Source organism: Tamandua tetradactyla, chromosome 16 (genome assembly GCF_023851605.1).
Source record: "Tamandua tetradactyla isolate mTamTet1 chromosome 16, mTamTet1.pri, whole genome shotgun sequence".
Lineage (NCBI taxonomy): Eukaryota > Metazoa > Chordata > Mammalia > Pilosa > Myrmecophagidae > Tamandua > Tamandua tetradactyla.
This window is the reverse complement of record NC_135342.1, coordinates 28,099,196-28,243,374: the sequence shown is the minus strand read 5'-3', so window position 1 is coordinate 28,243,374 and position 144,179 is coordinate 28,099,196. Positions and strand designations below refer to the sequence as shown.

Genomic DNA, 144,179 nt, shown 5'->3' with positions numbered 1-144,179 from the left:
AGTCACAAAATTTTTACAATTACAGGGGCAGAAGATAAAGGCTATACAATCATTATCAGAGATCAAGAAAGCTGGATTACAATTTAGGAGATTTCAGGTATCACTCTCTGTCGACTTCAATATATCAGAAAGCAAAAAGGAATATCTATAAAATGATTCAGTAATCAAATTATTCCTTAAATCTTGATTTCTCAGTTACATTATTCCTAGCCACCAATTCCTCCACAACCTCTCCTTAGAGCTCATACATAGTGTGGAATCCACTGCATGAACTCTAGGCCTCTAGACCCAAATATAATCCCTAGTAGCAATGGTGCACCAAAACAGATGAGCCTTGGATGCACTCACTGCAGCCAACAGGGAACTTGCCTCTTCTAACAGAAAGAGTGCTGCTTTTATGCCAACCACTCAGATGAAATTCAAGAAAACATATGGGACTTTTGGAAACAGTCCCAATGAATTAAAAACAATGCTGGAAGTGACTGGAATCCTTTCCCACATTTACTTAATCTAACTACTTAGATCCTCCCTTTTCTAGGTCCTTTAGTTCCTTTTCTTCTCATTCTTATGTTTGGCCCATGTATATTTAACCTACTTGTCAAATTTGTTTCCAACAGACTATAAGCATATATGCTAAGATCATGCTCACCTGTGAATATGAAGCCTTTCCAAACCAGGGCCAGCCTATCTCACCCTTACCAGAATAGAGAAAGATGTTTACACTCTTTCTGGTAGGGTCTATCACCTTTAAAACAACAGGAAGCAATTTCAGGAGCTGTACCTTTGCCTCTCAGCACCCTTTAAGATTAAGGGTGTTTTACTTTTTCAGAGGGGGAAATTGAGGTAGGATAGAATAAGCTATGAAGTCTGTGGTCCTTAATCTTTTATTAAACTTCAAAAGACTTCATACAGAGCTGCAAATTTTAGCTGAAAACTTCCTGGGATATAAATTTGCCTAAAGTCCTTCCCAAACCATTGAAACCTCCCCAAACCATTACAGCTTATAAATGTCTGGGCCCAAAACAAATTCTTAGTTAATAATAGGAAGCATAAGTTCATAAAGATTGTTAACCATTGGCTCAAAGACAAATTTTAGGTATGTGACACCAAACCTTGAACTTTGCTAGTGATCTCCTCCTAGAGCAAAGAAGACACCTGGACCCCAAAGGCCACCATGGAAACCTGCACAAAGAAGACACCTGGAGCCCAAAGGCCACCATGGGAACCTGCACAAAGAAGACACCTGGTGCTCAAAACTTACTATGGAAATCTGCTACCAACAAGACTTCCTTTAAAGTGAGCTAAACCCAATTGACTTAGTGCCTGTCCCTCCCTTGAGCACATCTGTGTTAAACTCTTTAATGTGTATCTTCTCTCTCTTTCTTTAACAAACTTTACCATGTATTCCTACTCCCTCTCATTTGTCTAAATTCTTTTAACAGTAAGACTCCTGAACCTGGAATAGGAGTACCTGGTACCATTGCTGGAAGGGCACTGGTTATACTTGTGATTGAAAAAACCTTGTGACTAACTTTCACCTGTACCCATTTATTTAGTGTTTCCAACTTTAGAGTCCTGTGATCATTAAAGACAACCCCTAAAGTCTATTAATGAAGTTTTTGGTCAGTCCAGAATTGACCCACCCCAAGTACAAAGTTATCTTGATAACCAAAGCTGGATCTAACCAAAATGGGCTTGCCTGACATGTGCAGTAGCTTAGATTTTAACCTATAAGTGACCTATACCTCATTATAATACTAAAAATAATGCCCATCATCATTTAAGCCTGCCATTTTCTTACGTATGTTCTGTGACTACGTTCTGCGCATGCTCAATAATTAAATCATCTTCTAATGACATCATCTGGTGTCATTGTGCTCATTATCCTGCAACCTGCCCATTTTCCACATAACACCTGTTAAAGAAATTGAAAAGGAGATCAGGATTCAATTAAACATTAAAATGAGGCCAATCAGGTCAGGACTAAGGTAAATCAGAATACAGAGGTAAGGAAGACAAATTTTAGAACTTCACCTACTCTATGATACCAAAGGAAAAAAGATTTATTTTATCCAGAATCTAAATTTTCAGTAGCACATAAACTAATTCAACCTGTCTGGAAAGATCATTTAAACAACCCAAACACAGAGAGCACAGAATGGGAATAAGGGCTTATAATTCTGTATAGCTCAATGAAATGCCCAGACACATCCCAGAGTATGTTGAACAGATAATCAAAAAGTATTGGCAAAGTCCCTTGAGAGACTGGAATAAAAAATATGGAACTATTAAACTTTACCATTGGGGAAACACTTGATGCTATCTCAAACTTTAGGGACCCCCAACTCAATAGGCCAAGACTTTGATCTTGATGCTTGTTCTTTTGAAGCTTTTTTATGTACTGGAGAAACTTAGCCTACCTATAATATACTTAAGAGTTACTTTCAGAGGACCTCTTTTGTTGCTCAGATGTGGTCTCTCTCTCTAAGCCCAACTCTGCAAGTGAAATCACTACCCTCCCCCCTACATTGGACATGACATTCAATGGTGAAATTCTTCCTGGTGATGTGGGAGATGGCCCCGAGGGATGAGCCTGGCCCTGGCACCATGGGATTGGCAATGCCTTTCTGACTAAGGTGTTGGTGGCTGTTTTAGTTTGAAAGCTGTTGAAACACAATATATCAGAAATGAAACAGCTTTTAAAAGGGAGAATTTACTAAGCTGCAAGTTTACAGTTCTAAGGCCATGAAAATGTCCAAATTAAGGCACCAACAAGAAGTTACTTTCACTCAAGAAAGGCTGATGAAGTTTGGGGGTTTTCTCTCAACTGGGATGGCACATTGCAGTGTCTTCTAGCTTTCTCTTCCAGCTTCTTGTTTCATGAAGCTCCCCAGAGCTGTTTTCTTTCTTCATCTCCAAAGGTCTCTAGCTGCTTGGGTTTGGTAGCTTTTTCCAAAATAGTTCCCTCTTAAAAGGCTCCAGTAAGCAACCCCACCTTGAATGGATGGAGACAGTTCTCCATGGAAACCATCTGATCAAAAGTTACCACCCACAATTGGGTGGGTCACTTCTCCATGGAAACAATAAAAAAGGTCCCACCAAAAGTATTTGTAAAGCCCCCTTCGGGGAATGGTGAGAACGGGGAGAAATTCTACTTCCCCAAGTTGAATTCTTTATATTCTCACAAGCAATGTGGACAACCAAAGCTATAGGCTGAGCCCCCAGTCTTGGGGTTTGTTCATATGAAACCTAAACCCACAAAGGTCAAGTCTACTTAAAATTTAGGCCTAAGAGTCACCCCCAAGAGAGTCTCTTTTGTTGCTCAGATGTGGCCTCTCTCTCCAGCCAACACAACAAGAAATCTCACCACCCTCCCCCTGTCTACATGGGACATGACTCCCAGGGGTGTGGACCTTCCTGGCAACATGGGAGAGAAATCCTAGAATGAGCTGAGACTCAGCATCAAGGGATTGAGAAAAACCCTAGAATGAGCTGAGATTTAGCATCAAGGGATTGAGAAAACCTTCTCGACCAAAAGGGGGAAGAGTGAAATGAGACAATGTGTCAATGGCTGAGAAATTCCACACAGAGTCAAGAGGTTATCCTGGATGTTATTCTTATGCATTAAGTAGATATCACCTTGTTAGTCAAGATGTAATGGAGAGGCTGGAGGGAACTGCCTGAAAATGTAGAGTTGTGTTCCAGTAGCCATGTTTCTTGATGATGATTGAATAATGACATAGCTGTCACAATGTTACTGTGTGATTGTGAAAACCTTGTGTCTGATGCTCCTTTTATCTACCTTGTCAACAGATGAGTAGAACATATGGAATAAAAATAAATAACAGGGGGAACAAATGCTAAAATAAATTTAGTTTGAAATGCTAGTGATCAATGAAGGCGAGGGGTAAGGGGTACAATCTTTTTTTTTCCTTTCCTGTGTTCATTTTATTTCTTTTTCTATTGTCTTTTTATTTCTCTTTCTGAATTGATGCAAATGTTCCAAGAAATGATGAATATACAACTAAGTGATGATATTGTGAATTACTGATTATATATGTTGATGTTTTATTTGGTTTCTTAATTTTTTTAATTAATAAATAAATTTAAAAAAAAAGTCCCACCAGCAACATTGAATGAGGATTAAAGGACATGGTTTTTCTAGGGTACATATTAGCTTCAAACTGGCACAGTGGTTGAGAGAGTTCAAACAGAGTTGAGAAGCTACTCTGCAGGCTACCCTTAATGCAAGCTTCAGCTAGACATTGCTGCTTATCAAGGTTTGCTAAACCCTAACCAAAACCATTCCTGCCAACCTTAAAGAATGCCTAGAGCTTTATCTGAGATTCTACAAAATGTCCATGCAGTAGGATTACTTTCCAGAAACTTACAACCTCCAGATGGGTTACTAGGTCAGATAAATTCTGAAACCCAGAGGTGCCAGCCTCTCCAAGAACATCATCCGGTTCCATCTCTCTATCCTATGTTATCAACAGCCTTTTCCAACATGAGAAAGTTAGAATGTGCATAGCCCAAATATCACTAAAGATTGGGAGAAGGATCAAATAGGAAAATGGAGTTATAACAGAGAAGATAGGTTTTAACAAATGAGTATGACTGCTGAATCATATATTGATATTTCTTTGGTCTTCAGTGTTTTGGAGCAGCTAGAAGTAAAAACCTAAAATTGTGTAATTGTAACCTATACCAAACTCTGATATCTGCTGTACAACTAATTGTCATGGTGTGCTTTAAAATTTATTGCTTTTTTGTATATATGCTATTTTTCACAGTAAGAAAAAAATTAAAACACTGAAAATGGAAAGAAAACATAACAAAAAACCCTACCCATTTTCTAATACTATAAAACTATCAGAATTACTACCGTTCAGGGAGACAGATTTTGGGCCGATAAGCCATCAGCTCTCCTGCATTGTGCCTGGCAATAAACTTTTTCTCTCTTTGAATCCTTGGTGTCCCAGTAATTGGTCATTGAGTGCATCAGGCAAGGATCCACCACCTTTATTCAGTAACACTTTCAGACATCTGATATTGAACTAAGAGACATTATTTTCCACTTGCTCTGAGCTTCTCTGAAAGTGTTAATATAATACTGGATTTCCCTCATTGCATAACACATTTACTCATTGCTTAACCTCAGATATTATTTTTCCTCTCCATTTTTTCATCTATTCTTACCACTCTGCTGGTCCAGATTGCAAGCAGCAATACTAGTCTAGCAAGTGCCTTGCCCTCAGTCCATTCCCATTCATATAGGGTAGAGTTCCTCTGGCTAGCTCAAGCACTAGGCAATACAGAAACATTCATTGTCAACCCCAACTTTGCCAGATGGAGTGAAAACACATTCTCCACTGTCAGACCCATAAGAATTCTAACACGAAGATTGAAAAGTCTGGTTATACTCCCTTACTTAAGAATCTTGCCTGCTGACAAGAGCAGCACTTCTGGATTGGAAGAAAGATGGTGGTGGCTTTGGACATTTGCAGGTGAAGCAATTGAACCTTGCACAGATTTAATTGAATAAGAACCCCCAACCAGCAAACCTAGATGTTACATCCAAGCAAAAAGAACTAAAAGGAATAAAATGGAAGGTGAATCTAACAGATTTGAAATTGACACTCCAGTTTTTTACAAAAAAAAGTATCTGTACATGAGGAAAGACATCAGAAGTGTTCCAGTGAAAACTTCAGAGACTCCTCTCTGGCAGATGAACAGTTTCAAATAAATAAGAGGAAGAAAGAAAAAGAAACAACTTCCAGGAACTCATTTCTTCTCCTTTGAAAAAATCAGAAATCTGTTATGAGACTGAAAAGGCCACTTCTACATTCAAAAAGAATAAAAAGAAAAGAAGTAGTACTTTAGGAGTAGATGAGGAAGCAGGTGTCATGTGTGTTGCTGTGGATAAAGAAAATGTTGAGAACATGCCAAAGAAAAATTTTAAAAAGGATATCAATGTCATTTATGTTTATATGAGCAAAGAACAAAAGTCAGCAAAAAACACTTGAAGCAGATGAATTGCATTCAGTTACTAAGTCATGTAAAATTGAATCAGAAGAACCACATAATAAAGTTAGGGGAAAAAAGAAAAACAAAGACAGAGGAAAGAAGCATGCTGTGATGTGCAGGAAAATCCATATGAAAGCATTGCCTTGACCCCCTCGGAATTACATGGGCAAAAATTCCTGTTCTTTATGAGTCTAGAAGATGAAATTACAGACCTAACAGTATCTGCTGATAAAAACCATCTAAGAAAAAAAAGAAGAAAAATTGAAATAAACAGAAATATGAGGCATTAGCCATGCCTGAAGTCTTGACAATGTGTACTCTACCTCTGAAGGAACACAAGTCATGAGTGAGATTAGTATTGTAGAAGATAGAGATACACTTAAAGAGATCAAGGGATCTGACAGTAGAAAGAAAAAATCTGAAAAAAGGAAGCAAAGGTCTTCTTTTGAAAGTGTCATAGCCTCTGTTGATGATTTTTCAGTGTTTGATAAGAGCCCAGAGAACACACTCTTTGATTCACTGGGAGGAGATGGTAGCTTGATTGAAGACAGTGTGAAACCCAGGCCAAAAAAGAAGAAAACCCAATCCAATCCAGAAGAAAACCATGAGAAAATGGCAAGAGGTTAGAATTTACAAATGAAGAAGAAAGCAATTTGGAATCGGCTAAAGATTCGGAAACAAAGTACGTATCTGAAGATTCAAGAGATTCAGATGATTCTGATGTAGACTGGTATTCTGCTGTAAAGTAGTTTCAAGAATTTATTCCTGATATAAAGGAAAGAGCTGCCACTACAATTAAGCGAATATATTGGAATGACTTAGGACAGTTTAAAGAATTTAAAGCACAAGGTGTCACTATTAAGTTTGGCAAGTTTTCAGCAAAAGAAAATAAACAGTTGGGAAAAAACGTGGAAGAATTTCTATCCCTAACAGGAATTGAGAATGCAGATAAGCTGCTGTACACTGACAGATATCCAGAGGAGAAATCGATAATCACTGATTTAAAAAGAAAATACTCATTTAGATTGCACATTGGTAAGGGCGTTGCTCGACCCTGGAAACTAGTATACTATAGAGCAAAGAAGATGTTTGATATTAATAATTACAAAGGCAGATATAGTAAAGGAGATATGGAGAAGTTAAAGATATACCATACCCTCAATGGAAATGACTGGAAAAAGATTGGTGAGATGGTGGCCCGAAGTAGCCTCTCTGTTGCCCTGAAATTCTCCCAGATCAGCAGTCAAAGAAACCATGGTACTTGGAGCAAAACAGAAACTCAGAAATTAATCAAAGCTGTTGAAGAAGTGATTCTAATGAAAATCTCTCCCCAAGAGTTAAAGGATATGGATTTTAAGCTCCAAGAAAATCCTGAAAACCGCTTATCAGTTGTTCTGGAAAACAAGGGCATATCTTGGATAGAAGTGGAAGTTAAAGTGGAAACAAGAAATTGGATGCAGTGTAGAAATAAGTGGACTGGAATTCTAACTAAGAAAATGACGACTGGTCAGAACATATACCGCAGAGTCAATGCCCTACAGGCCAAAATCAACCTTATTGAGAGATTGTATGAAATAAATGTGGAAGATGCTAATGAAATAGATTGGGAAGATCTTGCTAGTGTCATAGTTTCCTCCACTTTACGTTCAAAATAAATTTTATAAGCTGAAAGCTACCTATGCCCCCTTTTGGCAGAAAAAGACTTTTCTGGAGATTGTAGATTACCTTTATGAGACCAGTCTGCCTTTGCTTAAAGAAAAGTTAGAAAAGAAGATGGACAGAGAAGGCACTGAAATCCAGACTCTTCCTGCACCAAAGCAAGTTTCCCTGTTTAGTGACATCTTTTATTGTGAAGACAGCAGTGAGGAAGAAGACATAGATGAAAAAAGTTAAGCAGAGGTTACCGTTTCCTTGTTCTTTTTTCTTAGCTTGATTGTATTTATACTCATATACATGTGTCAGCAAAGCTATTTTCAGTATTGGTGTTTATTAAAGAACGTGCAATTGCCAGAGGAAAGGTTTGAAAATGATCATTTATATTGTACAGCATTGAAATTTTATCAATGCAATCATATTAAAATTTGTTTAAATGTGAAAAGAAAGAGGAGCATATGAGATGATTTAATATTTCTGTACCATTATATTGGAAATAATTAACAGTTTTATAAAACAAAAATATCCCAAGTCCCTCTAATTGCATCAGAAAATAGTCATATCACATGAACATTTCATTATGTGGATCCAATTGTGTGCACACAGTTTACTTTCTGGTTTTCAGATTGTTTATATTGTGTTCTTGATGTTTACAAGCATTAGATGGAAGTTGTAGAACTCCCGTTCCCTCAGACTGATCTTGGCTCCCATGTACATAGCATAGTAAGTACATCATATTTTCCTGAGTGTGGTTCTTGTGTTTAAAGATACATATTTTTCATGCAAGACGCCCTCTCAAAGCAAGTCACTGAATTCTTCTGGTGTTCGACCACAGAAAAAGCAGCAGCCTATTTCATTGCTTTGAACAGCTGGCTCTGTTAGACTTATTGAAAGATGATGTGTTGGTCTCATATGTAGCTCATTCCTAATTTTAATGTTGGGCTACTGAGTCAGTCAGGGTTCAGTCAGGAAAACAAAAACCACTCTAGATATTTCAAACAGAGAAGGATTATTATAGGGATTGTTTCAAAATTGTCAAATGGGATATAGGACCATAAAGAGGAGGGTTGAATTGTCCAGAGATGAGGGACTTCAGGGAAGTTGCTGCAGCCACTGCAAAGCCTGCACTGTTGTGTCCCTGTGCTGCCTCCTCTCTGGGTTATCTGTTGCTGCTGCTCTTGCAGAATCCTGTGCTGCCACACAGCCGCCGCACGGACTTGCTGTCTCCATGGAACACAATGGCTTCTGCCTCTCAGTATCTCTCGAGTACCTCCCATGGGCTGCCCCTTAAGTAGAAGCCCTCTAGCAAGGGAATCTGAGAAATTTTCAGGATTCTAGCTGCATCTGTATAGAGGAGAGCATAGAAAGGAAAATGTAGGTTAACAATATCCAGTACAGTGATTTTTACCATACATGCCTAGATATGATTCCACTGTCTCTTTAGTGCTCTCTTTGATGTTGAATATAATGCTGGTTAATTAAACTACCAAGTAAACATTTCCCTAAACTTGTCATAGTTGGAGAGGAAGAATACAGTATAACAAGTTCAAGAGTCCATGTTCACCACTATATCTCCAGCACCTATTACTGTGCTATGCAAATAATAGATACCCCATAAATATTCAGTTAATAAATGAATGTTTTCTTCCCAGCAAGCATTTCCCTTTTAGTCACTCTTTTCAGTCCCTCAAAAATACTAGTTTTCATACTGATAGGAATATAAATGGTATATTCCTTTTGAAAGACAATCTGGTAAGATATGTCAAAACCTTGAGGAGGAAATACATGTTCTGTGACCCAGCAGTTCCACTTCTAGAAATTTATCCTAAGAAAAGAATAGAACTAATATGTAAAAATGGCACATTTATGAAAGAAAAAACAGAAAAATGTGCTCCTTAATAAGAAAGTTGTTAAATTATGATGTATTTCTAGAGTGAAATATCATGCAGTAATTTAAAAGGGTGGTAGTTTTGAGTGACATAAAAAGTTAACAGTATTAGTGACTGAAATATTTCAGAAGTATGTGTATATTTTCTTAATTTTGTACAAGTCAAAAAATAAAGGAAATTGAATATGTATTTAGAAGTATTAAAATGTTTAGAAGGAAATTAAAAAAAAAAAAAGGATTCATGCCTGTTTCCAGCACCTACAGTTTTAGTCTTAGTCCTAGGACCACTGCATCAAGTGGAAAAACAGAAAGTTGAGGTTAGATTGGGGTAGAAATGTATGGTGTTACCAGCACCTTCCCCTATCCCCTCTTTCCAAAATCCCCCCCCAAAATCAGAATTTATCCAGTGAGGACACTTTCTTGGCCCCCTTCATGTTTAGTGTGAGCAGACACTTGTAAGCCTGCACTTCAGGGCTTTATCTCCTCCTATTTTAGATGATCCCTTATAGTTTTCCATCGAAAACTGCCTGAGAATAGAAGTACATTTCTTGGTCTGTTGAGATGTGATTCAGAGGCCTAAATTTGTGTCATATCTTGTGTTCTAGTTGTTTTACAGTATTTTGATCATCTACATCTACCACTGGGTCAGCAAAGTCCCGTCCAGAGTAAATGTCTATTCCTGTCAGGAAACTTTCATAGCAGGGCCTTCCCCTCAGGAAATCAACCCCTTAGCCACCTGCAGTCTCTGTATTTCTGATTGGCAGATGTAACAGTTTTTATTGCCATTGAGTGCTTGAGGGGGTGCAGAAAGAAATGTCTAGACTCCCCCCATTTGCATTGTAGAGGCTCCTCAGTGTCTACTCTTGTCATGGACCTCAAGTGAACACACCAGAATATCCACTTACAGGTTCCAATCACCTGCTAGTCCAGGAAGGAGTTTCTTTTGGTGGGTGTTGATGTATCCTACTTCATTGCACCCTTCCAATTCCCATAGTGATTTCCATGGCACATTCCTTTAACAGGCCAGTTTTCCATTGCCGTTCTGCCTGACCACATGGCCCTTGAGTTGGTAAAAACACAAACATATGAAATTCAGCCCACTGAGCTGAATTTGATTTTATCTTCTTCAGAGTGGTAGCCTTCCAAATAGTATGGTTTCCATTTAACTTGGAAATATCATCCATAAACCAAGCAACTCTTTGGTAGTCAAGGATCATTTACTGGATTCTGCCCAAATGGTAAGGAATTGGCAGTCTTTCAGGTGGTTCCAGAGCTATTTCTAGAAGAAAAGAAGCTCCCTGCTCACAACTACCTCCTTGTACTCTCCCAGGAGCATGTTTCTGAATAAATGATTTCTGTCTTACTGTGGGATTCTCTGGGACCTGCCTTTCTTATTAGAACATTTCTCTGATGTCACCCAAGATATGATGGGTATTTCAGGTCTTAAGATTATTTTATGTCCTTCTGTCAAATGGGCAGCCTCAATAAAAGACCAAGATCCAAGTTTTCTAGTCCTAAAACCCAGCTGTCATCATTGGGTGGCGCTCACAGACTGCCACCATAAGCCCCAGTTTATGTTTCACAGAGACTGTAGTGCAGAGAATTTGTTCATACCAGAACTCCAGCTTTTATTTTATTGTTCAAAATTAATGACTTCAGGTGGACCACGGTGGCTCAGCAGGCAAGAATGCTTGCCTGCCACGCCAGAGGACCCGGGTTCAATTCCCGGTGCCTGCCCATGTAAAAAAAAAAAAGAAAAAGAAAAAGAAAATTAATGACTGTTCTGGATTTGGGTAATTCTATTGGTTCCAACTTAGCATATCCAATTAATATTGGCAGAAGGGCAGATTTACATGTTTTCTGTGAAATAAAGAAATGTTTCTGCGTCAGACATAATGCCCCTTAATACACTCAAGTAAGGGAGACACTACCAAGTCACATAAAGTTTGTTCAAACATTCCAGTTTTCACCTTATTCTCACCAAGAGTTGCATTCTTATACTTTCCCAATCTAACTGAAGCCCCCATTAGGACTTTACCAAAGGTTTTGGTTTTACAATTTTAGGTAGGGAAAGGGTTACCCAGTCAGACAGACAATCCAATTCCATAAAACATTTAGATAAAAGAATCACAACCACTTCATAGACAGCCTGTTCAAACATTCCAATTTAGATAATCCAATTGATAATTTCATCTCTATTTCTTTTCAATCTAACTGTAGTTCCTTTTAGGGCCTCGCCAGCAAGTTTTGGAATCACGGTGCTTGGAGTTTCCTTTGCAAGGTATCCCAGAAACTTCTCTCCAGTCCCTGGTCATTTTACCCTCCCAGGCATAAGGCCTTGGGTCTCCAAGTGCAAGCTGGGTGACCAGACCCTGGTGGCCCTTCTGTCAATCTTTATCTTAATTAACATGCTGGACCACAGCCCCAGGTAATTCTAGGTCAGGTTTGTCATTGTCATCTTTTGCTTTCAGGCTTTTTTAATTCCTCCAAAGTGGGATGGATTAGTTTAAGGGTCTTTAATGTGGGGGTACCAGTAGGGGTTCCCATTTATCCTCCAAATAAGACAGTGCTGAATTAAGACATTCATTTAAACCCCATCAATATATGCTTTACTCACTTCATTTATTAATAGTCAACTAACGGTTTCTACCCCACTGGCCCAAGTCCTTTAACTTTCCCTCTGTCCTTCTCATTTTCTTGTGAGTTACTCTAGTTTTCTTAGCATCTGTAAGAACTGTAGGGGAAGCTGAGACAACAAATCCCATAAAAGATTCTCAAACTGTTGCTCAACTTTGCAGCAATAATGTTGTATGGGGTATCATGCCAAAGGGGCCTCCTCAATCACAGCATTTACTAGGACCTGGGTAAGGGGCATATTTCAGTGGTTGAATATCCAAATCATTGATCATCATAAAATCATTGCAACATGGTTTGCATAAGAAGCAGCAGATAAGCTTCTTCATCTGGGGTGTTCCACTTGGCATTAAAGGAGGAACAGACAATCTCCCTTTTCAGGGTAAACCAACTTTACAGTGGCTTTTTTTTTCTTTTATTTATTTATTTTTTAATTTTTAAAAATATTTATTAATAAAACCAATCAACATACAATATGAACATTCTTTTTCTTTCACCACATAGTTGTATATTCATCATCATGATCATTTCTTAGAATATTTGCATCAATTCAGAAAAAGAAATAAAAAACCAGGAGAAAAAAATTCATACATACCATGCCCCTCCCTTTCATTGATCACTAGCATTTCAGTTTACTAAATTTATTTCAACATTTGTTCCCCCTATTTATTTATTTTTAATCCATATGTTTTACTCATCTGTCCATAAGGTAGATAAAAGAAGCATTAGACACAAGGTTTTCACAATCACACAGTCACATTGCAAAAGCTATATCATAATACCATCATCTTTAAGAAACGTGGCTACTGGAACACAGCTCTACATTTTCAGGCAGTTCCCTCCAGCTTCTCCATTACACCTTAACTAAAAGGTGATATCTATATTATGCATAAGAATAACCTCCAGGATAACCTCTCAACTCTGTTTGGAATCTTTCAGCCATTGACACTTTATTTTGTCTCATTTCTCTCTTCCCCCTTTCAGTCAAGAAGTTTTTCTCAAACCCCTGGTGCTGAGTCCCAGCCAATTCTAGGATTTCTGCCCCATGTTGCCAGGAAGGTCCACACCCCTGGGAGTCATGTACCACGCGGAGAAGGGGAGGGCAGCGAGTTTGCTTGTCATGTTGGCTGAGAGAGAAAGGCCACACCTGAGAAACAAAGGAGGTTCTTTTAGGGGTGACTCTTAGGCCTAATTTTAAGTAGGCTTAACCTATCCTTTGTGGGGATAAATTTCATATGAACAAAGCCCAAGATTGGGGGCTCAGCCTATTGCTTTAGTTGTCCCCACTGCTTGTGAGAATATCAAGAATTCTCCAGTTGGGGAAGTTGAATTTTCCCCCTTTCTCACCATTCCTCCAAGGGGACTTTGCAAATACTTTTTTATTCACTGTTCAAATCCTTCTTGGATTTATCCGGGCATCACTCTGGACAAACCTACAAAATCTCATGCCCTACTCAAGGTTCCATGTACTTAAGGTGCTCAATTAAGCTTTACAGTGGCTTTTATCCAGTCCACCAAGAGCTGTTCCCTAGGGAATAACCTGTCGTGTGTCGATCCTTTTCATTCACCTGTGATTGTTCAATGATGAGCATGGATTCTGCATTAACCCAAATATGCCCATCCACTCTGCAGCATTCAAAACCAAAGATAGTCATTCTCTCAGTCCATTTTAGTAAAGGTTCTTCTGGAAGCTGATCCATACACAATCTACCAATCTACAAACTGAGACAACATCTTCACACTATCCATTCTAGCTTTAGTAGTTACTTGATTTAGCCCTTCTCTCACCTGGACTACACTGTGACCAGAGGTCACAGAGGTGCCAACCATTGTTCCAGCAAAGTTTTTTCCTTTGGGATTGGACCTGAGGGTAATGGTTTTAGCTCAGACCTGGCTGAAATCTGAGTTTGACCCACCATCAAAACCTGCTCCATCACTCTTTTTTTATCTTTTTCTTGAGTCTCATTGGCTTTGTTGAGATATAATTTACATACCAAAAATTTTACTGATTTAAAGTGTATAATCCAATGTTTTTTCCTATATTTACAGATTTATGTAACCATCACCATAATGTCATTTTAGAACATTTACATGAGATGGAAACTGTGGAGATACTAAATCCCAAGTAATTAAAGAATTTGCCCTGAGTCACGCAAGTCAGATAGCAACAGGACAGGAAAGAGAAGCAAGCCTTCAGGACACAACCTGGGGCTTTTCACTTTAGCCACAATGTCTTCCTAAATGCCATGAGCCAACTCCATTTCTGAAATCCATTGGCAGCTTCTACCCAATCCTCTTGTCTGTGTCCATCCAAATCTGTTTCCTGGAATTACAATAAAACTATCAGTTTTACTAGAAAAAAAGATGGGTAGGGTTTCGGATAATTTGCACAGTGGCCCCAGATTGATTATATGCTTAATCAAAGTGTAAAGAGGTATAGGTGACTTGTAGGTTAAAGTGTAAGTTACTGCCCAGGTCAGGTGGGCTCACTTTGGTCAGATTCAGTCTTGGTTTCCATGATAACTTTGGACTTGGTTATCAAGACAGTTCTGGGCTGACCCAAGACTGTTCATTAATACATAACATGAGGGGCTGTCTTTAGTGATTACAAGTCTCTAAAGTTGAAAAACTGATTAGCTGGGTACAAATGAAGGTTAGTCACAATGTTTTTATAATCACAGCAGCAGAAAATAAAGGCTATACAGTAATTATCAGAGATCAGGGCCACTGGATTACAATTTAGAGATTTCAGGTACTGTGCCCAAAGATGATCCTTCCCCAAATTGTAAATTAGGATTTAAGGATGATTTTGATTACTGAATCACATTTGTTTTTGCTTTCTGGGATATAAGAGTAGACAGAGAAATATCTGAAATCCCTAAAATTCAGCTGCCCTGATAGCTGAAAAGAGTATAAAAGCCCTTATCTTGTCCCTTTGTGACTGTAAGAGTTGTTAGTCCTTTATCTGGTCATTTTCTCACAGGGCAAAAGCCCTAATGCTAATGAAGTCAGCCATTAACTAGTCTCAACCCCCAACACTTGTAAATCATATCAGCTAGATTCTGCTATTGAAAGATAATTTATCTCCCTTCCTTGTGTCTTACACCTTTATTGCTGAAGTGATAGCTCTGCCTCTTCTTTCAGTTTATGTTCTCCTATTGAAATGATAAGAACACTGTCTCCTTTTCTGCTTTGAACTTGCTATTCAAAATGAACTCATCTTCCCTAGATAAAATTCTTAAAATCCTTGAACTCCCTAAACTCGGGGAGACAGATTTTGAGCCACTAAAGCCATCTGCTCTCTTATTGCGCACCTAGTAATCAACTCTTTCTCTCTTTGAAACCCCAGTGTCTCAGGAATTGGTTACTGAATGCGGTGGTCAGAAGAATCCATGGCCTTTGTCAGGCAACAGTATTTCCCTCTGTCCACTCCAATATACCAGAAAGCAAAAAGGAATATCTATATAATGATTCAGTAATCAAAATCATCCCTTAAATCTCACTTTGTCAGTTACAAGTCTCTGTCTCACTCTGCCTCCCCAAACTGTTCCTTCTTTTTACCTCCCCTCTACCCACCTTCAGAATGGAGCCACTAGTCAGATTTTAACACACCAGCTCATCCAGCCCAGAAATGCCATTGGAATAATGATGCCTCTCTTCTTGTATAACTTTTTCTGTTTGTTTGTCCTTCAAATAGAGCCCAGAAGGAAGCAGGGTGGGGTAAGCTTTACCACCCCCTGAGAAGGGATCTGAAGCCCAGAGGGAAGAAGTGACCTGCTCAAACTGACCTGGTGTAGTCGAAGCCTAGAGATCTCCATCTGTCGGTTTATAAATTGTAGCAAAAGCAGTCATAATCCTTAAAAAAATCAATTTTATTGAGATATAATTTACATACAGTAAAATATACATTTTAAGTGTAGAGTTTAATTTGTTTTGACAAATGTACACACACCATCACAATCAAGATATATGATATTACAGGTTTCTTCCTGCCAATTTTCAGGCAATCCCCTCCTCCTTCCCCCAGGCAGGCACTAATCTGCTTTCTGATATCATAGATTAGTTTAGCTTGTTCTACAATGTGAGATAAATACACTTATACAGGATGAATCTATGGGTTTGACTTCTTTGGCTTAGTACCATGTTTTTTGACGTTCACCCATTTGTATGTAGTAATACATTTTAAAGCAGCTGACATTTAGGGAAATTTCCACTTGCCATATGCTCACTTGGGCAGTTTTTTATGCTTTTCATTTGTATGCTTTTAAAAATTAGCATCTTAAAAAAAATCATGCCATTTCATTAAAAGTTCTCCATGGAAATCGCTTAAAAATCTACATCATATGCCATACTCATTATTTAACAAGACTCCCATTATTAGATTTATGATTTATTAAGAATAAATTACTAAGAAATTTTTTTTTTCTTTTTTGCATGGGCAGTCACCAGGAAGCGAACCCCAGGTCGCTGGCATGGCAGGCGAGAATTCTGGCTGCTGAGCCACCGTGGCCCACTAAGAACAATTTTTAAAGAATAAGTCAATAATTTATTAATTTATTTATAAATAGCCAAAGTGACTTCACTTATATCCACATTTCTATGATTGCCCAACGATGATTCTTCCCCCCAAAATCTTTTTACTCTAACCAGAGATGATAATTTTCTCCTTTTACATGTTAATTTGGGTGAATTGCAGGAGTAGATTTCCTAATAGTGAATTGCTTTTGCTTTTCCAGTAACCCCACTGGATTTGCAAGTATTATTCTTCTACCATGCTAATATTTTCTTCATTTTCTATAGTGATAGTTCAGAGTAAAGTTAGGTTTTAATTTTTTCTTTTATGTCTCTTGTAGACTTTAGTTTCAACACTGGGCTGGCTTTATTATGGAAATGGTTGGGGAAGTCTGTGAATGCCCAGGGAGGCTGGGTCACTCCAAAAAACCCTGGATATGTGTACAAAGGAAGATTAGTCACAAGGTTTTTACAATCACAGGGGCAGAAGATAAAGGCTATGCAATCATTATCAGAGATCAGGGCAGCTGGATTGCAATTTGGAGATTTCAAGTACTTCCCTTCATCTGCTCCAATATACCAGAAAGCAAAAAGGAATATCTATATAATGATTCAGTAATCGGAATCATCCCTTAAATTCTGGGTTTTTCGGTTACAGGTGCACACCCTGGGAAGCCATCTACTTGAATCACATTTTTGGCAGATCTCCAGAGAAGCTCCTAGGATTCCTGCTTCTGAGATTGCTGAAGCTGCTGGTATGTTCCAAAAGCCTGATTTTTAAAACTTTTCCTTCTATTACTCCCCCCAAAGATTCAACTAACCAGAGATGGATTCCTAGTGAGTTCTGGGAGTTTTCTGCCCTTTTTCCTTTAAAGAAGTATCTAAATATTTAGTTCAGTTTCCTACAGTTTAAATTGCTATGGCTTGATAATCTTTTAAATGTCTGGTGAGCTTACCATCTCCTTACTCTTCTTTTTTTTCCAGAACATTACAGTTTATTCATGTTTAGTTTTAATTCTAGATAAAGTTAGAACGAGTTAGGCCAGTAAAAAAGTTCTAAACCAAGCAATTTAAGTAAACATTTGCTAGTGAAAAGTATTTATCTTTTCATTACTTACTCTCCCTACCTCAAAACATGGCATAGCTTTCGTTTATAGTTAGTTTGTATTTTATTTTAACCCTTTTATATATTTTATGTAGCTCCCATACATTTGTGTGATGTTTCGGGTATTTTAATAGGCTTCAGAAAATGGTTTTCATTGTGGACAAATTCATTCCCCTGCCCGCCATTATACATTTACTAATACTTTCTCTTTTAAGTTACTTAAACCCCTAGAATATCTTTTATTTCCTTTTTGCATGAGTCAGAGTTCCAGAAAATGTTAGTAAAATGGTGGTCCTGTACATTGCCTGTTCAAGATTTTTATGTAAAAAGCCTTTAGCACTTCATTGTTGACAATATAATTATTGATTGGAGAGATATTCATTATTGCTGCCTTTGTTATTCTTTCAAAGTCTTTGTTTAGAAATTCTTGTTTAGTTATACCAAAAGGATTTTTTTTCCTAATTTGTTCAGTGGACATTTTATGCTTTTGCTAGATGACCATCTTACAGTGTGAAAACCTGGCTTTCCTCGATCATTATCAACCTGCTTGATATTATTCTCCATGACCATTCGGCTTCTCATTTCTCATACTAATCAGCTGTTTTTTTCTTTTCTTTCTTTTTTATGGTTTTGATAGTCTCTAGAGGAGATTTATCCTTTTATTCTTATTTCATTTTATTTTAGATTTTGTTTTTCAGAGACCAATTCTTTGATTAACTTAGTGATCTACTGTTCTGATTTTTTTATTAATTTTTAAATTAAAAAAAAATTACAAGAAACACAAACATTCTTAACATATGATTATTCCGTTCTACATATATAATCAGTAATTCACAATATATCACATAGTTGCATATTCATCATCATGATCATTTCTTAGAACATTTGTATCAATTCAGAAAAAGAAATTTAAAATGTTCTAATTTTTAAATACTCTGTCTTCTGCATTTATAACGGCTTTCTTTATTGTTGATTTTATTTTCAATTAAATAGAGTATTTTCTTCTATAAGAATTTGAACTTGCCTTTCAGCACAGCTTTTCCTTAATGTTACTTATCCTGAAGTCTGCTATTCATATTTTTGGGCGTTTTTTTGGGGGGGGTGAGCAGTTCCATTTTTGCTTATTTTTCTTTGTTATGGCAAAATTGTTACACGACAATAAGCAACCAAAGAGTTGTAATAATTCCACCTTATCTCCATTTCTGAAAACCTTCCCCAAGAGAATTAAAAAAAAAAGTCAGTATAGAAGGCTTAGTCATGAAAAAAGTGAGTAGGCAGCATTTCTAATAATAATTATTTAAAAACAAGCTAAGCAATACCAATAAGGAAATCACTAAGTCACATCGGGATTGTCTCCTGCAGCTATAGTTGCAGCTATAATAAAGGCTAAATAGATTGATAAATCCACCTACAAAATGTCAGTTGTGCATAGTTATAACTTTGCAAGTGAATTAAAAATGAAGGGGTGGTAACTACATGGATATTTGCCGTATAAATTAGTTATTAATATGCTTGAGTAAAAAAAACCCAACAACAAAACAAAAGTGCTTGAATGTTTTAAACACTTTATGTAGGTAATATTTCACAATTTAATAAAAAAATTCATCAGTAAATACCATGTGCCTGAAGGTGAAATTATGGGTGACCTCTTCTTATCTCTAACTTCCAAATGTTTTTAAAAGGCATCTTTTATGATAAATCGTTTGGTGGGGGTGGGGAGGGAGTACTCATTGTAGCTTTTGCTATTGGCACCTTGGCCAATTTCAAGATGCCAACTGGCTGCAAAATTCTTGAATATTTAGCAATCAGCTCAGGCACAAGCCGGGTTCAGTGCACCATTGCCTTTATCCCTTTAAGTAGGTGTTTTATTAAATACTTTTAGGAGTAAAAGTGGTGCCCCAGTTCCTGGCTGCCATGATGAGGGGGGCCCTTCCCCCACCTCTACCTGGTTCCTCTCCTGGCAGCACAAGAACACCATCTGGGTCACGTTGGTCAGCCTGAGAACAACCGGAGCGCCAGTTCCAGGAGCTGACCCATACAGGGACCAGGGTTACTAAAGGCCACTGGTGTCCTCTTCAGAGTCGAGGACCAGAAGAGAGCTCCAGCTGTTGCCTCGGAGGGCCAGAACAACCCTGGAACAGGTCCTCACTGTTTACATCTTATCCTGCAAAAAGGTCAGGGAGATGGGCAGCCCGGCCCCACCCACACTCGTGGACCTGGCCATCCAGAGCCTGCTGAGAGATGAGGCCACTGCGGTTCGGGCCCTGGCTGAGCTCCCCGACAACGTCTTCCCCCACCTTCTCACTGTAGCCTTCAGAGGGGAGTACAGAAGGGTCCTCAGAGGTATCGTGCAGGCCTGGCCCTTCCGCCAACTCCGCTTGGCTCCTCTCCTGGCAGGCCCGGGACCTTGGCTGGGAAGTCTCTGGGCCGTGCTGCACGGCCTGGATGCGCGGCCTGCACGTAGTGTCCGGACGAGGTAAGAAACGACTGGGACCCAGGACCCTTGTGGTGGACGTGGAAGGGTCACAGAGAGGATGAGAAAGCATGTGGTCAGATAAGGGGTATGTGCACGGGGACGAAATGATGATTCAGCGGTTGCTGACAGAGCAAATGGAATGCAGCGAATGAGGTTTCCTAGAAGCTGAAACCGCTAGTGCGGTTCATTAGATTCAAGGATTTTGGAGTTAACCAAAAATAAGAATTGACCGTTAGATGGCAGTAGGACTCCATTGTTAGGAGCGCTCTTAGGCTGTGGGAGAGGTAGCCCCTGGCAGCAGAAAAGTTTTCTGAGGCCACAGCTGAGGGAAAGCAGGGCGAAGGGGAAATTCCCAAACTACTGGGGAGAGGGGAAATGGGAGGGGAGGGCTTCCCTTTCTAAGCGGTATGCAGATCTCACACTATGGGGAGTCTCTGGGCCTGAGAGCTCCGAGATACCAAAGCCGCTGACTTGGGGAGCAGATTTTGGGCCTGCTTCGTGGGGTATGCAAAAGCAGGTTAACTCTAAATGACTAAAAATTGCTCATTTGGGCTGTTTCTTTTGCATGTGTGTGTGTTGTATTGTGGGAGTCACATTTCACTCATTTTGCATGTGAGTGTCCCGTTATTGCAGTACCATTTGTTGAATTTTTTTAGGAAGTGCACAGGCCTGGAATCCAAGCAGGGTCTCCTGCATGGCAGGCAAGAATTCTACTGCCTTTGCACTCCCATTTGGCTATTTTGTATGCATTTTTAAATTGTGAAATAAAACATATAAACACAAAAAGCAATAAATTTCAAAGTACATTGTAGCAAATAAATAGTCCTAGAACAGATTTCAGAGTTAAGTGTGGGTTACTACGATTCCACAGTTTTAGGTTTTTCCTTCTAGCTGCTCCAAGACACTGGAGACTAAAAGAAATATTAATATAATAATTCCGCAGTCATAATCATTTGTTAACTCCTATCTTCTCTGTTATAACTCCTTCTTCTCCTTTGATCCTTCTCCCAATCTTTAGGGGTATTTGGACTATGCCCATTCTAACTTTTTCATGCTGGAAAGGGGTATTGATAATATGGGATAGCGGGGTACAACTAGTTGATGTTCTTGGAAGAATGGCCCCTCTGGGTTTCAGTATTTATGTGGCCAAGGAACCAGGTTTCTGGAAACTAAGCCTAATGCATGAAACCTTTGTAGAATCTCAGAGTCCTAGGTGTTCTTTAGTGTTGACAGAAATGGTTCTGGTTGAGGTTTGGCAAACTGGCAATTAGCAATATCATGCTGAAGCTTGCCTAAGAGTAGCCTCCAGAAAGCCTCTAGACTCCACTTGAATTCTCAGCCAATGATACCTTATTTTGTTGCATTCACTTGGATTATTTTTTAAAAAATTGGATGTGTTAGAATTTTATTTTGGCACTGGCAGGTGTTTCTAGTGGACCTCAGCTGCTGTGACCACACAGGGCCACCACCTAGGCCATCTTGGACTCACACATAACAGATGGGGGTGCACTTTCTAAGGAAGAGAAATGAGGGGTGTAGGATAGGAGATACAAGAAACATGAAGTCTCACCTGGAGATCAATTCCAGCTTGATCCCACAGGGAGCTCTGGAGTACAAAATGTGCCAGAGTTGGTTCCCATACAAGGAAAGGTGTTGGCGTTTTGTACCCTACCCATCATATCAGTTAGTCACTGAGCAAGCTATGCTTCCAATCCTTGGGATGAAGGGAGCATAACCTCTCCGGGCAGGTAGCTCCCCTTTGGCTGAGAATAATTCTCTGGAGAAAGTGGCAACTGTGAGCCATGAATACACATACTATTGGGTGTGTTGGCTGTTGGAGGGAAGCTGGGTCGGGCACCAATGGCATAAACTGCAGGGAAACTTTGTGAAGTCACCTAAGAGAGATGTCAGGGACAATAACATAACTATAGTGTTTGAAAAGAGTGTTTCAACCACTCATGGGATATAGCATGTGGGGAAATTCCAGAGGGAGGAAAGGATGAGGCAAGCAAATTAAGGAGGGAGAGCAGTTGGGAAAAGGCAGGGCTTATAATGGAGATGGAGGGTCTAGTGCAGACCTTGGATGATTGAATTTCCTTCTCTTACTACAGGAAGTCAAAGTTGAAGGTAGTAGATTTCAGACAAGACTCTGAGCTGATACAGTTCCATGAGTGCTCTGAGGATGCAACTGAGTTTGTCTTACCATTTGCCACCTGGGTGGAACCAGAGGTCACTGTGCATGGAACCAAACCCAGGCAAAGGAGGTGCTTGAAGAAAGGGACTTGGCAAGCCTGGGAATCTGTGGACATATATATAAACCTCTCCCTGGGCAGTGTCCGCATGCAGGAATTATCTTACTGTGTCCTGAGGAAGGTGCAGAAGAGCTGCCGGCCCCTGCATCTATTTTGTAGGAAGCTGTACATTGAGAACATGTCAGTTAACCGGACTGTGGAGATCCTGAACCTGCTGCCACTGGAATTTATTCAAGAGCTGGAGGTGTGTGATCGCTGGGGGTTGCTCTCAGGCAGGAACGTATTTGCCAGACAAGTGGAGCAAATGAAAAACCTGTGCCATCTCAAGCTTTCTTCTGTTTTGGGACCCTGGCCTAGTGGAAATGGGTCATCCTCCCATGCTCTCATCTCTTTCCTCTCCCACCTGACCAAGCTGGAACACCTTCAGATGCTCCATCTATCCTCTGACCACATTTCAGGCCACCTGCACCAGCTTCTCAGGTGAGCTTGAAGGGAGATCACTCCCTATCCCTTGATAGAGGCCACCTCCAAGTCAGGACAAGGCAAGGGACTTAGATGGATGCTGTGGACATACATCCTAGCCAGTTGTGAGAGTACTAGGTTACCTGATGGGTGGTAACTTCCAGGGAGGGAAAATTATATCTGGGGGAGAAAGGGCTCATACAAGGAACACTAAACTCCACTAGGCCTTGTGTTCACAGCAATCCTATTTCATTATACCTATTTTACAGATGGGGAACCCAAGACCCAGAGAAGTTAAAGAACACACCCAAAATAAAAGGCAGAGCCACGATTTGAACCCAGGCAGTCTACTTTAATCACTGTACTATATTGTCTCTCTGGGAAAATAATCTTCATTCATAAATTCATAGAGTAGAAAGTTCTTGGGTACCCACTGTGTGCCCAGTACTGAGCAAGGCAAAAGGTGGACTGAAGGAGACAAGCTCCAGGTACCCATGGGGAAGATGAAGCAGTAATGGTAAAATGTGTATATGGTGGTCATGTTTGATCCCCGATGGACACTCCATACCCCTTTCCTTTTGCCTTTATAATATCTTCCAGAAAGTCTTGGTTTGATTAGCCTGGAATAGAGTCTAGTTACCTGGTGAATGGGTGAAGGGAACCTAGAGATAGCGACAGCCCCCAAACCACCACTCAGTCACAGATACCTTTTTACTATTTATTGTGTCTTTGTCATGTGCTGAGCCCTCTAAAACAAGTACCTCTTTATATCTCCAGCAGACTTAGTTGAGTTGTAACATCATGTCCATCCTGTAGATTGGAACACTGAGACCTCAAGTTGAGTCACTGACCATTGTCACATGCCAGGGGTAGAGCTGGTCTAAGATAGTCACCCTAATTCAGAGCAGGTTTTACATGCCATGGACAGTGTAGGACAGAAGGTCTGATGACTCAGCTCTACTCCCAGAGGATAAATGTATACCACCATCTTTCCTTAGTTACCTGCCTAGTTCCCTGGAGACCCTGGAGCTGCCCTTCTGTGCTCTTCTCGACACAGACATTCATTGTCTGTCCAAGAGCCCTCAAGCTGCGTACCTGAAAAAATTAGATTTGAGTCAAAACAACCTTTCCTACGTACTTCCAGGAGTGCTGGAGGCTCTTCTCAGGGAGGTCTCGGGCACCCTGGAACAGCTTGTCCTGAGCCACTGCAAGGTAACAGATGTCTACCTCATGGCCTTCCTGCCAACTTTGAGCTGCTGCTTCCACCTCCAAAGCCTCAGCCTCTCCAATAACCTCATCTCAAGTTCTGGCCTCATAAACTTGATGCAGTTCATGGCAGGGCTGCCAGAGCTCAAGCATGTGGTCTGTCCAGTTCCTCTGGAGTGCTACAGTTACCTGCCAGGCAGTCAGTTGTGTTATATCAAACCTCAGTTCATTAAGGTAGAAGCCATGTTTCGGAAGAAGCTGCAGGCCTTACGGCAGGAGCATGTGAAGTGGACCTTTACCCTTCGGTGATCCTATGATGCTATAATTTTATAATGCCGAGGCTGCCTGAGTAGGGTAGTGAATGAGGAGACAAATGTAGTGAATATGGAGACAGTTCCTACTGCTGGAAGAAAACCACCCAAAATAAAGGATAATCTACTTATGCAACCTAGTAGTGTCTATTTCATATCACCCTGCTTCTCCAATTCAAATCTTCACAACCTCTTACTTCTTCAGTCATCAGGTATAATCTCCAGGGTGACATGCCAAGCACTATTCTAGCAACTGCAGTCAAAATGACCAGATCTCTTTGTTCAGGGAACTCTCCATCTAGTTGGTCCCTCTCCCATCTCTGCCTCCAGAAACCTACTACTTTTCCTGACAGCATGAAATCAGACAAGCTCTGTAGCCTCTTGAATCATGAATTTATCCTTATGTAAAGTGGGGTATCTGGTTGGGTGTGAAAACCAAGAAAGACAATGTGTGCAGTATGGAACATCAAGCACCCATACCTTATTGACCCCCTGATGTGTGCAAGGGTCTCTTCCCACTGCTGGAGGTTTGGTGATAAGACACACATGGTCTCTTTCCATGGGCCTTTGAGTAATTCAATAAGCCAAGAAACAAGGTGCCTCTGAAAACCCTAAAATGTGAGAGTGGGGTGGGTAGGCTTCAGGGTCTTTAGAGAAGATGTTCGGAGAGGCCTCCTGGATGAGTTCCTGTGAGCCAAAATCTGAATGATAAGAAGGAGCCACCTGGGATACAACCAGAGAGAAGGAATAGAAGGTCTAGAGACAGGAAGCAGCTGTGTGTTCAGGGAAAAGAAAAAAGGCCCCTGTGTCTGTAGAGTGGTGAATGAGGGAGCCTGGTATGAAATGGTGTCCAGTAGGACCATTGGGCCACCTCTTAAAACAATAAATCCACCAATGTCCACTCCATGGGCACTAAATGCTCAGGGCATTTGCCCAGGAGATTTCTCACAGTTTAGTAGATTGACAACCTAAGCCCATGAAGCACTTGGCTGCCTAGAAAACAGCCACTTGAAGAGGGCATAGATGATAAGGCAGGATTGATATTTCCATTTTAGTCCTGGAGCTCCAATTTTGGAGGGATCTACTGTCCCCATTTAAAGCTCAGTATTATCCATACTTTCCTTCCAACAAGAAATGTTGGACTTTCATTTTTCCCCAAGGATGGGGATAGTAGGTAATAATATTGGCTAAGCAAAGAAGTAGTACCTCTAGGTTGACCAACTCTTTTGAGAGCCAACCCAGGACACAGACATACTAGAAGAAAAAAAGCCATAGCATAATATAAATTTACACATATTTGTTATAACAAAGTATGAAAAATAAGTGTTTATTCGAAATTACAATTCTGTACATTCCCTTTTACATAGATGTTATATTTAAATGAAACAATAGGACTAGTTAACAGTGATAATTAGTAAAAATAAATAGGAGTAATTAAATATTGTGTATGAGAAATATAATATTTAAAATACATATACTTTTTATATAAATATATTTTATAATGTTCTTCTTGTACTTTGAGATATCACTTCATTTTAACTATTGAATATTTAAAATTCTGTGGACTATATTAATGTGTATTAAGAAATGAATTTAAGATTTTGAAAAGGGGAATGCAGGTACAATCAGACTTATTAGATAGATATTGCCTATATTTAATAAAAAATAATAACAGTATGTGTCATGGACAGGTTCATGTGTCACCTTGGCCAGGTGGTGGTGCCTGGTCGTCTGGTTGGACAAATGCTGGCCTGTCTGTTGCTATGAGGACATTTCATATACTTAAATCATGATTACATGGACTGTATCCACAGCTGATTATGTTTGTAATCAGCTAAGGGGGAGTCATGCTTAATCTAATCACTGGAAGGCTTTTAAGGAGGATTCAGCTGATAAGCCTGTGGAGTTCTTCCAGACCCTTCCTCAGCTTCACAGCTTGCCCTAGGGGTTTTGGACTCTCATTCCTGTGGTTGTTCAGCCAGCCTCTCCTGAGAGTTCGTTGACCTTCATCAGAGTTACCAGCTCGTGGTCTGCCCTACAGACCTTGAACTTTACATTCCTATGGTTATGTGAGATGCTTTTATAAATTTTATATCTACGGATATCTCCTGCTGATTCCTTTGCTCTAGAGAACCCTAGCTAATACAGCATATTTCTGTTCAATGATGCAGTAGGCTATTTTTACTCTATTTCCTTTGCCAGTAATACTTCTGTGAACTACCTGCAGCATTGAAAACATCTTTTTCTTGGACGTAGTAGTAAAACTGAATACAAATGTAAAATTTCCTTTGACTTGCAGGTCTGTGTTTAGCAAGCCCACATTACACAAGTGCCTCATGTCAGCCCAGTGTGTCACATCAGGCTACATAGCCTCTCAGCAAAAGTGTTAGGGCATGGAACTTAAGGTTTTGCTTACTACCAACAGCAGGCTTTATGACTTGTAAAGATTTATTTCCAGCACTGTATCTACAAGCTTGTTTTGGTAGCATAGCTGTTAATCAAATCCTTTGCATCTATCAATTCTTCATATAGGCCATCCAAATCTAAAATGTTCATAATTCTTAAACACTTCAATGTTTGGATATCATTATAAGTCAAACTTCTCTTTCTTGAGGAAAATGGTCTTAAAGCACAAAAGTAATTTGAACTTGTTTGTGGAATTGATCTTGGCTACTTTTCTCTGATGACATTTCTTCTTTGAGTTCTGAATGAGTCTTATTTCTGAAAAATGTCATTTTTTTGGCCCTGTGTGTTTTTGTCACAACCTGTTCATATCATGTAACAACTCATATACAGTCAGTTCTATCCTTTTTAGATTCCACATGGCTTCTACAAAGATCATCAAGCAGTTCTTCATTTTCATCCTTGATGTATTTGCAAATTAGAGAAGGACATACTTACCCCAATCTTTGAAAATATGGCAGGACAACATTTTAACATCTATGTTAAATAGATCTATCTATGACCATCAGCAATTATAGCCATCTTGTAGGCACATGTATGAGAAGGCAAAATCTTATTAGGCACTTCTGCACATTTTCAGGAAAATGAAAAGTGACCAAAACTTTCAGAAAGAAAACCTCAGCATTACAGGTAAGAAAATCATGTCCCTCTTAAGCAGTGCTGTGCTAGGAATACAGAATATTTAGCAGATAAAATCTTAGTTTTCTTTGTAAGAAGTTTATAGACTGAATGGAATTTACCATTACATTTGCATGCCTGCCAACTCTGCAGATAGATGAACAAAATCTAGTTTGTATATGGGCAAGATACCAATTATCTGCTTTTTTTTTTTTACATTTTTTTATTAATTAAAAAAATTAACTAACACAACATTTAGAAATCATTCCATTCGACATATGCAATCAGTAATTCTTAATATCATCACATAGATGTATGATCATCATTTCTTAGTACATATGCATCGATTTAGAAAAAGAAATAGCAAGACAACAGAAAAAGAAATAAAATGATAATATAGAGAAGAAATAAAAATAAATACAAAAATATATAAGAAAAAAATAAAAAAATAAAAAATAAAAAAAACTCCAATTATCTGCTTTTATGTGTTTTGTGGTTTCATTAAAATCATCATAGAAATGAAGCAGATTATTTGAAACTCCATTTTTTAAATTAAAACACCTAAGAGCTAGGGAGAACATTTTTCTATTGCCATAATTCACTGCATCACTTGATAACATATAAAAAACATGAGCATAATCATTGACAAGATTTGACAGTATGAGCTGTAAGAGTGATAACACATGTTATCAAAATTTCCCTTTCGTTTGCCAATGGGACATTTTAGTTGCGACCTCTGAATCAGGAAATTTAACTTTATTTAGTTTCACAGAGCAATCAAAGGGATGATATGAAAACTTTTTTTTGTATGGTATGCCCAAACGAACTAATTGGCCACTATTTTCATTGGTGTTCTTTTGGAAAATGAAAATCTTTTGACTAATTTGGAAGTACTTTCTTGTCTCATCCCAGATATGTGATTTTCAGTCTGCATATGTACCTTCTTATCCCCTTCTCTTCCATACCTAATCCCCATTTTTTCCCCGCATATTTGCAGTATGTTCTGTTTTGGTTATTTACCTTCCTAATCCAGTTGTCTGTGTCCTTTCTGTCATTAAAATAAGTTGCCTGGCCATCTTTTTTTGTATTACATTCAGTTTATTTGTAATGTTTTTTAAATTGGGAAATTTAATATATATGCAAAACAGTAAATTTCCAAGTACATTTTAACAAGGAGTTATAGAACAGATTTTAAAGTTTGGTATGGGTTACAGTTCCAAGATTTTTCATTTTTCTTCTAGCTGCTCCAAGACACTGGAGACCATCAGAATTATTAATATAATGATTCAGCAGTCATACTCATTGTTAAATCCTGTCTTCTCTGTTAAAACACCTTCTTTTCTTTGAATAACATATATACACAAAAGCAGTAAATTTCAAAGTACATTGCAACAATTAGTTGTAGAACAGATTTCAGAGTTTGGTATGGGTTATAATTCCACAATTTTAGGTTTTTATTTCTAGCTGCTTTAAAGTACTGGAGGCTAAAAGAAATATCAGTATAAAGATTCAGCACTCATACTCATTTGTTAAACCCAACCTTCTCTGTATAACTCTCCCATCACCTTTGATCTTACTCTGTCACTCTTTTTATTTTTTTTAACTTTTTAAAATTGTATAGTATAACGTATATACAAAGCAAAGAAATGAAAAAGCAATAGCTTTCAAAGCACTCTTCAACAAGTGGTTACAGGACAGATCCCAGAGTTTGTCATGGGCTACCACATGATCCTCTCATATTTTTATTTCTAGCTGCCCCAGAATATAGGAGTATCTAGCCTTCTTTATCAGTGATGCCTGGGACAAGCTGCTATCATTCTCATTTTCATTATCTGAACTCTTAGAAAACATAGTCACAATATTCATGTCAAAAATTAAACTAGCACATCATGATTCAAAGCATCAGAGTCAACCCACAAAGTCATAGGCTATAAGGCTTTGAAGTTGCACACTTGGGATAATGTAACAATGAATGATCCATCACACTGAAGTGCAAATCATGACGGTCAACATCAGCAGTCAAGAACAGGAACTGTGCAAAACAAAATCTATGTGCATCCATTTGTTGCTAAAAACAATATTGCTTTCAGCCCCTATTTTGGGGGGCATTTATGTAGGTTTTGTACTTTTCTACACCCATCACCAAAAACTGAATTTTTGTATCTTGAGGAGTGCTTTCTCGGAAACAGAACCATCAGTACAAAATGAGGTCAGTTCTGGGCAAATCAGGTCTGTTGGTCATCCTATAAGTAGTCTGACTATGTATTCTGTTCCTTCCCCTTCCTCAGCTTGGGTCGCCCTGACCTCAAGCTCAACATGTCACATTCTCTCTCGGGGCAATCTGACATGTCAGAAAGAGGCATGCCTAACCTGGGGGCTGCTTTCCAAACAGAAGGTCTAAATACTCTCTGAAGCAGCCCGGGTTGATTACCAGATCATTCTTGGTGATCAAAGGTTTTCTTCAACTCAGTCCCTACCCTCATGTTCTGGATAACTGCCTTTTCTGCTAAAGGTAACCAGAGTCAGTTTCTCTGAATTCAAACAAGAGAGCCTTCACTATTGCCATGGCCTTTAGCTGATGTTTCTTCTATATTCTATTGATTTGGGTTATGGGCTGTGTTTCTCGGAAACAAATGGAAATTCAAGTGCAGGAGGCTTACTGAACAGTGCTCTTGTGAACAATCCTGTGGGGCACTAGCGGAAACAGACTTGAGCAGACCGAGAAGTTGGCTTGAGTTGTAGTTTTGACAGAAGCCTCAAGAAATCCCATGGAGCGCTCTGAAGCAAAGATGTCCCTCTGTGATGTTCTGAATAAAGCCAGGGCAGTTGGGCATTTGTAACTTGCAGTTTCTGGAGAGGGACCCAGATGACAGCTGTCTGTAGCCAAGATTCCCATGAGCTAGAAGAAGGACTGCTTAGGCCCTGAAGAGGCAATCTGAGTGGCACATTTCAATATCCGCTAAAATTTATCTCTCCAATATCACATTGAAATTTTTTATACCACTATAATATTTTTGTTGGTAAGATAAGTAACTTAAAAAAGTATAATGCTTAGGATTTTATTGTGAGTTTATTTCAGATATAAAATGAAAAATCAGGAGCAATATTAATTTTACAATTACTCTTTATTTTTCATTTTTTAATTTTAATTTTAACATTTGTTCCCCCTATTATTTATTTTTAATCCCTATGTTTTACCCATCTGTCCATACCATAGATAAAAGGAGCATCAGACAATCACATGGTCATATTGCAAAAGCTATATCATTATACAATCATCTTCAAGAAACATGGCTACTGGAAAACAGTTCTACATTTTCAGGCACTTCCCTCCAGCTTCTCCTATATACCTTAAAAAGGTCATATCTATATAATGCTTATGAATAATCTCCAGGATAACTTTTCAACTCTGTTTGAAATCTCTCAGCCATTGACACTTTATTTTGTCTCATTTCTCTCTTCCCCCTTTTGGTTGAGAAGGTTTTCTCAATCCCTTGATGCTGGGTTCCAGCTCATTCTAGGATTTCTGTTCCACATTGCCAGGAAGATTTATACTTCTGGAAGTTATGTTCCACGTAGAGAGGGGGTGGGCAGTGAGTTTGCTTGTCGTGTTGGCTGAGAGAGAGAAGCCACATCTGAGCAACAAAAGAGTTTCTCTGGGGGTGACTCTTAGGCCTAATTTTAAGTAGGCTTAGCTTATCCTTAGTGGGGATAAGTTTCATATGAACAAACCCCAAGATTGTGGACTCACCCTATTGCCTTGGTTGTGCCCACTGCTTGTGAGAATATTGGAAATTCTCCACATAGAGAAGTTGAATTTTCCCCCTTTCTCCAAAGGGTACTTTGCAAATACTTTTTTATTCACTGTTCAAATCACTCTGGGATTTATCGGGGCATCACTCTGGACAAACCTACAAAAATCTCATGCCCTACTCAAGGTTCCATGTACTTACGGTGTTCAATTAAACTGCTCACATAAGTTATATAAGGAAATGCACTAGTCAAAATATAAATTTTGTACCAAATAAACATTTTTTTGCTTAAGTCTCACACATGTTACAGTTTTAAAATATGAATTACCATCTATTTTCAGCACCCTGCAATATTGACATTCCTTTGTTCTTCCTCATGCAAAAACATCTTTTAATTTGTACATTTAGTCACTGTCATTGTACACTCTAGGCATTCCTAGATTATACCATCTCAGACTTTATTGTCTATCTTTCCTTCTGATTTCATTTGTGCCCCCAGCCCTCCTCCCTCTATCATTCTCACATTCAGCTTCATTCAGTGTACTAACATTATTGTATTAGGTAGTATTGTGCTATCCATTTCTGAATTTTTACAAACATTCCTGTTGCACAGTCTGTATCCCTTCAGCTCAATTCTTTACCCAATATCTATCCTATGTCTATCTCTGATGGTCTCTGTTCCCAATTGAAATTCTCCAAGTTCATTCACTAATGTCAGTTCATATCAGTGAGACCATACAGTATTTGTCCTTTTGTTTCTGGCTAATCTCACTCAGCATAATGTCCTTAAGGTCCATTCACGTTGTTACATCCTTCATGACTTTATTCTGTATCACAGCTGCACAATATTCCATCATATGTATATACCACAGCTTGTTTAGCCACTCATCTGTTAATGGATATTTTGGCTGTTTCCATCTCTTGGCAATTGTAAATAATGCTGCTATAAACATTGGGGTGCAAATGTCTGATTGTGTCCTTGTCCTCATATCCTCTGAGAAGATATCTAGCAATGGTATTGCCAGGTCACATGGCAATTCTATACTTAGTTTCTTGAGGAACTGCCAAACTGCCTTCCACAGCAATTGTACCATTTTACATTCCCATCAACAGTGGATAAGTGTGGCTCTTTCTCCACATCCTCTCCAGCACTTGTTGTTTTCAGTTTTATCGATAATGGCAATTCTCATAAGTTTGAGATGATATCTCATTGTGGTTTTGATTTGCATTTCCCTAATAGCCAGGGAAGTTGAGCATCTTTTCATGTGCTTTCGCCCGTTTGTATTTCCTCTTCTGAGAAGTGTCTGTTCATATCTTTTGCCCATTTTGTAATTGGGTTGTTTGTCTTTTTGTTGTTGAGTTTAACAATCTCTTTATATATTCTGGATACTAGACCTTTATCTGATATATCATTTCCAAATATTGTCTCTCATTGTGTAGGCTGTCCTTACTTTCTTGACAAAGTTCTTTGATGCCCAAAAGGGTTTAATTTTGAAGAGTTCCCATTTCTTTCTTTCGTTCTTCAATACTCATGCTTTGGGTGTAAGATATAAATAACCACCTCCTGTTATAAGAGTTAGATATTTCCCTACATTTTCTTCTAAAAGTTTTATGGTCTTATATCTAATGTTTAGATTTTTGATCCATTTTGAGTTAATTTTTATATATGGTGTGCGATATGGATCCTTTTTCATTCTTTTGCATATGGATATCCTGTTCTCCAAGCACCATACATTGAAGAGACTGTTCTTTCCCAGGTGAGTTGGCTTGACTGCCTTATCAAAGCTCAATTGTCCATAGATGAGAGGATCTATATCTGAACACTGTTTTGATTCTTCTGGTCAGTATATCTATCTTTATGCCAGTACCATGCTGTTTGACCACTATAGCTTTGTAATATGCCTTAAAGTCAGGTAGTGTGAGACCTCCAACTTCATTTTTCATTCTCAGGATATTTTTAGCTATTTGGGGCATGCTCTCCTTCCAGATAAATTTGGTTATTGGTTTTTCTATTTCAGAAAAGTAAGTTTTTGGGATTTTAATTGGTATTGCATTGAATTTATAAATCAATTTAGGTAGAATTGATATCTTAACTATATTTAGTTTTCCAATCCATGAACACGGTATGCCTTTCCATTTATTTAGGTCTACTGTGATTTCTTTTAGCAATTTCTTGTAGTTTTCTTTGTAAAGGTCTTTTTTATCTTTAGTTAAGTTTATTCCTAAATATTTTATTCTTTTGGTTGCAATTGGAAATGGAATTTTTTCTTGATTCCCCCTCAGATTGTTCATTACTAGTATATGGAAACACTGCAGATTTCTGAGTGTTGATCTTGTAACCTGCCACTTTGCTGTACTCATTTATTAGCTCTAGTAGTTTTGTTGTGTATTTTTTTGGGGTTTTCAACATACAATATGATATCATCTACAAACAATGAGGGTTTTACTTCTTCCTTTCCAAGTTTGATGCCTTGTATTTCTTTTTCTTGTTTAATTGCTCTGGCTAGAACTTCCAACACAATGTTGAATAACAATGGCGATAGTGGACATCCTTGTCTTGTTCTTGCTCTTAGGGGGAAAGTTTTCTGTTTTTTCCCATTGAGGATGATGTTTGCTGTGGTTTTTTTAAATATATTCTCTTTATCATGTTGAGGACATTCCCTTCTATTCCTATCCTTTGAAGTGTTTTCAACAGGAAAGGATGTTAAATTTTGTCAAATGCCTTTTCTGCATCAATTGAGATGATCATGTGGTTTTTCTGCTTTGATTTGTTGATATGGTGTATACATTAATTGATTTTCTTGTGTTGAACCATCCTTGCATACCTGGGATGAATCCTACTTGGTCATGGTGTATAATTATTTTAATGTGCTGCTGGATTTAATTTGTAAGAATTTTGTTGAGGATTTTTGCATCTATATTCATTAGAGAGATTGGCCTGTAATTTTCTTTTCTTGTAATATCTTTGGCTGGCTTTGGTATGAGGGTGATGTTGGCTTCATAGAATAAGATAGGTAGCCTTACCTCCTCTTCAATTTTTTTAAAGAGTTTGAGGAGGATCGGTACTAATTCTTTCTTGAATGTTTGGTAGAATTCACAAGTGAAACCATCTGGTCCTAGACTTTTCTTTTTTGGGAGCTTCTTAATAACTAATTCAATTGCTTTACTTGTGATTGGTTTGTTGAGGTCATCTATTTCTTCTTGAGTCAATGTTGGTTGTTCATGCCTTCTAGGAAGCTATCCATTTCATCTACATTGTCTAGTTTAGTAGTATAAATTTGTTCATAGTATCCTTTCATTACCTCCTTTATTTCTACAGGGTCAGTGTTTATGTCTCCCCTTCCATTTCTGATTTTATTTATTTACATCCTCTCTCTTCTTCTTTTTGTCAACCTTGCTAAGGGTCCATCAATCTTATTGATTTTCTCATTGAATCAACTTCTGGTTTTGTTGATTTTCTTGATTGTTTTCATGTTTTATTTCTGCTCTACTTTTCATTATTCCTTTCCTTCTACTCGCTTGGGGTTAGTTTGCTGTTCTTTAGTTCTTCCAAGTGGACAGTTATTTCCTCGATTTTTGCTCTTTCTTCTTTTTTTGATATAGGCATATAGGGCAATAAATATCCCTCTTAACACTGCGTTTGTTGCATGCCATAAATTTTGATATATTGTGTTTTCATTTTCATTTGTCTTGAGATATTTGCTGATTTCTTTTGTAATTTCTTCCTTGACCCACTGGTTCTTTAAGAGTGTGTTGTTGAGCCTCCATATATTTGTGAACTTTCTGGCCCTTCTGTCTATTATTGATTTCCGACTTCATTCCTTTGTGATCTAAGAAAGTGTTTTGTGTGATTTCAATATTTATAAATGTATTGAGACTTGCTTTGTGACCCAGCATATGGTCTATCCTTGAGATTGATCTATGAACACTTGAGAAAAAGGTGTGTCCTGCTGTTGTGGGTGTAATGTAGTATAAATGTCTGTTAGGTCTAGCTCATTTATTGTATTAATCAAAATCTCTTTTTCTTTATTGATCCTGTCTAGATGTTCTGTCCATTGATGACAGTGAGGAATTGAAGTCTTCAACTATTATGGTAGATGTATCTACTTCTCTTTTCAGTGTTTGCCTCATGTATTTTGGGGCACTCTGGCTTGGTGCATAGATATGTATGATTGTTATATCCTATTGTTGAATTGTTCCTTTTATTAATACACAGTGTTCATCTTGGTATCTTTTAATTGTTTTACATTTGAAGTCTAATTTGTTGGATATTAGTATAGGTACTCTTGCTCTTTTCTCATTGTTGTTTGCATGAAATATCTTCTTCCTACCTTTCACTTTCAATCTATGCTTATCCTTTGGTCTAAGATGCATCTCCTGTAGACAGCATATAGATGGGTCATTTTCATTTCATCCTGCCAGTCTATGTCTTTTGATTGGGGAGTTTAAGGCATTAACATTTAGTGTTATCACTGTAAGGGCAGTACTTTATTCTACCATTTTGCCTGTTGGATTTTATATGTCATATCTAATTTTCTTCTTTTTATCTTTACTGATAGTTTTCATTTCTACACTCTTCTCCATACCCCTCTCTCTGGCTCTTTCTTGCAGAGCTGGTCTCTTGGTCACAAATTCTCTCAGTGACTTTTTTGACTGAAAATGTTTTAATTTCTCCCTTATTTTTGAAGGACAATTTTTATGGACATAGAATTCTTGGTTGGTAGTCTTTCTGTTTCAGTAATTTAAATATATCATCCCACTATCTTCTTGCCTCCATGGTTTCTGCTGAGAAATCTATGCATAGTCTTATTGGGCTTCCCTTGTATGTGATGGATTGCTTTTCTCTTGCTGCTTTCAAGATTCTCTCTTTCTCTTTGACATCTGACATTCTGATTAGTAAGTGCCTTGGAGTATGTCTATTTGGATCTATTCTGTTTGGGGTATGCTGCACTTCTTGGATATGTAATTTTAAGTTTTTCATAAGAGTTGGGAAATTTTCAGTAATAATTTCCTCCATAAGATTTTCTCCTACTTGCCCTTCTCTTCTCCTTCTGGGACACCCACAACATGTATATTTGCTTGCTTTATGTTGTCATTCAATTCCTTGAGTCCCTGCTCATATTTTTCCATTCTTTTCCCTATATTTTCTTTTGCTTTATGGATTTCAGATGTCCCATCCTCCAGTTCACTAATCATATCTGCTGGTTCTTGAAATCTAACATTGTAGGTTTCCATTGTTTTGTTTTTTTTTCATCTCTCCTACTGTATCTGTCCCTCCCAAAAGTTCTATGATTTTTTTTCAGACTTCCAATTTCTACTTTGGTTCATTCCTTGATTTCTTTATATCCTCCATCAATTCATTGTTTTGATTTTTGATGAGGTTTTCCATGTTTGTTCAAACATTCTGAATTAATTGTTTCAACTCCTGTATCTTATTTGAATTGTTCATTTATTCCTTTGACTGAGCCATATCTTCCATTTTCTAGTATGATTCATTATTTTTTGCTGGCATTTAATTTCCTAATTTAGTTTATTCTGGAGATTGTTTTCACTTTTTTTTTTTTACCTAGGATTTTCTTGCTGGATGACTTTGTTTTCTATCTGTTCTTTGACATTCAGTTCAGCTTATTCTAGACCTTTAGCTTAGGTTTCGTTTGACAGATCAGAGTTTTTCAGTTCTTGTTTTCTTGTATCTTGACTTGCCTTTATGGTGCCTTCTTTTTTTCCCTTAGGAGGGTCTATTTATATATTATGGACCCCAATCAGATTTTCCCATACCAAACTGGCCTCCTCTCAGGAGGAAAGAGTCATCTGCATCGGTTTTCCCTGAGCGTGAGACCCAGCAGGTTGAAAGAATTTCCTATCAAGCCTCTGGACTCTGTTTTTCCTATCCTGCCCAGTATGTGGCACTTTTCTGCCTGCAGGTCCCACCAGCATGAGGTGATGTGGTACCTTTAACTTCAGCAAACTCTCCCTGCTGGTGGCATGATTGAGACAGAGGAGAGGTTGTAGGCCGGCTTTAATCGCTTAAGTTTTTCAGATTCTGGGGACTGATTCCTTGAGAGAGTGATTCCACCTGAGCTGGGCCCCACCCCTCTCCTGCAGAAGGCACAGCTTCCAAGCAAACTCTCAAAAAAGCCCATGCCTGGGGCAGTTAGAGTCTGAGAAGACTTGCAGCTGTATCCAAAGAGCAGTAAAATGATAGAAACACAGCCACAAAAAAGAGAATAAGGAACAAAAAATCCTTTTCAGAGCAGGACCCCCATTCCTTGGGTTTGCCAATCAAGGGCTTAAGTTGGTGTGTGTATCTCTAGGCCCTATGTGCCCCTCGTTTCCTGCAGGGTTCAGACCCTTTCAAGTATTTTGCGTTGTCTGATCTGAAATACCTCTTTCTTTTTCTTTCTTTTTTCATTTTCCATCATCCCTGCCCCCTCTGTGCTGGGACAAAAACCAGCAACCTCTACTTTTACTTGGGGTTCAGCTGAGCTCGGGTCCTATTTTTAGTAGTCAGAATTTGTTAATTAATTCCACAATTGGAGTTTGGTTGTGCTCAGCCCCTTACTGCTAGTCAAGTCTCTTTCCTATCCCCTCTGGGAAGCAGCCTGTGGAACTCACGGTTTTGGGTGGGCTTGCAGCTGGTCCATCTGGTCCAGATGGGGTACGCTGTGTGTCTGGTCACTGACGTGGCCCCAGAAGTTGTTGAGTACTGTTCATGGCTATTTACTAGCTGCTCTGGAGGACGAACTAAATCCCACACCTCATTAATCCACCATCTTTGCTTCTCCCAGATCTAGTTTCCCCTTTGTTGTGTTTTTTTTTTTTTGAGTTGTGACAATTTTAATATAAATCATATATATACATACACATATATATTTATAAGTTGCTTGTTTTGTCTAAGCATGAATAGCCATATAGGTGTTGATCAGGTGCTTTGTTTTTTATGTATTAGTTTCTAGGGCTATCATACCTAATTATCACAAACCGGTGGCTTAAAACAACAGAAATTTTTTCCCTCACATTTCTGGAAGCTAAAAGTCCAAAATTAAGGTATTGATAAGGTTAATTCCTTCTGGGAGCTCTAGAGAAGATCTGTTTCATGCCTCTCTCCCAGCTTTAGGTTGTTGCTGGCAATCTTTGGTGTTCCTCGGCTTGTAGACATATCACTCCAATCTCTGCCTCTGTTATCACATGACCTCTCTGTGTGTCTCTGTCTTCATGCAGCCTTCTTATAAAGACACCAGTCATCATTGCATTTAGAGCCCACCCTCATTCACTAGGACTTCATCTTAACTGATTACATCTGCAAAGACCCTTTTTTCCAAAATAAGATCATATTCTCAGGTTACAAGCGGACATGAAGTTTGCAGGGAGACTAACCCAGTCCAGTTTGTTTTTTCCTGTAGAGTTTTTCAAGTACACAATCTGCAAGAATAATTATTAATTTTTCTCATTCTTAACTGATAAGTAGGCAATTCTATTCAGTTTTTCAACCAGCAAGTGTTGAAGGCTTATTATAGGCCAAATCCATGATCTTTTATTTAAAAAAAAATTGTTTTAAGTTCTCCCAGTATGCAATTTTATTTTAAATAATCAGTATTAATTTTCCTCTTTTTAAATGATATATAGACCCCTTTGTTTTCCTACTCTAATTTATTTATGTCTTATGCTCTATGCTGGTTTGAAAGGATGTATGGACCCTAGGAAAGCCATGTTTTAATCAAAATCCCATTTTGTAAAATGGCAGAATAATCCCTATTCAATATTGTATGTTTGAATCTGTAATTAGATCATCTCCCTGGAGATGTCTCCCTATCAAGAGTGGTTGTTAAAGTGGATTAGACAGAGATGTGTCTCCACCCATTTGGGAGGGTCTTGATTGGTTTACTGGAGCCCTATAAAAGAGGAAACATTTTGGAGAATGAGAGATTCGGAGAGAGCAGAGAAGAATGACATAGCCATGAGAAGCAGGGAGCCTACAAGCCAGCGACCTTTGGAGATAAAGAATGAAATCACCTCCTGGGGAGATTCATGAAACAGGAAGCCAGAAGAGAAAGCTAGCAGATGATGCTGTGTTCACCATGTGCCTTCTCACTTGAGAGAGAGACCCTGAACTTCATTGGCCTTCTTGAACCAAGGTATCTCTCCCTGGATGCCTTAGATTGGACATTTCTATAGATTTGTTTTAACTGGGACATTTTCTTGGCCTTAGAATTGTAAACTAGCAACTTATTAAATTCCCCCTTTTTAAAAGCCATTCCATTTCTGGTATGTTGCATTCTGGCAGCTAGCAAACTAGAACATGCTACTTTTCTGCTTTCCTTATGTTTGGCTTGATTCTTTTATTTGTTTGCTAAACATATCTTTTTCCTTCTTTGACAATGCAATTTTTTTTCCTCAAGATGAAATAACTTTATTGTTTTTAAGAAAATAATTTATACTTATTAGAAAAATATTGGGACAATGTAGGAAAACATAAAGAATATTGTAAAAATCATCCCCAAATCCCCCCTAACCAGAGATAGCTGTTATAAACATTTTGGGGAACATCCATCCAGATTTTATACATGTACATATATTTACACTTTATATGTTATTCTTTTGGCTGCATAGTTTTGCTAAGATTAACACCCAAACATTCTCAATGAAGCAATTTTTTGCAGTTTTGAAAGGAAGACTTCACTCACTTAAAAATAACTTGATTTAACACCATTCTGTTACTCCAGAAGTAAGAAGACATTAACTTAATAAAACTTATTGATGTAAGGTAGAGAGAGATGTGTGGGCCTAAGCCATTAGTAGATGCTCAGTAAATAAATGTTTGTTAACTGGACCATAGGATGAGGGTAGGGTTTTTAAAGTTAAAAATATTCTTTTTTTCTTATTACAAATTTAGTTGACATTCAAGTAGATAAACACAAAAGAAAAGCACCTATCCTCCTACCACCCAAAGACCACCACACTATTCTTATGTGTATGCTAACTGAAGGTAGATCTTAAATGAATACATGGAATAACTTGCAAGTGTTTGTTTCAAATGAAATAACCATAATCTATTGTTTATACCTCTGGAGTCTTGTACTAGGAATCATTTCTAAGGGTGGGAAATGTGGTATATCAAGCACCTGGCCCATTATCTTGCATTTAGTGAGGGCTCAGCAATATTTACAAATGGAAAAATGAATGAAATGATTGAGGAAACAAATCAAACTGGCATAAACCCTGGCTGTTATCTGTGGCTGCTTGCACTTGCTATGCTTCTCCAAAACCTTTGTACTCCTCCAGTCACACTGGAGCTTTTCTGGAAACTTGCCTTTTTTTCCTTTTTTAACTTTCTTTATTGTATAGCATAACATATATACAAAGCAAAGAAATTCAAAAGTGATAGTTTTTAAAACACTCTTCAACAAGTAGTTATAGGACAGATCCCAGAGTTTGTCATGGGCTATGATACGACCCTCTCCGATCTTTTAGCTTCCAGCTGCTCCAGAATATAGGAGGTTAGAAGGCTTAAATATTTTTGTATCATCTCAGTCGACTTTTTTTCCTTCTTTTTTTGTGAAAAATTACATATATACAAAAAAGCTATAAATTTCAAAGCACAGCACCATATTTCATTGTAGAACATATTTCAGTTTGACGTAGGTTACAATTCCACAATTTTAAGTTTTTACTTGTAGCTGCTCTAAGATACTGGAGACTAAAAGAGAAATCAATTTAAGGATTCAGCATTCATATTCATTTGTTAAATCCTATCTTCACTGTATAACTCCACCATTATCTTTGATCTTACCATTCCTCTCTTCAGGGGTGTTTAGGCTATGGCCATCCTAAATTTTTCATATTGGAAGGATCTGTCAGTAATATGGGGTAGGGAGATGGAACTATCTGATGTTCTGGAGAGGCTGGGCCACCTAGGTTTAAGGACTTATCTGGACCAGGGACCCATCTGGAGGTTGTAGGTTTCTGGAAAGTTACTCTAGTGCATGGAACCCTTGTGGAACCTTATATATTGCCCTAGGTGTTCTTTAGGATTGTCTGGAATGGTCCTGGTTGGGGGCTGGCAGGTTCTGATAGGTAGCAAGGTCTAATTGAAGCTTGTGTAAGAACAACCTCCAGAGTTGCCTCTCGACTCTTTTTGAGCTCTCTCTGCCACAGATACTTTATTAGTTACACTACTTTCCCCCTTTTTGGTCAGGATGGAATTGTTGATCCCACGGTGCCAGGGCCAGATTCATCCCTGGAGTCATCTTCTACATTGCCAAGGAGATGTTTACCCCTGAATGTCATGTCCCATGTAGGGGGAAGGGCAATGATTTTGCAGAGTTGGGCTTAGAGAGAGAGAGAGGCCATATCTGAGCAACAATAGAGGTCTTCCAGAAGTAACTCTTAGGCATGCCTATAGGTAGTCTAAGCTTCTCTACTACCTACATAATAAGCTTCACAAGAGTAAGCCTCAGGATGGAGGGCATAGCCTATTGATTTGGGTGTCCCTAAAGTTTGACACAATATCAGGGGATTTCCTGATGGTAAGGTTTAATAGTTCCATATTCTTTCTCCCAATCCCTCAGGGGACTTTGACAATACTTGCTAATTATCTACTTAATATACTATAGGATATATCCAGGCATTACAATAATCTATACAAGATTAAAGGACCTCTTTCTTATTCTGTGCTACCTGTGTTTCAACTGTTCAAATGAGCTGTACAGATAGGGTGAATTAGATTATGGCCTACAGATAATTTCAGTTCCAGATGAAATAACCCTTTATTCCTTTGGTCTCAAAGAGTATATGTGGTTCTAAAATATAGACACTGTCTTACTTACCCCTGCATTCTGAATTACTTTAACCCAACCTGATCAGCTTAGTTCTTATCTCTAAATATCAGATCATGAATATATATGCGTCTCTCGACATATAATAGTCTCTTGAAATACAGAAATAATAATCTCCACTCTGTACTTAATGTGTCTGCTCTAAGCCTCTGTTTTCTTATAAACATTTTCTAAAGGTGACCAAATCATTGTTGTTCTTTTGTTCCTGGCTTATTTTGCCTCACCAATGTCCCACATGTTCATTCACTTCATTGCATGCCTCATGACTTTGTTCCTTTTTGAGCAGCACAACATTCATTTATAAGTATACACCATCATTTGACAATCTTCTTCTCAGTCAGTGCATCCTTCAGCCACCTGCTTTCATCAGGCATCATGTCTAGTGCCCAAAGTCCACAGTCCATCAACATTCTCGATTTTAGATAATTTCATTGTTCCCAGGAGAAAAACCCAATAAACACTTCCTCATCAAATAGGAGGTGTTCCTCTTAATTCTTGTCCCTCCCCCCATAATTTACCTCTGCTGTTGCTGTGGTAGTGCTGATATTTTCCTTTTGAACATAACCCATAGTATACAGTAGCAGTTTTCTCCCTGTACCCTGATATTCTTTGTACACAAATCATATCTTTGAAGTAATTCTTTCAAGAACTAATTCATATTTCTAGTGTTAATCTGCGGGACACGTATATCTATACAACTCTTTTCAATCCTGTTCATCTTCAATATGATAATATTACTTATAGACCCACTGATAAGCCACCTTTACTTCTATCTATTCCCTTACATTGGAGTTCTACCTCATTAGCTAACCATTCACCCATCTCATACATCTGATACATCTGAGTTGTATGATCTTATACATCTGAGTTGTATGATTTTTGTATATAGAAGCAATCAAACCTTTGTCTGATATGTAATTTCCAAATATTTCCTCCCATTAAGTTGGCTGTCTCTTCAGCCTTTTGACAAAGTCTTTTGAGGTGCAGAAGCATTTGATTTTGAGGAGTTTCCATTTATCTATTTTTGTTGTTGTTGCTTGTGTTGTGGGTGTAAAGTTTAGGAAGCTACCACTTATTCCTGGATGTGTCCTTACATTTTCTTCTAGAAGCTTTATAGTGCTAGTTCTTATATTTCTGTGTTTGATCCACTTTGAGTTATTTTTTTGTGTAGGGTGTAAGGTAGGGGTTCTCTTTTATTCTTCTGGCTATTGATATCCAGTTCTTCAATGCCCAATTATTGAAAAGACATTTTGTCCCAGTTCAGAGGATTTGGGACCTTTTCAAAACTCAGTTGACCATAGATTTGGTGGTCTGTTTCTGCACTCTTGATTCTATTCCATTGGTCAATGCTTTTATCTTTGTGACAGTACCATGCTGTTTTGACCACTGTGGCTTTTTATAATAAGTTTTAAAGTTAAGGAGTGTTAATCTTCCCACTTCATTCTTTTTTAGGATGCTTTTACCTATTTGGGATCTCTTTCCCTTCCAGATGAATTTGGTACTTAACTTTCCCAAGTCTTAAAAGTAGGTTGTTGGGGGCGGGCCGCGGTGGCTCAGCGGGCAAAGTGCTTGCCTGCTATGCCGGAGGACCTCGGTTCGATTCCCGGCCCCAGCCCATGTAACGAAAACGGAGAAACAAAATACAATAAAACAAGAAAATGTTTAAAAGATGTTTCCCTTTCTTCCTCTCTTCCTTCCTTCTATCCTTCCTTCCTTCTCTCTGTCTTTCCTTTAAAAAAAAAAAAAAAAAAAAAAAAGTAGGTTGTTGGAATTTTGATTGGTATTGTGTTGAATTTGTAGATCAATTTGAGGAGAATTCACATCTTAACTATATTTAGCCTTTCTATACATGAGCAGGGAATATAGATATCCTTTGATTTCTTTTAGCAATGTTATGTAGTTTTCTGTGTACAAGTCCTTTATGTCCTTAGTTAAGTTCATTACTAAGTACTTGATTCTTTTAGTTGCTATTTTGAATGGAATTTTTTCAACTGACACCTCAGCTGGGTCATCGCTTGTATATAGAAATGTTACTGATTGTTGCACATTAATTTTATATCCTGCCACCTTGCTAAAGTAACTTTGCTGAAGATTTCTCAGGATCTTCCAAGTATGGTATCATGTCATCTGCAAGTACTGAATTTTACATTTTCCTTTCCAATTTGGATGCTTATTTTCTCTGTCCTGTCTGATTGCTCTAGCTAGAACTTCTAGCACTATATTGAATGATAGTTGTGACAGTGGGCATCCTTGTCTCATTCTTGATCTTAGAAGGAATGCTTTCAGTTTCTCTCCATTGAGTATGATGCTAGCTATCAGTTTTTCATCTATGCCCTTATCCTATTGATTCCTATCTTTTGGAGTGTTTTTATCAGAAAAGGATGTTAAATTTTGTTGAATGCTTTTTTTTGGGGGGGGTTAAAGAGATGTTTATTCCGATTGCTTTTTTGTTTTTGTTTTTGTTTTTGTTTGATTTTCATGTTTGTTTCATTTTATTAATTAAAGAAAAAAGAAATTAACACAACAATTAGAAATCATTCCATTCTACATATGCAATCAGTAATTCTTAACATCATCACATAGATGCATGATCATCATTTCTTAGTACATTTGCATTGATTTTGGAAAAGAAGTAGCAAAACAATAGAAAAAAATATAGAATGTTAATATAGAGAAAAAATAAAAATAAAAATAATAGTAAAAAAAAGAAAAGGAAACAGAAAAAAAGACAAACAAACAAAGAGACAGACAAAAAAAAACCTATAGCTCAGATGCAGCTTCATTCAGTGTTTTAACATGATTACTTTACAATTAGGTATTATTGTGCTGTCCATTTTTGAGGTTTTGTATCTAGTCCTGTTGCACAGTCTGTATCCCTTCAGCTCCAATTACCCATTATCTTACCCTGTTTCTATCTCCTGCTGGACTCTGTTACCAATGACATATTCCAAGTTTATTCTCAAATGTCGGTTCACATCAGTGGGGCCATACAGTATTTGTCCTTAAGTTTTTGGCTAGTCTCACTCAGCATAATGTTCTCTAGGTCCATCCATGTTATTACATGCTTCATAAGTTTATCCTGTCTTAAAGCTGCATAATATTCCATCGTATGTATATACCACAGTTTGTTTAGCCACTCTTCTGTTGATGGAGATTTTGGCTATTTCCATCTCTTTGCAATTGTAAATAACGCTGCTATAAACATTGGTGTGCAAATGTCCGTTTGTGTCTTTGCCCTTAAGTCCTTTGAGTAGATTCCCAGCAATGGTATTGCTGGGTCGTATGGCAATTCTATATTCAGCTTTTTGAGGAACCGCCAAACTGCCTTCCATAGTGGTTGCACCATTTGACATTCCCACCAACAGTGGATAAGTGTGCCTCTTTCTCCGCATCCTCTCCAGCACTTGTCATTTTCTGTTTTGTTGATAATGGCCATTCTGGTGGGTGTGAGATGATATCTCATTGTGGTTTTGATTTGTATTTCTCTAATGGCCAGGGACATTGAGCATCTCTTCACGTGCCTTTTGGCCATTTGTATGTTCTCTTCTGATAGGTGTCTGTTCAATTCTTTTTCCCATTTTGTAATTGGGTTGGCTGGCTTTTTGTTGTTGAGTTGGACAATCTCTTTATAAATTCTGGATACTAGACCTTTATCTGATATGTCATTTCCAAATATTGTCTCCCATTGTGTAGGCTGTTTTTCTACTTTCTTGATGAAGTTCTTTGATGCACAAAAGTGTTTAATTTTGAGGAGCTCCCATTTATTTATTTCCTTCTTCAGTGCTCTTGCTTTAGGTTTAAGGTCCATGAAACCGCCTCCAATTGTAAGTTTCATAAGATATCTCCCTACATTTTCCTCTAACTGTTTTATGGTCTTAGACCTAATGTTTAGATCTTTGATCCATTTTGAGTTAACTTTTGTACAGGGTGTGAGATATGGGTCTTCTTTCATTCTTTTGCATATGGATATCCAGTTCTCTAAGCACCATTTATTGAAGAGACTGTTCTGTCCCAGGTGAGTTGGCTTGACGGCCTTATCAAAGATCAAATGTCCATAGATGAGAGGGTCTATATCTGAGCACCCTATTTGATTCCATTGGTCAATATATCTATCTTTATGCCAATACCATGCTGTTTTGAACACTGTGGCTTCATAATATGCCTTAAAGTCAGGCAGTGTGAGACCTTCAGCTTCGTTTTTTTTCCCTCAAGATGTTTTTAGCAATTCCGGGCACCCTGCACTTCCAGATAAATTTGCTTATTGTTTTTTCTATTTCTGAAAAATAAGTTGTTGGGATTTTGATTGGTATTGCATTGAATCTGTAAATCAATTTAGATAGGATTGACATCTTAACTATATTTAGTCTTCCAATCCATGAACACGGTATGCACTTCCATCTATTTAGGTCTTCTGTGATTTCTTTTAACATTTTTTTGTAGTTTTCTTTATATAAGTTTTTTGTCTCTTTAGTTAAATTTATTCCTAGGTATTTTATTCTTTTAGTTGCAATTGTAAATGGGATTCGTTTCTTGATTTCCCCCTCCGCTTGTTCATTGCTAGTGTATAGAAATGCTACAGATTTTTGAATGTTGATCTTGTAACCTGCTACTTTGCTGTACTCATTTATTAACTCTAGTAGTTTTGTTGTAGACTTTTCCGGGTTTTTGACGTATAGTATCATATCATCTGCAAACAGTGATAGTTTTACTTCTTCCTTTCCAATTTTGATGCCTTGTATTTCTTTTTCTTGTCTAATTTCTCTGGCTACAACCTCCAACACGATGTTGAATAATAGTGGTGATAGTGGACATCCTTGTGTTGTTCCTGATCTTAGCAGGAAAGTTTTCAATTTTTCCCCATTGAGGATATTAGCTGTGGGTTTTTCATATATTCCCTCTATCATTTTAAGGAAGTTCCTTTGTATTCCTATCTTTTGAAGTGTTTTCAACAGGAAAGGATGTTGAATCTTGTCAAATGCCTTCTCTGCATCAATTGAGATGATCATGTGGTTTTTCTGCTTTGATTTGTTGATATGGTGTATTACATTAATTGATTTTCTTATGTTGAATCATCCTTGCATACCTGGGATGAATCCTACTTGGTCATGATGTATAATTCTTTTAATGTGTTGTTGGATACGATTTGCTAGAATTTTGTTGAGGATTTTTGCATCTATATTCATTAGAGAGATTGGTCTGTAGTTTTCTTTTTTTGTAATATCTTTGCCTGGTTTTGGTATGAGGTTGATGTTGGCTTCATAGAATGAATTAGGTAGTTTTCCCTCCACTTCCAATTTTTTGAAGAGTTTGAGGAGAGTTGGTACTAATTCTTTCTGGAATGTTTGATAGAATTCACATGTGAAGCCATCTGGTCCTGGACTTTTCTTTTTAGAGAGCTTTTGAATGACTGATTCAATTTATTTACTTGTGATTGATTTGTTGAGGTCATCTATTTCTTCTTGCGTCAAAGTTGGTTATTCATGTCTTTCCAGGAACCCGTCCATTTTATCTAAATTGTTGTATTTATTAGTGTAAAGTTGTTCATAGTATCCTGTTATTACCTCCTTTATTTCTGTGAGGCCAGTAGTTATGTCTCCTCTTCCATTTCTGATCTTATTTATTTGCATCATCTCTCTTCTTCTTTTTGTCAATCTTGCTAAGGGCCGATCAATCTTATTGATTTTCTCATAGAACCAATTTCTGGTCTTATTGATTTTCTCTATTGTTTTCAATCTCATTTATTTCTGCTCTAATCTTTGTTATTTCTTTCCTTTTGCTTGCTTTGGGGTTAGCTTGCTGTTCTTTCTCCAGTTCTTCCAAGTGGACAGTTAATTCCTGCATTTTTGCATTTTCTTCTTTTATGATATAGGCATTTAGGGCAATAAATTTCCCTCTTAGCACTGCCTTTGCTGCGTCCCATAGGTTTTGATATATTGTGTTTTCATTTTCATTCACCTCGAGATATTTACTAATTTCTCTTGCAATTTCTTCCTTGACCCACTGGTTGTTTAAGAGTGTGTTGTTGAGCCTCCACGTATTTTTGAATTTTCTGGTACTCCACCTATTATTGATTTGCCACTTCATTCCTTTATGAACGAGAAAGTGTTGTGTATGATATCAATCTTTTAAAATTTGTTAAGACTTGCTTTGTGACCCAGCATATGGTCTATCTTTGAGAATGATCCTTGAGCATTTGAGAAAAAGGTGTATCCTGCTGTTGTGGGATGTAATGTCCTATAAATGTCTGTTAAGTCTAGCTCATTTATAGTAATATTCAGATTTTCTATTTCTTTATTGATCCTCTCTCTAGATGTTCTGTCCATTGATGAGAGTGGTGAATTTAAGTCTCCAACTATTATGGTATATGTGTCTATTTCCTTTTCCAGTGTTTGCAGTGTATTCCTCACGTATTTAGGGGCATTCCGGTTTGGTGCATAAATATTTATGATTGTTATGTCTTCTTGTTTAGTTGTTCCTTTTATTAGTAGATAGTGTCCTTCTTTGTCTCTTTTAACTGTTTTACATTTGAAGTCTAATTTGTTGGATATTAGTATAGCTACTCCTGCTCTTTTCTGGTTGTTATTTGCATGAAATATCTTTTCCCAACCTTTCACTTTCAACCTATGTTTATCTTTGAGTCTAAGATGTGTTTCCTGTAGACAGCATATGGTAGGATCCTGTTTTTTAATCCATTCTGCCAGTCTATGTCTTTTGATTGGGGAATTCAGTCCATTAACATTTAGTGTTATTACTGTTTGGATAATATTTTCCTCTACCATTTTGCCTTTTGTATTATGTACATCATATCTGATATTACTTCTTTCTACACTCTTCTCCATACCTCTCTCTTCTGTCTTTTCGTATCTGACTCTAGTGCTCCCTTTAGTATTTCTTGCAGAGCTGGTCTCTTGGTCACAAATCCTCTCAGTCACTTTTTGTCTGAGAATGTTTTACTTTCTCCCTAATTTTTGAAGGACAATTTTGCTGGATATATGTTGGGGACCAGAGGCTAACCTAAGATAGCGATTGAGCCAACATGGCCACCCCGGCTAATGCAATGGCATCTATATAGTACAACAAGGTTCTTCACGGAAATAGGCTCCTGCTGGGACCTTCCCGCCGGTGCAAACTCCCCACCAATTATCTAACCAGCCCTTCCCGCCGGTGCGAACTCCCTCCTATCATAATGCCCCACATACCCTACTCCTTCCCCAAGCCGGTATATATACACCTGGCTTGCCTAATAAAATTTGCAGCTTGATCAGAATCCTGTCTTGCTGTCCTTCTTGCATCTCTCTGTCCCATAGCCATTCTTCCCTCAGCAGGTGGCGGACCCCGTTGACTGTCCTGCGGGTCAGGACAGATATAGAAGTCTTGGTTGGCAGTTTTTTTCTTTTAGTAATTTAAATATATCATCCCACTGTCTTCTAGCTTCCATGGTTTCTGCTGAGAAATCTACACATAGTCTTAATGGGTTTCCCTTGTATGTGATGGATTGTTTTTCTCTTGCTGTTTTCAAGATCCTCTCTTTCTCTTTGACCTCTGACATTCTAACTAGTAAGTGTCTTGGAGAACACCTATTTGGGTCTATTCTCTTTGGGGTGCGCTGCACATCTTGGATCTGTAATTTTAGGTCTTTCATAAGAGTTGGGAAATTTTCAGTGATAATTTCTTCCATTAGTTTTTCTCCTCCTTTTCCCTTCTCTTCTCCTTCTGGGACACCCACAACACGTATATTTGTGCACTTCATATTGTCCTTCAGTTCCCTGATCCCCTGTTCAAATTTTTTCCATTCTTTTCTCTATAGTTTCTGTTTCTTTTTGGAATTCAGATGTTCCATCCTCCAAATCACTAATTCTATCTTCTGTCTCTTTAAATCTATCATTGTAGGTATCCATTGTTATTTCCATCTTTTCTACTTTGTCCTTCAGTTCCATAAGTTCTGTGATTTGTTTTTTCAGTTTTTCTATTTCTTCTTTTTGTTCAACCCATGTCTTCTTCATGTCCTCCCTCAATTTATCGATTTCAGTTTTGAAGAGGTTTTCCATTTCTGTTCATATATTCAGCATTAGTTGTCTCAGCTCCTTTATCTCCTTTGAACTATTCGTTTGTTCCTTTGACTGGGCCATATTTTCAATTTTCTGAACGTGATCCGTTATCTTCTTTTGGCGTCTGGGCATTTAATCAGATTTCCCTGGGTGTTGGACCCAACAGGTTGAAAGATTTTTCTGTGAAATCTCTGGGCTCTGTTTTTCTTATCCTGCTCAGTAGGTGGCGCTCATGGCACTCGTTTGTCTGCGGGTCCCACCAGTAAAAGGTGCTGTGGGTCCTTTAACTTTGGAAAACTCTCACCGTGGGGGAGGTTCACCAGCCGAAGTGGCTTGGAAGAGTGCCAATCCGAATTTCCCAGCCGGCCCAGGGGTCCGAATGTGGGGAGGGTCGCTGGCCGCCGCAGACCGGGAGAGCGCCCATCTGAATCTCCTAGCCGGCCTGGGGCGCCAAGCGTGGCGGGAAGGCACCAGCCGCCATGGCCTTGGGAAGTGCACCGTTCCCAGCTGGACTGGGAAGCCACGTGTTTGGAAGGGACCCCGGTCACCGTTCTCCACGGCCTGGGGATCTCCAATCCAATTCTCCCAGCTGGTCCGTGGGGCCGTGCGTGGGGGGGCACCAGCTGCCACGGCTTGAGGGGACCACCTGTCCAATTCTCCCAGCCAGCCCGGGAAGGAGGGAGGGAGGGACTCTGGCTGCCTGCTGCCCCGGCCCGGGGAAGCCCGCGCCCCTTGGTGATCTCACCGGAGCAGGTTCTCCCAGCCAGTCAACCATTCCAGAATGGGGTACGCTGTCTTCTTGATCTCTGTCGTGGCTCTGGGAGCTGTTCTGTATCATTTCTACTCCCCTAGTATCTATTCTGGAGGAGGAATTAAGACCCGCGCGCCTCACTAGGCAGCCATCTTCTCCGGAAGTCCCTAAATGCTTTTTAAGCATGAATCAAGATGATCATGTGATTTTTTCCCTTTCAATTTGTTAATGTGCTGTATTACATTCATTGGTTATTTTGTGTGGACCATCCTTGCACTCCTTGTATAAACCCCACTTGGTCATGGTGTATAATTCTTTTTTTATTATTATTAATTTAAGAAGATTAACTAACAAAACATTTAGAAATTATTCCATTCTACATATACAATCAGTAATTCCCAACATCATCACATAGTTGCATATTCATCATTTCTTAGTACATTTGCATCAATTTATAAAAAGAAATAAAAAGACAACAGAAAAAGGAAACGATAATAGAGAGAAAAAAACACTATACCTCACATGCAGCTTCATTCAATGTTTTAACATAATTACATTACAATTAGGTAGTATTGTGCTGTCCATTTCTGAGGTTTGTGTCCAGTCCTGTTGCACAGTCTGTATTCCTTCAGCTCCAATTACCCATTATCTTACCCTATTTCTATCTCCTGATGGTCTCTGTTACCAATGACATATTCCAAGCTTATTCACTAATGTCGGTTCATATCAGTGGGACCATATAGTATTTGTCCTTTAGTTTTTGGCTAGTCTCACTCAGCATAATGTTCTCTAGGTCCATCCATGTTATTACATGCTTCATAAGTTTATTCTGTCTTAGAGCTGCATAATATTCCATCGTATGTATATACCACAGTTTGATTAGCCACTCGTCTGTTGATGGACATTTTGGCTGTTTCCATCTCTTTGCAATTGTAAATAATGCTGCTATAAACATTGGTGTGCAAATGTCTGTTTGTGTCTTTGCCCTTAAGTCCTCTGAGGAGATACCTAGCAATGGTATTGTTGGGTTGTAAGGCAATTCTATATTCAGCTTTTTGAGGAACAGCCAAACTGCCTTCCATAGTGGTTGCACCATTTGACATTCCCACCAACAGTGGATAAGTGTGCCTCTTTCTCCACATCCTCTCCAGCACTTGTCATTTTCTGTTTTGTTGATAATGGCCATTCTGGTGGGTGTGAGATGATATCTCAGTGTGGTTTTGATTGCATTTCTCAAATGGCCAGGGACGTTTAGCATCTCTTCATGTGCCTTTTGGCCATTTATATTTCCTCTTCTGAGAAGTGTCTGTTCAATTCTTTTTCCCATTTTGTATATGGTTTGGCTGTCTTTTTGTTGTTGAGTTGAACAATCTCTTTATAAATTCTGGATATTAGACCTTTATCTGATATGTCATTTCCAAATATTGTCTCCCATTGTGTAGACTGTCTTTTTACTTTCCTGATGAAGTTGTTTGATGCACAAAAGTGTTTAATTTTGAGGAGCTCCCATTTATTTATTTATTTCTTCAGTGCTCTTGCTTTAGGTGTAAGATCCATAAAACCACCTCCAGTTATAAGCTTCATAAGATATCTTCCTACATTTTCCTCTAATTGTTTTATGGTCTTAGACCTAATGTTTAGATCTTTGATCCATTTTGAGTTAACTTTTGTATAGGGTGTGAGATACGGGCCCTCTTTCATTCTTTTGCATATGGATATCCAGTTCTCTAGGCACCATTTATTGAAGAGACTGTTCTGTCCCAGGTGAGTTGGCTTGACTGCCTTATCAAAGATCAAATGTTCATAGATGAGAGGGTCTATATCTGAGCACTCTATTCAATTCCATTGGTCAATGTATCTATCTTTATGCCAGTGCCATGCTGTTTTGACCACTGTGGCCTCATAATATGCCTTAAAGTCAGGTAGCGCGAGCCCTCCAACTTCGTTTTTTTTCCTCAAGATGTTTTTAGCAATTCGGGGCACCCTGCCCTTCCAGATAAATTTGCTTACTGGTTTTTCTATTTCTGAAAAATAAGTTGTTGGGATTTTGATTGGTATTGCGTTGAATCTGTAAATCCATTTAGGTAGAGTTGATATCTTAACTATGTTCAGTCTTCCAATCCATGAACATGGTACGCCCTTCCATCTATTTAGATCTTCTGTGATTTCTTTTAACAGTTTCTTGTAGTTTTCTTTGTATAGGTCTTTTGTCTCTTTAGTTAAATTTTTTCCTAAGTATTTTATTCTTTTAGTTGCAATTGTAAATGGAATTCGTACCTTGATTTCCCTCTCAGCTTGTTCATTGCTAGCGTATAGAAACACTACAGATTTTTGAATGTTGATCTTGTAACCTGCTACTTTGTGGTTTTTGTTTATTAGCTCTAGTAGTTTTGCTGTGGATTTTTCAGGGTTTTTGACGTATAGTATCATATCATCTGCAAACAGTGATAGTTTTACTTCTTCCTTTCCAATTTTGATGCCTTGTATTTCTTTTTCTTATCTAATTTCTATGGCTTGAGCATCCAACATGATGTTGAATAACAGTGGTGATAGTGGACATCCTTGTCTTGTTCCTGATCTTAGGGGGAAAGTTTTAAATTTTTCCCCATTAGGGTGATATTAGCTGTGGGTTTTTCATATATTCCCTTTATCATTTTAAGGAAGTTCCCTTGTATTCCTATCTTTTGAAGTGTTTTCAACAGGAAAGGATGATGAATCTTGTCAAATGCCTTCTCTGAATCAATTGAGATGATCATGTGATTTTTCTGCTTTGATTTGTTGATGTGGTGTATTACATTAATTGATTTTCTTATGTTGAACCATCCTTGCATACCTGGTATGAATCCTACTTGGTCATGATGTATAATTCTTTTAATGTGTTGTTGGATTCTATTTGCTAGAATTTTGTTGAGGATTTTTGCATCTATATTCATTAGAGAGATTGGTCTATAGTTTTCTTCTTTTGTAGTATCTTTGCCTGGTTTTGGTATGAGGGTGATGTTGGCTTCATAGAATGAATTAGGTACCTTTCCCTCCACTTCAATTTTTTTAAGAATTTGAGCAGGGTTGGTACTAATTCTTTCTGGAATGTTTGATAGAATTCACATGTGAAGTCGTCGGGTCCTGGACTTTTCTTTTTGGGAAGCTTTTTTTTTTTTTTTTTTTTTTTTTAGGAAAGACAGAGAGAAGGAAGGAAGGATAGAAGGAAGGAAGGAAGGAAGAAAGGGAAACATCTTTAAACATTTTCTTGTTTTATTGTATTTTGTTTTTCCGTTTTTTGTTACATGGGCTGGGGCCGGGAATCGAACCGAGGTCCTCCGGCATAGCAGGCAAGCACTTTGCCCGCTGAGCCACCGCGGCCCGCCCTGGGAAGCTTTTTAATGACTGATTTAATTTCTTTACGTGTGATTGGTTTGTTGAGGTCATCTATTTCTTTTTGAGTCAAAGTTGGTTGTTCATGCCTTTCTAGGAACTTGTCCATTTCATCTACATTGTTGTATTTATTAGCATAAAGTTGTTCATAGTATCCTGTTATTACCTCCTTTATTTCTTTGGGGTCAGTGGTTATGTCTCTTCTTCCATTTCTGATCTTATTTATTTGCATTCTCTCTCTCCTTTTTGTCAATCTTGCTAAGGGGCCTTCAATCTTTTTGATTTTCTCATAGAACCAACTTCTGGTCTTATTGATTTTCTCTATTGTTTTCCTGTTCTCCATTTCATTTATTTCTGCTCTAATCTTTGTTATTTCTTTCTTTTTGCTTGCTTTGGGGTTAGTTTGCTGTTCTTTCTCCAGTTCTTCCAAGTGGACAGTTAATTCCTAAATTTTTGCCCTTTCTTCTTTTCTGATATAGGCATTTAGGGCAATAAATTTCCCTCTTCTCCCTGCCTTTACTGTGTCCCATAGGTTTTGATATGTTGTGTTTTCATTTTCATTTGCCTCGAGATATTTACTAATTTCTCTTGTAATTTCTTCCTTGACCCACTGGTTGTTTAAGAGTGTGTTTTTGAGCCTCCACGTATTTGTGAATATTCTGGCACTCTACCTATTATTGATTTCCAACTTCATTCCTTTATGATCTGAGAAAGTGTTGTGTATTATTTCAATCTTTTAAAATTTGTTGAGACTTGCTTTGTGACCCAGCATATGGTCTATCTTTGAGAATGATCCATGAGCACTTGAGAAAAAGGTGTATCCTGTTGTTGTGTGGTGTAATGTCCTATAAATGTTTGTGAAGTCTAGCTCATTTATTGTAATATTCAAATTCTCTGTTTCTTTATTGATCCTCTGTCTAGATGTTCTGTCCATTGATGAGAGTGGGGAATTGAAGTCTCCAACTATTATGGTATATGTGTCTATTTCCCTTTTCAGTATTTGCAGTGTATTCCTCACGTATTTTGGGACATTCTGGTTCAGTGCATAAATATTTATGATTGTTATGTCTTCATATTGAATTGTTCCTTTTATTAGTAGATAGTACCCTTCTTTGTCTCTTTTAACTGTTTTACATTTGAAGTCTAATTTGTTGGATATAGTATAGCTACTCCTGCTCTTTTCCGGTTGTTATTTGCATGAAATACCTTTTACCAACCTTTCACTTTCAATCTATGTTTATCTTTGGGTCTAAGATGTGTTTCCTGTAGACAGCATATGGTAGGATCCTGTTTTTTAATCCATTCTGCCAGTCTATGTCTTTTGATTGGGGAATTCAGTCCATTAACATTTAGTGTTATTACTGTCTGGGTAATAATTTCCTCTACCAGTTTCCGTTTTGTATTATATATTTCATATCTAATTTTCCTTCTTTCTACACTCTTCTCCACATCTCTCTCTTCTGTCTTTTCATATCTGACTGTAGTGCTCCCTTTAGTATTTCTTGCAGAGCTGGTCTCTTGGTCACAAATCCTCTCAGTGACTTTTTGTCTGAGAATGTTTTAATTTCTCCCTCATTTTTGAAGGACAATTTTGCTGGATATAGAAGTCTTGGTTGACAGTTTTTCTGTTTTAGTAATTTAAATATATCATCCCACTGTCTTCTTGCCTCCATGGTTTCTGCTGAGAAATCTACACATAGTCTTATTGGGTTTCCCTTGTATGTGATGGATTGTTTTTCTCTTGCTGTTTTCAAGATCCTCTCTTTCTCTTTGACCTCTTACATTCTAACTAGTAAGTGTCTTGGAGAATGCCTATTTGAACCTATTCTCTTTGTGGTGCGCTGCACTTCTTGGATCTGTAATTTTAGGTCTTTCATAAGAGTTGGGAAATTTTCAGTGATAATTTCTTCCATTAGTTTTTCTCCTCCTTTTCCATTCTCTTCTCCTTCTGGGACACCCACAACACGTATATTTGTGCGCTTCATATTATCATTCAATTGCCTGAGCCCGTGTTCAAGTTTTTCCATTCTTTTCCCTATAGTTTCTGTTTCTTTTTGGATTTCAGATGTTCCATCCTCCAGTTCACTAATTCTAACCTCTGTCTCTGAAATCTACCATTGTAGGTTTCCATTGTTTTTTCTCATCTCTTCTACTGTATCTTTCATTCCCATAAGTTCTGTGATTTGTTTTTTCAGACTTTCCATTTCTTCTTTTTGTTCATTCCTTGTGTTCTTTATGTCCTCCCTCAATTTATTGATTTGGTTTTTGAAGAGGTTTTCCATTTCTGTTCGTATATTCAGAATCAGTTGTCTCAGCTCCTGTATCTCATTTGAACTATTGGTTTGTTCCTTTGATTGGGCCATATCTTCAATTTTCCTGGTGTGATTTGTTATTTTTTGCTGGCATCTGGACATTTAATTACCTTAATTAGTTTATTCTGGAGATTGCTTTCACTTATCTTACCTAGGGTCTTCTTGCTAGAAGAGTTTGTTGTCTATCTGTTCATTGACCTTCAGTTCAGGTTTTTCTGGGCCTCTAGCTTAAGTTTTGTTTAACAGAGGGTAAATTTTCAGTTCTTATTTTCTTGTTTCTTGTCCTGCTTGTAAGGTACCTTTTCCCTCCCTACCCTTAGGAGGGTATACATAGGTATTACAGACTCCAGCTGGGTTTTCCCGGATTAAGCTGGCCTCCTTTTGGGGGGAAGGAATCACCTGCATCAGTTTTCCCTGAGTGTGAGACCCAGCAGGTTGAAAGACTTTCCTGTGAAGTCTCTGGGTTCTGTTTTTCTTATCCTGCCCAGTATGTGGTGCTTGTCTGCCTGAGGGTCCCACCAGCAAAAGCTGTTGTGGCTCCTTTAACTTTGGAAGGCTCTCCCTGCTGGGGGCGTGGTGGAGACAGAGGAAAGTTTGTTGGCTGGTTTTAATGGCTTCAAATTGCGAAGCCCTGGGATCTGAATTCCTTGAGAGGGGGATTCCACCTGAGTTGTGCCTCACCCCACCCGTGGGGAAGGCCCAGGTGGCATACCGCCCCAAATGCAGCCTGCTTCTGCGTTTGGGGCAGTTGTAGCCTGTGCAATCCTGGTGCTGAGTTCAGAGGCAACCAAGCTTCCGCAGAAATAGCTGCAGAAGGCTCCATTTCATCCCCTTTCCTCTCTTTCAGTCAGCCCAACAGGAGACCTCTGTCCCAATCAGTTTCACCTGAGCTGGGGGCCCACCCCTAGTAGTCAGAATTTGTCCATCAATGCCACCACCGGTGTTTGGTTGGACTCAGTCCCTGCTACTGTTGGAGACTCTTTCCTTTCCCTCCGGGAAGCCGCCTGTGGGGGAGGGGCGCCAGCCGCCGGCTGCCGCGGCTTGGGGAACTCGCTGCTCTAAGATTTGCAGCCGGTCCAGAGGCCCACAGCCGGTCTGGGAAGCTGCCCACTGGGGAGCGGTGCCAGCCACTGGCCGCCACGGCTCGGGGAACTCGCCGCTCCAAGACTTGCAGCCTGTCTGGAGATTCACAGCCGGTTGGGAAGCCCCCTGTGGGGGAGAGGCGCCGGCCACCGCAGCTTGGTGAACTCACTTTTCCGAGCACAGCATGTCCAGGAAGCCACCTGTGAGGGAGGGGCACCAGCCGCCGGCCGCTGCAGCTTGGGGAAGCATGCGCTGCTTGGGAAACTCACCGCTGCGGAGACTCGCAGCCGGTCCAGCTGGTCCAGACTGGGATATGCTGTGTGTTTGGTCTCTGCTGTGGCTCCAGGAGCTGTTCTGTACTGTTTCTGGTTGGTGTATAATTCTTTTAATGAGTTACTGCATTTGATTTGCTAATATTTTGTTGAGAATTTTGTATCTATGTTCATTAGGGGAATTGGCCTGTAATTTTACTTTCTTATGGCATCTTTACCTGGCTTTGGTATTAAAATGATATTAGCTTCATAAAATAAGTTGAGTTCCTTTTCCCTCAATTTTTTGGAAAAATTTGAGCAGGATTGGTGTTAGTTCTTTTTGGAATGGTTTTTGAAATTCCCCTTTGAAGCCATTTGGCCCTGGGCTTTTCTTTGTAGGAAGATTTTTGATGATGATTGAATCTGTTTACTTGTGATTAGTTTTTTGAGATCTTCTATTTCTTCCTGAGTCAGTGTAGCTTGTTTGTGTGTTTCCAAGAATTTGTTCATTTCATCTAAGTTATCTAGTTTGTTGTAAAATAACTGTTCATAGTATCCTGTTATGATTTCTTTATTTCTTCAGGGTCTGTGGTTATGCATCCCTTCTCATTTCTAATTTTGTTTATTTGTATCTTGTTTCTTTTTTTCTTTGTCAGTCTTGCTAGCGGTCCATCAAGTTTATTGATTTTCTTAAAGAATGAACTTTTTGCTTTATTGATTCTCTTTATTGTTCTTTTGTTCTCCCATTCATTTATTTCTGTTTTAATCACTGTTATTTCTCTTCATCTGTTTGCTTTGGGGTTAGTTTGCTATTCTTTCTCAAGTTCCTCCAGATGTGCTGTTAAGTGCTCCATTTTTGTTTTTTCTTGTTTTCTAATATAGACATTTAGGGCAATAATTTTCCTTCTCAGCACAGCCTTTGCCACATCCCATAAGTTATGATAAGTTGCATTCTCATTTCCATTCATCTCCAGATAGATACTGATTTCTCTAGTAATTTCCCATTGGTTGTTTAAGAATGTGTTATTTAGTCTCCATATATCTGTGAATGTTCTTATTCTTTGGTGGTTATTGAGCTCCAGCTTCAGTCCATTGTGATCAGAGAAACTCCTTTGAATAATTTCAATGTTTTTTAATTTACAAAGACCTGTTTTGTGCCCCAGCATATGATCTATCCTGAAGAATATTCCATGAGCACTACAGAAGAATGTGTATCTTTGTGTTTTGGGGTGCAATGACCTATATATGTCTGTTAGGTCTAATCCATTTATCAAGTTATTTAACTTCTCTATTTCCTTGTTGATCTTCTGTCTAGTTATTCTATCAATTGAGGAGAGTGGTGTACTGAAGTCTCCTACTATTATTGTTGAAACATCTACAGCTCCCTTCAGTTTTGCCAATGTCTGACTCATGTACTTTGGAGCTCCTTGACTGGGAGTATAAACATTTATGACTGTTATGTCTTGTTGGGGGATTGCCCCTTTAATTAGTATATAGTTTCCTTCTTTGTCTCTTATGATGTCTTTACATTTAAAGTCTATTTTGTCCAATATTAATATAGCTACTCCTGCTTTCTTTTGGTTATAACTTGTGTGGAAAATGTTTCTCCATCCTTTCGCTTTCAATCTATTTGTATCCTTGTGTCTAAGATGAGTCTCATAAGCAGCATATAGCTGGATTATATTTCTTAACCCATTCTGCCATTTTGTATCTTTTTTTTAATCTGTATGTTTTACTTGGTAAATTTAGTCTGTTAATATTGAAAGTTTTACTGAAAAAGCATTTCTTGAATCCACCATCTTATCTCTCTTATTTGTCAGATCTATATATTCTTTTCCCTCTTCCTCTTTTCATCCTCCAAATTACCCTTACCGGTACTCTTCAATTATGTACCCTCCTCCAAACCTCTCTCTCTTGTCTTTGTTTTTTTTTCACCCAGCAGAACTCCTTTTAGTATTTCTTGTAGGGCCTCTCTCTTCTTGACAAATTCTTTCAGGTCTTGTTTGTCTGTGAAAACTTCAATCTCTCCCTCAGTTTTGAAGGACAATTTGGCTGGGTACAGAATTCTTGGCTAGAAGTCTTTCTCTATCAGGATCTTAAATATATCATGCCACTGCCTTCTCATCTCCATGGTGCTAGTTGAGCCATCTGAACTCAGTCTTATGTGGTTTCCTTTGTATGTAGTAGGTTGTTTTTCTCTTGCTGCTTTCAGAATTTTCTGCTCCCCCTCAACATTTGACAGACTGATTTGTATGTATCTTGGGAAGGCCTATTTGGATTTATTCTGTTTGGAGTTTGTTGGGCCTCTTTGACTTGTATATTTTTGTTCTTTATAAGGGTTGAGAAGTTTTCCCCCATTATATCCTCAACTACTCTTCCTAGCCCTTTACTCCTCTCTTCTCCTTCTGGGACCACAATAATTCCTATATTTGTGTGCTTTGTTTTCTCTATCATTTCCCTGAAATCCAATTCAAATTTTTCCATCTTTTTTGCCATTTGCTGTTTTGTTTATTCAAAGTCAATTATTCTGTCCTCTATATCGCTTATTCTTTCTTCTATCTCTTCAAATCTGCTGTTGTGTGCCTCTAGTATGTTTTTTATTTGGTCAACAGAGTCTTTAATTTCTGTGATATCCACTGCCTTTCTATTTATTCTTTCAAATTCCTCTTTATGCTCTTCTAGTGTCTTCTTGATGTCCTTTATGTCATTTGCCATCCCACTTATTTTATTAAATACAGTTATATGAACATCTTTGATTAGTTGTTCCAATGTCTATATCTCCTCTGGTGTTTTAATTTGGTTGTTAGGCAGGGTTATATCTGACTGCATTGTGATATGCTTAATGATCTTCTGTTGTTTTCATTGCATGTAAATATCTTGATTGATTTACTTTGGGAGTTGATTTCTTTCAGTGGTCTAAGGCCTTGTGTTTGTGGGATGGATGTGCCACAGGGACCAGGGTATGGGTCAGGGCACAAGCATGTAGTGATTCATTTCAGGGTAGGTATAGGCACAGGCTGAGGATGTTACGTTGGTGCTCGTGAATGTGGGTGCCGAGCAGCCAAGAAGGATGTATCTGTACGGGTGAACTGGTCTGGGGGGCATAGCACTGCTGTATGCTGGTGTATGGTGCAGAGCCTTTTGTGCACATGCACAGAGCTGTGGTAGGAGAGCTGTGGTAGGTATGCGTTCACTTGTTGGGGGCAAATGTGACCTAGCTGCACAGGTGAACACTTTTTCAGAGCTGGGAAGTGTGCGTGAGGGCCATGCACATGCACAGTTCTAGAACTGCCATAAACTGAAATTCCCAGAACTGAGGACATGAATGGGGGCCGTGCACATGCTCGGGCTTTGGAGTGCCATAAACTGAATTTCCCAGAACTTAAAAATGTGATTCGGGGCCTGCACACATGTGCCGGCCTAGGAGTGCCATAAACTGATGTGCAGAGCTCAGGGTTGGAGGGTTAAGGCTGTGTGAACCTATGGGCAGGGGATGGAGGTAGCCTCAGAATGGAGGTTAGTGCCTGTAGCCTTTATGTGCTGGAAACAGCTTGCAGGTAACAAGGATGGGGAGGTAGTGCTCTGGAGGGGTGCAGGAGAGGTAGGTTGGGGAGCACTTGGGGTGCAGATATGGGGTGGGTATGTAAGTTGGTGGCTTGTGGGGATGGAGCACTTGGAGCATGAGAATGGGAATGAGTGACAGGGTTCAGGTGCGTGGGATGTGGAGTAAGCGACGGGTCATTGGGCTGTGCTAGTGAGGGCACTGTGTTCAAGGAATGTGGTCTAGCTTACTTCCCCAGCTCCCATCTGTGCACACCTGTGGGCCTCATGCCTCCACACCAGGTTCCAGCTTTCTGTTTCTCAGTTCCTCGGTCTCTGCAACCAGGCCTGTCCTATGTGGTGAAGAAAACTCTCCCAGGTCAGTTGCATCTTGAATTTCCATTCTCAGTCACTTTCCCGTCCCCTCTCTAATGTTTCCATGGAGCAGGGCTGAACTCAACCTCCTCTATTTGGCCATCTTCCCAGAAGGTGAGAATGCAATTTTGCTTCTGAATATAGTTTTGCTTTAATCACAAGCATTTTCACATGCATGTGGGCATGTTGGTGTGTGTGTGTCAGTATTTCCCAAATATATATATATATTCCTCCCTCCATCTGAGTTTTTCTCTGAATTTTTCTTTTAATCTGAGTTAAATAAATTCAAGTGGTTGGAACATTATAGGACTAACATAATAGGACTAATGCACTCATTGTTCAAAGAAAAGGCAGTCTATATAATTTATGTTTTGGGGAATTGACTGGTGTTTCTTTTGGACTTAGAGAAAGAGAAAAACAGCCCTGACATCCAGGAACTGGCCTAGTACTATCTGCTAGGTCTTGGTGTTACTATGAACTTGACTGCCACTCACAGGGAGGCTTTGATGATCTCCTGATGAGTGCAAACAATTTCAAAGAAAATCAGCAGCAGACAAGGTCACCTTGTGGCCATGATGGGTCAAAACAAAACCAAGGACTATGCTATAATCATGTCTGAACTTGGAATGTAGGAGTATCTGCTGCTTCTTTAGTAATTACAGCTTTAGCCTCCATCTAGACTTCCTTCCTAGATAAGATTTATTAAGAGACTCATTCATATAAAAATGTATATGCAAAGTCCCTTTGGGGGAATGGTGAAAAAGGCAGAAAATTCAACTTCCTGAAGTGGAAAATTCTTGATATTCTCACCAGCGGTGGGGACAACCAAAGCAATAGGCTGAGCCCCCAATCTTGGGGTTTGTTCATATGAAACTTAACCCCACAAAGAATAGGCTAAGCCTACTTAAAACTAGGCCTAAGAGCTACCTCTAAGAGAACCTCCTTTGTTTCTCAGGTATGGCCTTTCTCTCTCAGCCAACACGACAAGCAAACTCACTGCCCTCCCCTTCTCCATGTGGGACATGACTCCCAGGGGTGTGGACCTTCCTGGCAACGTCAGACAGAAACCTAGAATGAGCTGGGACTTAGCATCAAGAGTCCTCTCAGCATAAAGAAAACCTTCTCAACCAAAAGGGGGAAGAGAAAAATGAGACAAAATAAAGTGTCAATGGCTGAGAGATTCCAAACAGAGTTGAGAGGTTATCCTGGAGGTTATCCTTATGCATAATATAGATATCACCTTTTAGTTAAGGTGTAATGGAAAGGCTGGAGGGAACTGCCTGAAAATGTAGACCTGTGTTCTAGTAGCCATGTTTCTTGAAGATGATTGTATAATGATATAGCTTTTGCAGTGTGACTGTGTGATTGTGAAAACCTTGTGTCTGATGCTCCTTTTATCTACCTTATCCACAGGAGTAAAACATCTGGATTAAAAATAAATAAATAATGTACCCTAGAAAAGTCATGTCTTAATCCAAATCAACCTTGTGAGAGCAACGGTTTCTTCTAATCCTTATTCAGCACTATAGGTCGGAAACTTGATTAGGTCATCTCCACGGAGATATGAGTCAGTCAATTGTAAGTGTTAAACTTGATTAGATGGAGATGTGTCTCCACCCATTCTACGTGGGTCTTGATTAGTTTACTGGAATCCTATAAAAGAGGAGAGATTTTGGAGAGAGTTCCTTTTGATAATGAGGAGAGAACTGCAGAACCACAATAGAAGAAAGAGAGAATCACAGAGTCCACCAGCCAGTGACCTTTGGAGATGAAGAAGGAAAATGCCTCCCAGGAAGCTTAATGAAGCAAGAGGCCTAGAGAGGAGCTAGCAGATACCGTGTTCACCATGTGCCTTTCCACTTGAGAGAGAAACCTTGCACTTCATCGGCCTTCTTGAATCAAGGTATCTTTCTCTGGATGCCTTAGATTTAACATTTCTATAGACTTGTTTAATTGGGACATTTTCATGGCCTTAGAACTGTAAACTTGTAACTTATTAAATTCCCCTTTTAAAAGCCAACAACAACAAAATAAATAAATAATATGGGGAACAAACGTTGGTACGTTAAGAAAAAAAAGACCCATTTATAAAAGTTACTCCACCTCCTGATATTTACTCTATATCCAATCCAGGACATTCTGCTTCTTTAAACTCTCCCCACAATCACCTAACACAGTCCAAACACTGGAATTTGTTCTAATACCCTCTTACTGAGACAACCCTCTATTTCCCAGGGTGTGTGTTTCCCCTCACTGAAATAAATAATAAGCCAAATTTTATCAAACAATGGGTGTGTTCATGGTGGTCTTTGACTGTTTAGCATTAAAAAGACCTAATAATTTACAAAAAAGTAAATATCCCAGCGAGTAGGCCAAATCAAAAAAAAAATTTTTTTTCCTGTTAGGTTCAGATCTAAAAATTTTCCTAATTCTAAATTCCTCCATTACCAGAACTTGCGCAAGCACAATATAAAGCAATGGTTTTCAAACTTGAGTGAGCATTAGAATCATGGAAGTTTTGTTTGTTAAAACACAGGTTACTGGGCCCCATTCTCAAGTTCCTGAATCAGTAGGTCTAGTCCAGGACTCATGAATTGGTATTTCTGTCAAGTTCCTATGTGATGCTGGTACACCTGCTCTCAACACTGCACTTTTTTTTAGAAATATTGATATAAAGTATGCGCAAAAAAATTAATTAAAAAATAAATTGATGCAAGAAGATATATCTCTAAGTGTTCTAGCTTGCTAGCTGCCAGAAGGCAATATTCCAGAAACAGAATGGCTTCTAAAAAGGGGGGGGGGAATAATAAATTGCTAGTTTACAGTTCTAAGGCTGAGAAAATTTCCCAATTAAAATAAGTCTATAGAAATGTCCAATCTAAGGTATCCAGCGAAAGATACCTTGATTCAAGAAGGTTGATGAAGTTCAGGGTTTCTCTTGCAAGAGGAAAGGCATATAGCTAACACAGTCAGGGTTTCTTTCTTGACTGGAAGGGCACATGGTGAACATGGCATCATCTGTTAGCTTCCTCTCCAGCTCCTTGGGAGATATTTTCCTTTTTCATCTCCAAAAGTGGCTGGTTGGTGGACTTTGCTTCATGGTTCTATGGTGTACTCTGTTGTAGCTTTCTCGTGGCTCTGTCATTCTTCACTGCTCTCTACGAATCTCCCAGCTCTCTTGTTCTCTCTGAATCTCTCTTTTATAGGGTTCCCATAAAATAATCAAGACCCACCTAGAATGGGTGGAGACACGTCTCCACCTAATCCAGTTTAACAACCACTCTTGATTGAGTCACATCTACAGGGAGATGATCTAATTAAAGTTTCAAACATACAGTGCTGAGTAGGGATTAGAAGAAATGGCTGCCTTTACAAAACGGGATTAGGATTAAAACATGGCTTTTCTAGGGTACATACATCCTTTCAAATCAGTACACTAAGTGACAATATATCTTAGTGGTTCTAAGGAACCAGATCTACCAGGGTCAAATTCTGAATCTCTCCTTAGTCAATGTGCAACTTTGGGCTAGTTATTTAGCCCCCTGTGCCTTAGATTTCTCATCTGTAAAATAGGGATAATAAATAAGATTCTTTCATGACGTTAATGCCAGCATTAAATGGGCTTATACATACAAGCCAGTATCCTCAGTATATGTGACCACTACTTGCTAACAAACTGAATTTCACTTCTTGAGGACATATTTACATTAAACCTATTGTGTCTATCATGCAAGATATGGGGTTATAAAACAGCTATTATTAAAGTGAGGGACTAAAACTCAGAAAAATGATCGAATTCTAATTGAATAGGCATGTACACAATCTTATGAGCTGTATTGTGACAGCCATGTAAATGAAAACACAATGACAAAAAACAAACAGGTGAGTTTATGTAAAAACTTGATGAGACTAAATATGGACCATTTTTATGACTCACTTCCCTCATGGCTAGAAATATGAGGGTACTGAAGCTGGGAGTCCACCAGGTACACTGACACAAAGGTGAGGATGCAATGGAGGTCATAAATGTGAGAATACCTCTATATGGAAGAGAGAAAGCTCACCTCTGCCTCAGAGCTTCCTGGCCTTGTGGTGGACATGCAAATGGGCATTCATGGTGCAAATTATTAAATCACCCAATGGCCACCCCTGTTATTCCTAAAGGGAGAGGAGAGTGTAAACCTTCTGAAGCCTTTTGAGGATTAAAGATAAATCTCTGATGTACATTATCATCATGCCACTTCCCGGGTGCCTGGGGAATTTCTGAGCTGTGACTTTCTCAATAGTGTCTGCAGGATAGAGCCAAGGTAGGAGACCTGGAAGCCAGCTCTGAGTGGTCATTCTGAAGGGTAAGGAGAGGTCTGGAGTACCTTAGCAGGAGCCCAGAAGAATGCAAGTTTGTGAAGATGAAGAACTGTCATATACTGGGTTCTGTAGAAGCAAAGTTTAATACTACAGTTTTTGTCCCAGTCAATTGTTGAGGCATGATCTCAGCAGAAGGGGAAAGAAGCAGGTGACAGAAGGGGAAGATAAGTAAGGATGTGCTTTCTGCTAGAGACCAGCTTCAGGCTGATCCCTTAGGGAGCTTTACAGCAAGAATTCTACCACAGAATTGATTACACCTAGCAGCAAAGTGCAGGCCTTCTGTATCCCTATCTCAGTTAGTTCCTGGTTGAGGGTTTGGGAAGTGAGTGGAAGGGGTGGTGAGGCTCCCAGGTGGCTCATGTTGAAGGCAATAATTTGGTGAAGGTGCCAGCTATGAGTCATCAGCAGCCCACACTCCTGTGAAGCCACAGCCTGCCGAGGGATGAAGTCTTACCTATGTATCCTAGGAAAGCTCCCATCAGTTCCTTTCCCATCTCAATTTGTTGCTGCCCATGAGGGCAAAACACAAGAGGACACCAAAATACTAGGGCAAGCTCAATCCTTTCCAGCAGTGCTCCAAGGCCATGGACTGAAAATGGCCAAAGGCAGACAGATGTGAGCTATGTGTGATGAGTTGGGGATCCTCCCAGCCAATGGAGCTGCCCCAGGTAAAACTAGAGATGGGACCCAGGCAAGAACATTGGGAGTTAAGGGAGGACAAACTAGTGATTGTGGAGAGTGAAGGGTCAAATCATGTAATTGATTTTTTTTTCAGTTACCACCTCTTAATGGCAGCTGCCCTGTCCTTACTGTTCTAACGAGAAAATGTAGCAAAAGCCCATAAACTTAGGTTGTGTTTATAAAAGGGAATAACCATGATGATTGTGGAAAAATAAGCACTAAGACAGATTAGCTTATGAAATACACATTTCTGATCCTGAAATAACTTCCTTAATGAAACTGATATACGGTTCAAGTCATTAAGGAGTCCAATTTTATAACAGTTGATATTTAGGTTGGTTTTTCTACTTCTTAACTTATTTGGGACAAGGAATATGCCTGGTAATTCTTTTTCTTAGAACAATATTTAATTTTTTCTGACTCTAAAAGTAAAAACATATACATTTTGGAAAGCAGAAAATAAAAATTGAATGCATTTCTATTTTAAAAAATGTATGTTCAAACCTTACTTGTCAATATACAGAATCAGAACCACTGATTCAGAATCAATATTTTAACAAGATCCCCAGGAGATATGCTCATTCAATTGAGAGAAGTGCTAAGCTACAAAAATTGTAAGGATGTTTAAGATGTAACATTTTAATAACGATGTTTAGTGAACATCTTATTGTAAGATAGGCACTAGACACCATGCTTGGTGCTTCAGATGCATTTTCTCATTTAATTCTTGCCCCAGCTCTGTTCCAGGTTAAGCAATTCATTAAAGCCATCCCAGAGTCAAGGGGAAGGGAATTAGTCTTCACAAGCAGGGAGGGAAAGAATTGATGACAGTCTTCTTTGGAAAATGCCAACTGCTACAACTGTCCACAAACAAATGGGCCAGCTCAAGGCCAGGCACCAGCATCCAGCTCTCCAAGGACTCTGACTTCCAGGAGGTGAATTCCTAGGATGTCTGGAGATCTCTTGGGAGTTGGGGCAGCCAATGGGACTTGAGCTATGGTCATGTGTTCTGACCAATTCTCTGGGACCTTGGCCAAAGGGAAGGACCAAGGAGAAAAATGGGGACAGAGAATCTTCTTGATCTATATCTCTTCCCACAGCTGTGCTCTGCCTCACAGTGATGGTCATCCTGGTCTTCTACCTATACATTACAGGTGGTGAATACAGATCCAGGCCAGAGCCTAGAACAAAAATGTCTTTGAAGAACCAGTCCTCTTGAATCTAGCCTTACAGTGACTAGTCTGGGTTCTGCTCATATTGGCATAGCTGCTTTAAACTACTTTACAATACCTGTGAGTGAAACCATATTGTCCAGATGTGGCACCAAGCATAATGGCAACATTCACATCACTTTGTGAAACATCCTTTGATATAGGGTCTGTTTATATTTTTAAGATATTCTTTATGTTCACACATATCCTTTATCTCTTTATGTATATATTTCACCATCTCCTTGAAATGATTTAGGAGATTTGTTTAAACTCTATAATTAGTTGTTCCAAACTCTCTCTCTTCCCTAAGGTTATCATTTGTTCCCTTGACTGAGCCATATGTTCCTGTTTCTCGGTATGCCATGTACTTTTTTCTTCTTCTGAAGTCTAGGCATCTGATTAATGTGTTAATTCTGAACATCAGTTTCTCTTTGTCTACAGTTTTATTGTTGATTGAATTTATGTTAAGACTCTTCTTTGATGCTTGGTCTAACTTATTCTAGACCTTTAGAGTAGCCTGTGTTAAAACTGATCAGATTTTTTCAGCTCTTCTTCATCTGATTCTTGCCTCAGATATGTGGTACAATTTTTAAAATTCCACTTTTTATGTCATTGTTTTACCTCCAGGAGGAGAAAGCTTCCTTTCCTCTGTTCCTTCTCTAGGAATCTTAATCTGTTCTGCTTGTGTGTGTGTGTGTGTGTGTGCGTGCAGAATTTTCTTCCCAGTTCCTATGATTTGTTTAAATTCTCTCCCTCAGTGCTCCATTTTCCTTATTTCTTTTCAACTTTGGGACTTTCCTGTCCTAACAGCCATTCAGTTTCAAATCCGCCCCCCACTCCCATTTTTTAAATCTCTCTCTCTCTGTGAGGCTTTTCCAACTCAGGCTTCTTCCCTGTAACTGTATCCTGCTCTGCGGAGCTAGATGGTGTCAATCCAGAAAGGCAAGTCACTTAGAAAAGTCCATTTTGCATTTAGGTGGTCTAGTCAACAGAAACTGGAATGAGAATACAACAGTTCTTAACAGTTTTTCTGTTGTGGTCTCCTTCCCACCACCTTCACCAAGGGTTCTTTAGTATGCAACACTCCTCAGTGACTTGTGTTCCACCCTGGGTCTCTATAGACCTGGTTCCTTGTGACTGGAGTGGCACTCATGCTGCTGTGAGTGCTTCTATAGTCCATGTCCCCGGTGCGAGGTGGCGGGACTCAGGCTGCTACCTCTGAGCAACTCCCAAGCTGTATGGACTGAGGGTGAAGGAAGAGAACTGGCAGTCTGGGAAGAAGTTTTTTTTTCTTTTTCTTTGACTCAGCATTTGTGGAGTCCTTCTCGGTTCTCTACTGCCCTCCAGAGTTCTAAGCAAGTGGGATTTGTCCTTTTATTTGCTGAATTTCTTGGGGAAGTTTTTTCAGCGGGTGTCTTAAATTGCCATGTTGATGACACCCCCCAAGTGAATTTTTAATGTGAGCTAAAAAAAAAACACCAAAAACAAAGACATTGGGGTTTTAGTGTGACAATCTTTAGAATTTGCACAGTGTTCTAGGACTTCGTGGATCAAAGTGATAAAAGCAACAGTGAGCACACATCCTGATTTGCTTGGGATAGTCAGATTTAACTGCTAGCATCCTGAAATAATTATTGAAAGCACCACTCTCATTCTCAAAAGCATCTTAATTTGGAAAATATAAGTTATATGATCCCCCTCATTTGTAGGTAAAATTTAGTTAGGCCTTTTTAATCTGTTAAGCATTGTTCTAAGTGATTTATGTTAATCCACATAAATAGAAGTAGTGTGGAAATACATAACAAGTACCATGTTTAAATTTCTTTTAAAATTTAAAAGAAAATTTAATTCTTTTTTTTTTACCCTTTAAAAAAACTTTTACATTAGTCTAATTTATTTGTTTTGGTGCTGACAGATGACATCTTGGGCAGACCCAGCAAGTCTTCCTATACTTTCCACTTCATAACGTTTCAGACAGACTGGCTCTCTTTCTCTGTCTCCATTATGCCACACTTAAATTCATCTCTTGATCACTGCACAGTTCAGCATTTACAGATTAAGAGTCTGGGTGAAAAACTGTTTTTGAAATAAGGGTTTTATTTTTCCAGATATTGTGCTGATTTGAAAGTTACGTACCTCAGCAAAGTCATGCTTAAATCCTGATCCAATCTTGTGCGAGCAGCCTTTTCTTTTAATCCTAATTCAATACTATAAGTTGGAAACTTTTGATTATATTATCTCCAGGGAGATGTGACACACCCAATTGTGTGTGTGACCTTTTATTAGATGGAGATGTGAGTCTGCCCATTCCAAGTGGGTCTTGATTAGCTTACTAGAGTCTTTAAAAGGGGAAACATTTTGGAGAAACCTAAGAAATGACATGGCTGACAGACAGCTGACAAAGATGCTGACACTCAGAGAACAGACACGCATGTTTGGAGATGCTTGGAGTCCACCAGATGTTGCCATGAGATGGTAAGCAAGCCAGAACCTGGAGAGAGCCAAGGGAAGCCACGGGATGAAAGCCAGCCTTGGAGAAGCAAAGTAAGGAATCCCCACAGGAACAAAGGCTGAAAGCAACAGAGTCCAGGAACAACGGATCAGCAGATGCCAGCCACGTGACTGACTACCCAGCTGATGAGTTGTTCCTGACCCATGGCCTTCCTTGAATTAAGGTATCTTTCCCTGGATGCTTTAGTTTGGACATTTTCATTGGCTTAGAACTGTAAACTTGCAACTTAATAAACTCTCTCTTTTAAAAGCTGTTCCAGTATATCGCATTCCAGCAGCTTGCAAACTAACACAGATGCTGAAAGGCATATAGGTACCAAAACAGATGAGCTAGAATGTTCATAGCAGGATAATTCATAATGGCCAAAAAAGAAAGAAAAGAAAAGAAAAAAACAAACATGAAATAACCAAGATGTTCAACAATAAAACAAATTTTACATTGTGATATATTTCAACAATGGAACACTACATAGCGTAAGAATGGTAAATCACAAAAGTATAATTTTGAGCAAAAGAAGCCAAACACAAAAGAATGTGTACTATATGATTCCATTTACATAAAGTCCAAACAAATCTAGGCAAATGAACCCTAGATTTGCCTAGGGTTATGTGAGAAATGAGAGTGGTTGCCATGGAAAGAAACAGTGACTGGGAGGGGGACAGGAAGAGGCTTCTGGGATGCTGGTAATGTGCTGTTTTTTGATGTGGGTGCTGGGTACACGTGTTCATTTTGTGAAAACTCATCAAGCTGTGGTAACTCATGATTTGTGCACTTCTCTGAATTTAAGTTATAATTCAATAAAACATTTCCTTAAAATATTAATGAACAATCAGTGAAAACCATCAAGAGGTATCCTCTCTTGGATCCTGTTTACTCTTTTAAAATATCTGGACACCGAGGGTGTCTTTCATTCATGTAATAGTTATTGAAGGTCCATATGGTGATGTGTCAGGTACTGTTCTAGATGCAGGAGAGATGGTGACTACAAAATAGTGATTTTTCAAACTTTCGTTCCTTCTATAATTACTGACATTTTGCTCTAAAGAAGAGGTTTCTCCCCCATCCCCTCCATCTCTCTCTCTCCCTCCCACTTCCCTCTATCAGTCCATCCATCCATCTATTTTAGTATAGACTCATTCAGTGTTAAAATATGTCATTATTCATTTTGATTCTCAAACTGTGTCTGATGGGACCATAGGGAAGCCCTTTAGGCTGGCTCCTGTGTTCTTTTTTGGGGGTGGGGAGGGGTGCATGGGTGGGGAATTCAACCTGGCTCTCCCATAACGGCAGGCGAGCATTCTACCATTGAACCTGTTGTGCACCCTTCCTGTGTTCTTTTGGTATGTCCCTATCATTCTTTGTGCATTTCCTTATTTTTTGTTACAAAATAGTCTAAACTAATCTTGTAACTTCCCTGGGGCAGTTCTGGAACCAGCCATTTCCCAGAGGAAGCCTGGTTTCTTTGAGTGGGGAATGGTATTAGAGACTAAGAGCTGGGTCTGACGTGTTCCTGGGTCCTGGGTTGTCGTTGTCTCTAGGATCTCTTGTTGAGCAGCACTAGGGAATATGCCTTTTTAAGAAAAGTCATGAATCACACCGATACCCCTAAATTCAATCTAACACCATAGGGTTTTTCCTCTCTTTCCCCTATCCATATTTGATTTTCTCTTCTCTAACAGTGTGAACCTGGTTCCTGATAGCATTCATGTATTTATTCATCTGTTTAATCATGCAATATGCACAAAATAGTTTTAATTGCTACACTCATGCCAGGAACAACAAAACCGTTAAGTAAAGTTCAATTTTTCTTTACATTTCTTTCTTGTCCTCAGGAGGTGTTCCTCTTATAGTGAACAATCAGGATACTAGATTTAAGTTATCTAATCATCATCCCCTTGGTTCCCAAGCCTTCTCCAACTCCCCATTACAATACCCTGGGCTCCTATCCCATTTCCCAGAAACTCCACATGCTTGACCGCAGTCACTGATTCCCCCTGGGATCCCCATACCAAAACACAGGCCATCCTTGGGCCTCTAAATCACTGAAAACCAAATAACTGCGTCTCATCATAACTCAGACCCCTTTATGACTAAATTACAGAGACCGACTCTGACCTGCCCAATCCCTAAACTCCAGATTCCTTCCATCCAATCCTGTACCTCAATCCTTCGCGAGCCGAGGTATTGTTATGGCTTTTTAAAAAGGTTATCCCGCTTTCTGTAATGCAGGTCCAACTCACGCCCCAAGGAAGCCGCTCAAGCTTCGCTGCAGTTTCAGGGTTGAGTGACGCTACCGGCCGTGGCAGGTCAGATAGTTGCAATCATTAAAGTGTCTCTGCTTGGAAGCGGCCATTTTCAAATATGTTTCCGGTAATACCCCAGAATACCTTTCCTGGCCCAGAGTTTTTTACTCGTCTAGGTGGAGATAGATGATTGACACCGACCTGCTCGGGTCCTTTCTCCCGCACCTCCGCTTCTGCAATGAGGCAGCAGCTCCCGTATCCTCTAGATCAGCGCGACTCTAGTCGCGAGAAAGTTGACTGCGCCCTACAACCAGCTATTAATCCGCAGACCTGAGAGCAAAAAGGGCGCTACAACTGTGGAGGAGGGACCCTGCAGTTTAGATTCCGCTTTTGGGTGGGGAAAGCCAAAAAGGCTGTGGCTGGGGCAGTAACTTCGGATAAGCGCTGAAGGAACTGGGATGGGGCGTACTGGGTTGTGAGCAGACGCCCTCCTTAACAAAGACTTGGGAGGCCCAGAGTTAGGGGAAAGAATCCGCCTTTAGTAGAGTGTGGATCAATGGCACATCCTTAATTCATGACCCATAGACACTGAGATGAAGTTTATTGTTTTAGGCCACTATGTCTTGGGGGGATTTGTTATCTATCAATAGATAATTAATACATATTCCTTGCTGGTAGCTAACATCCCAGGCACACTCCTTATTTTAGGTCTTTGCATTTGCTGTCCCCTCTGCTGGCAATGCTTTTTCTGGGTAGCTGAATTATTAGCCTTATTTCTCTCAGGTCTTTATGCAGAAGTCACTTTCCAGGCTTTCCATGGCTACTGTTTCAAAGATTTAACTCCTCCTTTCCCCTCCTCCCATTTCATATTCCCATTCCCTGATTATTTCTGCTACTCAGCAGTTATCACTGCCTGTTTGCTACTATATCCCCAGTGCTGGTTCATAAGCACTCAGCACATATTTGTGGATACAAAGATATATTACTTGTATTGAGGGTGAATCCCCAGCAGGCACATCCAGTATCTTGGCATTCAGTGCCCAGCAGCAGATATGTGGTTTCCTTAGATCTCAGGTCCAACACAATTACTTGCCTCAGGGCTCCCTATATGCAAAGAAATGTTTCCTTGGGGTAGCAGGTATGCTCTAAGATGGCCCCCTTCTCCTGTAGTGTGCCCTTGTGTAATTCCTTCTCCTTGAATGTGACTTAGAATTAGGCAAAGGTAAATGGGTGTCACTTTTCCTGATAATGTAACAGAAGATTGAATTGGTAGCACTTTTACTTGCTTGGTTCAAGCAATGTTGTGAACTGCCCTTTGGAGATCCAAACTGAGAGATTTTACAAAATAACTATCCAGTATTCTTCAAAAGTGTCTTAAGTTATGAAAGACAAAAAAGAGAGTGAGGTTACAGATTAGAGGGGACAAAAAGAGAAATAACAACTAAATGCAATGTGGGACTCTGGACTGCAACTTGGACTAGACAAAGGACAACAGTGGGAGAACTGATGGAACTCAAATAAGGTCTATAGTTTTATATCAATGTTAATTTCCTGGTTTTGATCATTATACTATGATTCTGTAAGATGTTAATGTTCGGGGAAGCTGGATGTTTTCCAACTTTTCTGTAAGTCTAATATTATCCCCCCTCCCCCAAAATCTCTTCCTACTTGGTGATTTCTCAAAGTCTTTCCTTCTGCTTTTCATAGCTAAACATTTTCCTCTTACTCTGGTTAATATCTCCAGGACTGGACAGGGGGAGCGGCAGTGAGACTAGACTAGAGGGCCATCCTGTCAAAAAATAGAAATATTTACAAGGCTCCAGGCATTTTGAAACATTTTCTCCCTTTATATTTTCAAATTTAAAAAGTAACATATGTTTTAACAAGTAAAACAACAGAAAGATAAATAAAACTTATTTATTTTCCCTTCTCCTCCAAGGTAGCCAATGTAAATATCTTGGTGTGTATCCTTCCACACTTCTCTTTGTTCATATAAACATACACATTCATATATACACATATAATGGTTTTAAAAATGTTTTTTTAATAGAAATAGAATCATATACACTATCTACAATTTGCTCGTTTCATATATCACAAACATCGCCACAGATTAATAGATTTCTGGGTTTTCCATCTCAAATTTCTTTACTCACTTACATACTTGAGACAGACTTTTTTTTTCTCTCTTTTGGTTCAGTCATTTATATATATTTTTCTTTTTGGCTTTTTCTCCTTCTGACTCCCCCATGCCCCACTTGCATCACCCACCTCCCCCTCAACACAAAGTACATTCTTCTGTTTTTCACCATGCACATAAAATTATACATAAATATATTATGAATATGCCTTTATCACTTGTAGACACTAGAAACATTTTGTTACTGATTCACAAAAATGGGGTCATATCATACACATGTATCCCTCACTTGCTTTTGTCACTCAAGAAACCTGAAATTCCATTCAAGTCCACTAGCACAGCTTTAATTTGTCCACTTTAACAGCAGTATAAACATTCGAAGGAATGGATATGCCATAGTTCTCCCCATTCCCAAACTTCTCTACTGATGGGCATTTTGTTTGATTCCAGTGTTCTTGCCACTAGGAACAATTTCACAATAGATGTTTATGTTCATCTGTCCTTTATGTATTAGAGTTCTTACTTCTAAGGGGAAGATTCCTCCAAGTGGCAATGCTAGGTCAAAGTATCTGTATTTTAAGTTGTAACAGATGTTGCCAGATTGCTTTTCAAAACTGTTTACACCAGTAGTGTGCAAGGACACCCTTTATCCTGCCCGCAGAAAGCATTCCTGCTTTCTTGATTTTTTTTGCCAGCCTGGATGTATACACTAATCTCTTTATAACCTTAATGTGCTTTCCCTGGCCACTACTGACTGAGGTTCAACATCTTTTGATATAATTCATCAGTGATTTGGATTTGCTCTTCTCACAACTGTCTATGCATATTGTTTACCAGTGTTTTGTTTCTGGGTGTCCTTTTCCCTGTCAACCTGCAGGGTATTCTTTATCTGATCTTCTCTGCAACTATTTTAAACAATTTAAACAATTTCTTGTTTAATCTATTGATTTTGTTTATGGCATTTTTGTCATTCAAAAGATAACACTTTCTATGTAGCTATTTTTATGCATTTTTTTCTCTTAGAAATACATTATTTCAATTAGAAAGGACATTCAAGGATTTCATAATGCAAAAAGCTATAAAAACACATAATGTTGTAATTACATAAAAAAAAACACTACTGTAAATGGAACTGCTTGGTTTTGACCATATACATTTCTATACTATCTTTATGGACTATGGATTTTGCACAAAGAAATATCTTCTCCCTTTATTCCAACTAATTGTTCTTGTATGTGAGCTGCTTTCTATTCCAGTATATCCAGAGTGGTAGAATATCAAAGCCAGCCATATAGCCAAAGGTTGCTCCTACCTTACAGAAGATGGGCCATGCCTGCCATGCTCTTGCCCTATCCAAGCCATATTCCTATAAAACTAGAAACTGTAATAGCAGATGATTATTCTCCCAAATGGATGTAATTCCATTTCTATTGAAAACTTTCAGCCATGCTTTGATGTTTTGTCCTAATAAACATAAACAAGGTACAGTAGTAAAAGTAGAGGAAACAACTGCAAATAAAAAAGTTTTCCACACCAATTCTATTAGTAGTACTCTATTTAGGATAAAAATTTCATGAAAGGGGAAACAAGACATAAGCAAGTAGAGACAGCATTTCAAAAACTTTGTTACCTTGTGTGATAATGAACTGCTTTCAGAGGATGCACTTGGTTTCATTACTAAATATAAAACAAGACTTATGGCAGGAACAAAAACAGAACAGACGTACAACCATGTTAAATGTATTTCCAACATTGAGAAGTTCTCCAAGAACAATGATGCTTAAGATAATTGAAAATATGCACAAAAGATGGGCATGTAATAGTCTTTTGGAATCAATATCTTTCATGGTATTTTCTTGGGTTTCCCATTCATGGAAAGCAAGGAGGGCCATTGCCTCCCATCATCAGGTATGGATTGCTGCCCTGACCCCTGATGCAGTAGTGTTCTATTATTTTTAAATAGCTTTTGCCTGTCCTGCATCGATAAAGATATCCCAATCCCTAGATTGTACATGTATCTGCTTTAATTTTCTTATAAGAATTTTATCTTTTAAATTTAAGTCTTAAATCCACCTAGAATTTATTCTGGGTAAGTTTGTGCTTAACCAATTTATTTTCTTCTAGACTGAAAGCCTTTTTAAATAAACTACTCCTTTGATTTGAGGTTCCACCATATACAAAATAGACCTCACATATGCTGAGGTCTATTTTTGGATCATCTATTCTGATTCATCCATACATTTATCTATTCCTTTCCCAATACAATATTAATTTGATTAGAAAAGCTTCATACTATAGTCTGATATCTGGTATGACACTATTTTTATTTTTCATATTATCTATCCTCAGGCATTTATTTTTCCATGAACTTTAAAAAAAGTCATTGAGACAATGTATTTCCAAATGAATTGCATTTAAATTATGAGGTGCTTACTGCAAGTGCAGAGAAAAGTTCTTGATTTCTGTACCTTGTGTCCTTGGAAAATTAAATCTTAACTCCCCCCAAATTATAAATCTCTTCAAATTTATTGGTATACAATCATATCACAAGCAAAAAGTCAGTTTTACCTTTTTCATTGTTTATACCAATTATTTAATTTTCTATTTTTACTTCTTTCAGTGGAACCTGCAAGACAATATTTAATAATAACAGATAGTGGGCATCCTTTTTTCTAGTACTATTAAATTCCTGGTTTTTAAAAAATGACTTTAGCATAAAATTTACAATTGAGTTTTTGGTAATAAGACTCTTATCTCTTTACCAAAGAAAGACAGTGGTTACCATCTACCACAATTTAATTTATAGTTTACATTAGCAATTGATGCAAATTCTACTAAATATCTTGTCAGCATATATTGATAGTTCATATGATTATTATTCTTTAAGCTAATATTTTATTGATAGATTTCCTATTACTTACCTAACTAGGCAGTCTTGGTATAACTGCTACTTGGTCATCATGGTGCCTCAATCTATAGGTATATTATTCAATTCTATGTGCTATTATTTTAATTGTAATTTTTGTTTCTGCAGTCATAAGAGAGATTGATCTGGAGTTTTCTTCTTTTCAGACTATGTTAGGTTTTGCTGTTAAAACTTATTCTAACTTCATAAAATAACTGGGGAGCTTAGTCTATGGAGTGAAATACTTTAAATTAACACTGGAATAAACCCTTCTTCAAAGGTTAGATAGAACTAATCATGAAATCATCTGCACCTAAAGCATTTTTCAATTGTGGATCTTTAATTACATTCTCAACTCTTCAATGGTTAATCACTCTGTCAAGTTTTCTAAATCTTATATGCAATTTTCTGACTGCAATTATATTTTGCTAGAAAGGTATCTACTTCCTCTATTTTAAAACATATGGATTTATAGTTAGTTATATGAGGTATTTTTTTTAACATTCTTTTAATCATTTCTATATCTGTGGCTATGGCTCCTTTCCCATTCTGGGTCAAGTATTTTTAGAGAGAGGCAAATGTTGAACAATCTACATTCTAAGTAGCCATTTCTTTTCTAGTATAGATGACATGGCAGCTTGAGAAAGGAGGAAGTTTTTCCCCAAACACAGGAATGTTTGGAATTTGGGATTTCATGTCCACGACATTTATAAGGAAATTTACAGTGAAGCAAAATTGATGTCACTGAATTTAAAAAACAAAACAAAAGATTTCCTCTTAATCTCTACATGAAACAGATCCATAGGTTTAAATTATACGACCCATATAAAGAGTGTCCTTTCTATGACTTTTTGTAAGATATTTTATGCAAGACTACAAAAATGGGAATTATGTAGTCTTGCATAAGACTACAAGACTTATGCAAAAAACAAGGACACACTGTTTTTTCTCAATTAGTGAGTGTTCTGAGTAATCAAGTTTACAGTGTTTTGTTTTGTTCACCCAGTAGCAGCTTGTTAAACTATTCCTTAAGTTTTCCATTTTGACACAAATAAGTATGCTTATTTGTTTGGCTGACTTAATAAGGGCTCAATAACAACTGCTATAACCATTTACATATATAACAAAACGGTAGGAGAAATGTAGCTGGCATAATATGTTAAAGTTACTTTGAAATAGCTGGTCATGTTATTTCTATTGTTATTATTTTTTGTCTTGTTAAGACACGAAAAGACAATGGTGATATTTAAGTGTGGAAAACTGGCATTCTATGTACTATGTGGCATATGTTTGATCTATTTATGTTAAATCCACACAATTTCAAAATACAAATAGTATTTATTATGCTGTTCACTATGGGATGTACCATAATATACCTGTAAGTCTCTTTACCTATATCTTGTATTATTGTCATTCTATTGAAGATATTTTTAAACTTTCATATGCCAGAATGACTATCTGTATATGCTTTACAAAGTATTTTCTAAAAAAACTTGGATCACAATTTGATCATGAATTCCCTTATGGTAAAACATCTTGCATGGTAAAACATTTACCACCAAATTAAATTAATGAGATTTCTTTTCAGGCTGATTTCCTTGATAAGCAAAGGAATTGGTTATCTTTCTCAAGGCTTTTCCACAATCATTAGATTTTCATTCCTGTAGGCATTCTTTCTTGCATGAATTTTCTGATGTCTACTGAGATTTGGCTTCTGATAGAAAGCTTTGCCACATTCATTGCATCCATAGGGTTTTTCTCCTGTATGAGTTCGCCAGTGTTTATTGAGGCATGACTTTTGGCTGAAAGATTTCCCACATTCTCTGCAACGATAGGGTTTTTCTCCTGTATGCATTTTCCGATGTACATTGAGGTATGACTTCTCACCAAATGACTTCCCACATTCACTGCACACAAAGGGTCTCTCTCCTGTATGTGTTCTCTGATGTTCTGTGCGGTGAGATTTCTGGGTAAAAGCTTTCCCACAAAAAAAACATTCAAAGGGCCTTACACCAGTGTGAATTCTCTGGTGTTTAATGAGGGTTGACTTATGTGAAAAGGCTTTCCCACAGTCACTGCATCCATACGGCTTCTCCCCAGTGTGACTTCTCTGATGCCTAATAAATTCAGACTTGTAGCAAAAGGCTTTTCCGCACTCACTACAGACATGGGGTTTCTCTGTAGGTGGAACCCGCTTCCGTTTGTACACGACAGAATTGGTTACTGCTGCTTTATACACAAGTGCTGGGTTATGGCTGAAAGCTCTCTCACACTGACTGCATTCCCAGGGTTTTTCGCCAATAAGTCTTCTATCATGATTTACATGCTGTAACAATTTCCCATATCCATAATACTCATCTTGCTTTTTTGAAGAGTTTCTCCTAAAACCAACCGAATCTAACTTATGTTTAAAACTCTTTCCACATGGGTCCCAGTTACTGGGGCTTTGAATTGAAGGAAAAAGATCAGCACTCAGAAGTGATATTTTCCTAACCTTATCGTATTTGTGGCTTCTTTCCTTGGGCAATGTGTTCTTGCTGATGAATGCACCTTGCCTCAAAAGCATGCCATGCTGTCTTCCCCTCAGGACATTAACTTGCCAGATGTCTTCTGGAGAAAGTACAGTGAACCACTCCTTATGAATTTTTCTATTTATTATGATTTGGAATAAACCTACTTAAGAAATGCCATCAAATTTAAAGGGTACACGATATATGAATAGAAAGCCTGACTATAACCTAAAGCACCAGTGCAGGGAAGAGGTATATAGGTAGAGAATTCTCAGAACATTAGCACAAATGGAAAGGTGAGTACAGACAGAAATGATTTTGAAGAAGGCAGAATGATATAATAGAGCAGAGGTTTGCAAGCTTTTTCTTAAAGGGCCATATAGTAAATATTTTAGGCTTTGTGGCCATAAGATCTCTGTCACAAATACTCAAATTTGTCACTGTAGTACAAAAACAGTCACAGATAATACTTAAACATATGGATATGGCTGTGTTCCAATGAAATTTTTTTATAAACACAACCTGTACGCCATAGTTTAACAATCTCTGTTATAGAGAAAAGGAGTTTACATGTCATACAGAACCTTGCTACTCAATACACTGGTTCTCCAATGAGCAACAATAGCCTCACCTGGAAACTTGCTAAGACATGCATAATCTTAAACTCCTCTCCAGACCTACTGAATCAGAATCTGCATTTTTACAAGATGTCCATGTGATTCATGGTGTCCATGATTATACATGCACTGATAGAGCAGTCATCAGGGAGTTTATCAAGATGGACTAGTTACAAGATAAATGGCACAGAACTTGAAAGGAAACCAGGTAAAAAAAATGTAATCAGCAAAGCTAACAAGGACTTAAAAGGGTTCTTGGTAAACTTGGACAGGAAAAAATTTACATCTCTATTTTCACTAAACTCTAACTGCAATTCAGCATTTCCTTTTATTACTAATGAAAGCAGCAAAATACAATGTATTAGCAGTTCTGTGACTTTGTATTAGTTTGTGAATACGGTATTTTCATGTCACAATAGTCACAGTATAGTTATTGAAGACTTTCCAAAATATATTTACAATCATCTCTACTTGAGATCATGCAGTTATTACATTGTCTTCTAAATCTCCTTATTTAAAGTCTGAAGAAGCATATTTACTACTCTCTCATACATTTTGAAAGTATTTTATGACTGTATTTTCTAACATACTATTTTGATAATTACTATACTTTAGTAATTTATTTCCTTTGAAGTATTATGGATTTTTATTTTCTTAATATGTTAAAAAAAAAAAAAAAGGGAGATCTACAGGCTTCACCAGACCACCTAGGGATCCCAAAATGATTAAGAACCCCTGGAATAATTGGGTCTGATTTTAGGAGAAGTTAGGGGAAAGTCAAAAGTGGGGAGGAAGATCAAAGCCATGTCTCAAAGAAAAAAGTCAACAAAACCAAGACATAAGATAGAACAATTAGAAAACAATTAGAATGATAGAGACAAAAGATTCAAAATGAGAAAGTGGTAGCAAAGCTCTGGAATGAGAAGCAAGATGGAGGGGTAGGGTAAAAAGCATGTGTGTGGGAGGGTGGAGGTAAGAAGAAGGTATCGAGATTTAGGAGGAACGAGGATGACCACAGTTGTTTGACATATAAAGAACAGGTGAGTCATACCTGTGGAGGTGATCCACAGCTGGTGAAATGGGGGGTGGGATGGTGCGTGAGGGACAAAGAGGCCAGTTGTATACATCATGTGGTCTCAGAATGGGTGACCTATTTGAGGGTGTTATATCACTAGAAGAACCAATAGCGGAAGACAGAAACTGCAGCAGCCCCTTGGAAGGAAAAAGCTGGGCTGCATCCAGAGAAACAGAAGATACAAAACACTTAGTACTGAGGGCAGACTGGATACATTTTTATGGGATATGCAGTTATTAAGTAAAGTTCTTGAAAGGGAGAAAAGAAAAGCAGCTAATAGTTACTTTAAATACCACAGTTAGGGTAGGCTTCTGATAAGTCAAATGAAAGAGAAACGCATCCCAGAGGGCACCAGAGTACAGTGGGTAAGAGCACTGGTACTGGATGGAGCCTGAAGATATCCTTTACTTGGTTTTTGTCTTTAAACATGTTTCCTAACCTCTCTGTGTCATTTTGGCTAGGTTGTGTTGTCAGGTGTTTGACCAAACACTGGTCTAATTGTAACCATGAATGTTTTTGTATATGGGATCTGTATTACAATCAGTTGATTGCATCTATCAAAGGAGATTGTCCTCAGGAATATGGGTAAGTACATCATCGAATCAGTTGGTGCTTTAAAAAGCCAGAACTGAGGGTTTCAGAGGACATAAGAATTTCTGCCTCAACTTCAACAACGACCCTTGCTGGAATTTCCAGGAAGGTAGCTTTTCCTGGGGAATTGGGACTGTGGGCTTCAACATCACCTTTATCAGAGTTTCCTGCCTGTGAGTTCTTACCCTATGGAGTTCGGACTTACCAGCCCCCAAGATTGCACAAGCTAATTCCTTTTAGTAAATCTCATATATATATGTATGTATGCATGTATAATCTCTTAATATATCTTATTACTAAGATATTTCATATCTTAATATATAAGCTCTTACTATAATAGATTAATATATAATCTCTCACATATATATCCTGTTGGTTTTGTTTCTCTGGAGAACCCTGACTAAGACACTAAAACAATCTGTGATTGTCTTCTCCTTTGTAAATGGGATAGTAAAAGCTGGCCACCTCACAGATGTTGTAGGGGTTAAATGAGTCAATATATATAAGGTGCTCAGAACAGATCCTGGCATTAAGTGTCGGCCAATAATTCCAGTGGTGCTGCTGCTACTACTCCAGTTAGTGAAAGGTAGATGGTGATAATTTCAAAGATATAATTTTAGGGAGAAGGATGAAAATCACTTGAATTTTGGGAGGTTTGTATAATACTTAATTCAACTATGGGATTACAATGCAAAGTATAAATGGCAATAAATGGCATCAAGAGATCTGGGAACAGATAGCCCTGACTCTTACAAATTAACCCCACAACTTGCAAAGAGAGTAGAAGTTCAGGGGCATCCCTAAGAGGGGGCCTTCAACACTCAGGGTGCCATGGGTATTTTCAGGATATTTTACAAAGCAGATGGAGAGGGGTAGTTAAGATGATGAGAATGAAGTGGAGGTGGTTAAGATAGACCCTACTCAGCCATCTCCTTTACTACCTAGTCATCCCTGATCACTTCCCTGCCCCAAATGAAGTTCATTGCTTCCTCCTCTAAGATCTGTGACCTAGCAGTGACTTAAATTTAAGTAAAATTTGAATTTGAAGAAAAAATGAGAAGAGAGATTATGGGTATGGCCAGTCATCTGGAAAGGAAGAACAGAAAACAGGAAGGGACTGGCCGTGACAAGAGGCTCACCTTACCCACAAAGAATGCAGATCTATTAATGCCTGAATCAGAAAAAAAAGGGTGTATCGATAACTTCAAGAGGAGACAGACCAAGGATTCTAGAGAAAGGGAAATGGACTAAGTACATGAGGCAGAGTTGAGACTTGAAGTAGAGAGAGCAGGAACTCCTGGATATGGAGCATGGGATATATGGAGGTTGAGAGTCATCAAGAAAGCTGAGACTTTCAGAGGAAAGTCTTCATCAGGTGCTTGCAAAGCTCTACAACTTTTAAGAACAAGACTCTGAACAAAATTTCAAATGTGCCAGCCCCACACAATACCACTTTTGTTGGATATCTTATACTCACCCCAAGAGTGGCAACCTGGGCACACAGCCTCACAAATCCATGGTGCTTCTTCCTGCTCCAGCTTGAGGATCACATCTGGTTTGGTGCCTTTATAACCTGTCCCAGGGAAACCATCCAGGCCTTGGGCTGAGCTCCTTGGTCTTCAGGGCCTCTCAAGGGTAAGGACAGGCAGCTTTAGAGGCCGCACAAAAGACATTGCACTTGGGAGGAGATTGTACACACACCTCATTTAAAGCCCAAAAGGAATTAGAATCCAGAACCACTGAAACTCAACCCAAACTTACTGAGGCAGCACAGTGTAAGGGCTAGGAATGCAGTCTGGGTAGCTAGACTGCTGAGATTCAAATCCTGGCTCTGCTATGAACTAGCTGGGTGGCCCTGGGCAAGTTACTTCATCTCTCTAAGCTTCAGTTTCCAAATCTGTAAAATAGGGATATTAATAGCACCTACCTTATAAGGGTCTTATAAAGATTAAATGAGTTAATATTTTTAAAGTGGCTAGAACACTATTTGGCACATAGAAAGTGCTAGGTAAGTGTTAAATAAGTAAATAGGGTACTTTAGAGGCTCTATAGCTTTAGCAACTGAGAAAGGAAAGCATAATCTGAATTACATGGCAGATCTATCCTTACCCACTGAAACAAGGTTGCTGTAGGTTTCTAGCATCACATCCCGGTACAAGGCCCTCTGAGCAGGATTCAGGTGGTGCCACTCCTCTTTGGTGAAGCCCACGACCACATCCTTGAATGACACGGGTTTCTGCTGAAGTTGAAATGATTGACATTTAGTTATGTGGAAGAATGTTTTTATAATGTTTATAGGCAGAACTTACCATGAGGATGCATCTATCTAGAATGCCTTTGATATTCCTGGCCTTATGCCATATCCAGTAGGAGAAACAAAAATTACATTAATTGGAAACCTACCAATGAGCCAAAGACATTGACTGAAGACCCGCTGGTGTCTGACCCAGTTCTGGTTGCTGGGGACATAGTTACAGATGATTCCTGACCTCAAGGAGCTCAAGGCCTGGCATAGAGAGAGCAATGTACAAAGCCATCAGGGTTACAGTTGTCATAAGAGCTGTGATGACTAGACATCCAGGGTGTAGCATATGCACAGAGAAGCAAATGGCCCATTAACTTTTTCAAGGTCTGGTTAGGTTTCAGAGTCAGGGGTATATGGACCTGAATCTTCTCTGCAAAAGGGTGAAAAGACACCATTCCTCATAGAAGCAGCAGCATGAACAAAGGCATAGACAAAACAGAGAACAATATTTTGCTAACTAGATTTCAATATAATTGGTTTCCTCAGTAATCCAATAGCTTTTTTTTTTTTTTTTTTTTTAATATGGGCAGGTACCAGGAATCAAACCCAGTCTCCGGCACAGCAGGCGAGAATTCTGCCACTAAAACACCATCACACTGCTCAATCCAATAGCTTTTAAAATACATTTTAAAACATTTTGCCAGGAAGGGGTCTGGAAGGATCTAGGGCACAGAAGAAGGCTCAGACTTCCTGGTCTAGATAATAAAGATTTTGTCTTGTGCCAGTCCCATCCCTCAGAACTGGGAACCTAGAACTTGCTGGTTTGAGCCACCTTTAGAACTAGGAGATCAGTCTTGGGGCTAACATGCTACTCCAAGGGTAGCACTGAGAAACCACTGCAGAAAATCTGTTTTTGCATTTATTATTTATTGTTTCTTATACCTACCTGTGTCTAAGTACACCCAGAGCTTGCTAAACCCAGACTCCCAGGTCCTACCTGCTGATTCAGTAGGCCTGGGGGGAGAACTGCTATTCTGTATTTTTGTATTTCTAACAAACTCCCAGGAGATGGCAATGTCCTAAGATGTTCTGTGAGCAGCAGTGCTGCTTGACATCAGCCACAGGAAAGCCTCACAGGGAAATATCTTCAGAAAAAAGTACCTCAAAAAGTTGTCTTCCCTAGAGATAAAAATATGCTTCTTCCTTATGGACAATACAAATCATAAGCTAACAGTGTTTGCCTTTTGGCCAGGCTGCCAGGAAGATCTGTTAATGACTCTGTTGGACTTTCTACTTCATACACTTGAATTCCAACAAAAAATAACCCTTGAATCACTGCTTATATCAAGTTTGGAAATAACCCGAATGTCCATGAATGAGGGACTAGTTAATTCAGTCATCTTTTATGCCTGCAGTGAAGTATAATGTCACTAGTAAAAAGAATGGTGTATTTGAATGTGTGTGAGGCTGTGGGGAGGGGGAGCACATATGGGAACTGTATTTTCTGCAAGATTTTTCTGTAAACCTGTAACTTTTCTAATATGAGAGAGAGAGAGAGAGAGAGAGAATATGAGAATGGTATGGCTCTAAGTACTGTAAGAAAATTAGGTTTAGCTTTCACACAAGATGGTGCAGGATAGGGCTGCAGAACAACTCAGGCCGCAGGGAGGAAGAGTGCCTCTGACATAAGCCTAGAATTGGCACCAAACAGGTAGAAACAAGTTTAAAAAAGTAACAGCCAGGGTCATTGAAATAAAAAGCGTAATCAAAAATGGGAACCTTCCAATGGAAATTTGAATTAGTTAGATTATCTGGATAGGCTGTAACCTCTGTAGCATCCAATTAGTGGAGAAACAGGGAGACTTGTGGGTTAGATAAATATCACGGCTATTAGTTGCTCAGGGTACCAATCACCATTTTTCTGATGGGCACCTGTTCTTCCAAGATCGTGAATAAATTATTTTCTTCTCCACAATTGGGTGAGTGCTTATTCTCTTTCAAGTATGTTCTTTCTAACAATTTGGGGGCTCGTCCAGGATCCAAGGCTTCAGAGGAGGATTCCTGGGGAGGACAAAGGAAAGGCATGCCCCACTGATTAAGTGGTCTCAGACTCCGCCATTGGGGGCCCACCTCCAGCAGCCAGAAGGACATGAGACCAGATGCTTACATCTGCCAATTGTGAAGAAGGGGGAATATCTGCCTCATGGTGACCAGACAACTCTGCATAGATCAAGGTAAGAAAAAGGCCATTAAGTATTGCTCTAGTGGTTGGGATGAAATCTGATTAGCCTGGTGGTAAGCAAGCATGGAGTTCCAATCTGCAGTTTCCTTTTCCCGCGAGGGAAAGGGCTGGAGTTGGATGAAGCAAGATGGTGCCAAAACAAAGGAAACCAGGCAAGACTCAGAAAGGGTAGAATCTCAGAATGGGTAGATTCAGTCGGCCAGCAAGGGAAAAAGGGAAGGGGTACCTATAAAACCCATCCCCGAGAACATTCCTCTGTTTAGTCAGACCAAGGGAAAGAAAAACGTACATTTGGACAAAAGAAAGCATTGTACTGCCTGATGTATTCTGGCCAAAATATGGGCAGATGAGGACTGGTTTTGCGTGAGATCTTTAAGGCCTCACTATACAGGGGATAAAATTGGCTGTACCCAAATCTCAGAACTTAAATAAAGCCTTTGAGGTGTCTCAAGGAAAAGACAGCTTAAACTATCCAGTAATTTTTAGTCCTTAAAAGGGTCATGAAGAAGCCACCCAGAGTTACTTGTATTCTGGTAATTTTCTAAGTTTTGACTCTTTGGTTCAACAGAACTATTTCAAAGTAGTATGTGACCACTTGATGCAGAATCTGTGCTTATAATAAATCCCTTTGCCAAATGCAGGAATTGCAGACTTGCTACTAACAAGAGTGAAGCAAATGGGTGAATAAAACTATCTTGATGTGAGAGCATTTTCCTGTAGAAGTTGTCTTGATGAAAGTGTCAGTGCAGGAATTCGACTCCTAGGAGGGTTAGGGTATCTCCTAACAGGACCTGCCAACTACTTCTGAGCAATAATGTTGGCATTATTTGAGGTGGCAGAAAAGATGCCTGTTTTCTAATTTATTTAGGCAAGCAGCTGAGCCAAGGAGAGGCTGGATGATTAAAGAGACACAAGGGATTCTTAAACTAAAGATGCGTCTTTTCTGGCAAAATCTTGTTGGGTACTGTGTTTTTTTTTAAGGAATGAACTTAAAACTCCCTCTGCTTACCTGCAAAAGTTGACGGGCCAAGTAAGGAAAGACAGACCCTGATAGTCCTGTGGCCCCAAAATGTAAAGAGGTCTTGGGCTAACATTCAGAAAAAGATCCAGAAAATAAGTAGGTGGAAGGATAAACCACTAGGAGGGTTATTAAGAAAATCTCAGAGTGTATTTTAGTTGTGATGTTTTGCTGTATTCAACTTTACTGGTAATGGCAGCCCTTAAGACCCAATCAGGCTCCTTTCTTTGCTTCCATATTTTATCTTAGATGCAGAATCACTTGTTCTTTCTTTAGCGCAGGCATGGGCTGCTTTGTCTGCTTTGTTGCTTGTCTGCTTTGAGGTGTTGTATAAGAGGGAGGTGGGGAGCAGGTGAGAAAGGGGTGTTCAAAACTGCTCAGTGTCAGGGCTGTAAAAATGAATGGCAGTGAAGCGTCAGGCCCATACCTGGCTGTCACCAGCAGTCGGGATGTGTGTGAGAGAGATGGGAGAGGGACAGGCTGCCCAGATCCTCCAACCCTGCAAATGCTACTATGCTGCAATGAGTAAGAGGGCTGCTCCGGTGAACCTTGAAGCCTAGGGCGCAGGCCTAGGTAGAGCCGCCGCAGGTGCAGATCTTGGTGGTAATAGCAAATATTTAAAAGAGAACTTTGAAGGTCAAAATGGAGAAGGGTTCCATGTGAACGGTAGTTGAACATGTCAGTTGGTCCTGAGAGCACGGGCTCGGTACCTGCCCATCTCCTTCCTCTAAGCCTCAAACCTCTCTGCCATGTATGGACCACCCTTGGGCTCCCAGGACTGCACAGCTGCTGGCTCCTCTTGGGGTAGGGACCAGTGCCAGGGATGGGCCAGGGACAAGTTCGGCTGAGGGGCCAGTGCAAACGCTGGCTGGGTGTTCCCCAGGCTGCCCGCCAAGTGGAGAAACCAAGCCACTTAGTTGGATAGCTTCCCCTGACAGGCCATTGGTTATAATGGGTTGTGAAAAAGGAAGAGGAAAGCAGAAAGAAGTTAAAATCATGTTGAGCACAGTCGACCATGTGGTCAAGAAAGGATTAGAGTTAAAGCAAGGAGGAGACAGGCAGAGGTGAAATAGAGAAACAGTCTGGGCCAAAGGGGATAAAGGAATGAGGTGGGCACAAGACTCAGCTGGGTGCTATCACTGCAGGAAACCTGGTCATTTCAAAAGGGAATGCCTGGGAAGGAAGAAGGGGGATTAAAGGAGGGAGGGGAGGCCCTGGAAATTTTTCAGTAAGGGATATTGGTGATAGTTGCACAACATTTTGAAGTAATTAATGCCACTGAATTGTACAATTGGAGTGGTTAACATGGAAAATTGCATGTAATATATATTTCACCACAAAAAGAGAGAAAACAGTTCAATGTTTTTGTAAATTACTGGCTTCTCATTTAATAACATACAGACCTATGCCCTAGAAGCTGTAGCTTAAAATACTATCCGATATGCACTGGGTAGACTCTAAGGATTTTGGAAGGTACACTGAAGAAATCTAGAGTATGCTAGCTGCAAAAAGATAAATAGAAAAAAAAATGTTAATTTGATAATCACCAAGGACTGAAAAAGAAGAAGGAGAAGAAAGAGGCAGAGGAAGAAGAAGAAAACAAAACCAGTCAGCTGTGATTGTTTTTATGATAAGCTCTTGGAAGGAAAAAAAAAAAGGGTTTTGGTTATATAAGTATTTGTTGATGCTAAAAAAGTAATAATAATAATAAAAAAAACAAACAGTTCTTATTAAAAAAAAAGGGGGGGGAATGCCTGAATTTAAAGAAAGAAGGTAGGGGGATACCCTTAATAAATTTTAAAAATTAGGGAGGTTAAAGCCTCCTCATCTCAAGGGCCCGCCAGGAGCCTTTGATAAATCTAAAGGTGGGCCTATATCAGGTAGAAATTACATTTCTGGTGGACACTAGGGCAGCTTGATCTTCTGCAACGCATATTGCAAAGGAAATTAACTTCTCGGTAGCTCCCTCACAGTTTCAGGAATAAAAGGAAAAAGATTCAAAGTTTCCATTACTGATATCTATTGGGAAGATAACCAAATTATAAGCCCCCTGCTACACATTCCAGAAGCTAGGAGTAGCTTGTTGGGAAAGGACCTAATAAAACCCATGGAACTGGCTAATGGGCATGACCCAAAACTACTATACAGAAAGGCAGCAAGAGTGTTGGAGCATCTGTATTTGAAAAAAAAAAGTCACTGCCAGTTGGGACTGGGAGGGACAGAAGGGGCACATTGAAGGAAAATGGCTTTGGAGGCAAAACCATGGAGGCTGAAGTCTGAAGCTGGGGCCTTTAGCAGGAGAGAGGACCCACCTAAGGATTTGGGGAGTGTGGGTTTGCCCCAAGGGCAGAGGATGGGCCATCCACCTCATGGTGTAGGAGTGGTGCCACCTCAGGCCTTGGAGAGAGAGTTGAGCACATTCCTTGGGGGTCAGGGGGAACCTGGCTACCACCACATGCTGGGGTTGAGCATGTGCCCCAGAGGTGGTGGAGGGCCCAAACATGGCCCCTATGCTTGGAGAGGGATGAGCCAAGGGGGGTGTGGTCTCTCCAGGGTTCCCTGGGGTTGCATTTGGAAAGAGGCAGGCTGCTGTGTGGATCCTTAGAAAGGGTGGGACTGCTGCTTTCTGGGGCCCCGAAGATAAATGACTTAGACTTTGAAGTCTAGTGGAGTTTGCCCTGTAGGTTTTTCAAGGCTGCCTGGGTCTGGTGACCCCTCTGTTCCTTCCAATTTTTCCTTATGTAAATGGGAATTTGTATCCTATGGCTGTCCCTCCTTTATATGTTGGCAACTAATGACTTGTTCTGAGTTTTGCAGGTCCAGAGCCAGAAGAGAGTTTTGTCTTAGGACAGACCATGCCAGTAGCTGACTTTGCAAAGGACCTCTTCCTTAAGAATTATGTACAGGCTTTGTCCTCTACTCTGTTGTCCCTCAGGCACTTTAGCTTGTTGTCAACGCCTCTTGAATGTGTTGTCTATCAACACCAACCTGGCAGTTGGGTCCTCATCAAATTGTGAAAAAGAGTCCAAACTCCAACCGACCTGGGAAGGATGTTGACAACTGAAATGGCCATCAGGACGCCAGAGAAAGGCTGGACTCACTACACCCAAGTGAAAGGACCAATACCGAAGCCAGATGATAAGTACCCAACAACACAGTCTGATTCCTGGGAAATAACTCCTTTAAAATCATGTTAAAGAGCTAATAGTTGGGAGGGTAAAAGGGTTTTTTTTTTTGGATTTGGGGTTTGGATTCTGTACTATAATCTAACATGGTTATAGTGACCCTGGCCAAAGGAAAGTCTTACCAGAGGAAGACAGATGAGGGATCTGGGGCCCAATTTAAAAATGAGAAAAATTATACTAGTCATAATGCTCCAAATTGGGGACGCAATAAGCCCTGTCAAATTAGTAATGAATATAACTGAAGTTTATAGCCCCAAAATGTACAGTTTGATGAAAGGCAAACAAAGTCACCAGGATAGAGGTGGGACAAAAGGGTTTAAGCAAAGGTTTTATTTCAGTGAAAAACAGAGCCACCCAGGCAGCGTTTCAAGAGAAGGAGAAAGATGGGTGCCCTAAGGTAGCAGTTGGGGATGGGGTTTTTAAGGCTTAGGGTTAAAAAGTTTGTGGGGTGGGGGGCAAGGATTAGACAAGTCCCTATTGGCTGGTTTTCAGATATAGGGGGCTAAGTTTGGAGTTGGCAACTTTCCGTTGGTAAAGTTTAAAATTTCAGTGCTGTCTTAAGCATGCAGGGTTATAAATGCTGGAAGGCAAATAATAAAAAATGGGAGTTTACACAAGAATGCATTTGCTGGAGAATGGAGGCTCAATAATGAGAAGTAACTACAAGAAGGCAGCCAGTGGAGGGTAAAGGAGATGCTAGGCTGAGGCAGTTTGGGGTAAGAGGCTTTCTGAAATATTTACAGGGGTAGGTTACATCCTGGGGGAAGGGGTCCTATCCTCCAGGCCTAACATTTGATGCTTGGCAAATAATAGACTGTGGAGACTTAACAAATTGAGTGGGAAAAACAAATACTGAGTCCAGAACCAGCCAGGGGGGTGTTATAGTGAGCCTATCTTTGCCCCTCCTGGGATGATATATGATGGACTACCCAATTTCAAGGATGAACTGTGGACATGGAATTAATTTCACAGACCTGAAGGCAGTGTAATCTGCTGGTGATAAACATCAAGAAAGCAGACAAACATCTAGCAGGGGGCAGCAGCAGAAAGATAGTAATAGTTGATAGAATATATGGGATGGGGGCAGACCTCACTGGAAAAGATCCTCTAGGAAGGTTCAGGATACAAGTCCTGTCCCTAATACCAATAACACCCTCTCCAGTTAACTCTTCAATAGTGCCTAAGGACACTTAGCTAAAAGTCAGTTCCCCATTACAGAATAATCTCAAAGTTGTCAGGGTGGACAGAACAGGAAACTTGGAACAAACCATAAAGGTAGGGACAGGGTGCAGCGATACAAATGCCTGGGTGGAATGGATCATATGTTGTACAGTCCAGCGTCTAAACATAAGCAACTGTTACGTGTGTCAAACAGGCTGACCCACTGTTCATGCCCTTTCCGATGTATATGGAGGAACATGAAAAGAAGTTCAAGTCCATAGTACTCCTTTTTCAGAATACTTCTCTTGGTGAAAATTGTAGTACATTGTACTCTCTTTTCCCTCTAGTCAGGGGTGGAAAAGTCAAGGCCATACTGGCTTCTTGCCTCAGTTCAGAAAACCACTCTGCCTGTCTCTCTCTAGATGGGAAGAAGGGCTCCAGGACCTTGGGACTATAGTCTCACGTACCCCAGCATGGGATGTGACTAAGGATAGTATTTGGCAATTTCTCCAGTTTAACCACACCACAAGCAGGTCTTTGGTAGTATAGTGGAAAGGGCATCCCCTGATCAGTTTTACCCAAGAAGGGGGAAGTGACCTGTGCTCTGGTCCAACTGGCCATCCCATTCACCCTGGCATTTGAAAAGGAGGAGGATTGAGTTAATTTAGATAGTATAGGGGTGCCAAGGGAAATCCCTGATGAGTTTAAGGCTAGATATTAAGTAGTTGCAGAATTTAAGTCATCCTTATTCTGGGTCACCATTGCTGATGGGTCACCATCAACAAAAATGTAGATTGGATTAATCAAATCAATTATATCAAGGATGCAGTTGAAGGAACAGCAGAAGAGTTAGATGCTACTAGCCGAATGACATAGGAGAACAGGATGGCCCTAGACATGATATGAGCTGAAAAGGGAGGTGTTAACTTTTCGGTAAGGGATGGTTGTTATACATTTATCCCCAATAATACAGCCTCAAATGGAACTCTCACCAAAGCTTTACAAGTTCTGAGGGCCTTATCTCAGAATTGGTGAAAAATTCAGGCATTAATGATTCCCTCATGGGATGTTTAAAAAAAACTGATCTAGCGGCACTATCCATGTTAACTTCTTTAATCATCCTAGCTGGGGTACTCACAGCATTTCGGTGCTTCATTATCCCATGTGCCTGAGGATTAGTTCAGAGATTCATTGAGGCTGCCTTAACCAAGCAAATACCTATTCAGTACAAGCAAAACCCATTGTACCCTCTTATAAAGGAAGATCCTTATGATGAAAAGTGTGAAAAGGCTCTTATAAAGTTTGAAGAAAGAGTAAAATGTAAAAACTAAAAAGGTTCAAAAAGAAATAGGGGGGATTTGTAAGAAAATTAAGTTTAGCTTTCACACAAGATGATGCAGGATAGGGCTGCAGAACAAATCAGGCTGCAGGCAGGGAAGAAGAGCACCTCTGACATAGGCCTAGAATTGGTTCCAAACAGGTAGAAACAAGTCTAAATAAGTAATGGCCAGGGTCATTGAAATAAAAAGCATAATCAAAAGTGGGAACCTTCCACCAGAAATTTGAATTAGATTATCTGGATAGGCTATAACCTCTAGAGTATCCAATCAGCAGAGAAACAGAGGAGGGACTTGTGGGTTAGATAAATACAGCAGCTATTAGCTGCTCAGGGAGCTGACCACCATTTTTTGGATGGGTGACCATTCTTATAAGATCTCAAATAAATTATTTTCTTCTCCACAATTGGGTGAGTGCTTATTCTCTTTCCAGTACAGAGTTCTTTCTAACAGTACTAATATGGAAAATCTCTAGGATAATTGGAGGGAGGGAAAAGGGTAAAGCAATATATATAAGTATGCTGCCAGGGTATCCACATGTAGAGAGGAGGCTGTAGTGTTTCACCCAGATGCTTCTGGGGAACCAATGCACTCATTCTCCCAGATGCTGCAGGCTAGAGAACTGCCCATCTCAAAGTTACTTCCCTTCTCTGGGGCATCAGTTTACAGCCACTGACTGGTTGATTTCAGAATATAAAGGTCTCCTTGCCTCCATTCAGGACATCCCAGTGGGCCATCCCAGCTCCAGAGCATCTTGTAATGCTACCTAAGGTCTCTATTCAACAATTCTCTATGCCTAATCCTGCTTTCCCTTACTTCCTTGCAGGTGTTCTGACAGACTCCCTAATAAACCTGCTGTATGCCAATCTTCATCTCAGAATCAATTTTCTTGAAAACTCAGCCTATGGCAAAATTTATATTCTTGAAATCCAGACAGTTTTTCCAAATGGAAACTGGGTGGCTGGGATACTTATTTTCACTATGTACCTTTTTTGTACCTCTTGATTTTTAAAAACTCCCCTTCAATAAAACATGAATAAATTCAAATGAATGTCACACGCTCACCTGTTGCTCAATCATTTTCTGCTGTTCCCGGAAAAAGATCTGAGACCTGTAAAAACAGAGATTAGGAGGAAAATGATGAAGTATAGCTTCAGAGATCACAATGAAATTTCCACTAAATTCAGAGTGTGGATACATAAAACAGACTTTCCAAGAGGTGAAAGCTGCTACCAAGGAAGAAATGAAAGTTATTAAAAAGTTAAGAATCCTTATCCACATGCAAAAGAATGAAAATGAACCCCACCTCACACCATATACAAAAATTAACTAAAAAAAATGGATCAAGTCAATGGACTTGAATTTAGAGTTCAGAACTAGACCCTCAGATCTGTGGCCCCTAAATGCGCTGAACTGGGACAGAATGGTCTCTTCAATAAATAGTGTTGGAAGAACTGGATATCCATATCCAAAGGAATGAAACATGACCTCTTCCTCATGTCCTATACAAATATTAACTCAAAGTAGATCAAAGACCTAAATATAAGAGCTAGTGCCAAAAAACTCCTAAAAGAAAATATAGGGATCTTCAAGACCTAGTGATGGTAGCAGCTTCTTAGATATACCCAAAGCACAAGCAACGAAAGAAAAAATAGATAAATGTGACCTCCTCAAGACTGAATACGTCTGTGCTTCAAAGGACTTTGTCAAAAGGGTGAAAAGGCAGCCAATTTATTGGGAGAAAATATTTGGTAACCACATATTTGATAAGGGTTTGATATCCAGATTACATAAAGAAATCCTAAAATTCAACAATAAAAGGACAAACAACCTAATTATAAAATGGGCAAAGAACATGAATAGACATTTCTCCAAAGAGAAAATACAAATGGCTAAAAAGCACATGAAAAGATGCTCATCTTTACTAATTAGGGAAATCCAAAATCAAAATCACAATGTGATATCTCACATCTATGAATGACTGCTATTAAACAAACAGGAAACTACTAGTGCTGGAGAGGACATGGAGAAACAGAATACTTATTCACTGCTGGTGGATATGTAAAATGGTACAGTTACTGCGAAAAGCAATTTGGCAATTCCTCAGAAAACTAAATATGGAGTTGCCCTAAATAGGGAGTTGCCCTATGGCCTGGCAATTATGCTATCTGGTATATACCCAGATCTGGAAGCAGGGACATGAACAGACATTTGCATGGCAATGTTCATAGTAGCATTATCCACAATTGCCAAAAGGTGGAAACAATCCAAGTATCCATCAACCAATGAATGGATAAACAAAACGCGGTATATACATATGTTCTGGTTTGCTAGCTGCCGGAATACAACACACCAGAAATGGATTGGCATTTAATAAAAGGGGATTTATTTCATTAGTTCTTCAGAGGAAAGGCAGCTAACTTTCAACTGACGTTCTTTCTTACGCGGGAAGGCACAGGATGGTCTCTGCTGGCCTTCTCTCCAGGCCTGTGGGTTCCAACATCTTTCCCCAGGGTGATTCCTTTCTGCATCTCCAAAGGCCTGGGCTGAGCTGAGCTGTGAGTGCTGAGATGAGGTATGCTGAGCTGCTTGGGCTGTGCTATGTTGCGCTCTCTCATTTAAGCACCAGTCAATTAAATCAAATATCATTCACTGCAGCAGGCACACCTCCTAGCCAACTGCAGATGTAATGAGCAACCGATGAGGTTCACGTACCATTGGCTCATGTCCACAGCAACAGAACAAGGTGCATTCACCTGGCCAAGTTGACAACTGAATCTAACTACCACAATAGATGATGGAATATTACTCAACAGTAAAAAGGAATGAAGTCCTAAAGTATGCAACAACCTGGATGAATCTTGAGGACAATATGCTAAGTGACATAAGTCATATCTAACTAATTAGAATATGTAAGTTCATAGTCATACAACTTAGAAAATAGGTTACTAAGAGATAGAATGAGACTAGAAACAGGGATCAGTTGCTTAATATGTACAGAATTTTTAACAAGGTTGAACATAAATGTATGGAAATGGATAGAGGTGAAGATAGCTCATTATTGGGATTATAAATAATAGCACTAGACTGTAGGTGAATATGGTTGAAAGGGGTTGTTTAGAGTCCTGTATGTCATGAGAAGGAAAGCTAGAAGTTAAAATATCAGAAAGTATAACACAGTGAAACTTATGGTGGACAATGTTTATGATTAACACTACAAACATAAATAAGTTCTTTCTTGAAGTAGTACAAATGTAGGACACTTCTACAAAGATGTAACAATAGAGTAGCGTATGGGAAAAAAAAGTACCTGTTGCAAACTATGAACTACAGTTAACAGTAATATCTTCTTTCATCAACAATAACACATGTACCACACCAATACTAGTAGTCAATAATAGGGGGGATAATAAGTTTGGAGTGTTTTGGGTTTTCTTATTTTAGATCTATTTGTTATTTTTCTTTTTGGAGTAATGAAAATGTTCTAAAATTGACTGGGATGATGATTGCACAATTAAGTGATGGTATTGTAAGACATTGATAGTATTCCTTGGATGGATTATATGGTATGTGAATATATCTCAATAAAATTTGACATTTAAAAATAAAGGATCAGTGACCAAAATATGAGCTAAAACTATAATACTCTTAGAAGAAAACAAAGGAGAATATCTTTGGGACCTTATATTATACCAAAAGTATGAGCAACAAAAGAAGACAGAGATAAATTGGATGTCATCAAAATTAAAAACTTTTGAACAATAGGCAAGATGGCGGCTTAGCAATGTGCGCGTTTTAGTTCATCATCTAGAACAACTACTAAATAACCAGAAACAGTACAGAACAGCTCCAGGAGCCACGATAGTGACCGAACACAAAGCATACCCCAGTCTGGACCAGCTGGACTGGCTGCGAGTCTCCGGAACTGTGAGTTCCTCAAGCTGTGGCAGCCGGTGCCCGGTGCCACTTCCCCACAGGCGGCTTCCCGGAGGGAAAGGAAAGACACTCTAACAGTAGCAGGGACTGAGTCCAACCAAACACCAATTGTGGCATTAATAAACAAATTCTGACTACTAAAAATAGGCCCCCAGCTCAGGTAAAACTGGTCAATGCAGAGGGCGCTTATTGGGCTAACTGAAAAAGAGGAAAGGGGACGAAACAGAGGTGAAGTCCAACTCAGGTGGAATCCCTCCATCAAGGAATTCAGACCCCAGGGTTGGGAAACTTGAAGCCATTAAAACCAGCCTATAACCTCTCCTCTGTCTCCACCACGCCCTCAGCAGGGAGAGCCTTCCAAAGTTAAAGGAGCCACAACATCTTTTGCTGGTGGGACGCTCAGGCAGACAAGCACCACATACTGGGCAGGATAAGAAAAACAGAGCCCAGAAACTTCACAGGAAAGTCTTTCAACCTGCTGGGTCTCACCCTCAGGGAAAACTGATGCAGGTGATTCCTTCCCCCCAAAAGGAGGCCAGCTTAGTCCGGGAAAACCCGGCTGGAGTCTGTAATACCTATGTATACCCTCCTAAGGGTGGGGAGGGAAAAGGCACCAAACAAGCAGGACAAGAAACAAGAAAACAAGAACTGAAAAATTACCCTCTGTTAAACAAAACTTAAGCTAGAGGCCCAGAAAAAGCTGAACTGAAGGTCAAAGAACAGATAGACAACAAACTCATCTAGCAAGAAAACCCTAGGTAAGATAAGTGAAAGCAATCTCCAGAATAAACTAATTAAGGTAATTAAATGTCTAGATGCCAGCAAAAAATAACAAATCACACCAGGAAAATTGAAGATATGGCCCAGTCAAGGGAACAAACTAATAGTTCAAATGACATACAGAAGCTGAAACAATTAATTCAGAATATACGAACAGAAATGGAAAACCTTATCAAAACCCAAATCAATGAATTGAGGGAGGATATGAAGAAGGCAAAGAATGAACAAAAAGAAGAAATGGTAAGTCTGAAAACACAAATCATGGAACTTATGAGAATGAAAGATACAGTAGAAGAGATGAAAAAAACAATGGAAACCTACAATGGTAGATTTCAAGAGACAGAGGTTAGGATTAGTGAACTGGAGGATGGAACATCAGAAATCCAAAAAGAAATAGAAACTATAGGGAAAAGAATGGAAAAATATGAGCAGGGACTCAGGGAATTGAATGATAATATGAAGCGCACAAATATACATGTTGTGGGTACCCCGGAAAGAGAAGAGAAGGGAAAAGGAGGAGAAAAACTAATGGAAGAACTTATTACTGAAAATTTCCCAACTCTTATGAAAGACCTAAAATTACAGATCCAAGAAGTGCAGCACACCCCAAAGAGAATAGATACAAATAGATGTTCTCCAAGACACTAACTAGTCAGAATGTCAGAGGTCAAAGAGAAAGAGAGGATCTTGAAAGCAGCAAGAGAAAAGCAATCCATCGCATACAAGGGAAACCCAATAAGACTATGTGTAGATTTCTCAGCAGAAACCATGGAGGCGAGAAGACAGTGGGATGATATATTTAAATTACTAAAAGAGAAAAACTACCAGCCAAGAATTCTATATCCAGCTAAATTGTCCTTCAAAAAATGAGGGGGAAATTAAAACATTTTGAGACAAAAAGTCACTGTGAGAATTTGTGACCAAGAAACCAGCTCTGCAGGAAATACTAAAGGGAGCACTAGAGACAGATATGAAAAGACAGAAGACAGAGGTGTGGAGAAGAGTGTAGAAAGAAGGAAAATTAGGTATGAAATATATAATACAAAAGGCAAAATGGTAGAGGAAAGTACTACCCAAACAATAATAACACTAAATGTTAATGGATTGAACTCCCCAATCAAAAGACATAGACTGGCAGAATGGATTAAAAAACAGGATCCTTCTATATGCTGTCTACAGGAAACACATCTTAGACCCAAAGATAAACATAGGTTGAAAGTGAAAGGTTGGGAAAAGATATTTCATGCAAATAACAACCAGAAAAGAGCAGGAGTGGCTATACTAATATCCAACAAATTAGACTTCAAATGTAAAACAGTTAAAAGAGACAAGGAAGGACACTATCTACCAATAAAAGGAACAATTAAACAAGAAGACATAACAATCATAAATATTTACGCACTGAACCAGAATGCCCCAAAATACGTGAGGTAAACACTGCAAACACTGAAAAGGGAAATAGACACACCTACCATAATAGTTGGAGACTTCAATTTCCCACTCTCATCAATGGACAGAACATCTAGACAGAGGATCAATAAAGAAATAGAGAATTTGAATATTACAATAAATGAGCTAGACTTCACAGACATTTATAGGACATTACACCCCACAACAGCAGGATACACCTTTTCCTCAAGTGCTCATGGATCATTCTCAAAGATAGACCATATCCTGGGTCACAAAGCAAGACTCAACAAATTTAAAAAGATTGAAATCATACACAACACTTTCTCAGATCATAAAGGAATGCAGTTGGAAATCAACGATAGGCAGAGCGCCAGAAAATTCACAAATACGTGGAGGCTCAAGAACACATTCTTAAACAACCAGTGGGTCAAGGAAGAAATTACAAGAGAAATCAGTAAATATCTCAAGGCAAATGAAAATGAAAACACAACATATCAAAACTTATGGGATGCAGCAAAGGCAGTGCTAAGAGGGAAATTTATTGCCCTAAATACCTATATCAAAATAGAAGAAAGGGCAAAAATTCAGGAATTAACTGTCCACTTGGAAGAACTGGAGAAAGAACAGCAAACTAACCCCAAAGCAAGCAAAAGGAAACAGATAACAAAGATTAGAGCAGAAATAAATGAAATTGAGAACATGAAAACAATTGAGAAAATCGATAAAACCAGAAATTGGTTCTATGAGAAAATCAACAAGATTGATGGCCCCTTAGCAAGACTGACAAAAAGAAGAAGAGAGAGGATGCAAATAAATAAGACCAGAAATGGAAGAGGAGACATAACCACTGACCCCAAAGAAATAAAGGAGGTAATAACAGGATACTATGAACAACTATATGCTAATAAACACAACAATGTAGATGAAATGGACAACTTCCCAGAAAGGCATGAACAACCAACTTTGACTCAAGATGAAATAGATGATCTCAACAAACCAATCACAAGTAAAGAAATTGAATCAGTCATTAAAAAGCTTCCCAAAAAGAAAAGTCCAGGACCAGATGGCTTCATATGTGAATTCTATCAAACATTCCAGAAAGAATTAGTACCAACCCTGCTCAAATTCTTAAAAAAAATTGAAGTGGAGGGAAAGCTACCTAATTCATTCTATGAAGCCAACATCACCCTCATACCAAAACCAGGCAAAGATATTACAAAAAAAGAAAACTACAGACCAATCTCTCTAATGAATATAGATGCAAAAATCCTCAACAAAATTCTAGCAAATCAAATCCAACATCACATTAAAAGAATTATACATCATGACCAAGTAGATTCATCCCAGGTATGCAAGGATGGTTCAACATAAGAAAATCAATTAATGTAATACACCATATCAACAAATCAAAGCAGAAAAATCACATGATCATCTCAATTGATGCAGAGAAGGCATTTGATAAGATTCAACATCCTTTCCTGTTGAAAACACTTCAAAGGATAGGAATACAAGGGAACTTCCTTAAAATGATAAAGGGAATATATGAAAAACCCACAGCTAATATCATCCTCAATGTGGAAAAACTGAAAACTTTCCCCCTAAGATCAGGAACAAGACAAGGATGTCCACTATCACCACTGTTATTCAACATCATGCTGGAAGTTCTAGCCAGAGAAATTAGACAAGAAAAAGAAATACAAGGCATCAAAATTGGAAAGGAATAAGTAAAACTATCACTGTTTGCAGATGATATGATACTATACGTCGAAAATCCTGAAAAATCCACAGCAAAACTACTAGAGCTAATAAACGAGTACAACAAAGTGGCAGGTTACAAGATCAATATTCAAAAATCTGTAGTGTTTCTATACACTAGTAATGAACAATTTCAGGGGGAAATCAAGAAACGCATTCTATTTACAATTGCAACTAAAAGAATAAAATACTTAGGAATAAATTTAACTAAATATACAAAAGACCTATACAAAGAAAACTACAAAAAACTGTTAAAAGAAATCACAGAAGACCTCAGTAGATGGAAGGGCATACCATGTTCATGGATTGGAAGACTAAATATAGTTAAGATGTCAATCCTACCTAAATTGATTTACAGATCTGGCACAACACCAATCAAAATCCCAACAACTTAGTTTTCAGAAATAGAAAAAACAATAAGCAAATTTATCTGGAAGGGCAGGGTGCCCCGAATCGCTAAAAGTATCTTGAGGAAAAAAAAAACAGGGCTGGAGGTCTCACGCTGCCTGACTTTAAGGCATATTATGAAGCTGCAGTGGTCAAAACAGCATGGTACTGGCATAAAGATAGATATATTGACCAATGGAATCAAATAGAGTGCTCAGATATAGACCCTCTCATCTATGGACATTTGATCTTGGATAAGGCAGTCAGACCAACTGATTTGGGACAGAACAGTCTCTTCAATAAATGGTGCCTAGAGAACTAGATATCCATATGCAAAAGAATGAAAGAGGACCTGCATCTCACACCCTATACAAAAGTTAACTCAAAATGGATCAAAGATCTAAGCATTAGGTCTAAGACCATAAAACAGTTAGAGGAAAATGTAGGGAGATATCTTATAAATCTTATAATTGGAGGCGGTTTTATGGACCTTACACCTAAAGCAAGAGCACTGAAGGAAGAAATAAATAAATGGGAACTCCTCAAAATTAAACACTTTTGTGCATCAAAGAACTTCATCAAGAAAGTAAAAAGACCTCCGACACAATGGGAGACAATATTTGGAAACGACAGATCAAATAATGGTCTAGTATCCAGAATTTATAAAGAGATTGTTCAACTCAACAAAAAAAAGACAGCCAATCCAATTTCAAAAAGCTGAATATAGAATTGCCATGTGACCCAGCAATACCATTGCTAGGTATCTAGTCAGAGGACATGAGGGCAAAGACACAAACGGACACTTGTACACCAATATTTATAGCTGCATTATTTACAACTGCAAAGAGATAGAAACAGCCAAAATGTCCATTTACGAGTGGCTAAACAAACTGTGGTATATACATACAATGGAATATTATGCAGCTTTAAGACAGAATAAACTTTTGAAGTATGTAACAACATGGAAGGACCTTGAGAACATTATGCTGAGTGAGACTAGCCAAAAACTAAAAGACAAATACTGTATGGTCTCACTGATATGAACTGACATTAGTGAATAAACTTGGAATATGTTGTTGGTAAGAGAGACTATTAGGAGATAGAAACAGGGTAAGATATTGGGTAATTGGAGCTGAAGGGATACAGACTGTGCAATAGGACTGGATACAAAAACTCAGAAATGGACAGTACAATACTACCTAACTGTAATGTAATTATGTTAAAACACTGAATGAAGCTGCATGTGAGAATGATAGAGGGAGGACGGCTGGGGACATAAATGAAATCAGAAAGAAAGATAGATGCTAAAGATCAAGATGGTATAATTCTAGGAATGCCTACAGTGTATAATAATAGTGAAATGTACAATGTACAAATTTTAAAAAAGTTTTTGCATGAGGAAGAACAAAGGAATGTCATTATTGCAGGGTGCTGAAAATAGATGATAATTAATACTTTAAAATGTCACCTTATGTGTGAGACTAAAGCAAAAAATGTTTGTTATAAAATTTATATTGTGACCAGAGCATTTCCTAATATAACTCATGTAGATAGTTTGATTGAACATCATAAGTACTTGGAATCTCAGGTAGGACATGAGATTTTGTTGGTTTGTCCAGAGTGATGCCCCAATGAATCCCAGAGTTATTTGATCAGTGACTGGAAAAGTATTTGCAAGCCCCCTTCAGGGAATGGTGAGAGTGGGGAGAAATTCAACTTCCCCAAGTTGAATTCTTGATATTCTCACAAGCAGTGTGGACAACCAAAACTATAGGCTGAGCCCCCAGTCTTGGGGTTTGTTCATATGAAACTTAACCCCACAAAGGATAGGTCAAGTCTACTTAAAATTTAGGCCTGGTCCTCTTTCTCTGCCGGCAGCACTCCCGCCGCCATCTAGCCCTCCTCTTCCCCCTTCTCTGCCGGCGCTCCCGCCACCATCTGGACCTCCTCTTCCCCCTTCTCCGCCGGCACTCCCGCTGCCATCTGGCCCTCCTCTTCCCACTTCTCCGCCAGCGCTCCCGCCGCCATCTGGCCCTCCTCTTCCCCCTTCTCCCTTGGCGCTCCTGCCGCCATCTGGCCCTCCTCTTCCCCCTTCTCCGCCGGCGCTCCTGCTGCCATCTGGCCCCCTCTCTTCCCCCTTCTCCGCAGACGCACCCGCCGCCATCTGGCCCTCCTCTTTCCCCTTCTCCGCCGGCGCTCCTGCCGCCATCTGGCCCTTCTCTTCCCCCTTCTCTGCTGGCGCTCCCGCCGCCATCTAGCCCTCCTCTTCCTCTCTCTCCGCCGGCGGCGCTCCCGCTGCCATCTTATCCTTCCCTTTCTCCTTCTGCTCCAGCGGCTCTCCAACCACCACTGTGCCCTCTGCCGCCTTCACCGGCTCTTCCGCCACTGTCCTCGACAGCCTTCCCATCCTCACCTTTCCTCCTCCAGAACAGCTACTAGGGGAGTTGAAACGATACAGAACAGCTCCCGGAGCCAAAACAGATCAAAAAGACAGCGTACCCCATCCTGGAACGGCTGACTGGCTGGGAGAACCCGCTCTGGTGAGATTGCCGAGGGGCGCGAGCTTCCCCGGGCGGAGCGGCAAGTGTCCGGGGTCCCTCCTCTCCTCCTTCCCGGGCCAGCTGGCAGAATTGGGCAGGCGGTCCCCTCAAGCTGCGGCGGCTGGCGCCCCCACCACGCGCGCCCCCCCCCGGACCAACTGAGAGAATTGGATCGGAAATCCCCAGGCCGTGGAAACGGTGACCGGGGGGGTCCATTCCAAACACGTGACTCCCCGGTCTAGCTGGGAACGGTGCACTCTCCCGGGCCGCGGTGACTGGAGCCCTCCCGCCACGCTTGGCGCCCCGGGCCGACTAGGAAGTTCGGACGGGCGCTCTCCCGGGCTGCGGTGGCCGGCGACCCTCCCTGCGTTTGGACCCCCAGGCCGGCTGGCACTCTTCCAAGACGCTTCGGCTGGCGAACCTCCCCCACGGTGAGAGTTTTCCAAAGTTAAAGGACCCACAGCACCTTTTACTGGTGGGACCCACAGACAAACGTGTGCCACGAGCGCCACCTACTGGGCAGAAAAAGAAAAACAGAGCACAGAGATTTCACAGAAAAACCTTTCAACTAGCCAGGTCCCACACCCAGGAAAATCTGACTAAATGCCCAGATGCCAGCAGAAGATAATGGATCACGTTCAGAAAATTGAAAATATGGCCCAGTCAAAGGAACAAACCAATAGTTCAAATGAGATACAAGAGCTGAGACAACTAATGCTGAATATACGAACAGAAATGGAAAACCTCTTCAAAAACGAAATCGATAAATTGAGGGAGGACATGAAGAAGACATGGGCTGAACAAAAATAAGAAACAGAAAAACTGAAAAAACAAATCACAGAACTTATGGAAGTGAAGGATAAAGTAGAAAAAATGGAAAAAACAATGGATACCTACAATGATAGATTTAAAGAGACAGAAGATAGAATTAGTGATTTGGAGGATGGAACATCTGAATTCCAAAAAGAAACAGAAACTATCGGGAAAAGAATGGAAAAATTTGAACAGGGTATCAGACTGAATGACAATATGAAGTGCACAACTATACATGTTGTGGGTGTCCCAGAAGGAGAAAAGAAGGGAAAAGGAGGAGAAACACTAATGGAAGAAATTATCACTGAAAATTTCCCAACTCTTATGAAAGACCTAAAATTACAGATCCAAGAAGTGCAGCGCACCCCAAAGATATTAGACCCAAATAGGCGTTCTCCAAGACACTTACTAGTTAGAATGTCAGAGGTCAAAGAGAAAGAGAGGATCTTGAAAGCAGCAAGAGAAAAACAATCCATCACATACAAGGGAAACCCAATAAGACTATGTGTAGATTTCTCAGCAGAAACCATGGAAGCTAGAAGACAGTGGGATGATATATTTAAATAAACAAAAGAGAAAAACTGCCAACCAAGACTCTTATATCCAGCAAAATTGTCCTTCAAAAATGAGGGAGAAATTAAAACATTCTCAGACAAAAAGTGTTCTAGTTTGCTAGCTGCTGGAATGCAATATACCAGAAACGGAATGGCTTGTAACAAGGGGAATTTAATGAGTTGCAAGTTTACAGTTCTAAGGCCTAGAAAATGTCCCGATTAAAACAAGTCTAAAGAAATGTCCAAAGGCATCTAGGGAAAGACACCTTGGTTCAAGAAGGCCGATGAAGTTCAGGGTTTCTCTCCCAAGTGAGAAGGCACGTGGCGAACACAGTCAGGGCTTCTCTCTCAGCTGGAAGGGCACATGGTGAACACGGCGTCATCTGCTAGATTTCTCTCCTTGCTTCCTGTTTCATGAAGCTCCCCGGGAGGCATCTTCCCTCTTCATCTCCAAAGATCGCTGGCTGAAGGACTCTCTGCTTCGTAGTGTCACTCTCTCTGAATCTCTCATTCTCCAAAATGTTTCCTCTTTTATAGGACTTCAGAAACTAATCAAGACCCACTCAGATGGGTGGAGACATGTCATCCCCTAATCCAGTTTAACAACCGTTCTTAACTAAATCTCATCAGCCAGGGAGATGATCCCATCACAGTCCCAAATACACAGCATTGAATAGAGACTATTCTACCTTTAAGAAATGGGATCCATATTAAAACATGGCTTTTCTTAGGGGGCATACTTCCCTTCAAACCAGCACAAAAAGTCACTGAGAGATTTGTGACCAAGAGACCAGCTCTGCAAGAAATATTAAAGGGAGTACTAGAGTCAGATACGAAAAGACAGAAGAGAGAGGTATGGAGAAGAGTGTAGAAAGAAGGAAAGTCAGATATGATATATATATAATACAAAAGGAAAAAAAGTAGAGGAAAATATTATCCAAACAGTAATAACACTAAATGTTAATGGACTGAATTCCCCAATCAAAAGACATAGATTGGCAGAATGGATTAAAAAACAGGATCCTTCTATATGCTGTCTACAGGAAACACATCTTAGACCCAAAGATAAACATAGGGTGAAAGTGAAAGGTTGGGAAAAGATATTTCATGCAAATAACAACCAGAAAAGAGCAGGAGTGGCTATACTAATATCCAAAAAATTAGACTTCAAATGTAAAACAGGTAAAAGAGACAAAGAAGGACACTATCTACTAATAAAAGGAACAATTAAACAAGAAGACATAACAATCATAAATATTTACGCACCGAACCAGAATGCCCCAAAATACGTGAGGAATACACTGCAAACACTGTAAAGGGAAATAGACACACCTACCATAATAGTTGGAGACTTCAATTCACCACTCTCATCAATGGACAGAACATCTAGACAGAGGATCAATAAAGAAATAGAGAATCTGAATATAACTATAAATGAGCTAGACTTAACAGACATTTATAGGACATTACACCACACAACAACAGGATACACCTTTTTCTCAAGTGCTCATGGATCATTCTCAAAGATAGACCATATGCTGGGTCACAAAGCAAGTCTTAACAAATTTACAAAGATTGAAATCATACACAACACTTTCTCGGATCATAAAGGAATGAAGTTGGAAATCAATAATACGCGGATTGCCAGAAAATTCACAAATACATGGAGGCTCAACAACACACTCTTAAACAACAAGTGGATCAAAGAAGAAATTGCAAGAGAAATTAGTAAATACCTCGAGGTGAATGAAAATGAAAACACAACATACCAAAACTTATGGGACGCAGCAAAGGCAGTGTTAGAGGGAAGTTTATTGCCCTAAATGCCTATATCAGAAAAGAAGAAAAGGCAAAAATGCAGGAATTAACTGTCCACTTGGAAGAACTGGAGAAAGAACAGCAAACTAATCCCAAAGTAAGCAAAAGGAAAGAAATAACAAAGATTAGAGCAGAAATAAATGAAATTGAAAACATGAAAACAATAGAGAAAATCAATAAGATCAGAAGTTGGTTCTATGAGAAAATCAATAAGATTGATGGGCCCTTAGCAAGATTGACAAAAAGAAGAAGAGAGAGGATGCAAATAAATAAGATCAGAAATGGAAGAGGAGACATAACTACTGACCTCACAGAAATAAAGGAGGTAATAACAGGATACTATGAACAACTTTACGCTAATAAATACAACAATTTAGATGAAATGGACGGGGTCCTGGAAAGACATGAATAACCAACTTTGACTCAAGAAGAAATAGATGACCTCAACAAACCAATCACAAGTAAAGAAATTGAATTAGTCATTCAAAAACTTCCTAAAAAGAAAAGTCCAGGACCAGACAGCTTCACCTGTGAATTCTATCAAACATTCCAGAAAGAATTAGTACCAACCCTGCTCAAATTCTTAAAAAAAAATTGAAGTGGAGGGAAAGCTACCTAATTCATTCTATGAAGCCAACATCACCCTCATACCAAAACCAGGCAAAGATATTACAAAAAAAGAAAACTACAGACCAATCTCTCTAATGAATATAGATGCAAAAATCCTCAACAAAATTCTAGCAAATCGTATCCAACAACACATTAAAAGAATTATACTTCATGACCCAGTAGGATTCATCCCAGGTATGCAAGGATGGTTCAACATAAGAAAATCAATTAACGTAATACACCATTTCAACAAATCAAAGTAGAAAAATCACATGATCATCTCAATTGATGCAGAGAAGGCATTTGACAAGATTCAACATCCTTTCCTGTTGAAAACACTTCAAAAGATAGGAATACAAGGGAACTTCCTTAAAATGATAAAGGGAATATATGAAAAACCCACAGCTAATATCATCCTCAATGTGGAAAAACTGAAAACCTTCCCCCTAAGATCAGGAACAAGACAAGGATGTCCACTATCACCACTATTATTCAACATTGTGTTGGAGGTTCTAGCCAGAGCAATTAGACAAGAAAAAGAAATACAAGGCATCAAAATTGGAAAGGAATAAGTAAAACTATCACTGTTTGCAGATGATATGATACTATACGTCGAAAACCCGGAAAAATCCACAACAAAACTACTAGAGCAAATAAATGAGTACAGCAAAGTAGCAGGTTACAAGATCAACATTCAAAAATCTGTAGCATTTCTATACACTAGTAATGAACAAGCTGAGGGGGAAATCAAGAAATGAATCCCATTTACAATTGTAACTAAAAGAATAAAATACCTAGGAATAAATTTAACTAAAGAGACAAAAAACCTATATAAAGAAAACTACAGAAAATTGTTAAAAGAAATCACAGAAGACCTAAATAGATGGAAGGGCATACCGTGTTCATGGATTGGAAGACTAAATATAGTTAAGATGTCAATCCTACTTAAATTGATTTACAGATTCAATGCAATACCAATCAAAATCCCAACAACTTATTTTTCAGAAATAGAAAACCCAATAAGCAAATTTATCTGGAAGGGCAGGGTGCCCCGAATTGCTAAAAGTATCTTGAGGAAAAAAAACAGGGCTGGAAGTCTCATGCTGCCTGACTTTAAGGCATATTATGAAGCCGTAGTGGTCAAAACAGCATGGTACTGGCATAAAGATAGATATATTGACCAATGGAATCAAATAGAGTGCTCAGATATAGACCCTCTCATCTGTGGACATTTGATCTTGGATAAGGCAGTCAGACCAACTGATTTGGGACAGAACAGTCTCTTCAATAAATGGTGCCTAGAGAACTGGATATCCATATGCAAAAGAATGAAAGAGGACCCGCATCTCACACCCTATACAAAAGTTAACTCAAAATGGATCAAAGATCTAAGCGTTAGGTCTAAGACCATAAAACAGTTAGAGGAAAATGTAGGGAGATATCTTATGAAACTTACAATTGGAGGCGGTTTTATGGACCTTAAACCTAAAGCAAGAGCACTGAAGAAAGAAAGAAATAAATGGGAGCTCCTCAAAATTAAACACTTTTGTGCATCAAAGAACTTCATCAAGAAAGTAGAAAGACAGCCTACACAATGGGAGACAATATTTGGAAATGACGTATCAGATAAAGGTCTAGTATCCAGAATTTATAAAGAGATTGTTCAACTCAACAAAAAAAAGACAGTCAACCCAATTACAAAATGGGAAAAAGACTTGAACAGACACCTACCAGAAGAGGAAATACAAATGGCCAAAAGGCACATGAAGAGATGCTCAATGTCCCTGGCCATTAGAGAAATGCAAATCAAAACCACAATGAGATATCATCTCACACCCACCAGAATGGCCATTATCAACAAAACAGGAAATGACAAGTGCTGGAGAGGATGCGGAGAAAGAGACACACTTATCCACTGTTGGTGGGAATGTCAAATGGTGCAACCACTGTGGAAGGCAGTTTGGCGGTTCCTCAAAAAGCTGAATATAGAATTGCCATACGACCCAGCAATACCATTGCTGGGTATCTACTCAAAGGACTTAAGGGCAAAGACACAAACGGACATTTGCACATCAATGTTTATAGCAGCGTTATTTACAATTGCAAAGAGATGGAAACAGTCAAAATATCCATCAACAGAAAAGTGGCTAAACAAACTGTGGTATATACATATGATGGAATATTATGCAGCTTTAAGATAGGATAAACTTATGAAGCATGTAATAACATGGATGGACCTAGAGAACATTATGCTGAGTGAGTCTAGCCCAAAACTAAAGGACAAATACTGTATGGTCCCACTGATGTGAACCGACATTCGAGAATAAAGTTGGAATATGTCATTGGTAACAGAGTCCAGCAGGAGTTAGAAACAGGGTAAGATAATGGGTAATTGGAGCTGAAGGGATACAGACTGTGCAACAGGACTAGATACAAAAACTCAAAAATGGACAGCACAATAATACCTAATTGTAAAGTAATCATGTTAAAACACTGAATGAAGCTGCATCTGAGCTATAGGTGTTTTTTTTTTTTTACTATTATTATTACTTTTATTTTTTTCTCTATATTAACATTCTATATCTTTTTTTAAAAAAAAAAAATTAAAATTTAGGCCTAAGAGTCACCCCCAAGAGAGCCTCTTTTGTTGCTCAGATGTGGCCTCTCTCTCAGCCAACATGACAAGCAGTCTCACCACCCTTTCCCTCTCTGCATGGGACATGACTCCGAGGGGTGTGGACCTTCCTGGCAATGTGGGACAGAGATCCTGGAATGAGCTGAGACTCAGCATCAAGGGACTGAGAAAAACCCTAGAATGAGCTGAGAATTAACATCAAGGGATTGAGAGAAACTTCTCAACCAAAGGGGGAAGAGTGAAATGAGACTAAGTGTCAATGGCTGAAAGATTTCAGAGTCGAGAGGTTATCCTGGAGGTTATTCTTATGCATTAAGTAGATATCACCCTGTAGTTCAAGATGTAGTGGAGAGGCTGGAGGGAACTGCCTGAAAATGTAGAGCTGTGTTCCAGTAGCCATTTTCTTGATGATGATTGAACAGTGATATAGCTTTCACGATGAGACTCTGTGAATGTGAAAACCTTGTGTCTGATGCTCCTTTTAGCTACTATATCAACAGAAGAGTAGAACATACGGAATAAAAATAAATAATAGGGGAAATAAATGTTAAATTTAGTTTGAAATCCTAGTGGTAAATGAAAGCGAGGGGTAAGGGGTATGGCATGTATAATTGTTTTTTTCTCTATTATCGTTTTATTTCTTTTTCTATTGTCTTTTTATTTCTTTCTCTAAATTGATGCAAATGTTCTAAGAAATGATGAATACGCAACTATGTGATGATATTAAGAATTACTGATTGTATATGTAGAATGGAATGATATCTTAATGTTTTGCTTTTTAATTTTTAATAATAAAAAAAGTTTAAAAAAAATGAAAAACTTTTGTGCATCAAAGCACATTATCAAGAGAGTAAAAAGACACCCTTCACAAATGGGAGAAAACAGTTGCAAATCATATACCCAATACGGGTCTGATATCAAGATTATATAAAGAACTTCTACAGCTCAACAACAAATAGTCATACAACCCAATTAAAAAATCAGCAAAGGACTTGTATAGACATTTCAATCCAAAGAGCTTTATAAATGGGCAATAAGGATAGGAAAAGATGCTCAATATAATTAGCCACTAGGGAAAGGCAAATCAAAACCAAGAGATGTTACTTCACACACAGAAAGGCTATTATTTTTAAAATGGAAAATAGCAAGTATTTGTGAGGATGTAGAAAGATAGGAACACTTGGACACTGTTGATGGGAATATGAAATGATGTACTAAGGTAGCTGCTGTTTGGCAGTTCCTCAGAAAGTTAGGTATAGAATCACTGTATGGCCCGCATTCCCACTTCCCAAAAGAACTGAAAACAGGAACTGAAAATGGTATTTTTAAACCAATGTTCATAGCAGTGTTATTCAAAACAGCCAAAAGGTGAAAGCAACCCAAGTGTCCATAAACACTGGATGAATTTTGGATAAACAAAATGTAGTACATACACACAATGCAATATGTTATTCAGCCATAAATAGGAATGAAATTGTGTATACTGCTACAATATGAATGAACCTTGATGATTTGAAGACATCATGTTGAGTGAAATAAGATAGACACAAAAGGACAAATGTATTATTTCCCATAAATGAAGAAAGTTTTGGTAATGGAAACTGGTGATGTTAACACATTGTGAATGTAATTAATACCACTGAATTGGTATACTAGAGTAATTAAACTGGGAAATTTCATGTTGTATATGTTACCACAATAAAAATTTAAAAAAAATCAAAAACAAAATAAAATATCAACAGCCTTAAAATTTAAATAATTGGGCCCAAGTATATATTGAACAAGGGTTTCTGTAACTGTTTTGAAAATATTACAAGGAACTCAAAGCAAGGTCAAATGAATCTATAATATTAGTAAAATACTCTTCAACTATTGTCACAAACAACTACTATAAGGCTAAACCCTGTTATTCATCCAATGGATTATTAAGTTTGGTCATCAAAAAATAATTATCAACAGATGAAAATCAAGATATTTAATTAATATAGTCACTGTATGACTTAAACTGTAAATCACAGGGTGTGAGATAAATAAGATATTTGAGTATAAAGAAATACTTTATGATGTATGTGAATGTTTGGTGCTAGAACTGTATTAAAATGGTCAATGGGACAAATCAAGCTTTCTAAACTCAAGCTTTCTTTTGCTCCTGTTCTCACTGAAGTGCCAGAGAGTGATACAGACAGACAGACAGATAACTCAATAAATGTGGCTTCATTTAGATGAAAGGTACATAGGAGCCCACAGCAATATTCTTGCAAATTTCCATATAAAATGTTCAACTAAAAAAAAGCTCTCACAAGCAGTGTGGACAACCAAAGCTATAGGCTGAGCCCCCAGTCTTGGGGTTTGTTCATATGAAACTTAACCCCACAAATGATAGGTCAAGCCTACTTAAAATTAGGCCTAAGAGTCACCCGCAAGAGAACCTCTTTTGTTGCTCAGATGTGGCCTCTTTCTCTAGCCAACACAACAAGCAAACTCACCACCTTCCCCCGTGTACGTGGGACATGACTCCCAGCGGTGTGGACCTTCCTGGCAATGCGGGACAGAAATCCGAGAATGAACTCGGACTCAGCATCAAGGGATTGAGAAAACCCTCTTGACCAAAAGGGGGAAGAGTGAAATGAAACAAAGTGTCAATGGCTGAGAGATTCCAAACAGAGTCCAGAGGTTTAGAGAGGTTATCCTGGAGGTTATTCTTATGCATTAAGTAGATATCACCTTGTTATCTAAGAGGAAATGGAGAGGCTGGAGGGAACTGCCTGAAAATGTAGAGCTGCGTTCCAGTAGTCATGTTTTTGATGATGATTGTATAATGGTGTAGCTTTCACAGTGTGACTGTGTGATTGTGAAAACCTTGTGTCTTATGCTCCTTTTATATACCTTGTCAACAGATGAGTGGAACATATGGAATAAAAATAGGGGGAACAAATATTAAAATCAATTTAGTTTGAAATGCTAGTGATCAATGAAAAGGAGGAGTAAGGGGTATGGTGTGTATGGTTTTTTTTCTGTTTTCGTTTTATTTTTCTGTTGTCTTTTTGTTTCTTCTTCTGAATTGATGCAAATTTTCTAGGAAATGATCATGATGATGAATCTGCAGCTATGTGATGATATTGTGAATTACTGATTATATATGTAGAATGGAATGATCACATATTGGGAATGTTTGCATTTCTTTCCTGTAATTTTTTTCTTAAAATTAATTTTAAAAAATTAAAAAAAAAAGCTACAGTGGGGTCTTGCTGGCACCACCATTTTGAGAATCCTGGGACTTTTCTTTCACTGGCTTAGAATGAAGTTGGCAGAAATGACAGAGGAACAGAAAAGAGTCTAGAATAGGCCAATGAGAATGAGGGAATGGTTTGGTCACACCCCATATTATAAGACAGCAGAATACACTGGGCTGGGAGCAATGTCCCATCCCCTGAGAAAACATGCCCATCAGCTGCAGCAAGACCCTGGCCCCTTTCCTGCCTACCCCCTCACTTTTATCTCTCTGGATTTTGGGGCCAACCCCCTTTCTATCACACAACCATGCAGGGCCCCTGGAAAGAGTGATACACCAAATTGGGTTTTGCTCAAATTCTGGCCAAGGGATGACACTATTTTCCTGCTACCTGGGAGTTTCTGGGTTCACCTGCAGCTCTATTAAAGGGTGTTGACCCTGGGTGACTCCTTCAGAAGAGGATTTCTGTCCCAAAGTTCCCTTTTCTGGACAAAAGGATCTTTTACCTGGCCTGACAGGTTCTCAGAATGCCATCTCTCACCCATAACTCACCCTCAGCTGCAGCCCCTGGCAGGGTCTTCTATAGATGTGACCAAGGTCCTGTGGCCCTGAAGCTAGCAGAAGTTTAAGGGTGTTGCCATCCAGCAAGGTTGCAGGATCCAAGGGTCTTCAGAACACTCAGGGAACCTGAAGATAAGCAGACCCCACAGTGACAGTCATCCAACCATGTCTTCCCAAACACTCCCTGGGGCCTCTGGTGAAGTAATCTGCAGAGGACTATTCAGGAGACAGACAAGTGATGGCTCTGTCCCGGGTTTGAGGCAAGGAGAAACTTTTGCAAAGATCCTGAGCCTGGGAGTGACTCAGACACAAGTTTGAAATCAATTTCTTCCTCTAACTGACTGAGGCAATCTGGGCCTGATATTTAATCTCTCTAGGCCTCAGTTTCCTTATCTGTGAAAACAGGGTGAAGCTGGTGAACACAGATTCAGGAGTCAGACAGTCTGGGTTCAAAAATTCAGACTCTGCCACTTACTGTGTGTGTGATCATGGATCACACACCAGTACTGAAGCACAGTTGCTCATTTCTACATCAGTAAAATGGGGATAATAGCATCTCCTCACAGAACTGTTATGTGGATTAAATTCATTAATATACGTAAGTTCTATGTGCCCAATACATAGAAAGCACAGTATAAATGTTTACCATTTTTACTATTTTCCTAGCTGAAATTTAGTGAGTGCTCACCAAGTAACCTGTTGGGCCTCATTGGGTCCTCACCACAATGCAGAGGTTGGTGGTTTTAATTCTGCCTTTTAGTCAATAAGAACCAGAGGCAGAGGTAGATTGGGAGACATGTCTGACTTCTCAGCTGAGGTGCTGGCATATGAGCAGACTATTTTGCTGCAGACCTTGTCTTTTTGCAACAGACTATCCAGGACTGTGGAAAGGATTGAGGGACTCTGAAATGAAAACGTATTGTTACAATCTGGGGGAGCACTTGTGAGCATTTACAATGTACTCTGATGGGCACTCCGCATTCCAGAGCTCACTTCACCCTCCCAGGATCCCTGCAGGGTAGGACTTCTTATCCCCATTTTGCAGAGGAGAAAACAGGATTAGAAAAGTTAGGTAATGGCAGACAAGGACTCCAGGTTTGCCGACCTAGAAATGTAGTTTTTATTTTTTTAAGCTCAAATGACTCCTTTTCCTGGCAGGTCACATGAAATATTACCATGCAAGATCCCAAAGATGAGTAATCTGGACATTTCCAGGGCTGGACACCACCATGTACATGGCCAGTGATAAAGGCACATATACTATTGGTGAGCCCACTCCTCTCCAGTGGAAACAGGCAAACTCAGGGCTGAAACACCCGGAGTCACAAAGCCCCCAGAGGCACTAGATCACTGTTTCCTCCCCAAAAAGGGCATCTGGCCTTCTGGTTCTCTCCCAACTGTCACCACCCCCTGCCCCATGGCACCTCTCCAAGACATACTCCTTCTTCTCCTCCCTAAGCTCTGAACCTTGGTCTCTGCCTTCATTTACACATGACCCCATCTCTTATTGTGAGGGACAAAGTCAATGTGAAGAGATCCCTGCAAGGAACTTGGCCTGGAGTTGAGAGCTACCTCCTCCAAGAAGGCACTGTCAAGCCCGGTGTAGGGGACAAATAGCAGAGAAAATGTCCAGCTGCAATGCCCTCCTCAGGAAGTAACAAAGGGACTGCCTTGGTTCCCAGGAGTCCCTCCTAGGACCCTCTCTAGGTGCCTCCAGGGGACCGGGCCTTCCACCTCTCCCATGGGTGGACCAGAGCCTGGTTTAGTTGTCTACAACAGGAGTGCACATGTGCATGTGGACCTAAAGCAACAAAAAATGGCCTCACGTTGATCAATTTATCTTTGAATACAAACTTGAGGACCTTAGATAAAATAGTTATTTTATATATATTTCAGGAACAACACTAAAAAATTCTAGTGTAACATTGTGTGTGTGCATAAAATATATTTTAAAAATAAAATGGATCATGCTAGACATACTTTGCAATTGCTGTTTTTTCATTCAGTAAGATATATTACATATTTTTCTCTGAGTATAAATATCCATTCCAAAGCCCATTCTTCATATATCACAAGAAAAAGAAAATAAATTCCCATTACAATAGCAAAATATATCTACAAAATATCTAAGAATCTGCTTACCCCAAATTTTCAGACCTACGTGAAGAACTCTTGACACTACTGAGAAGTGAACAAAGTGAACATTACCAATATTGAGACAAATTAAAGTCACATGTTACCCAATAGGGTGTGCTAAGAAGACTACAACATTACTTCTGTGACATCTCCATCAAAGATACAGAGCCCAACTTAATCAGGAGCAAATATCAGACACACCTAAACTAAGAAAGAGATTTATAAAGTATCAAGATCACGATGTCAAGGGAAGACTGAAGAACTGTTCCAGCTTGAACCATTCTAACAAACGGATTAACAAGTCTGAACAGACTAAAGAAAACAGCAACTCACTGTGGTGCTGCTATAAGCACCATCTGGGACAACCATGGCCAACTCATTCCAGTTTCTTCCTAGTTGAATAGTGAAGGGTGTAAATACCGTAGTTTCTCTGTTCTTATCTCTTGAGGCTCCACTATGCACAGACTCACATTTGCAAAGTCCAAATTTAAGTCATTACGTTAAAAAATAAGAAGAATGCTCTTGCTTTTTCTAAACACAAAATGACAGGATGCTTAAGATTTGCTTTAAAATCATCTTGGCTGGAGGAACATGTGAATTCGTACTGCTGATTGTAGAATTTGAGTTATGGGTATATGGGCCTTCATTTTATTACTATTCTCTTAGCTTTCATGTGTGGCTGAAATTATCCTCAATAAAAAGTTTTAAAAACTAAATAAATAGTCCTAACTTGAGGCTGACTAGAACCCAGACCAGAACATGTGACTTGGCTTTTATTGTACAGCTTTACAACTTAAAACTTCAAAGAAGCATCTTCACTTTAGGCAGTGGGTGGTTTTCCAGAGACACCAGCAACAGTGATGAATTCAGAGCAATTTGGCCTTTGAATTCCTAGTCTTCTGGGTATTCCAAAACGCATGGCTCCATTCAGAGGTTAGTAAAGGTAGGGGGCAGGAGCTCCTAAGACTTCAGAATAAAGCTCCTTCTCTGAAGGTTGATTACCTATTCTGACTAATGGTACAAGACAGTGTCATTAACAGGAAACAGAGGTTGCCTACCCCCAGACTCTCAGGGTCCAGTTCATTGTGCACATTTTTGGCTTCCTGAGAGAATAACAGAAAATAGGCAATCTCAGATAGCCAAGCTAGGACTTTTGACCTGGTGGTGGTCTGGTTTCAGAATTTCAGAGAAACTTTCCCATGGTATGAATGATTTGGCTTCAGATTATTTACATGACTCAATTTAATTAAAGTTTAAAAATAGGCAAAATTAATCCATTGTATCAGACCCAGGTTACCTCTGAGGTGGTGGTGGGTACTGGTTGGAAGAGGATATGAGAACACTTTCTGGGTGCTAGAAATTATGTACATTTTGACCTATGTGGTGGTTACGTGTTTTTCTGTATGTAAAAATTCATTGAGCTGTACTCTTAAAGATGAGCACATTTGACTATATGTGTATTAAACCTCAATTTTTTTTTAAGGGAGAATATTTATGTTGGGCAGATAATTAAAGAGTCCCTTGAGGGACTGGAGAAAAAATATGGAACTCAAAAATTTGGGGCTCCCTTCCCTTTCTTCCTCTCTTCCTTCCTTCTATCCTTCCCTCCTTCTCTCTGTCTTTCCTTTAAAAAAAAAAAAAAAAAAAAAAAAAAAAAAAAAAGGGCGGGCCGCGGTGGCTCAGCGGGCAAAGTGCTTGCCTGCTATGCCGGAGGACCTCGGTTCGATTCCCGGCCCCAGCCCATGTAACGAAAACGGAGAAACAAAATACAATAAAACAAGAAAATGTTTAAAAGATGTTTCCCTTTCTTCCTCTCTTCCTTCCTTCTATCCTTCCTTCCTTCTCTCTGTCTTTCCTTTAAAAAAAAAAAAAAAAAAAAAAAAAAATTTGGGGCTCCCAAGTCAATAGGACAACCCTTGAATTTGAGGCTTGCTCTTATGAAGCTTATTTCTGTAGCAGAGAAGCTAAGCCTACCTATATTAAGCCTAAGAGTTACTTCCAGAAAACCTTTTGTTGCTCAGACGTGGCCTCTCTCTCTCTAAGCCCAACACTACAAGAAAAATAATTACCCTCCCCCCAATGTGGGTCATGTCATCCAGGGTTGAAAGTCTCCCTGGCATGCCTGAAGATTACTTTCCAGAAACCTACCAACCCCCAGATGGTTCACTGATCAAGTAAGTACTGAAATCCAGAGGGGTCAACCTCTTCAACAACATCAACTAGTTCCATCCCCCTCTTCCATATTATTGACATCCCTTTCTAACATGAATAATTTAGAATGGGCATAGCCCTAAAGATTGGGAGAAGGATCAAAGAAGGAGGAGTTACAACAGAGAAGATAGGATTTAACACATGAGTATGACTGCTGAATCATTATACTGATATTACTTTTAGTCTCCAGTGTCTTGAAGTAGCTAGAGGGAAAAACCTAAAATTGTGATTACCATATCAAACTCTGAAATCTGTTCTATCACTACTTGTAACAATGTACTTAGAAATGTATTGCTTTCTTGAATTTGTTATATTTCACAATAAAATAGCATTTATTTTTAAAAAGAGAATATTTAATGATCTGGAAAAATCTTTGTTGTATAAATGAAATGAAATAATCTGGATTCAAATTACAAATTTTTTTCAGACAGAGCCATGTCCTGCACCCCCATCCTGTAAGGATGCTTCATTAAATTAAGAGTTTAAAAACAGGTAAAACTAATCCGTGATATTAGAAGTTGGAAGTGGTTCTCCTTAACAGGGTAGTGACTGGGAGGAAGCAACATTGGGACTTCAAGGGGCTACAATATTTTGTTTTCTCATCTGATTATATTACCCAGGGGCATTCCCTTTGTAACAATTCATGGGGCTCTACATATATGTACATTTCTGTATGTATCAATAAAAGGTTTATGCTAATAAAATTCTTTTTTAAAATTGTCTGGTCCTACCCTAGCTCTGAACACAGTGGAAGTGGTAAAGGAAATCAGCTGGGGGAGAAAGGAAATGCCTGAGATTTCCTTACCCAGGCACATGGCTTCTGAATACAAAGCAACTATCTATCTTTAATTCTGGGCAACTGAAAAATAGGAACTGCCTACACTAAAACCTGATCTAGACCTGAAAGATGTTACCTGCCTTAGCTCACAACTTCCTTTGTTTCTTATAAAGCCATGGGTGTGTGCCTTATCTGAAGCACAATTAACAATTAAAATATTCTTTCTGCATTATACCCTTGATTTTCACCAATGGCCAAAATCTTATTTGTAATCTTGTCTCAGCCAATATTAATGACTGTAATTTCAGTGAAGAGCAATTTCCAAAACTAATTTTTTTTAATCACTATTGAATCGTTCTACCAGGACTACATAAGGAACTGATTCATGGAGGTTAAATACGACAAGATTAAAAGACATTTAAAGCACCCTTTAAAATACCTAGGTCTATTTTCTTTTCTTTATAAATTTTTTTTCCCCATGGGCAGGCACCAGGAAATGAACCCGGGTTTCTGGCATGGCAGGCGAGAACTCTGCCACTGAGCCACCATGGCCTGCCCTATAAAATTTATTTTAGTTGAGCCTGGATAAAAATATTTTCCAAAAGGGCTCAAATTTTGCTTTTTCAGCCAAATCTTTTTCAGTATCAGTTAAGATACTTACTCAGAAAACTCTTCGTTTTCTAACAACAGGCAAAGTCATATTCATCCCAGCTGCCATGGAGTTGAAATGGATTTCCAGAAACCAGGATCATTCCTGGGATGCTTTCACAGATGGAAATGTCGTTATCTTTATCAGAAAGAACTTTAAAAGAAATATGAGGAAAAACAGGCATTAGAACCCTGATAAGAGCAATCAAGTCCATATCTTTAATAAAACTTACTTTAGATAAGTTTAACACTTGCTCCTTTCAAAGCACTTTCATTAGTGTGGGAAACAATAAAAAGGGGTAGAGGAGTTACACAGATGGTTCCAAAGAGTGTTTTGAGGTGGGCTTTGGTTGTGAGGAACTGGAGTGAATTGGCTGCATGTCAGACGAGGAGCATTACCTGGATGAAGAGTATTCCATTATGTAAGGTTGCAGCCTCACATCCTTGACTTTCCCATTCCTGACCTGTGAATTTCACAGATTTTCTGATCACCAACTCCTATAGTCATCTAATCATAGACTTACACGGTGTCTCCAATGGCAGGCCCCCAATCTCCAAGTCCCAGAGGTCCTTACTGTCACTGATGTTTCTCCAGAGGTCCTTACTGTCACTGATGTTTCTAAATGTTCAAACCATTCCATCAAAGACCACTGGTCCATGATTACAAAGCTTATTGATCCGATCTGAATGCTAATCACAATCCCACAGCTCTCCAATCATGTACCCACAGTGATCTTCAATATCCCGATGACTGGGGATCTACTGCTGACCCTCACAGTCCCACCCCCTCCCCCACAATTCCCATCCCTGACTTTCACTGATTTTCTCGATTCCCCATTCCCTGACCTACAACTACAAAAGTCCTCCCATCACCTCTGAGCTCACCATCGATGATGTACAGGAAGTTTAGATCATCAATGGTCCAAAGTATCTCTCCAATATTGGTCCCCACTAACTCCCTCATCATTGAACCCCAAAGTTCCCTCAATCAGCAATCCAGTACCCAAACTATGATGGCTACAAAACTAAACCACCCTACTAATCACTGGACACTAACGCTCTTCAAATCTGTATCTTATAAAGACGGCCCCCACCCCCACACTTGGCCTTAGACCCTTAAAAGACCAGCAATAATTGACCCCCTCGCACGCTGACAATCAAGAAAATTCAAAGAATCCTCATTTATTGATTTCTACTTAATCCCAATCCATCTTCTCCAGAGAGCCCCTGTCATTGGCTTCCAAAGACCTCCCGCCAGCACGGATCACCCACAAGACTCAGACGCCTACCCACTTAACTCCTCAGTCCCCTCGTCACTGACCCTTACGGGCACCCATGACTGACTTACTCCGGCCACCGTAGTCGTCGGCCACAATCCAGTCTCCCAATGTTTGTCTCTCATACCCACCCTTTCCACTTATTCTGCATCCGCGCGCCTATAACCCGAAATCGATTGCTCTACCAAACAGTCTCACCGCAGTATCAGCTCTCCCCATCCGGAATGGCCCGTGCGCAGAATCAGTTGCGATTTAGAGGTTGCCGGCCTACCCGGCAGCCTTCCAGTGAACAGGATTGTGGGTCCTCTGCGCGTTAATGGGAAGTATGATGGTCGCGCCCTCCTTATCACTCAGCTGGAGGTGGCCATATTTACACCTGGGCCGTACAGCAGATGACTCGGCTCTATGTTAGAACAGGGAATTAGGCTCTTATAGGGAGGGAAAAAGCATGTTCCTCTGCACCCCTAATCCTTGGATGCCCCCGCTATGCTTACTCAACATTTCAGAAGCTCGATCCCGGGCCTCTTTTTGTCTCCTAGCTGCCAAGACAGTGAAATAAGATGGCCGCACACATTTATACCGCTTTTTATGTACAATGGGCGCCGCCATCTTACGACAAAGTAATTTGTTGGGGACTGGGTATAGGAGACAGAAAGCAGCGGAGGGACTCGCTCTATTGTGACTTGAGACAACCTAAGAAAGAGGCGTGACCTCACTGAAAGGTCGGAACCTCGAAGGGGCGGGGCCGCCAGAGAAGGATAGTACGAAGTTGTGGAAAGAAACTGTAGCAAGTAACCTCCTAAGTATGACATCCACGAAAAATAGGCTGTCCTGGGTTGCATGCAGCGGCGCAGACCCTGAGACAAAGATGTCAGTGCAAGCAATTTTTTTGGCAGGTAAGTGATGCGGAAAGGATCATCCCAGGATAAGGAAGAAAACCCAGGGTGGGTCAATGAGCTGATTACCCTTGCCTGCAAAGGGAGCTCAAGCCTGTGAAGATAGTTTAGAAACCACTTGCCCCCGTCCCACCCCAGGGCCGCAGGTATTTAGGTATTTGTACACAACTCCCATTCTTCATTTGTTGAAGGCTATTCCAGGGTGATTAAAGCCTTTCAGCACTTCAAGCCCAAGTCATGAGAATAGTTGGTGCATGTAGTAAGAAGCCAGGGATCTGCACATGGGAATGGTGAGTGCCCAGGGCAAGTGAAAGGGCACCAACCAACTCCATTACTTAGAGTCCTGCCTTGACTACCATGGAGAGCAGTGCTCTGCACATCACAGCCATTGGAATAGCTACAGAAATGGTTGCCTTGTCCTATGAAAATAGATTTAATAAAACCCCGATTCCAACTGATTGTCACACCAATTGGTATGATAGCGGACCCACACTTTGGCTCCCAAAGATCCCTATATCTGAGTATTCACACCCTTGTGCATCAAAATCACCCCTCCCACACCAGGTTTGGTCTCTGCAATCAAAAGAATACAGAAATAATGGCAAGTCAACTGCAGAGAATAGATTTTTGTTTGTTGATTTGTTTTACTTAAATATTTCATTCTATAACATATGGTGTTCATATGCATACACACAAAATGTTTGGCTCACTTAATAAATCATAACATTCCATGTTTCAATATTAATAAACAAGGATGTAAGTGATCATTTCCTGAGTTAACATGCAATGTAAAATTCAATCTATGTTGCTAATAAGATATTTTACAGCATAAAAGTGTGATCAAAATGATTTTTTATACTTTATCATGTCATAAAACACAAATGTTCATTCTGGAACAGTGATGTAGATGATTTAAATGGTAAGGAAATATGGGATTCATAATAAAGTCTCCTGTATGTATTTGCTGTCATGGTTGACTTTTCAGGTCAAATAGTAGTAGAAGTGGTAAACTAAGTTATGGTAAAAAATAAAGCATAAGCCATCTATATTGAAGGAACATTTTATTTCATTTAATAAGTGGAAACCTGGATTCTGTTAACCTTTTTGTATATACAAAAATGTTTTCTTAAAAGCCCCAGGAGCCCAGAATAAGAATGAGGGCCATTAATCCTATATAGCTTAATGTAATGCTTGGATACATCCCAGAGAATATTAAGCACATAATCAAAAAGTATTGGCAAAGTCCCTTGAGGGATGGGAGAAAAAATATGAAACTATTAAACTTTACCAGTGGGGAAACCCCTCATACGGTATCAAACATTAGCGACACCCAAATCAATAGGCCAAGCCTTTGATCTTGAGACTTGCCCTTGTGAAGTTTATGTATGTAGTGGAGAGGCTTAGCCTACCTATAGATATGCCTAGAGTTACTTACAGAGGATCTCTTTTGATGCTCAGATGTAGCCTCTCTCTCTCTAAGCCCAACTCTGCAAGTGAAATCATTGCCCTCCCCACTATGTGGGACATGACATCCAGGGGTGAAAGTCTCCTGGGAGGCATGGGAGATGACTCCCAGGGATGAGCTGGCCCTGGTACTGTGACATCATCAATACCATCCTGACCAAAAGAGGGAAAAGAAGTGTAAAACATATAAGTTATCAGTGGTTGAGAGAGTTCAAATAGAATTGAGAGACTACTCTGGAGATCACTCTTTTTTTTTTTTTTTTGATATTTCAGAAACATTTCTTTTTATTCATTACAACGCAATGACTAGTCAAGTAGAAATGGGGCTCTCCTTTTAAAAAGCATCTCAGAAAATTAAGGCCTACAAATAGAATGCCTTTCACCAGCTATGTTTTTTGGTTGTTGTTGTTGCTACTTAATTTTTTTTTAATTTATTAATTAAAAAAATTAAGAACAAAAACATTAACATATTCCTTTCTACATGTATAATCAGTAATTCTCAATATCATCACATAGTTGCATATTCATCAGTTCTTAAAACATTTGCATCAATTCAGAAAAAGAAATAAAAAGACAACAGAAAAAAATAAAACGATAACAGAGAAAAAAAAGATTATACATACCATACCCCTTACCCCTCGTTTTTCATTTATCACTAGCATTTCAAACTAAATTTATTTTAAAATTTGTTCCCCCTATTATTTATTTTTATTCCATATGTTCTACTCATCTGTTGACAAGGTAGATAAAAGGAGCATCAGACACAAGGTTTTCACAATCACACAGTCACATTGTGAAAGCTATATCATTATTCAATCATCATCAAGAAACATGGCTACTGGAACACAGTTCTACATTTCCAGTCAGTTCCCTCCAGCCTCTCCACTACATCTTGAATAACAAGGTGATATCTACTTAATGCGTAAGAATAACCTCCAGGATAACCTCTTGACTCTGTTTGGAATCTCTCAGCCATTGACACTTTGTCTCATTTCACTCTTCCCCCTTTTGATCGAGAAGGTTTTCTCAATCCCTTGATGCTGAGTCTCAGCTCATTCAAGGATTTCTGTCCCATATTGCCAGGGAGGTCCACACCCCTGGGAGTCATGTCCCACGTAGGCAGGGGGAGGGTGGTGAGATTGCTTGTTGTGTTGGCTGGAGAGAGAGACCACATATGAGCAACAAAAGAAGTTCTCTTGGGGGTGACTCTTAGGCCTAAATTTTAAGTAGACTTGACCTATCCTTTGTGGGGTTAAGTTTCATATGAACAAACGCCAAGACTGGAGGCTCAGCTTATAGCTTTGGTTGTTCACGCTGCTTGTGAGAATATCAAGGATTCAACTTGGGGAAGTTGAATTTCTCCACATTCTCACCATTCCCCGAAGGGGACTTTGCAAATACTTTTCCACTCACTGATCAACTCACTCTGGGATTCATCGGGGCATCACTCTGGACAAACCAACAAAATCTCATGTCCTACCCAAGGTTCCAAGTACTTATGGTGTTCAATCAAGCTATGTACATAAGTTATATTAGGAAATGCATTAGTCAAAATATAAATTTTGTACCAAATATTTTTTGCTTTAGTCTCACACATAAGGTGAGATTTTAAAATATTAATTACCATGTATTTTCAGCAGCCTGCAGTAATGGCATTCCTTTGTTCTTCCTAATTTTTAAAATTTGTACATTCAGTCACTATTATTATACACTCTAGGCATTCCTAGCTTAAACCATCTCAATCTTTATCGTCTATCTTTCTTTCTGATTTCATTTGTGCACCCAGCCCTCCTCCTTGTATTATTCTCACATACAGCTTCATTCAGTGTTTTAACATAATTGTATTACAGTTAGGAGTATTGTGCTGTTTTTCTGAGTTTTTATATTCAGTCCTGTTGCACAATCTGTATCCCTACAGCTCCAATTACTCAATATCTTACCCTATTTCTCTCTCCTGATGGTCTCTGTTACCAACGACATATTCCAAGTTTATTCAGTAATGTCAGTTCATATCAGTGAGACCATACAGTATTTGTCCTTTAGTTTTTGGCTAATCTCACTCAGCATAATGTTCTCAAGGTCCATCCATGTTGTTACATACTTCAAAAGTTTATTCTGTCTTAAAGCTGCATAATATTCCATCGTATGTGTATACCACAGTTTGTTTAGCCACTCGTCTGTTGATGGACATTTTGGCTGTTTCTATCTCTTTGCAGTTGTAAATAATGCTACCATAAACATTGGTGTGCAAATGTCCATTTGTGTCTTTGCCCTTATGTCCTTTGATTAGATACCTAGCAATGGTATTACCGGGTCATATGGCAATTCTATATTCAGCTTTTTGAGGAACCGCTTAACTGCCTTCCACAGCAGTTGCACCATTTGACATTCCCACCAACAGTGAATAAGTGTGCCTCTTTCTCCACATCCTCTCCAGCACTTATCATTTTCTGTTTTGTTGATAATGGCCATTCTGGGTGTGAGATGATACCTCATTGTGGTTTTGATTTGCATTTCTCTAATGGCCAGGGAAGTTGAGCATCTCTTCATGTGCCTTTGGCCATTTGTATTTCCTCTTCTGAGAAGCGTCTATTCAAGTCTTTTTCCTATTTTGTAATTGGATTGGCTGTCTTTTTGTTGTTGAGTTGAAGAGTCTCTTTATAAATTCTGGATACTAGATTTTTATCTGATATGTCATTTCCAAATATTGTCTCCCATTGTGTAGGCTGTCTTTTTACTTTCTTGATGAAGTTCTTTGATGCGCAAAAGTGTTTAATTTTGAGGAGTTCCCATTTCTTTCTTTCTTTCTTGAGTGTAGAGATCACTCTTACTCAAGCTTCAGTTAGATACTGCTACCTACCAAAATTTGCCAAACCACAACCACAACCATTCTGGCCAATCCTAAAGAACACCTAGGGCCATGTATAAGATTCTACAAAGGTTCCATGCACTTGGGTAACTTTTCAGAACTATCAACCTCCAGATAGATACCTGGGCCAGATACTTCCTGAAATGCAGAGAGGTCAGCCTGTCCAGAACATCAACTAGCTCTATATCCCATCCCACATTATCAATAGCACCTTCCAACATGAAAAAGTTAGCATGGGCATGGCTCAAATACCCCTAAAAAGTTGCTGAAAAATCAGAGTTGATGGTGGAGTTATACAGAGAAGGTAGGGTTTAACAAATGTGTATGATTGCCAAACCATTAAATTGATATTTCTCTTAGTCTCCAGTATCTTTGAGCAGCTAGAAATAAAACCTAAAATTGTAGAATTGTAACCCATACCAAACTCTGAAATGTGTTCTACAACTAATTGTTGTGATGTGCTTTGAAATTTATTGCTTTTCTGCATATATGTTGTTTTTCACAAAAAGGAAAAATGGACAACAAAAAGAATTGTGTTTTTTAGGATGTTGGCTTGAAAATTGGTTTCAAGATTTTTTTTTTGTAATTTAAATATTTAAAGTATGCAGGAAGTGTTTTTGTTAAGGGGAAAAGAGTGTTTTTTTCTCCTAAAGTTAAATAACTGATTGTGGCAGAATGAGAAACAAGAATATGTAGGACAGAATGGATGGATATAGAAAGTTGTAGAAGTCTTGTCAGATGTGAACTTTATTGGTTGTTGTTAAGGTTGGCTAAGATTTTTTTTTAACTTTTTTTTTTGTGTAGTATAACATATATACAAAGCAAAGAAATAAAAAAGCAATAGTTTTCAAGCACTCTTCGAAAAGTGATTACAGGATAGATCCCAGAGTTTGTCATGGGCTACCAGATGATCCTGTCATATTTTTCCTTCTAGCTGCTCCAGAATATAGGAGGCTAGCGGGCATAAGTACTTTTTTTATCATCACAATCGACTTTTTTTTCCTTCTTTTTTTGGTGAACAATAACATATATGCAAAAAAGCTATAAATTTCAAAGCATAGCACAGTTCGTTGTAAAATATATTTCAGACTTTGACATGGGTTACAATTTCACAATTTTAGTTTTTTACTTCTAGCTGCTCTAAAATACTGGAAACTAAAAGAGATTTCAATGTAATGATTCTGCATTCATATTCATTTAAGTCCTATCTTCTATGTATAATTCCGCCATCACCTTTGATCTTTCCATACCTCTCATTAGGGTTGTTTGGGCCATGATAATTCTAAATTAGGTTGGCTAAGATTTTATAGTTTTATAAGAATTTTAGAAGTTTTCTTTTCAGAAGTATCTTCATGCAACACAAGAATTTGGTTTTCACTCTGTTAAAATGACAATGGTTTTTTTTGCATTATTTGTTTGCTCTTAGTGAGAAGTTATAAAAGGTTTCTAACCATTTGAGTAATCTGCCTAGATGACAAAGATTCTATGTCTTATCAGAACAATATACTTATTGATATGTATATTGACCATCTCCTTCCTTTTTTAGACAATGCCTCCTCACTTTAAAAAATATTGTCTTTTTAAAACATGTTAATTCCTCTATTTACTTTCAAACTTTTATGTCACCTTGATTAAATAAAGAACCTACCCCCCGAAAAAAAAGAAACAAGCAATCACAAATTTAGAAAATCCATTGAATAAAGGACAATGACACCTCTTCATTATGCTGTAAAACTGTGACTCTCATCTTTGGAAAATTAAGATCATTCAGCAACCTTACTCCTTGGTATGTTTATGGCATTGGTCCACAAATGCAGATGTGTTCTTTGGATTTGTCTAAACTTCTTTTCAAAAATTCAGAAAGAAGAGATGAGGAAATGTGCCCCTGTTTGTCATTCCATCCAGAAGTAGGTGCTGAGAGAACAAACTCGACATCAAATTGTGTATCATTAGATGGTAATTTCTCCAAGTTATATAATCTTCTGTTTTAGTGAAGAATATCAGCTTCACTTTCCTGAGACTAGATGTATTAGTCAAACCGAAATTCAATATTTTAACCATTGGTGTGAAGCCTGTTCCAGCTGCCAATAAAAAGGGACCTTCCAATTGTTGGAAGTGGAATTTTCTAAAATTGGCCTCAGGACTGCTTACAGAAACAAAATCTCCCAATCTAAAGATGATCAAGCTCTGGTGTGAAGAGTCTATCAGGATAGATTTTGATCAAAAAGTAGATGTATTTATTGTTGTCAAGAAATTGTTCTTGGAAATCTGAGAGTAAGGAACCAAATACACGTGTATGTGGTGTCATTATTTCTGCAGTACCTGTAGAAGTTAGCTTTGAGGTAATCATGTTTCTCAATTGGCACCCAAAGATGAGCATGTGGTGGCAGCATCATGCAGAAAAGCTTCGTATCATGGATAACATCTTCCTTAGAAATTAACTGGCACTTCTGTAGTAATAAGCTGTATCTTTCTTAGGAATAAGTGAATTATGTTTCTCCAGAGGGTGACCAAGATATCTTCAAGAGGTATTTTCTTTTTTCTTTAAGATAATCTCTATTTTTCCCACATTCTCAACAATCTACACAGAAAAATCTTCCTAAATCTCATGGCTTAGTCCAATAGGTATGAAATATGAATAATCCTTGATAATTATTTCTGCTCTGAAGGAATCATCCTGATGATCAATTATTACCAACTCTAAATTTATATTCTTCTGTTTAGTATATGTGACAATGGTGACAAAAGACTTTTTGGAACCAGTCATAGCTTGGAGAACTAGAACCTTCCTTGGCAAGTGTATCTGTCACTTGGCTTTGGGGAGGCATATCATTTAAGGCTTTCTTTTCCTCACGATATACTTTTTTTTTTTTTTTTAACTTTTTTATTGTATACAAAGCAAAGAAAGAAAAAAGCAATAATTTTCAAAGCATTCTTCAACAAATAGTGACAGGACAGATCCCAGAGTTTGTCATGGGCTACCATATGATCCTCTCCTATTTTTCCTTCTAGCTGCTCCAGAATATGGGATGCTGGAGGACTGTTCTAGTTTACTAGCTGCTGGAATGCACTATACCAGAGATGGAATGGCTTTTAAAAGGGGAATTTAATGGGTTGCTAGTTTACAGTTCTAAGGCCAAGAAAATGTCCTAATTAAAACAAGTCTATAGAAATGTCCAATCAAAGGTATCCAGGAAAAGATACCTTGGCTCAAGAAGGCCGATGAAGTTCAGGGTCTCTCTCTCAAGTGAGAAGGCACATGGTGAACAGAATCAGGGTTTCTCTGTCATCTGGAAAGGCATGTGGTGAACACAGCATCATCTGCTAGCTTTCTCTCCTGGCTTCCCTTCATGAAGCTCCCCAGGAGGCATTTTCCTTCTTCATTTCCAAAGGTCGCTGCCTGATGGACTCTGAGTCTCGTTCTGCTCTCTCTGAATCTCCTACTTTCTCCAAAATGTTTTATCTTTTATACGATTCCAGTAAACTAATTAAGACCCACCCAAATGGGTGGAGACATTCCTCCACCTAACCCAGCTTAACAATCACTCTTGATTAAATCACATCTCCTGGAAGATGATCTAATTACAGTTTCAAACATGCAATACTGAATAGGGATTAGAAGAAACAGCTGCCTTTACAAAATGGGATTAACATTAAAACATGGCTTTTCTAGGGTATATACATCATTTCAAATCAGCACAAGGGCTGATTGCCGTAGGTGTTCTTTAGGATTGGCTGGAATGATCCTGGTTGGGGGTTGGCAGGTTTTGACAGGTAGCAAGGTCTGCCTGAAGCTTGTGTGAGAGCAACCTCCAGAGCAGCCTCTAGACCCTATTTGAACTCTCTCTGCCACTGATACTTTATTAATTACATTTCTTTTCCTCCTTTTGGTCAGGATAGAATTGTTGATCCCATAGTGACAGGTCTGGATTCATTTCTGGGAGTCATCTCCCACATTTCCAGGGAGACTTTCACCCCTGGATGTCATGTCCCTTGTAGGGGGGAGGGCATTGATTTCACTTGCAAAGTTGGGCTTAGAGAGACTGAGTCCACATCTGGGAAGCAAAAGAGGTCCTTCAGAAGTAACTCTTAGGCCTGTCTATAGGTACTCTAAGCTTCTCCCCTAACTACCATAAACTTCATTAGAGTAAGCCTCATGATCAAGGGCATAGAGGGCATGGCCTATTGATGTGGGTGTCCCTAAAGTCTAACACAGTATCAGGGGATTCCCTGATGGTAAGGTTTAATAGTTCCATGTTTTTCTCCCATTCCTCAGGGGACTCTCCCAATACCTTTTGATTATCTGCTTAATATACTCTAGGATGTATCCAGACATTACAATAATCTATACAGGATTAAAGGACCTCTTTCTTACTCTGTGCTCCCTGTGTTTCAGTTGTTCAAATGAGCTATACAGATAGGTTGAATTAGATTATGCACTACAGAAAATTTCAGTTCCAGACCAAATAAACCCTTCTTCCTATGGTCTCAAAGAGTATGTGTGGTTCTAAAATATAGACTGTCTTCCCTACCCCTATGTTCTGAATTACTTTAACCCCAACCTATTCGGCTTCATTCTTATCTCTAAATATCAGCTTATATATATATAACAGCCTCTCAAATTCCAGAAATAACAGTCACCACTCCGGACTTTATGTGTCTGCACTAAAAGCTTACAACCTAGGCCCCTCTTTTCTTATAAGCATTTTCTAAAGGTGACCATACCATTGTGGTTCTTTATCTTCTGGCTTATTTTGCCTCACCAAATGTCCCACATGTTCATTCACATCGCTAAATTCCTCAAGACTTTGTTCCTTTTTGTAGTAGCACAACCTTTGTTCATAAATATACACCATGGTTCCTCAATCTGTTTCTCTGTCAGTGCATCCTTCATCCACCTGCATTCATCTGGCATCATGGAGAGGGCCCAAAGTCCACAGTCCACCAATATTCTCAGTTTTAGATGATTTCATCATTCCCAAGACAAAACCAATAAACACACTCTTGCCAAATAGAAAATCTAAACTCTTGTTCCTCCCCTTCTACAATTAACTTTAAAACATTTTTTAAATTGTGAAAGATAACACACACACATATGTAAAAGACAAAGCAATAATATTCAAAGTACACTCCAACAAACAGCTACAGAACAAATTTCATACTTTGGTATAGGTTACCACTGCAGTTTCAGGTTTTTCCTTCTAGCTGCTCTAAAACACTGAGGCTAAAAGAAATATCAATATAGTGATTCAGCAGTCATACTCATTTGTTAAATCCTATCTTCTCTGTTATAACTCCTCCTTCTCCTTTGATCTTTCTCCCACTCTATGAGGATCTTTGGGCTATGCCCTTTCTAAATTTTTCCTGTTGAAGGGTGTTATTGGTAATATAGGATAGGTGGGTGGAATTAGTTGATATTCTTGGAGAGGCTAGCCCCTCTGGTTTTCAGGGCTTGTCTAGCCTAGGAACCCTCTGGGTTTCAGGAGCGTAAACTTAGTGCATGAACTTTTATAACGTCTCAGTTAGAGCCCTAGGTGTTCTTTAGGATTATCAGGCATGATGTTGTTTGGGGTTTGGCAAACCATGGTAATTAGCAATATCTAGCTGAAGCTTGCACAAAATGTACTTTAACTTTTAAAAGAAAAAGCAGAGTATTGAGTGATCACATGGGCCAGGGAACAGAAAGGGCACATGAGAGAGGAGACAAGACCTTATTAAACTCTGAGTGAAAAGATGTTCCTGCTAAGGCCGTCGTCAGCACTTATCATTTACAACAGTAACCCTTCTGGGGTGTGGGAAAGAAGAAAGGGAAAGGAACCTATGGAAGGTCTAGGCTCCCAGATCCATGGCTTGAGAGGTGAAAGACTGTAGGCTGCTGCAGTCAGCACTGACCATCAGCTCTCACTTGCTCCCTTAGCAGAAAGGACCATGCCCTGATCTGAGTGGAAATAGGGCTTGCCCTTGAGCATGAGTAGAAACTGCTCTGGATCTGGATGGGACTGTTCCCTGGATCAAGGTAGATCTAGAAAGTAGACTATTCTGAGGGGCAGGCTGAATCCTGCCTACTCTTTGAGGAGTTGGAGGTTAACTGGATCAGAGATGAGGCAGGTTACTCTTGTGGGCTAAGGGCAGAGAGAGCTTTGCCTGTCTGAGGCTAGTCATCATTATAATTTTTTCTTCAACTAGGAACAGCAGAATTGATAAATTGTCATTATCATTCCTATGGTACTCTAAAGCTTCCTGACTGTTTTATGCTCCAGAAATATAATGGAAAGAAAAACAGAAGCATATAATATTTTATAAAATTCTTATATCTTTCTCTCTTTATTCTTTCACCCAGAAATATGTCTCAAGCTGTGTTATGTTTCTCTATCAGGATACATTGTCAGGATAACAGATATTGCCCAGGTTTTGGTAGCCAACATCAGCATTCTTGCTCAACTATATTATTTCTCACTGTGTAAGGGTTGGCTGTGGGCTCTGCTTCCCATGATCATCTCCACTGGGAACCAGGTAGCCTGATCAGATATGATATTGACTATTTCCTCTGCTGAGTCAGTGGGAAAAGAATGTGATGATCATCTATTGGCACATTAAAGTTCTGCCCACTAGTATTTCGCTGGTCAAAGCAAATCACCTGGCTTCAAAGGGCAAGGATGTACAATTCTCCTGTGGAAATGAACTTTGGATTCTGGTGCACATTAAATAGTCTACTACAGTTTCTCTTACATAATAAAGATAATTTGCCTCATAATATTAACTACCATTGGGAAACAGAGAGAAAAAGAGGAAATTTGCAATTGGATAACATAACTGTCAACGATCCAGGCTATTATAAATGCAGGGTAATATTTTCTCAGACTTTACAAGGCAGTAAACAGGTCATAGCTATAATACATGACTCTGCTTTCTTTGGCTCATTTCCTCTAAGATGAATTAATGAGGAACCTGTTTTTGTGATGCCTATAGTTATTAACTATTTTAACACAATAAAATAAGAGTTTCTTCAAGGTTATTCCAGCTTTCACAAAGAGTTTCCTCCAAATCTCTCCTGTCTACCCACTCCCATCTTAAAGGATTTTGTAATGGTGGCACTACACTTCTAGGTAGTTATATCAAATTCACCAACACACATACATGAAAGTGGTGCCTTTTTTCATTTTTTATTTTTATACAAACCTTACTACAAAAAGGTGATTTAAAAGATTGTAATTGTGTTTCTCTTTACTCAGAATACTGTTGTACCTATGCTGGTTTAAAAGGATGTATGGACCCTAGAAAAGCCATGTTTTAATCAAAATCCCATTTCATAAAGGTACAATAATCCCTATTCAATACTGTATGTTTGAAACTAATCAGATCATCTCCCTGGATGATGTGATTTAGTCAAGAGTGGTTGTTAAACTGGATTAGGTGATGACATTTTCTCAACCCATTTGGGTGGGTCTTGATTGGTTTATTGGAGTCCTATAAAAGAGGAAACGTTCTGGAGAATGGGAGATTCAGAAAGAGCAGAGCAGAACAACATAGCCACGAGAAGCAGAGTCCACCAGCAGTGACCCTTGGAGATGAAGAAGGAAAGTGCCCCCCAGGGAGCCTCATGAAACAAGAAGCCAGGAGAAAAAGCTAGCAGATGACACTGTGTTCACCATGTAGCCTTCCAGCTGAGAGAGAAGCCCTGACTGTGTTCGCCATGTGCCTTTTCACTTGAGAGAGAAACTCTAACCTCCATCAACCTTCTTGAACCAAGGTATCTTTCCCTAGGATGCCTTAGATTGAACATTTCTATAGACTTGTTTTAATTGGGACATTTTCTCGGCCTTAGAACTGTAAACTAGCAACTTGTTAAATTCCTGATTTTAAAAGCCATTCCATTTCTGGTGTATTGCATTCCAGCAGCTAGCAAACTAGAAGAGATTTTGGTGCCAGAGAGTGGGGTGCTGCTACTGCAGTTTGCAAATACCAAACATGTTGGAACAGCTTTTTAAATGGATAAGGGGAAGATTCTGGAAGAGTTGTGAGAAGCTTGATAGAGAAGGCCTAGAACACTTTGAAGAGACTGTTGGTAGAAATGTGGACTCTAAAGACACTTCTGATAAAACCTTAGACAGAAATGAGGCATGTGTTATTATAGACTGGAAAGAAGATGAGCCCTGTTTTAAAATGGCAGATAATCTGGCAAAATTGACTAGTGGCTTTGTCTGGAAGATGGATTTTAAAAGTCATGAACATTTATTTAACAGAAGAGATCTCCAAATTAAATGTGGAAAGTGCAGCCTGGTTTCTCCTCACAACTTATAGTGAAATGCGACAGGAAAGAGATAAGCTGAGGACTGAACTGTTGGGTACAAATAAATCAGAAATTGATGTTCTGGAAAATTCTGGGCCTCCAGAAATGGGGACCTCAGAGAATAGTGCCCTGTGTGAGGATTTAACCAAATGTGAAACCAACCAGCCATTTCAGAGAAAGCCAGGATTGGACATGGGGTATCCAGGAAGGATTTGTGGAAACTCCTTATGTCTGATGGGCATGATCCAAGGCTACTGCATTGAAAGCCAACAGGAGTGCTGTGGAACCTGTATAAACAGAGCCACTGCCAGTCTGGACTGGGGAGTTTGGAGTAGGGATACATTGGAGGAAAAATAACTTTGGAGGTAAAACCATGGAGGCTGAGGTCTGAAGTCAAGAAGCCTCAGGCCAGGAGAGTGGACCCACCCAAGCTCATGGAGAGGGTGAGCTTGCCCCAAAGGCAGAGGATGGGCCTTCCACCTTGTTGCAGTGGAAGAGTCATGCCGCTTCAGGCCTTGGAGAGTGAAGCACATTCCTTGGGGTTTGAGGAGAGCCTGGCTACCACCATATGGAGGGGTTGAGTGTGTGCCCCGAAGATGGTAGAGAGCCCAGGTGCAGCCCTGATCTTGGAGAGGGTGGAACCTAGAAAAGGTGGTCTCCCCAATGTCCCCCAAGGTTGCATTTGAAGAGAGACAGGCCTCTGCATAGGCCCTTGGAAAGGGTAGGACTGCTGCTTTCAGAAGCCCCGAGGATAAATGACTTTCAGACTTTGAAATCTAATGGACTTTGCCCGGTGGGTTTTTGAAACTGTATGGGTCATGTAACCCCTGTGTCCTCCCTGTGAAAATGTGTATATGTATCCTATGAATGTTCCTCCTTTGTATGTTGGCAGCAAACAACTTGTTTTGAGTTTTACAAGTCCAGAGCAAATGGAAAAAATTTTGCCTTAGGACTGTCCATGCCTTTAACTAACTTTGATGAGACTTTGTACTGATTTTAATCTTGTATTAGTCTTGTTTGAAATGTTACTGGAATGATTTAAGGTTCTCTAATATTGTTATGGAATGAATGCATTTTGTATATGGGAAAAACATGTCTTTTTTAGGGTCCAGAGGGTGGAATATGCTGGTTTAAAAGGATGTATGGGCCCTAGAAAAGCCATGTCTTAATCAAAATCCCATTTCATAAAGGTACAATAATCCCTATTCAGTACTGTATGTTTGAAACTATAATCAGATCATCTCCCTGGATGATGTGATTTAGTCAAGAGTGATTGTTAAACTAGATTAGGTGACGACATGTCTCAACCCATTTGGGTGGGTCTTGATTGGTTTATTGGAGTCCTATAAAAGAGGAAACGTTTTGGAGAATGGGAGATTCAGAAAGAGCAGAGCAGAACAACATAGCCACAAGAAGCAGAGTCCACCAGCCAGCGACCCTCGGAGATGAAGAAGGAAAATGTCTCCCGGGGAGCTTCGTGAAATAGGAAGCCAGGAGAAGAAGCTAGCAGATGACACTGTGTCACCATGTGCCCTTCCAGCTGAGAGAGAAGCCCTGACTGTGTTCGCTATGTGCCTTCTCACTTGAGAGAGAAACTCTGAACTTCATCAGCCTTCTTGAACCAAGGTATCTTTCCCTGGATGCCTTAGATTGGACATTTCTATAGACTTGTTTTAATTGGGAAATTTTCTTGGCCTTAGAACTGTAAACTAGCAACTTATTAAATTCCCAATTTTAAAAGAAAACTTTCCATTTCTGGTATACTGCATTCCAGCAGCTAGCAAACTAGAACAGTACCTTTCCTCACATTTGGTTCATCGGTGTGCTGCTGTGGTTTTTTGTTTTTTGTTTTTTTTTTTGGTTTTGAGGTGTTTTTTGCCATGTTTACTTGTATATCAAGTCATTAAGAAAATAAACAAAAAATCCATATTCTCAAAAAAGAAAAAAAGGAACAATCATTCACTTGGAATTAAGTCATACATTCTAGAATACCGTAAAATACAAAAATGATAGAGTAAAAAGTAAGTACCATCATACAAGTTGTCCTAGTTTGCTAGCTTCTGAAATACAATATACCCAGAAATGGAATGGCTTTTAAAAGGGAATTTATTATCTTGCAAGATTACAGTTGTAAGGCCATGAAAATATCCCAATTAAAGCAAGCCTATAGAAATGTTTAGTTAAGGCGCCAACAAGACGGTACTGTGGAGGGCCAGGAACAATTAATCAGGCCCAAGCAGGAGCAATCAATCAGGCCCAAGCAGGGAGAGCCCCCACACCAGTGGGGCGGAATGTCCCCGAGAGTTAAACAATAACCAATGCTAAGAAACTGTGGGAATGGGATAGGTTTTGGCAATGGCTAATGGCATTCTTCTGCTTCTATGAACCGCTTGCTTGCTAGCAACTGCAAAAAAAAACCACAGCATGATTTTAGCCTTTATAAGCACACCTTGAAAACCTCTAGGGGCTGCTCTCTGAATCCCCTTTCTTGGAGGTTTCTGAGGCAGTCGCCAGCTGGCTAATAAAGACTCCAAATTGGCTTGCAGTTTTGAATTGTGTGGTCTTTCTTTCGGTGCACCCCACAACATTTGAAGGCCCCAGGGAGATAGTCCCTAATGGGACATCTGGTGACCACAGGTCCTGGGGATCGCCCCTGGAACTGAGGTCTGGCCTAGGGGAAGGTCTTGGAGAGACGTTCCTCTGCCCCAGGCAAGGACCAGGAACTGGACCGGTTCTACAGGACCCTCCAAAATTATACAAAATCTGGTGGAGTCATCTGTTTATGGAAACCTCACCGGTGAGTACAGGTCTGTTACTGGATCCAGTGGGGACCTCTGGAAGGCTGGATGCAGCAATTCTTCCATGGTCCAGTCCCAGAGCAAGACATTGCCCGGGATTCTGGTTAGGAATCTATTAGGGATAAGGCATTTGTTTGTCTTAGTTCATTTTGTCCCTCCTCTTAATTGTTGGTCTCATCACATTTTGTGTTGTTTTTGTCATAATTGTCATGGGTCAGTCAAGTTCATCTGTCTGTACTCTGCTTCAATGTTTCCTGAAACATTTCCAGGAATTTTAGTGGAAGGCTGGAGACTACGGAGCCCCTGTCAGTGCCTCCGACTTGGAAAAATTCTGCTCACGGGTGTGGCCGACTTTTGGTTCTCGGTGGCCTCCTGAGGGAACCACAGACCTATCTATAGCTTATAAAGTCCAAAGGGTGATTTTTGGTGATCCAGGCCACCCTGACCAAATCCCCTATATACTAATTTGGATTGAAATTTTAACAGAAAAACCAAGTGGTTATGGTCTTGCCTGGAGTTCCAAAAAGAAAGCCCCCCCCCCAGAGCTAAAACGGCCCTCTTAATAAAAACCTCTCAAAAAGAAAAAACTAATGGGATCCCAGTATTAACAGGACCACCGGAGGATCCACTCTTACTAGACCCTCCCCCATACCCAACAGCCCCTCCACCTCCAGAGGGGAGAAACAGCCAAGAGGCGGCAACCAACTCCTCTAATGGCCGGGAGGTGCCCTTCAGCCCCCCCCATACCAGAAGTGGCTCTGCTTACCACCCTTGTTCTCGTTCATAATCACTGGAGTTCCAGTTTTACCCTTAAGGCAGGTTGGCCCTGCCCTGAGGGACGACCGCCCACCTTTCATGGTCTATGTCCCCTTTTCCTCTAGTGATCTGTATAATTGGAAAAACCAGAATCCCTCTTTCTCTGAAAATCCCCAAGGGCTCATCTCCCTCTTGGAGACTGTCTTTTTTATACCAGCCCAACTGGGATGACTGCCAACAGCTCCTTAAGGCCCTCTTCACCTCCGAGGAATGAGATCGAGTCAGGAGAGAGGCGAGGAAGTTAATTATTGGACCTGATGGACAGCATACTACTGAATCAACCTGATTAGAGGCTGTGTTCCCCTCCACCCACCCCGAATGGAACCCCAACACTGATAGAGGTAAGGAGGCTCTCGATGGGTATCGCCAGACTCTGCTCAGGGGGATACCAGCGGAGGCCAAGAAGCCGACCAACTTGTCTTTGGCCAGCGAAACCATACAAAAGCTGGACGAATCTCCAGCCACTTTCCTTGAGAGCCTCCTTGAGGCGTACCGCTTGTACACCGCTATAGATCCAGAGGCACCCCAAAATAGGCGAGCTGTAAATATAGCATTTGTCACCCAGTCAGCCCCAGACATAAGAAAAAAATTATAGAAGTTAGAAGGATTTGAGGGTAAGGGCTGTCTGAACTGATAGAGATTGCCCAAAAGACTTTTAATAACAGAGATGACCCCGTGACCATGCAGTCCAAAAACATAGTCAAAATTTTAGTATCCTCAATGGCTGAATGGGAAAAACAAAAAGAAAGATGGGGAACTATTGAAAAAAGAAAGGGAAACCAAGGAAAAAGGTTGGGCCTAGGTGCAAACCAATGTGCCTACCGCAAAGAGAATGGACATTGGAAAAATGAATGCCCTAAAAAAGGACTTAAAGGAATGAAACTGGCCCCTGTTCTGGTTGAAGAGGGGAATTGACGGGGCCGGGTCTCCATTCCGTTGAGCCCCCAGGAGCCCAAGGTCACATTAGAAATCGGGGGCAAGCCTATAAATTTTCTTGTGAATACTGGGGCAACCTTCTCCGTTCTCCAGCAAGCAGAAGGGCCCACATCTAAGGAGAAAATCCCCATACAGGGAGCAACGGGAAAGACAAACTCTTACCCATGGACTAAGACTAGGATCACTAACCTTGGGGAAGGAACTATCACCCACTCATTTCTTGTGGTGCCCAAGTGTCCATATCCCCTTTTGGGGAGAGATCTTCTCCAGAAATTACAAGCCACCATCTCTTTCAAAAACGATTTGGCTGAGCTCTCCTTCGATTCAAACCCCTCGGCAATCCTCCTCACTTGCCCCTTATCGGAAGAGTATTTACTTACTGCAGAGGTGGCACTGCCAGCCCCAGGTCCATATTTGCAGGAGTTTAAAGAAAAAATACCAGGCATAAGGGCAGAAACTAACCTACCAGGACTAGCTGCCCACCGGCCCCCCATCATTGTCCAGCTAACTAGCACCGCCACCCCAATCAGAGTCTGACAATACCCAATAAGCTTAAAGGCTAAAAGAGGCATTGCAGTCCATGTCAAAAGACTCCTGGAGGCAGGTATTCTGGTACCCTGTCATTCAGCCTGGAACACCCCCCTCTCCCAGTCTAAAAACCCGGGACCGACAATTACCGGCCAGTGCAAGATCTCCAAGAGGTACACAAAAGAATTGAAACTATTCACCCCACTGTGCCTAATCCATATACGCTTTTGAGTCTGTTACCTCCCAGCCAGCAGGTCTACACTGTTCTGGACTTAAAGGATGCCTTCTTTTCGCTTCCCCTGGCTGTGGTAAGTCAACCCATCTTTGCTTTTGAATGGACTGACCCGGGGGGGGGGGTTCTCTGGACAACTAACCTGGACTCGGTTGCCACAAGGTTTTAAAAATTCTCCCGCCCTGTTCGATGAGGCCTGAAGCCAGGGTCTGGCTTGTTTTAGACAAGAGCATCCAGAAATAACCCTCCTACAATATGTGGATGACCTCCTACTGGCAGCTAATGATCTGTCAAACTGCAAAAAGGCAACTGAAAACTTGTTACAGGAACTAGCCCAATTGGGCTATTGGGTCTCAGCCAAAAAGGCCCAACTCTGTACCAGCTCAGCAACATACTTAGGTTATGAATTAGAAGGGGGAAAAAGAGCTCTGTCTTCTAGTAGGATTGAAGCTATCCTAAAAATACCCCAACCAGAAACAAAAAGGCAGGTACGGGAGTTTTTAGGAGCAGTTGGATACTACTGGCTCTGGATTCCTGGATTTGCAGAAATAGCAAAACCCCTGTATGCTAGCACAGGGGGAAACGAGAAAGCTCTAACCTGGATTGAGGCTGAGCAAAAAGCTTTTAAAACATTGAAACAGGCACTTGTGAGCGCCCCTGCCTTGACTCTGCCTGACCTGTCCAAACCTTTTCAATTACATGTTGCTGAAACCCGAGGAATAGCAAAAGGAGTCCTCACCCAAATGTTAGGACCATGGAAAAGGCCAGTTGCCTACCTGTCCAAAAGACTAGACTATGTAGCTGCTGGGTGGCCAAGCTGCCTCTGAGTCATTGCAGCCACTGCCATTTTGGTAAAAGAAGCATCTAAATTAACTCTGGGATAGGACTTACACATAGTGGCCCCACATTCAGTAGAAACATTACTAAGGAGCCCGCCCGAGAGATGGCTCTCAAATGCCCGGATAACTCAGTATCAGGTATTGCTACTAGATCCCCCAAGAATCCGCTTCCTAAAAATGGCAGTTCTTAACCCTGCCACCTTGCTTCTGGATGATGACCTGTCCAAGCCCATCCATGACTGTTGCGAGATCTTGAAATCTTTCATGAACCTGAGGGCTGATCTCACCAACAACCCCTGGCCAAATCCTGATGAAGAATTATATACAGATGGGAGCAGTTACATCTCAGAGGAAATCAGGTATGCGGGGGCAGCGGTGGTAACTGTGGACCGGGTCATCTGGGCTCAGGCCCTAGAACATGGGACTTCAGCCCAAAAGGCCAAACTAATAGCTCTAACCCAGGCTCTAAGGTGGGGAAAGGGGAAGGTTGTCAACATCTACACGGACAGCAGATACGCCTTCACAATTGCACATGTCCATGGGGCACTGTATCAGGAGCGGGGACTTTTGACATCGGGGGGGAAAGGAAATAAAAAATATACCAGAAATACTCGCCTTGCTAGAGTCCATCTGGTTACCAAAAAGGGCAGCCATTATACATTGCAAAGGACATCAGACTGCCGAAACTCAAATTGCCAGAGGAAATGCCCTGGCTGATAAAACGGCAAAAGAGGTTGCCCAAAAAACAGTGGGGACACTGCAGATACTTCCTGTTTTACCGGGGTGAGTGCTGCTGAGCTCTCCAGAATATACCAGGGAAGAAATTAAACTAGATGAAACACTGTGCACCAAAACAGATCTGGACGGTTGGAAAATTCTCCCGGATGGGAGAATCCTAGTGCCAGAGCACCTGGGGCAAAATTTGGTTGCCCACGTTCACCAAAGTACATATCTGGGCAGTACAAAACTAACTGAACTCTTACAAAGGGATTACTACATTCCCCAACTGCAGCAACAAGCCTGGCAGATATTTTCCAGATGCCACATCTGTGCCCAGGTAAATTCTGGCCGAGGGAGAGAAATGCCCCAAGGAACCAGGCTGAGGGGACAAGCCCCAGGGGAACAGTGGGAAATAGACTTCACGGAAATATTGTCTTGTCCATATGGATACAAATACCTGTTAGTCTTAATCGACACCCTCTCTGGATGGACTGAGGCATTTCCTACCAGAACCAAGACAGCACAAATAGTAGTAAAAAACTAGTTTCTGAAATTGTCCCCTGATTCAGCCTCCTGACTGCAATGGGGTCTGACAATGGGCCGGCGTTCATCGCCCAAGTTACCCAATTGTTAGCAAAAATATTAAATATCAAATTGAAATTACATTGTATTTATAGGCCACAGAGTTCAGAGCAAATTGAAAGAATGAACAGAACAATAAAGGAAACTTTAAATAAACTAAAGCTTGAGGCTGGCGAAAACTGGGTGAGTCTCCTTCCATTTGCCCTCTTAAAAATTAGATGTACTCCCTATGTTAAGGGAATTACCCCATATGAAATCATGTTTGGATGACCACCTCCACTAATCCCTAAATTAGGGGAAGAAAAAATAGCTGAATTAAATAACCATTCTCTTCTAAAATCATTACAGGCCCTGCAGTCTGCCACCCAGCAAACTTGGGAACTGGTAAAGGCAGCCCACATGGGACCAACAAATCCTGCCCCTAAAACAGATTTATTTCAGGTGCAGCCTGAAGACCTAGTCTGGATAAAGAAACTTCAGCCAGCCACTTTGGAAGCCCGGTGGACAGGACCCCTGCCAGTGATCCTCTCAACTCCAATGGCAGTGAAAGTTGTGGGAAAACGGCACTGGATTCATCACACCCAGATAAAAAAGGCCACCCCAGACCAGATCCCTGAAAAATGGACCATCCAGCAAACTGAGGATCCACTAAAAATAAGACTTTCCAGAAATCCCTCTGGGTCCTCTTAATACCCCTGGTGGAGGTCATGGGAAAAAACCCTCACCAGTTTATAAACTATATCTGGGAACTCACAAAAATGGCGGATGGAGTACTGATGGCTACAATCACCACTCCCTCCCAACCAACCCTCCACTTTGATCTCTGCCAACTGTTTGGACACCTGGGGAAGGGGAGTTATGGTAACATGCTCAGATATGGGTGTGCTATCCCCCACCAAGAAAAAGGCTTATGGCATACCCAATACTATGCCTGTCCTGCGGAGGGAAGTTCTAACTGCCAAGGGGGAGGCCAATATTACTGTGCCAACTGGGGTTGTGAAACAATCGCAGAATGGACTAACCGAGACCTGTTCATAACTTTAACAAGGGCACCAGCCCATAACCCCAACAGTTGCAGCCGAGGCGCCTGTAACCCAATGATTATTACTATTCCTTCCTGGTGTAGCCAAACCTGGGCAGGTGCAAAAACTTGGGGATTGAGATT

The 144,179-nt window shown here is 39.5% G+C and overlaps 2 protein-coding genes and 3 pseudogenes across 22 annotated transcripts; 2 read left to right on the top strand and 3 right to left on the bottom strand.

Moving 5' to 3' along the window:
• The first annotated feature begins 5,517 nt into the window (after positions 1–5,517).
• On the top strand, positions 5,518–7,920 carry LOC143660038 (transcription termination factor 1 pseudogene; annotated as a pseudogene).
• Positions 7,921–20,002: 12,082 nt separating this feature from the next.
• On the top strand, positions 20,003–24,524 carry LOC143658378 (melanoma antigen preferentially expressed in tumors-like). Its single transcript, XM_077130476.1, has 3 exons — positions 20,003–20,295; positions 22,407–23,027; positions 24,008–24,524. Exons 1-3 carry the CDS (start codon positions 20,003–20,005, stop codon positions 24,522–24,524), a joined length of 1,431 nt encoding a protein of 476 aa, XP_076986591.1.
• Positions 24,525–76,008: 51,484 nt separating this feature from the next.
• LOC143660081 (GPI ethanolamine phosphate transferase, stabilizing subunit pseudogene) lies at positions 76,009–79,040 on the bottom strand (annotated as a pseudogene).
• Positions 79,041–79,055: 15 nt separating this feature from the next.
• On the bottom strand, positions 79,056–124,488 carry ZNF793 (zinc finger protein 793). 21 transcript variants are annotated; one of them, XM_077133468.1, is made up of 10 exons: positions 124,376–124,488; positions 122,243–122,447; positions 121,167–121,231; positions 120,781–120,921; positions 114,986–115,120; positions 95,030–95,075; positions 85,180–85,282; positions 84,886–85,015; positions 84,254–84,349; positions 79,056–80,593 (listed from the first exon to the last, which is right to left on the bottom strand). In XM_077133468.1, the coding sequence occupies exons 7-10, from the start codon at positions 85,243–85,245 to the stop codon at positions 79,611–79,613; spliced, it is 1,275 nt and encodes a 424-aa protein (XP_076989583.1). In that variant the 5' UTR covers positions 85,246–85,282; positions 95,030–95,075; positions 114,986–115,120; positions 120,781–120,921; positions 121,167–121,231; positions 122,243–122,447; positions 124,376–124,488; the 3' UTR covers positions 79,056–79,610. The 21 variants fall into 21 exon arrangements, with proteins under 21 accessions (XP_076989583.1, XP_076989584.1, XP_076989595.1 ...); XM_077133469.1 differs by lacking the exon at positions 121,167–121,231 and having other exon boundaries at positions 122,176–122,447; XM_077133480.1 differs by lacking the exons at positions 85,180–85,282; positions 121,167–121,231 and adding an exon at positions 100,153–100,202.
• Positions 124,489–128,994: 4,506 nt separating this feature from the next.
• On the bottom strand, positions 128,995–140,525 carry LOC143659963 (cytochrome b5 reductase 4 pseudogene; annotated as a pseudogene).
• Positions 140,526–144,179: the final 3,654 nt, after the last annotated feature.

Excerpts from the sequence above, each read along its gene's own strand:
- ZNF793 (XM_077133469.1), bottom strand. The coding sequence starts at position 85,245 with ATGTCCCCAGCAACCAGAACTGGGTCAGACACCAGCGGGTCTTCAGTC. Across the intron at positions 84,350-84,885 it reads CAGCAACCTTGTTTCAGTGG|GTTATAAAGGCACCAAACCA; the intron begins GTAAGGATAGAT and ends TCCCTGGGACAG. Across the intron at positions 80,594-84,253 it reads CCCAGGTTGCCACTCTTGGG|AAGACATCTGGCAAGTTAAT; the intron begins GTGAGTATAAGA and ends TACTTTCTCCAG.
- LOC143658378 (XM_077130476.1), top strand. The coding sequence starts at position 20,003 with ATGGGCAGCCCGGCCCCACCCACACTCGTGGACCTGGCCATCCAGAGC. Across the intron at positions 20,296-22,406 it reads GCACGTAGTGTCCGGACGAG|GAAGTCAAAGTTGAAGGTAG; the intron begins GTAAGAAACGAC and ends CTCTTACTACAG. Across the intron at positions 23,028-24,007 it reads CACCTGCACCAGCTTCTCAG|TTACCTGCCTAGTTCCCTGG; the intron begins GTGAGCTTGAAG and ends ATCTTTCCTTAG.